Here is a 144,179-nt window from a genome sequence, read left to right as displayed (position 1 = left end):
ATAGTGTCAGTAACTATATATCTAATTAAACACAAAGGTGCGGCAATAATCGCATTGACCCCCATCCTGCATTTAGAGAATGTTTCCATTGTGTGTAATTAAAAATAGTCTTTGGGGAACTAGCTCTGTGAATGAAATTGTGCCCATAATAATTATAGCAAAACATATCACCATAATTCTCTTTAGACTGATAAACATCCTCACTTTCAAATACAGTAAATATGACTTTATTCCAAACACTCCCATCAGGAATTGGTATGGCGGAAATGTTCACGAAAGACAAGCCTCTGCGGACCTTGTGAGAAGAAAAATTGGGTTTAGGATCTCATCCACAAGTTCAACTGTTGATCTTTCAGGAAGAAAATGACCATGTATTAATAAAAAGAATGTTATGACAAAGCCAATCCAAAGGAGGAAAGCTAATACAGTCAAGAAAGCCACAGATAGTTCCATGGGAAAATAAAGTAATTTGTTTTAACCCAGTTTATCAGCTTACGTGTTTTTGGCAGTTCAGATGTAGAAGAGGCAAATGAGTCAGAGAAAGTGTCATTGATGTTGGTACTTTATCTATAAGAAGTTCATGCAAAACCTGGAGCTGTATTTGTAGGAGGAGAACTGGTAGGGGTTTCTTGCTGTGGTTCACAGTAAATGACCCCATCCGTCTGTGTTGATGTTGTGTCAAATCGATCAGTAATTTCTATGTCGTTTGTTGTAACAGATGTTAGTGGAACTAATGCAAGATCATTTTCCACCCTCCCCAAGCTCGGAGAGGTGTCAGTGTTGCTGCTCAGAACTTGTAGAGGGATGTCCTGACCAATAGTGAGAGAGATTCGGGAACTACTGGCTGCTCCTCTTCATCTGCTCTGCAGGATCGGCCACATGGTGTAACTTGACATTGTCGATTGATACAAAGCGGTTTTCTTTAGCACCAGCCAACAGTTGTAGAATTACAGTTCTGGTACCGTGTATTCCCAAGACTGGGACCGGTGCACGATAAGAAGGACTGAACTACTTTTTCACAGCAACTATTTCACATGCTAGCTTTCCAACTTTTGGAATCCAGCTGGTAGATGTTGTTGGTACATCCTTAATTCCTGCGGAGGCAGCACTGGCATAAGCGTCATCACAGAACTGTTGGAATTCCTGCAAGACAGTGACACGTTCATTTATGTCAAAAGGTGTTTCTGCCACCTCCATGCCAGGACCATCATGATCTGGAACATACCTATCTTACAGCAGCCTTGAGAAAAGCACAGAGTGAAGGAAATATCTTGTTTAAGAACACAGTGCTGACCTAGGCAAAGAACAGCTAGATAGAGAGAAATAAAACAAGGCAGCAAAATGTGGCTATTGTCAAAATAATAAACAAAGCTGAATAAAATATCTAGGTTAAAGTACACAGCTAGATATGGATTTTGCATGTGGTCCATCCCTTTGTGATACATCTGATGCTCCACATCTAAACACATTGGGAGGGAAGGATAGATTGTCAAAGAATTCCCAAGCCAGGATTTTATTCAATTTAGATATCTTATCTTGGGATGTTGCAGGGCTATATTCTAAGCTGGGCGATGAAGGTTGGGATTTTTTATGCACCAATTTGACATCTGTCTCCTTCAAGAGAAATAGAGCACGGATCCCATCCACAAGCCTGGCTATGTTAACTTCTTTGTGCCATTGAACTCCACTGAGAAGGAGCCCCTTTTGGGCAACTTGATGGTATGGATTTGCATCTCTTTGAATGCAGTTTTGAGTCCCATATATCTCCTGTTAGACCTGACAGCCTTAGGGTGGTCACCCCTAACTTTTTGCCTGCCTCTCTCCACTTACTGGATACTGTTTTTGCTGGTTTTTAGACTCTGCACACTTTACCACTGCTAACCAGTGCTAAAGTGCATATGCTCTCTCCCTTTAAACATGGTAACATTGGATCATACCCAATTGGACTATTTAATTTACTTATAAGTCCCTAATAGAGTGCACTATGTGTGCCTGTAGATTCAATGCTACTAGTGGGCCTGAAGCACTGATTGTGCCACCCACTTAAGTAGCCCCTTAACCTCATCTCAGGCCTGCCACTGCAAGGCCTGTGTGTGCAATTTCACTGCCAATTCGACTTGGCATTTAAAAGTGCTTGCCAAGCCTAAAACTCCCCTTTTTCTACATATAAGACACCCCTACGGTATACCCTAGGTAACCCATAGGGCAGGGAGCTGTGTAGGCAAAAGGCAGGACATGTACCTATTTAGTTTACATGTTCTGGTAGTGTAAAACTCCTAAATTCGTTTTTACACTGCTGTGAGGCCTGCTCCCTTCATAGGCTAACATTGGGGCTGCCCTCATACATACTTTACTGGTCCATTAGTCTGATTGATGCTATTCATAAAGTTTTCTGCAAGCAGATTTTAGATAGACTTAAGGGTTGGATAAATGAGACCGAAGTCTTATCTAACCTGCAAGCTGGCTTCCGGGTTGACATCAATACTATTGACCAAGGGGGTTATTCTAACTTTGGAGGAGGTGTTAATCCGTCCCAAAAGTGACGGAAAAGTGACGGATTTACCACCAGCCGTATTACGAGTCCATTATATCCTATGGAACTCGTAATACGGCTGGTGGTATATCCGTCACTTTACCGTCACTTTTGGGACGGATTAACACTCCTCCACAGTTAGAATAACCCCCCAAGTCTTTAAACTCATGACCATTTACCAGAAGATTGTAATTTTGCAAAAATCTTACCTGTATTTGGTCTTTGTGGACCTGAAGTACGTGTTTGATCTGATCCCGCGGTCCAAACTTTGGACAGTAGTAAAGAACAACGGGGTCCCCGAAGCTATAACAAGTATCCTGATGAGGTTACATCAGGACCCTTATGCACAGGTCCGTTGGGATCCTTCAGGGTAACTTACAAGACCCATAGCGACATTGAAAGGGGTCTGGCAGGGTTGTGTCCTTGCCCCTACCTTGTTTTCCCTCTATATGAATGACACAGTGACCTACTTGTACAATATTTCATTGATGCCTCTATAATTGCAGGGCAAAAAATGTCATTGTCTTCTGTTTGCTGACAACACTTTACTGGTGTCTAAAGCCCCTATGGATCTGCAGAAACTGACTGACCGATTTGTGGGCTTCTGTACGGAGAGGGAATTGACTCTAAATCATGCTAAAACCAAATTGGTCCTCAATCCGCACAAGTCCTTTATGGGAACTATTATACTTGAGGGAGAGGACCTCAAAAGAGTGACTGAATTTGATTACCTTGGAATTAGGCTGACAAGTAGTATGCAGGTGTCACCCCAGGTAAAGAAGTGCAGCCTGAACCTGTGCCAACACGCATCAGGGATTCAGATGATGTACCATGCTTCAAAAACCAGGCAGATTTCCCCTGCACTCTAACTTTATGGTGTTAAGGCTGAAGGTAGTACCCTATATGGAGCAGAACTGTGGGGTTTTGCAGAGCTATCATGCTTGGACCAACATGAAAATACCTTTTTAAGATCCTTGATAGGCCTACCCAAGAGTATACCGCTATTACCCCTGCAATGGGATTTGGGTGTTAAGTCAATTACTCTCAATGCCCAATTAAGACCATAAATGTTCTGGAGGCGATTGAAATCCAAGCCTGCCTTAGCAGCTTATAATGATGCCCTTCAGAACACAGGACACTTTGCTCCAAATTGGTTTGGAAGACCACTGGAATGATCTAGGTCACCCTATAAACCTTTCTAAGAATACAATTAAGGAAGCCTGTTGGGCACATAACTGGATACTACAGGTGGGTAGAAGTAACTATAACTCTCTCACTACAGCCTTCTTGATCTAAAACTGCACACTGATTGTGAGACTTTTTTAAATTACATCACGGACCCAGCAGCAAGGTTATTGTATGTCAAATTTAGGCATGGCAACCTTCCTTTGAAATCCTTTGTGTAAACTTTGTGTTGCTTTGCTGTGCTTGGCTTCTGCTTGCTGCTTCTGTCCTGGGACTGAAAGGAGAACTTTACTTTTTACACCATACTTCCAAAGGATCTCCAAGGGCTTGGACTGAGCTTGCCTCCAGCTAAGAAGTCTCAGGGACATCAAAGACTTCATCTGCCAGCACGTGGACTCTCTTTCTGAGAGTCCTGACTTCCCACGTGGAGCGAAACCCAGTTTCTGGTCCCTTGGGAGTGAGTTCTGGTGCAACCAAGATGAAACCAAGATGAAACCAAGCACACCGGCTCCAGAACGACTTCAGAGGTAGTGCAGTTATCCTACTCTGTGCCACAGTCTGCAGTGGAGCAGTGGTCCCTGCTGAGTGCAATGACCGTGACCGATGCCACAGACCCAATGCCATTGCAGTGACTATGAAGTCCCTCCACAACATGAGTCCAGAGCGATGTGTCACCGACATCCATGGCACCCAGCTCCGACTCCGTCTCTGCACCTGTGGCCCCGTGGTGTGATCGGACACCGCAAAGTCAACGCCTTGTGTCTTGACCTGCTTTATTCATCGACCCCATCTTGTTGTAAGAAACGGACACCTTGCCACCGATGCCATATCACCTCCTCTGCAACCCAAAGGAGTTGTCCCCTGTCTAGCAGTAAGGAACCGACACCTCACCAACACTGCATTGGCTCCAGTGACCCCTCACCTCCCAACTCTGTGCAACATGTTTGTTTCCTCATCGTTTTCCAAGGTACTGTACCTGTACCTGCGGTCCATGAGACTCCATGCCCAGCCCGCACTCCCTAGCAAGTGGCGTCACGCTGTTGATGCCATGATAGTCCGAGTTGAAGCTATTGTGTTCGTAAGCACTACACTAAGATTTAGGGCCTCATTACAACATTGCGGTCAGACCAGCTGACCGCCAATGCCGCAGTTAGTACGCGACATTCATTCCGGTGGCGCCCCCCACCTTTCTACAACATTCCCGCCGGGCTGACTGTCAGCGTTACCGCTGGTCAGTCCGGCGGGAACAATGTTAAAATATAGGACTCTGCTTTCTTGTCCGATACCATAGCACAGAGGGGGCCAACCAGCACCCTCGGAATGTGCACTGTCAACAAAGCAGACAGTGGGCCTGATTCTAACTCTGGAGGACGGTGTTAAACCGTCCCAAAAGTGGCGGATATACCACCTACCGTATTACGAGTTCCATAGGATATAATGGACTCGTAATACGGTAGGTGGTATATCCGCCACTTTTGGGACGGTTTAACACCATCCTCCAAAGTTAGAATCAGGCCCAGTGTGTATTCCGACAGTACTGAGGAGGGGGGCCCCTGCACCGCACACGCCATGGGCATGGGTGGTGCAAGAACCCCTCTGTGGCCCCCAGCATTGGCTTTCTGCCAGCCTTTTCATGGTGGGGTCCCTGCCATGAAAAGGCTGGCAGAAAGTGGGGTAGTAATCAGCCAGGCGGTGCTGACTTCAGCGCCGTCCTGGCTGGTAACAACTCCGACCACCATCACTCCATAGAGAACCTTATTCTTTGCAGAGACGGTGATCCCCTGGCTGTACGATCGTAAGGGTCATAGTCTGAAGGTCGGATCGCCAGGATTGCAGCGGTCCAACTGCTGCCGTAAGTCTGGCAGTCCTAGGACCACCAGACTCATGATCAGAACCTAAATCTTTACAAATTGTGACTTTACTTGTGTATGTTGGATTTTTTGTTGTTTTGGTCTTGTTTTAAATATTGGTGATTTTTCTAAACTGGTGTGGAGTACTTTTGTGGTGTTTTCACTGTGTTACTGGGTGTGTGTGTATACAAATACTTTTACACTGTCCCTCAGATAAGCCTGACTGCTTCAGCCAAGCTACCATGCGGGTGAGCAGGTGTTATCTTAGCTGTGTGACTCCCTTACCCTGACTAGAGTGAGGGTCCCTACTTGGACTGGGTGCAAACCACTGCAAACTAGAGACCCTTTTTCTAAGAGTTACACTGCCACGTCCACTTGGCATTTAAAACCCCTTGCCAAGCCTTAAACTCCATATTATTACATATGTCACCCCTAAGGTAGGCCCTAGATATCCCACGGGGCAGGGTGCTATGTAATTAAAAGACAGGACATATACTTTTAAAGTTTTATATGTCCTGGTACTGGAAAACTCTCAAATTCGTTTTTCACTACTGTGAGATTCCTTATTACATTTAATAAGCTGTAATTTCTGACTGGGGAGGGGTAGATCTTTCATGTTTAGTACCTATGGAATTGTAATGATAAATCCTCTTTAACAGTAAAGTCTGATTTATTGTTACAATTTTGAAAATGCCACTTTTAGAAAGTTGGCATTTTCCTCCTCTTAGCCATGTGTGCCTGCAGCTATTCTCCAATACACACCTGGGGTGGGGTGACAGCTGGGCTTTGTGTATTCCCTCCAGACAATCAAACACAAAGGGAGCTTAGGTGTGACTGATGGCCATCAACATCCTAATGGGCCATCGTGGGCAGAATGGGAGAGAGGAGCTGAATAAGCTGTATCCTGTCCCCACACAAAGGGTTGTTAACCCCTAGTAGTGAGTCTGGACCCAGGGTAGGAAGGGAGGACCTGTGTGTACTTCAAAGCCATTCTATGAAGTCTCCTTCACTTCAAAGGCACTTCTGGGTATTAGAAATGGACTTCTGACTTTACCAACTCAACACACTTCTAGACTTGTGGATACAAGGAGGAAGGACTGTTGTGCTTCTATAAGGGTGGCTACTATGCTGGACTGCTGCTCTGGAAGAACTGCTGTCTTGCTGTGCTAACCTGCTATTTGCTGTCCTCCTTGCCTGGGTGACAAGGACTGGACCCACAACTCTTGACCCCAGAACCAGAGTGACTCCATGGGCTTGCTGGCTTGCCTCCTGTTCTTCTGAAGTCTCAGGGACACAAAATATGTCCAAGTCATCACCTACAGCACCTGGACTCTGCCATCTGTGAGTCTTTCCCTGCCATGTGGTGCCAATCCAGTCCTGTATCCTTGTAAGTGGGTTTAAAGTTTGGCTTCAGTCCACAATCAATACATGGACGCTGTTGTGTTGCTACAAATCGGTGCATGTCCATCAATGCTGATGCACCACCTCTGCTGCACGGATCGGGGACATTGCATCACCGTCGGAGTAGCACATCACTTCCAGTTCCGATGCCTCTTCGACCTTGGCGGCTCGGAACTGACACATCTCCTACATCCGAAAGATCGATGGCAACGCATTGCCTTCCCTGCTCTTTGCATCTTCCTTGCCATTGACACAACCAAGGTTTTTCAGCGGGCCAAGGCTAGTCCCTGTATCTGACCTGCGCTCCATCGGTCTAACTTTTCAGATTTGACCCGGTCCAGCGTGACAAGATAGCCCCGGTTGACGGGTTATTCTTTTAAGCACTACAATTCAGTTTATTCTTTCAAAATTCCTGTCTCAAGTTCTACTTGTTGGATGTTTGTCATCGTGGTCTTGTTTTGTTCATAAACTTAAACCCTATTGTCCTAACCAGGTGTGGTATCTTTTTGTGTGGTGTTTTCACTGTTTTATTGTTTGAAGTTTTGCACAAAAACTTTACACTTTGCCTCTTAAGGCCTGACTACTCTGTGCCAAGATACCAGGGGGTGAGGGTATGTTTGTGACTTACCCTGACTAGGATTGTGGTTTCTGCTTGGACAGGGTGTATACCTCTGCCAACAAGAAACCCAAATTCTAACACCTACTAGTTCAGCTAATACAAACACTGTTTTTTAATCAGCTAGAAATACACTAATAGGAACCTGAGCAAACCAATGCAAACACTGATTCTTCATTTGAATAGAAGTACAATAATGGAAACTTAAGTTTCTCAAGCTTAAGAACATTGTTTCCTTATTGGACTTGAAGTACACCAATGAGTACCTGAGTTTCTTTTGTCCCAATAAAAGATACCTATAGGGACCTACGTTTCTTAAGCTCATCAGGGAGAGCACAATTGGCCAATAACAACAGTGTTTACTAATTCATCTTGAAATAAACCAATGAGAACCTAAGTTTCTTTCATCCAATCACTTAACAAGCCTCCGCCCATTGCAGTTCCTCTACTTCACCTATTTCAATTACTTTTGTTACGACTCGGTCGTCCCATTTCCAGTGGGCGCTGTAAGGGGACTGTCAGAAGCCTGGGAATCACCTTGAACACCTATCTAGAGTCCCTTGCTGACTCCTGTTTGTTTCTCTTTTCTCTATGGTACACTTGTATAGTACTACATTTGCTTCCTCGGACTGCAAATCCCATAATGCACAGCCTGCTAGTCAGGAAAGCCCGGATTCTGTTTCCCATTGTTTTCAATGGGAGAAGTCCAGTTGCTCCTTTTCACTGGATCCTCTCCTCCATGACTTGCAAGTGTCCGAAACTACACACACCTGAAACCTCTCCTGTGCAGCCCAGCTTGGAACTGCTTATAAGCAGCCATTTCCTCAAGCTCCCTGTCGTGCATTGGACTTCAGTTCCTTTGTGTTACAGACCCTTTGTCAGATGGTGTTCCAGTTTTGTTCCTGTTCCTGTTCTGTTCCAGCTTGATCCTGTTTCCTGTTTCTCTGCCCTGTTCCTGATTGTTCCAGCCAGAGTCTGCTCCCTACTTCTTAGCCTTGTATCTGTTTGTTTCTTCCAAAGCCTGCTCCCTGTTTCTCTGCCCTGCTCCTGCCTTGTTTCAGCCTGAAACTTCTCTCTGTTTCCCAGTCCTGTTTACTGCTCATTTCCTACTCCCTGTATTCCAGTCCTGTCCTTGCCTGTTCCAGCCAGAGCCTGTTCTCAGTTTCCCAGTCCTGTCTCTGTTTGTCCCAGCCAGAAGTTTGTGCCCTGTTTTCAAGTCCTAGTCCCGCCTTTGCTTCAGCCTGAGCCTGTTCCTAGTTCTTGCCTCTGCCTCTTTGTTTGTTCCCTTCTGTTTCTTCTAGGTTCTTTGTGTCTGGTAAGTGTTCTATCAGTCTTCACCAGCGTATACGTGTCCTCCTGTGTACTGGGGTTGGCTCCTGGTTTCCAGGAGGCAATTCCAGCCCCCATCCTTGTCCAGTGTGATACGTTGTATTTCGTGCCTAACAGTGACAGTGTGCTATTGCTGTTTTCTCAGGAATCGCCACTGTGTTTCCAGCTGGACCCACAAGAGCGTGTCCTGTGTATGTAAGTACTATCCTTGTTTGTGCTCTAGGGTCCAGAGACAGAATCACTTCTGCTGCCTCCTTTCTATGGGGCTGGCAGGGTGACTATCTGTAAGAGCAAACTGCACAGAGGCATTGAGATTCCCTGTCACTGTGGGAGGTTCTGCGCCTTACTCTGTGTACAACCCCAGCGTGTTTGTCCCTTAGTAATCTGTTTCCTGTTTGTTCACACAAGGGTTGCTTTGCTTTTACTTTCCTGTGCCTATCCATAGCTGTCCTTTCTGTGTATGCCTTTAGCTGCTCCTCTGCCCCAGTGTACTACCTCTTTAGGATAGTCGGTGACCTCAAGGGGTGTCCCAACCAAAGTCCTGATCAGACCCGCCCGAAACCGTAACAACTTTACTTTAAAAGAATTACAGCTGGTCTGTGAAATTATTTAAATGATACTCAATAACAAATAATTATCACTTGCAGAATAAATATGAAACATTCAATAGCAAACATCACAATAGAACACAATAAATTATCTGGATTACTGGGGAATCAAACTCCCTGCTCATTCAGTTAGAAGTATTTTTCTGAGTATTAAGCATTGCGCTACTCGTTCAAATGTATCTCTGCTAATGAAATGATTCCTCTACATCACCTATTTCAATTCCCTACTGTTTTTTTTTTAATAATTGCAAAATAAAAGAAGTATTACTTACTTACCAAACAAACAAAAATCAATAATAAATATCACAGTAGAAAACAATTTGTTACATGGATTATTGGTGAATCAAACTCCCTGTTTGTTCAGTTCAAAGTACTTTCCTGTGTATTAACTATTCACCTATTTGCTCAAATACATTTCTACTAACAAATAATAACTATAAGTGTGTTATTGTTATATTACTACCCACTAAAAAGTACGACTATAGATGTAAATGCATGAGTCCAAAAAAGCTCAAAATTTGGCTCAACAATATCCACTTCAAATGTTCACAATTTAACAACTCCTACCCGGGAAGATCAACACTTTCTCAATCTAAAAGTCACAGTATTGTAAAATACTTCTTTAATATTACACATGATTTAATGAAATTACATATATTCTTACACAATTGCCAAAATACGTAAATTCCAATTATTCCTTTACAGAAACCTGCAAAATTAATTTGAAATATTTAGATCATATTCAAAAGCATCTAATTTATCAGTCCACCAAACTTCCCTTGGGCAGTGAGCTCTTGATCTATCCCCCCCCTTCTGTTGCCTAGAACATGCTCAATAAGCCAAAATTTGATGTCTTTTAGATAAGCTATATCATATTCTGCATTGAAATGTTCTGTAATGGATGACTTTTTGTCTTTATTTTTAATTGATCTTTATGTTCTTCCCACCTGATTTTCAACATTCTAACTGTGGAGCCAATGTAACATTGATCACAAACGCACTGAAATAAATAAACACAAAATGTTGTTTTACAATTTATAAATGCCTTCATCCTATATACCTCCGAAGAATTTGAAAAACAGAAAACCTAAATTTCATTCAGAATGTATTTATAGCAAATACTACTTTGACATCTATAGCACCCTTCTGGTTCATTTGGCAGCCACATTTTCCGTTTTTCCTTGTTGCCATATTTTATGGCGTGTCTTGGAGATAACAAGATCTGTAAAGTTCTTCTTTCACGATAATTAATCAACAGGTAATCAATAATATACTGATTGATGTCCTTATCATTTTTAAAAATATTCCAATGCCTTATAAAAATTCTTGCTATTTCCCTAGATACACTATTTAAAGTGGTTATAAACCTTATTTTTCAACAGATTATCCTAGCTTTCGGCTCTGTTTGTCTTTCAATAGGGTTTCTCTTTCAACTTTTTCAACTTTCTATTTGGCTTCTCTCAAGAGTCTCCTCGGATAATATCTATGAACAAAACAATTCATTGCTTGACTCTCTTCTTCCTTATTATATTTTGACTTTACTACATTTCCCTTTCAACCATAATAATTTCCAATATGGTATATTACTTTATTGATTGTCTGGATGCCCTGAATCAAAAAGAAGAAGGCAGCTGCTCAATGTTAGTTTCCTATAAGATCTCCACATCAATTCAGTTTTTTCAATATGTAGTTCAAAGTCCAAAAAGTGTAGAAAAGCACTGTGGAATCCAACTGTCAATTCAATGTTAAATTGTTTCCTGTTCAAGAAATTGGCATAATTCAAAAGAGAATGCTCAGCCCATTGTCATATCATAAAAATGCCATCTATAAATCTATTTCATAATATACTGGAATTGTACTGATTTGTTATATTTATGTTTCAGCCATGCTCCCTCTCATATCAATCAATAAAGAGATTGGCATAAGAGGGAGCAAAGCTGAAACCCATCACTGTACTCCTAATCTGCTGATATAATTCTGGCTGATAATAAAACAAAATGGTTATTCAAAGTAAATTCTGTCAATCCAATCAACATGTTTACCTGTTGTAAGTTACTACGGACATTTTCAGAGGAAAAACTTTTTTAGAGCATAAATTCTCTTCTTGTGTTCAATAATAGTATATAGACTGTTTATGGCCAAAGTCACAAAAAGGTAGTCTTTTCCCATATAACATCATACAATCTTCGAAGAACACCTTTCATATCTTTTTCATAAGATGATAATTCCATAACCATTGGTGCCAAGTAGATCTCTATATATTCAGAAACCCTTTCTGATAGAGAACCAATTCCTGAAATTATGAGTCTACATGAAGGAAGTTTCCCCCCTTTAGGTACTTTCAGTAGAAAGTAAATCAACGGGATCTTGGGCATTTTCACATTAATGTGTTTGTATTCATCATCATGGAGTACATCTGTTAAACCACTATGTTAATAATGCATGTAATGCCACTTGTGCATTCTTTGATTCCTGAATGTTAGAGTTACAGTATTCAGACTTGTTTAATTGTCTCAAAGCTTCATCATTGTAATCTACAAAATTCATAATAACTACTTTGCCCTCTTTGTCCCCTTTTCTGATGAATATGGTCGAGTCATTTTCAAGGCTTTCAATCCCAATTTCTTGTTATTCAAAATGTGTTTAACATCTGATTTTTCTTATATCTTGTAACGCTAACTTATGAAATACATCAATCAAATTGTCATCAGCAGGTCGAGGCAATTGTGTTGATTTCTCCTTTAAACCATTATCCATGGTGTTGGATTAATCCACATTCAAAGAAAAAGCTACATTTTGCAAAGAAAGATAATTTCCTCCTTCAAGACTACAAAGAACTTTTATATTCACTGATTAATCTATTGTTACAGTCGAAATATTTGGCACATAAAATATGAATGTGTGTTTGCAAGGTCCATTAAAAGAAAAAAATAGGTTTACCTTTTTGAGTGAATTTGAAAATGTCCACCTTAACCTCCAAAATATCTGTGTGTCTACTTGGTAAAGATAACCCTTAAGAGAGAAGATTAATTTCTGAAACATTTAGCTCTCTGTAAGACAAGTTAATTATAAGGCTTTCATTCATCTCTGCATCTGTTTCTTTTGTGATCTTGCAAACCCCACTCTCTACTTCTCCTATGTCTTCTGTTCTTTTCTTTCTCCCTCTCTTTCTTGTTCTTGTGTATCCATTTTGGTGTTTAATCTTATTTGGTCATTTTCTTTCCTCTCTACAAAATGCATTAGTTTGAGTTCCTCTAAAAAAGTTTAATTTGCTTGGGGTTCAGGGATGTCATCTAAGCTGCTAGCTGTAGTTGAAAGACTTTATGAGGTACTCAAAACAGTGGTATTGGCAGTAGTAAGTTCTACCTAACGGCGTTTACTCACTTTATTCATTTGAACAAAATCACCATATTTTTTAGCATAAGAATAAATTCTACCCATTTGATTATCTTGTTCATCCCTCAAAACAAGTATTTCTTTCCTTTTCTGTATTTCTTCCTGGTGTTTAGTCAATTCTTCTTCCAATATGGCAAAATCATTTTCTGTACCGTTCGGTAAATTTAACAACTTGATTTCCTCTTTTACATCATCAGTTTCCTTCTGTAACATTGCTGCTTTTTCTTCTGCTTGTTCAATTAACATTCCATCGGGTCTCTAGAGCCTAGTTCTGATTTTTGTTCCTATATCTTGGAATGATGCTCTGTAAAATCCTCTATTGGGCCATTTTGAAAGGATTAATGTGATGATGGAACTAATAGAGAACGTTTGCAGTTTTTGGAAGGATAATCCTAATTTACTAGCTCATGGGGAGATTTGATTAAGGTAAATTGATACACTGTGAGTGGTCAGAAAATATGTTATTATCTTAAACCCAGAATTTGGTGACTTAGACACAGTCATTTTGTGTTAGCGGAAATGCACTTGAGCAAACAGTGAAATGGTTAAACACAGGAAGGTACTCCCGATTGAATGAATAAGGAGTTTGATTCCCTATCAATCCAAGTAACCTATTTGAGGACATTTGATCAAGACAAGCGAAAACACTTAGAGTAGTCAGGGAGCATGTACGCACTGTAAACCCAGAATTCAGAAAATCTTTTAAAAAATACATTCAGACAAAATGGAGGGTTCTTCAGCTAAAATGATAATTAACTGAATGTCTATTTGTTTTTGCTTTTATCATCTCCTTTCATTCTGAATATTATTGAAATAAATAAATGTACAAGAATTTGAGAACATTACTGTCTATTTTTGAGATTGTGTGTTTTTTTTATTTTCTCAGTTAATGTGAGTTTTCTAATTATTTTGCAAATATTAATTCATAACAGTCCTGAAGAGCTGGCAGTTCACTGTAAGCTGCAAAACGTGTTGGCTGTACAACATCAAAGAAACCAATTATTGCACAATATGAATGGAAAGTGACTGTATTGAAATTTGAAAGTGTTTGGCTGGACTACATAAATAACATTTAAACAAGCAACAATGCATTTTGGAAGTAATGATAAGTATGTAAATTTTCGAACTTACAAAATTAAAATGAACAACTAATGAAATTAGTATTGATATGTTCAAGAAATAATTCTAATTGTTCTTTAATTCAAAAAGTGTTATGTTTTTTCTTTTTTGGACTCAATTTGTAACATTTATTGTTACAAATTGGTTCATGAAATTTGAGTACTGATTCTTTTCCTGAGTTTGGGGCTTACTGGCTTCACTTCTGCTTCGCTTAGGTTCACTGTAATCCGCCTTAACGAAACTGGTAAGCACATATGTTTATTATATGTTTATATTGAATATCATGTATCTTTTCTTTGATTAATGTGAAAATGCTGCATGTACCTTTGCTGATTAGTAGGTCACTGTACCTCTTGAGAGTCTCCGTGAACACCTGTAAAATGACCAGAGATGTACCACCAGACAGAGCTGTACTAAAGAAGACTTGGGCATACTGCTTCTCTCTCTCTCTCTCTCTCTCTCTTTCTCTCTCTCTCGCTCTCTCACCCTTTCTCTCTTACACACTTACCCATTCCTCTACCCCTCCATTATTTGACCCTGTCTCTTGCATCCATTTTTTAATGGACAGGGACACACTCTGGGGAGTGAGAAAAATTGACATAAGAACTCATTGGGCCAAACTCTCAAATCCTGACATCAAGCGACTCCATTTGAAAGTACACGAGGAAAGTCACAACTCCTGTACAAGATGAAATAATGTTGTCTCTATTGTCAACAAATCAGGAATCTCAGTGGAACAAGAGGACCGAAGTCAAAAAGGAGCAGTTTGCGTAACTCTACAGACTATAAACATATTACAGAAAAATAGTACACTTCCTACATGATTGTTAAAACAGCTTTAAGCAACACATTCATAGCCAGAAGGCCATTCCCTCCAGATTGCTCCAATGAAATCTAATTCCAACTGAGGAAACAGAGACACAAATATTTTTTGAAAAGCTCTGTGACTCCCAAGAAGATCCATTAATTTTAAAGTAATACTTGAAGCAAGGAGATACTTCCTTTAAGCTTTTCTCTTTCAGACTTGTGTGCGGATATGTAGGATCCTAAGATAATAGTTACTTTCTTTGTTCTAGTCCTGAATTGCATGACCAATACAGAGTCCTAGTTTGATTCCAGAACACAACGCTTTACATAAAAGAATGTGTGTCTAAACATGATGACGTTATATAGTCTTTGATACTGCATTCATGACATTTGTAAATGCTGCAAATAAAAGGTGCTATTTTTGCGCTATTCAGTTACAGAACTTGGAAGGAGGACAGGCTGAGTCACTCTGCTAGGATTCAAATTCATAGCATGCAGATAACAGCAAAGCCAGAAGCAAACATTTACTACGTCTATTGCAAGATCAGTTTATATCAACCAAAAATATTGTGGGCTCGAGTTTCAACAAAAAATATGTTTCCTCTCTTCTATGGGGATACAAATGTTGACTCCTATTGCCTCCCAAAGTTGACAACTGACCAAGATGAAATTCTAATAATTGGCTACAAGAAATATGTTGGGGCATGTCTTCCTTCTCTAGCATGTTGGAACATCACCCTGAGAGCCTCCCATTAGGCTTGCCAAATTCCGTCCTTTTACCATCTGGTGAAAATCATCATGCACATCTGTGTTGTTTGCTACATCTGCCATTTTCCACATGGAAGGTGCTAAATTCAGATACACAATGAATGCAGACTACTAGAGATCCTGTACACCAATCTATGTCATAGCTGACAAAGTATAGATGTCAACAAAACATTTCCTAATTGCTGCTCATGTAAGTTAATTCCAGATTTGTTGGTCCATTTCTCATCAGTAGTGGCCTAAATCCTGCTGCTGGATGTTTATCTCTACAAACATCAATTCACATACATCAGTATTCTCCACAAGTCTCAAAAAGGTTTTGCTCCAAACACCACTCCTGTGCAAGTAAAGAGAATATTGATAATGAAAATATGTAAGATCCTTGACTTCAAAAGAATAGGTGACATTGTCCATTGTATGATACATTGGAAGGGCACTGCCCAGAGAAATAGTCGCCCCCCCCAACCTTTGAGTTGGAGGGGCGACTATACGGACTGTGGCAACGCTGGCCCAAAGTATGGGCCCCTCCCTTTAAACTGACCATGAACCCTGCAGGCCCTGGGCTGCAGATGACTGGGTGGATTGGTTCCCCCTTACCCAACGGAACCCTAGCTCTACAGGGTTCTATATGGGTTGTCATTGCAACGCGGGTCTAGTGAAGAGGCGCTTTTTTAAAATGACTATAATCCTGCTGTGTGGATGGGGGAAGCCTGACTCCATTCCCCAGCATTCAGCACGGCAGGAGCCATCCATGCTGCCCTAAACGCAACAAGAGGTACATAAACATGGCACGGAGCAATGAAGAGCAAGATTCTGGGGCCAGCAGGGTCAAGGTTCATCAGCACTGGAATTAGCGGTCATAAAGGAGTCTTGTTTATTAGACCCACCTGTTTCGCTAGAGCAGGCACCACCAGTGAAAAACCTAAAGAAAAAGTCATCCAAGCCAAAGGAAGCCCAGAGAGGGGGCCCTGTCCCCTTAGCAGGCAATCAATCAGACATTAATTGCCTGCGTACTGACAAGTTGACTGATCTTATCTGCCCACCCGTTGTGCATAGTCTTGTTGTAAGAGTCACCAGATCCTCGGGGTCTGTGCACGTTCCCAACACGTCCACCACTGAACACCTCCAAGACTCTGATAGATAAATCACAGAGACTGAGAGGGTTAAAGAGGGGAAGAGGGGATTAGGAAGGGAACAGCTGGGAAGGAGACCTGTTGTAAGAAAAAGGTTAGAACACATAACATGAAAATTATATCTCCTGAAAACAATACTAGACTATGATTCTAAGCCTAGTCACTCTGAAAACATGAACAATCTAAGAGTTAAGTTTAAAATGACTAAGTTTCAAAATGGCCGGATACCTGTAGGGGAATCAAGATTAATTAAATGAAAACTTTCTTATTCAAGTACTTTCCTTTACATGAGAATCAGAAAAAACATTCTGACTAAATTATAAACCAGTCATATAAATCCTGCTTTGAGAATGTATACTAGGACCATACAATATTGCATCTAGAAACTCTGGCCTTCTGTGTACTCTTAAAATGTTTCAACACAAATTGTGCATATTGCAGATATATATATATATATATTAAACACCATAAAAGGATTGTGCACCATGAATAACACAATATGGATTCAGGAAACAAATCACATAACTTGTCAACTCAAATATTACATAATAAATATCTTAGAATAGTAGCATACAATAAACAACATGAATTAAACTTGAGGAGAGAATTGTGCGTCTTGCCAATTCGAGTGTTACCATGTAAAATACCAAGAAATGGTAGCACGCAATGAATATCAAAGTCAAATCATCATTAATCGAATCGAGCGTCTTGCCGATTCGTAAAACACGATGTAAATGTCAAGGAATAACAGCTCACAATAAATAACAAGATCAAAGTACAATGAAACAAATCGCGCTTCTTTTGCCGATTCTTAAGCCACCATGTAAAATGTCAAGAAATGGTAGCGCGCAATGAACAACAAAGCTAAATGCTCATGAAACGAGTTGTGTGTCTTGCCAATTCATAAAACATCATGTTAATGTCAAGAAATGGTAGCACGCAATGAATAACAAAGTCAAACCTTTATGAAATAAATCGTGCGTCTTGCCTATTTGTAAACTACCATATAAATGTCAATAAATGGTAGCGCGCAAGTAATCTGTTACTCATTTAGGAATTTAAACCAAGAATATGAAAATTCTAAATAACGGTGTCGGGACAGTCCAACCACCGTCTTACCGCCTGGAACAATGATCACCAATGAAGGATTAGGGCAGAAGACTGAAAGATCCAAATAGGCCGCCGGGACAGGAGCTCAGGAAGAAGCTGCTGCTCTGCACCGGGACCTCTGAATAGTGAGCACTGGGAGTTGGGCTGGCTCTCTTTTATAGAGTCTTGGCCCAGCCCAGAACCACGCCCAGGCATGTTGCAGGGAAAGTCTCTGGAAGGCCCTGGAAAGGGGCCACATCCTAACACACTCTGAAAACCTGCAGCAATACATTGCAAAGTAACAGTATTTGTAAGCATATTAAAAATACGTTTTCAGGATTGAACTCTGCAATGCAAAAGGTTAAACCACAACATATCAGCACAATGCATAAATTACTTTGTTTTGAGAGTGCTGGGTTTTTGCATTTTTGTCGCCAATAGAGCGTGCACTGCTCTGGTGTTGACAATACTCCCCTCTGCCAGACGCTCTCTAGGGCCTGGTTTGCTTGGATTAAGACGATGAAAGCATCTCACAAGTACTGGAGCATGAACATCAGATGCGGAAACCCATGAGTTACTTTCAGGACCATCATCTTTCCATGAGATTAAGTAGCATAGATTACGCCCTCTCAGTTTAGAATCCAACACTTTCTTGACTTCGTATTCTTCTTCCCCTTGTACTAGAACAGGAGCTGGATGAGGGTGGACCTTTTGGACTGCCTTTTTCAAGAGTGAAGTGTGGAACACTGGATGAATCCGTAAGGATCTGGGCAATTGTAGTTTATAGGTCACCGGATTGATTTGCTGAAGGACGGTATAAGGACCTATGAACTTAGGGTTAAACATGTGCTTCTTCTTGAAGTCTATATGTTTTGTGGAAAGCCACACTTTGTCACCTGGTTGATATTGCGGTCCCTCACAATGTTTCTTGTCATAATGCCTTTCATATTTTTGTTTGGCTTTTTCTAAATGCTGTTGAATCAGTTTCTGGGTTTGATGTAAATGCTGAATGGTTTCTGACACAGTTGGAGTAAGAGAACTTTCTTGAGGAATTGTGATGGGCAAGGGGTCAGGATGATAGCCAAATAAGCCAAAAAAGGGTGTAACACCAATAGAAGTGTGGAATGAGTTAGTGTAAGCTAACCTGTGTTTACTAACCAGAGCATAGATGTCCAAGAATGAAGTGCCTTTTTAGCGTAGGCACGTAGGTATTGTTTCAAAGTCTGATTTAGTGTCTCCGTTTGACCATCTGTTTGAGGATGGTGACTAGTAGATAGCGTAGATGTCACTTGGAGTGTTTTACACCATGTCTTTCAGAAATTGGAGGTAAATTGTGACCCCCCCGATCGGAGAGGATAACCTTTGGCAGTCCATGATAACGAACCACTCTGTTCAGTAAAATAGTTGCCAATTCACTAGAAGTGGGCACTTTTTTACAGGCGATGAAATGTCCATATTTCGTGAGACTATCTACTACCACCAGATTTACTGAATGCTGTTGAACCACTGGCAGACCGGTAATAAAGTCTAAAGAAATGTGCTCCCATGGACGACTTGGGGTTGGAAGTGGGTGTGACAACCCTTTTGGTTTTGAATGACTTGTTTTAATGCGAGCACAAACTTCACAGTTGTTTACCATTGCTTTTACATCTTTTGTTAGGGTAGGCCACCAAAAATAGCATTGGATCAGTTCAAGAGTTTTAGGAGTACCTGGGTGACCTGCCGTAGGTATAACATGCAACCAATGAAACACTATCTTGCGAAGTTTGGTAGTGGGTACGAACAAACGAGCATCATGAAAGGGTAAACCTTGCTTGATTGACCTTTTGGGATCTGTTTGCCATTTTTCAACAGTGAAAGAGTTGCGAATCTCTTCAAAGAAATTTTCAGTTTTTATGATACATAGAACCTTGTCAGGAGCAATGATAGCTCTGGAGGCTTGAAATGCAGGCAACGTGGTAGACTCTTGACGGGACAAGGCGTGCGATTGTCTTTACCAGGCCGGAAGGTTACTACAAAATCAAATTCGGCAAAAAAAAACATCCAGCGTAATTGCCGAGGGGTCAAAAGTCTGGCGGAACTCATGAATTGAAGATTACGATGATCAGTATATACTGTAACAGTGTATTTTGCACCCAACAAATGATGTCTCCATTCTTTAAAGGTGCCACAAATCGCCAGAAGCTCTTTTTCAGCAATGACATAGTTCTGTTCGGCTTCGTTCAACTTCCGAGACATATAAGCTACAGGATGAAGTTGACCAGTGTCTTTATTTTGTTGTGATAAGACGGCTCCTATTGCTACATCTGAAGCATCAGCTTCCACTATGAAAGGTTGATTCACATCAGGATTAGTCAAGACTGGGGCAGTGTAGAAAGCTTCCTTCAAAGTCGAGAAGGCTTGATCAGCTTCTGGGGACCATACAAACTTTTCTTTCTTTCTTAGTAGCTTAGTGATTGCAGCCAATGTCTGGGAGAAATGATTTATGAACCTCCGGTAAAAATTTGCAAACCCCAGGAAACATTGTACATCACGAACAGTCTTTGGGGTGGGCCAATCAGATACGGCTTTTACTTTCTTTTCTGCCATCACCATACCTTGAGGGGTAAGAATAACCCCTAAAAACTCAACTGTGGTAACATGAAACTCACACTTGGTTAGTTTGCAATATAAATGGTGTTTTCGAAGGGCTGCACGAATTTTCTTGACATGTTGGACATGTTCATTTTCATTGTCTGAGTAGATCAAAATGTCATCGATGTAGACTATGGCAAAAATGTCAAGGTACTCTCTAAAAACGTCATTCAAGAAAAATTGAAATGTTGCTGGAGCATTACACAGACCAAAAGGCATGACGGTGTCTTCAAAAAGGCCATATCTTGTCTTGAACGCTGTTTTCCATTCATCACCCTCCCTCATTCTGACCAAATGATAAGCACCTCGAAGGTCAAGCTTCGTGTAGATTTTTGCTTTCTTTACTTGTTCCAATAAGACCAGAATTAGGGGCAAAGGATATTTATTCTTGATGGTGACTTTGTTCAAACCCCTATAGTCGATGCAAGTTTGAAGTTCTCCATTAGCTTTTGGAACAAAAAACAAAGGCGAAGCTGCAGGAGACTTAGAGGGGCGAATGAAGCCATTCTCCAAAAATTGATCTAGGTATTTTCGTAAATGTTGATTTTCATGTTCTGACAGGGCATATACACGACAGTTGGGAAGTATCTGACCTGGGGCTAGATCAATTTGACAGTCATAAGATCTATGAGGAGGTAGAGTCTCTGCTCCTTTCTCATCAAATACATCTTTGTAAGATGAATACTGTTTGGGCAGCTGAATTTCTTTCTCCGCGGCAGTAGCTATGTAAGAGTTGCAAACTTTTGGTACTTGAATCTTTTGGAGACATTGTTTGTTACATAGCGCAGATGAGAACACGATTTTTCGTTCTGCCCAATTGATCTCCGGATTGTGATGAGTTAACCATGGCAAGCCGAGGATAATCCCAAATTGGGGAGCATGGATCACGTCAAAGATGATTTTCTCTTTATGTTTCTTTCTTTGAATCTTATCTTCACAAATCATCGACAAGGGGATAGTCTGAAGAGTTACCGGACCTCCAGTTAAGAGTTTTCCATCGACTGCCTGGATGATTTCTGGGGTCTTCTTTTCAATACATGGGATCCCCCATGCACGAACCAATTGGACATCAACAAAATTCCCAGTAGCCCCAGAATCTTGACCTGAACTCTTATTTCCAGTTTAAGACATCTAGATTGTGAAGGGTCCACGGTGACACCCAAGAGCAAACCTTCTCTGCATCTCGGGTGTTTTAGTTTTCCAACTCGACTGGTGCATTGGCTGCGACCTTCTGAACTGGACCTTGCTTGTTCTTTGGTTTGATTGGACAATCTTTGGCAAAATGACCTTTTCACCCACAGTAAAGACATTGTCAATTTTTTCTGCGGAGGTCTTTTTCATCTTTGGTCAAAGGTCTTCTTATGGTTCCAATTTCCATTGGTTCCGGGGTTCTTTCTTTCGGAGTTCTTGAGTCTCTGTTATCATGAACGCGCCATGAATATTTTTCAATTTTTTTGCGCATTCCTTTACGTTCTGCTAAACGATGATCAAGTCTCAAGACAAGATTTATTAATTCTTCACAGTCTGTAGGTTGGGGATCGATTTGCGGTAAGATATCTTTTAATTCCTCTTTGAGTCCCTTGTAAAACAAGACCGCTTGTTTTTCTTCAGGCCAGGATGTCTCAGCAACCAGCCGGTTAAAGTTGGCTAAATACGACACTAGGTATTTATTTCCTTGGCGTACATCTAATAATTCACGATCTGCTGACTGTGTTACAGTTCTACGATCAAAAACTCTCTCAAATTCACAAACAAAATTTCTCCAGTTATACAACAAGGGACTATTTTTACGCACAAGAGGAATTGCCCAAGTAGCTGCATCCCCAGACAGATATGATAACAAGAAAGCTACTTTGGACTGGGCATTGGGAAAAGTATTTGGTCTGCAGGTGAAGTGTAGTTCCACTTGAACCAGGAAAGATTGCGCTTTCAAAGGGTCACCTGAGAAACGTTCTGGGGGAGCTAAAGGAATTGCAGAAGGAACATTTAGGGATATTGGATTACTTCCAGAAGCCTGAGAAGAAGTACCTGGCCAAGACACACCTGTGGGACTTTGTTCCTTCTTCTCTACCTTATCTTGCAACTGACTCGCTCTCTCTGCTAAGCTAGTTGTCAATTCTTTGGATGATACCACCTCTGCTTGGAGCTGGGTGATAGCCTTGACTAACTTGTCTAGCGTGGCCATGCTGAGAACATACACAAGCCAGGAGGATAATAATTTGTGGGCTCACTATTCTGTCAGAGTCACCAGATCCTCGGGGTCTGTGCACGTTCCCAACACGCCCACCACTGAACACCTCCAAGACTCTGATAGATAAATCACAGAGACTAAGAGAGTTCAAGAGGGGAAGAGGGGATTAGGAAGGGAACAGCTGGGAAGGTGACCTGTAGTAAGAAAAAGGTTAGAACACACAATATGAAAATGATATCTCCTGAAATCAATACTAGACTATGATTCTAAGCCTAGTCACTCTGAAAACATGAACAATCTAAGAGTTAAGTTTAAAATGACTACGTTTCAAAATGGCCGGATAACTGTAGGGGAATCAATATGAATTAAATGAAAACTTTCTTATTCAAGTACTTTCCTTTACATGAGAATCAGAAAAAACATTCTGACTAAATTTTAAACCAGTCATATAAATCCTGTTTTGAGAATGTATACTAGGACCATACAATATTGCATCTAGAAACTCTGGCCTTCTGTGTACTCTACAGGAAACAAAGCACATAACTTGTCAACTCGAATATTGCATAATAAATATCTTAGAATAGTAGCATACAATAAACAACATGAATTAAACTCGAGGTGAGAATCGTGCGTCTTGCCAATTCGATTGTTACCATGTAAAATACCAAGAAATGGTAGCACGCAATGAATATCAAAGTCAAAGCATCATTAATTGAATCGAGCGTCTTGCCGATTCGTAAAACACAATGTAAATGTCAAGGAATAACAGCTCACAATAATTAACAAGATCAAAGTACAATGAAACAAATCGCGCTTCTTTTGCCGATTCTTAAGCCACCATGTAAAATGTCAAGAAATGGTAGCGCGCAATGAACAACAAAGTTAAATGCTCATGAAACGAGTTGTGCGTCTTGCCAATTCATAAAACATCATGTAAATGTCAAGAAATGGTAGCGCGCAATGAATAACAAAGTCAAACCTTTATGAAATAAATCGTGCATCTTGCCTATTTGTAAACTACCATATAAATGTCAAGAAATGGTAGCGCGCAAGTAATCTGTTACTCATTTAGGAATTTAAACCAAGAATATGAAAATTCTAAATAACGGTGTCAGGACAGTCCAACCAGTGTCTTACCGCCTGGAACAATGATCACCAATGAAGGATTAGGGCAGAAGACCAGAAGACTGAAAGATCCAAATAGGCCGCCGGGACAGGAGCTCAGGAAGAAGCTGCTGCTCTGCACCGGGACCTCTGAATAGTAAGCACTGGGAGTTGGGCTGGCTCTCTTTTATAGAGTCTTGTCCCAGCCCAGAACCACGCCCAGGCATGTTGCAGGGAAAGTCTCTGGAAGGCCCTGGAAAGGGGCCACATTCTAACACACTCTGAAAACCTGCAGCAATACATTGCAAAGGAACAGTATTTGTAAGCATATTAAAAATAGGTTTTCAGGATTGAACTCTGCAATGCAAAAGGTTAAACCACAACATATCAGCACAATGCATAAATTACTTTGTTTTGAGAGTGCTGGGTTTTTGCATTTTTGTCGCCAATAGAGCGCGCACTGCTCTTGTGTTGACACTTGTCTAACCATCAAATATTTGAATCAATAGGCAGAGTTTTAACCAAGACCATGGCATGGATTTTCCAGACCTCTTTTGAAGACTTTAGCATTAAGCTGGGGGTTATAAAATCGCTGCTGTCTGAATTCATTGCTGTGGCCAGGGTGAATGCAACCATAGGGGGAGACCAATTGTGCTGTGACTCTAATACCCATTATAAGGGTGCTCAGGTTGATAAGGCAGGCCCAGAGTCGGCTGTAGGTGCTGCATCGGCACAAATATCAGCACAAGTTTGTCCACTTTACAGTAGTGCTGTTTGCACGCCTCGCTTGGGCACAGAGGTTTCTTCTATTCCCTGAGGTTTCTCAGCCGACGCAGCCCAGGTGGTTAACTCTCCCCTGCAGTCTAACAGGGGTTCTTTCCCTCCCACAAGGGCGAGAAGAGGGGGCGCAAGGAGGGTGGCTGATGTGTCGGCTCCACCCTGAGGGGCCAGTAGGTATAAAAAGGGCATGTGCAGGTTGCATCTTCCCCCAGAAGCAACTCCTTTTTTTCTGGTGGTATTGGTGGGGGTTCCCCAGTTGAAATCAGGGATGATTGAGACCACACTGGAGCTTTTGCAAAAGGCTAGGTTCAGGTGTCCTAATGCGATGGGTGCAAGTGTTAGGTTGACTTCCCATATTATTATAGTGAGGAGGGTGGACTGGGTGGGCCCCACTGAAAAAGGGGCAGATGGGTTTGTGTAGTCTTGAATTTTGATTAGGTGGAGGCAGCAGGAGCCTTGTTGAATGGTACAGCTTATGTTCAGGAGAAGGGACTTAGGACACTCCCCTAGGTTATTTCTATCCACCCATGTTTTCAGAGAGACAGTAGGGCCTTGGCCCTATTGGGCTAACTGGGAAGCATAAATCATCACAGGCTTGTGCCCTCCTGTTGTACAGTCTAATAAATGTTTGTCACTGAGCTACTTCGACTCTGGTGTCTGGTTAAGACCCCAAAAAGGTCCAGCCTTGGCAAAATCTAGAGAGAGAGAAGGTTTCTCATAAGAAGCCACCTAGACTTGGTGCCCGTTAATGCTAATGTTTTCAATGTGCTTAGCTGGAACACTGCAGGAGTATGGGGAAACTGGAGGATCATAGGTGGATCAGTGTGCTGCAGGGCCAGCACATTATTGGATACAAGAAACCTGGGATGTGAATTCCACATTTCATCTGGATGGGTTCACCTCTTTTGCTGAACCGGCCCTCCTCAGTCGGTAGAGCTGAAGGGGGTCCCCTAACATTTATCTCCCTAAAGCTTCCTTGCACTCCGTAAAAGTTGGCATCTGAGTCAGTCAACCTCCTGGTGGTGCTGTTGGTTTTTGGTAAGCCCAGGATATAATTTTTTCGAACTTTTGGAATTATTTTGAGAGGGTTACCCCCAAGTAGCATCTGGAATGTCTTAACCTATTTTTAGATTCTTTTAGTGAAAAGAAGAATTCCCCATATTGGATTTTGCTTGCTCAGGATTTTAACCTGCACCTCTGTGATAGTGGGTGTAAGGTGTATGATCCCTGGACATGGCTAGTGCTGGAGGGGGCATTTTGAACACTCACCTCAGGGGTTGCTGTTAGAAGAAGTTCCCTCAGAATTTAAATTACAAGTTGTAGGGGGGTAGGCCAGTAAGGGGTATCTCAACTTTCTTAGGGAGAGGGACTATAACTATAATTGACTATATCTTTATCTCTTCCTTAGTGGGTGAGCTTGTACTTTCATATGATTTCATATGGAGTCACTATAGTGACCACAATCCCCTATTTGTTTTAGCAGGATAGGGGGACGAATGGAGAATCTACCTTTAGGGCCTTCAAATTCTGATATTGCCCAACAAGACCAAGCCCGCAGGCAGGAGTGGCTAAGATTGCCCCGGAGCAGTTAATAAAGAGTCTTCTCTCCACATGTAGTATTGAGTTATCCGTTTGTCTGGATAAAGACTCGCAGGATGAGGCCCTTATGAGTTCTTTTCTGATGATCTGTTGGCATGTTGCAGCTAGCCTTACAAGGCCACCCAGCAGATCTTTGTAGAGGGAGGACAGATGGTTCGATCAAGAATGTTCTGCAGCATCCAGATTGCTGCTAGAGGCTCTGAAACAAGTGCCCCGAGATATCAATTTTCGTTCTCTGGGTAACAACATTTCTAAGCTCACCTTGCCAGCCCATAAAAAGGAAATTAAAGAAAGCGCCTGGTCTGAGCTTTTGGAGGTGGATGTTTTAAAAAACAGCACCCGCTTCTGGGAAGTACTAAATTGACCTTATTTTTCAGGGATACCCAACTCCCCCATTGACTGTATTATCCCTGCAGAGACCTGGATCACCCACTTCAAGAGTATGTACAATTCCCCAGCAGCAGTTCAAACTAGCCAGATTGAGACAAAGAGGGAAGGCTATGCATATTTACTCTTTCCGGGGGAGGAAGTTCATCTGGCCTTTTTATCCTTGTCTAAGGACAAGGCTCCTGGCCCAGACGGGGTCCCGGCAGACTTGTTCAGATCTAACCTCCCTTTTGTGGGCAAAAATTTTAACTCATGTTTTTAAGGTAGTCTGTAAAACTGGGTTCCCTTTTTCCAGGTCTCAGTCTATTATTTTGCTGGTTTTCAAGAAGTGGGCCATGGATGATCCAAGGTGCTATAGGCCGATCCCCCTTATTGACTCAACTGTGAAGGTGCTCGAGTGAGTAGTTTTAGTGAATCTGACTGACTGAGCTGAGTAACACAATATAATTTTGATTCTACAATATGGATTTAAGGAAGGAAGAGGGACCATCGACCAATGTCTTAATCCACCTTCTTATAGAAAAATATACAGTGGTGAAGGGTGGGTCCATGCACCTTGCTTTTATGGACCTAACGGTGGGGTTTGATAGAGTAAATAGGTCGAAATTAAGGTCCCTCATGATTACTAAGGGGTGGAGCATTGCCTAGTTAATTTTCTCAATGATTGAGACCTGGATTCAAGTGTGGCGGGAAGATGTAATCAAAATGGGAGTTTTTCATCAGCATTCAGTGTGCAGCAGGGAGTGAGGCAAAGTTGTATCTTCGCCCCCTTTTCATTTACGCTTATATTAATAATTTGGGCCTCGCTATGAGCACTACGTGTAAGGATGTCTCTGGGGTGGGTGCCCAATTCATTTCTGTGCTCTTGTATACAGACGATGCCGTCCTACTGGCCAGGACAGCTGTTGGGCTGCAACGCTTACTCAATGGATTTATAGAGTTCATGGAAAAACTGGTCTGAGAGCTAATTTTACTAAGTCACACACAATGGTCGGAGATACCAGAAAAACTTATTTGAGGGTAACAATAAGATTGTGAGAGTCCCAAGTTTTTCGTACCTGGACATCTTATATGACGAGAATAGGTCATTAGTGCCTGCGCGGAAAGTGAAAGGATTTGCACTGACCAGAGCTGTGGGGGCAGTTTTCGATTTTGCCAAAAGGCTGAGGGCAAGAACAATGTAGTCCCTGTTAAAAGTTTACAAAGCTAAATGTGTTCCAATTGCATGTTATGGCAGTGAGATCTGGGGATACAAGGGCTACAGGGCAATACAAATTGTTGAAAATAAATGTTTGCGCCAGCTGTTATTAGTACCCCACTCAGTGTCTGCTTACATGGTGCACAAGGAATTAGGGATGGAGTTTCTTTCTTAACACATAGCCATATCTTTTGGCTCTCTGGATCAGGATCTGTACAACTCCTGCCCTTGAACTAAATCTGAATATTGTCAAGGAGTGTTTGTCCCTGGAGAAGGCAAGTAGCATTAGTTGGTTTAAACATATAAAAAGCCTTTCTCAGAAACTTGGACGTCCTGAGATGTTTGACTGTCCAACTGAACTCACCAGAAAGGATCTTATCTGGGTGTGAAGGCACTTCATGCTAGTGGCAGATATGGACCATGAAGCCAGAGAGCTAGTTAAACCCTCTGTTCAATCTTACATTCTGTTTAAAACTGGATTTACAATTGATCCTTATTTAGTTGTGTCAGGAAACCTTACCATAGATTTATCCTGACCAGGTTTAGGCTAACCCTCTTGCATTGGCTGATAGCTGGACCCTCAGGGGATTTATAACCTGGTGGAGGTGGGCCCATGCTCATGTGACAACCTTTCACTCCAAGATACTCTTCCTTTACTGTTGTTGTGCAGGCACTTTCAGGCTCCACGCCAAAGGTTTTTTGTTTCTCTACTGAAGGGGGGGGGCATTTGTTCATGAAAGACCAGCACTGATGTACCTGAAGTTGCTTGGCAGTGTTCAGGAAATATGGTACTTGCAATCTTTATAGTGGTCATGATGTGATGCAGGAAAGGGCCAGGTTTTTAAGACTTCTTGACACAGTGCTTTTATGGGGGATTTGTTTTTTAACTGGGATGTGGTTGTAGGGTTAAGGGTATTACCGTTTTTATTGGAAAGATGTTTTTATGTTGTAACTCTATTATTCTGTTTATTTATTTAAAGTATATTATTGTGGTGTATTGTATATTGTCTTTGCTTGTATGGTTTAAGTAATTGAATAAAGATGATTTGACTTGCTGATGATTCACAACATGTGAACAGAGGAGGACACTCAAGGAAACTGAACAGAAACTGCCTGGGATTAGTCATGCAAGAAAAGAGAGGAAGTTTTCAACTCCTGCAAACATGGCAACCACTCTGACTTCATAGAAACATCTGTAATAAAGTAAAGTAAATATAATTCAGAATCTAAAGTTGACCTTAAGGACAGCAATGTCCTGAGAGTGCTGTATAACCAATTAGAGTACTGAACTTTCATTTGAAGACACACCTGAAAGAATACTTTTGCTTGAACATTGCATTGCTATTAAGAGTTAAATCGGGAATGTTTATTCACACACACCAAAGGGGCTATTCAGCTGCCAGGTGACAGATAGAGTTCATGCAAAAGGGCCTCCAGAAGCTTTAGGCTTGGAAAAGGTAGCTTTCTAAAAGTGTATTCTCCAGTATACTTATTAGAAATCCAACATCAGCAGTGAATTGGCTTGTAATGAATATTTCACAGTGTCCAAGAATGGATTTTGCAGGTGTTTCCTAGCTGAAGATAACATTATTAATTTTCATATTGCATCTGAATGCTTTCCTATGGAACAGCCAATGCTACTACAGTGAAACAGCTTTTAAAGCATGTTCCTCTATTAAGACATGTATAACATTAAACTTGTACATGCCCTACTTTTAAATACCTAATGCCCTTATGTGTGGGCAATAAGGCCTACATGTAGGTAACTTATTAATTAATATTTAAAATGAGGATTTTGACCTGTCAAATTGAGTTATTTTGGCAGGTTACATTTGCAGTTTAAAAAACTGCACAGCCAGACTACAGATGGTATGCTAGCATTCATGTTTGCATTGTCACTGTAGTGGGTGGTACAGTGGGTGCTGTAGCCCAAAAGTGTTATTTAACTTACTGGCTCTCAGTACAGTTTCTAGGGACTGACAGGTAATTTAAACATTCCAATTAGGATAATGCAAATTCTATCATGCTGAAAATGTGAGCATGGGGACTTTACCACTGTTCGGCAGGACTAAATTGTGCAGAGTCTACAGCCAGCACAAACAATCAAGGCAAACCTCTGGGGGTACACTATGCAAAAGATGGTAATTCCCAACATCCATCACCTCCACATTCACTCCAGTGCTCTTTGGAGCAGGCCTGGTGCTGAAAATATTAAGGGATTGAGATCAGTCATTGGTGTTACCCCCTTGGTGATCATAGATCTAATTGGATCCTGCAATGGTCCTAACCACTACCCAGGACAAAATGCCAACAGACACAATCACATATCATAATCACATCCAACCCATACAAAGGGATGCATGATGAAGTAAAGTGGTCCATAACTCCCTATGCAGCTGAACATAAAAACAACTGATAGTCGTGCACACTACGCTTACCACCCAAACATTAGAGTTACCTCTATAAGCCCCAAGTGCACTGATAGTGGCAGTGTGATGTAGGATGCAGCCGACAAAAACACTGTGCAGCCCCTGGGTGGGACAAACCCTTTTGGCACCTACTGAACCGCACAACAGAGCAAGATCTGTTCACCAGGGCCCTTTGTTCATGTGCCTTTCAAGAAGAATGTCTACTAGAATCAGGCATGGGGAACACTGTCCTGTGGCCCAAGAAATACAATCACAACAGCACATGCAAGAACACCACTGCCTGCACAAACATGGTAGCCGTCTAATATCTTTTGGAATGTCACAGTGCCAGACAGGTTCACGCTTGAGACCAAAGTGTCAGGCCGCCTGCATGAAGAAAGCACAAAGAGGTTCAGGGGTCCACTCTTCATCCATTGATGATGCGGACACCTGCCTCTGCGGCAATCATATGGTGACCTTGTTCGCTTGTCATCCGATCTCCAAACATCTACAGTCCAGGTCTTTACCTCAGTGCCACTAGTCTGTCGGATAGTGCAGACTGTAAGTGAGGACAGACGACAAGCTGGGCTTATTTATTTCAGTTACTCCTGACTTCCAAGTTTATACAAAGTCTCTCACCAGGAGCCCCTTGGTCTTTTTAACCTTCCCTTCCGACTCTTGCAGAACGCTCACAGCGTCATACACTGCAGTTAGCAGCCAGAGAAAAACAACCATATAGATATGGCAGAGGAGACATAGCACATCACAAGACACAAAAAAAACTACCACGCAGAAATAGCATCTCCCTTCTAGAAATGGGTGCACTGAGTAGCTTTGACAGTAACTTAAAATAAGGACTCCAGGTTTAATACACATTCAGTGAGTAAAAGGGCCATCCCAAATTTACCGAGGAAACTCTATTACAACACATTACATCGTTTTTCTGCATCTGCGTAACAGAAGCAAGGGGTGGTGAGTCACTTCTATCTAAGAGGATCTCAAAAGGTTTGAACAGCTGAAAACAAGAGAAGAATCTCTTATCTATCCCACATGCTCCTGCCACTGGTATCTTCTGATCTAACCATCATCGAAGGTCCTCGAACTGTCTCCAGGGGCACGGGTAACCTACAATACTTGCATTGTTCACGTGCTGCACTAACACTTAGACAACATTATGTGCAGGCAGTGTTGCACCTCCACTAACTGGAATAACTCTGGCTGCAATAAGTGGGACAAGCTAAGAAACTGGAAGAAAGTGTCAGAAGACGACATTTTAACAAATAAACTTCATTTGCACCAGAAACAATACCTTCGGGCTCACAGGGTTCAGGGGCAGAGAAGTGTCTTCCTGTGGTATTAACATCATCCCTTGTTTGGTTAATCTGGAGTCCCCTTGAAGAGGATGCACGCGGCACAAGAATGATAGATGCTCGACTCACCTTGAATCAGACTAACACACTAATCATTACTCTGTTACCAATCCATTCTTTCTCGTTTAGCTTGTCTGTGGCAGTAGTACGAGGGGGTACCGTATGCAAATACGTCTTGGCCCCTGCCCTGCCAAAGTGGAGAATCCAACAGTTACTATTTGTGACGTAGATATTGATTAGCTATCAACGTCATTAGAGGGAAAGGAGTGCCACGGGCCTCGCCTCCCTGTTGCTTGGGCACCACACCTGGCCTAGCAGTCTCCACCCCTTGCCCAGCCCCTGCTTGGGGACGTTGGTTGCCGCAGAGTCTGACACCAGCCCAGCAGGCAGGAAGGGCGGAGCCGGTCTGGGGGAGGAGGGGCAGTGACACAAATTCCTCCACTTCACTCTCGCTCCTCTTCCTGCGTGCGTGCCCTTACGGGAGGAGGAGCGGCACGGTGCGCTACCTGTTACCCGGACTGCGCTTCTGCCTCCTCCGCCGCACCGGTGACTGTTCAGGACCAGCCGCCCCCAGGTACGTGCTCTCGCCGCCCTGCGTTTACCGCTCCTGGGAGCGCCTAGCGACCCCGAACTCAGGATGTGCCCTAAAGCTCGGTACCTTATTCTGGTGTCGGGACTTCCTTGTTAACCATTTTGTGTGCTTTCGGAATCTATCTGCAGGTGAAGCTGTCTTGTGTGCTTTTGTGAGTAAGACTAGGAAACGTACTTTGGAAACTAGAGGAGGGATTAGACACCTGTGCAAGAGGCGTCTGCGCACCGGCTGCCCTTCCCAACTTTTAAACTCAGTAGCTAACCAGTTTTCTGTGAGACCACCCTTTTTATGTCTTCATCTTATTTTGTCTCCATTGATACTACTCACATCCTAGACAGCCCCCCTTCTTCGGTGGTAGGAGGCTCGGAAATACTCCTGACTGGGGCGTGAAGTTTGCTGGTTTTTCTGTGAGGGAGGCTGGAGTAGGCGGCCGCGTGCACCCTGCCTCTTTCACGGTTGCTGTTTCCGTGATGCTGCTGCTCGGTGCATTCACCGCCTTCCCTGATTTCCGTGAGTGTCCTCGGTGTCTCCCTGGAGAGCTCTGGCTTCAGAGGCGGCTTGGCGAAACACTCCGCCCGGCGCGGTGTGAAGGTGACCTAGCGCCGTGTGCCAGCTGGGCTGTAGAGCTTGTGTGAATTCCTGCACTGATGTTGGGCTGGCATCGTAGGAGCAAGGACGCCCCAGGCCTGGGAAGGGAGGAGGCGCTGGGATCTTGTTGCCAGTTACTTGTCGTTAAGTCTTCCCTGCTGGGTGTGTTCTTAATGTTGCAAAACCCGTGTTTCCACCCGCACTTAACTTGATATGTTACTGGTTTTGGGAGGTGCTCGGGGCTGGTGACTTTCTGAGCTGCTGCATCAGTCAGTACACAATCCCGCAGCACCGGGAAAGGATTTGAAGCCTATAGGTATAATTTAGATGAGGTAGCATAAGTGTCGATGTTAACTTACACAGTCAAACCTGTGCATTTAAGAAAATGAGTACGGCCCGCAGTGCACGACGTGCGCCGTTTCTCGAAGGCTCCGAAGCAGTCTAGGCTGAATTCTTCACTACAGCGATTATTACCTGAATCCCATTTATCTTCCCGATTTGCGTCTTTTTCAGTGGGAGAGAGCATGTGTCTTAACGGTCAGAGCTAACTACTTAGGAACTAAAGAACCAGGTTTGAGTCTCTTCGTCGGCTCAACGCTCTGATTCTGGGTAAATCACGTGATCTTCCAGTGCCTAAAAAAACGAATACTCGTGTAAAGCTCTGCCGTACCCAACTGTAAAGTGCTATATATATATATATATATCAATTTCAAGTGCTTCATTTAATAGCGTGGGCCAGAAACAAACTGTCCACATTAGTTGGAGCCCACAAATCTCACTTTCTTCGACGCGGTTTTCATGCTTCTTCAACATATAAACATCACATGTACAGTTAGTTCATTTTGGCACTCGCAGTCCGTAAAGCAAACTAGGCAGAAGTACGAGTTGTAAATGATAGAGTGCGACAGGTCGCCAATCTGTCCAGGAATTTGCCTGCTCTGCTGGGTGGAGTAAGGCGCCCGAGGATTCCCGCACTCCATTTGCTTCACGCTCCACCAGCGGAACCGGTTTGTGAACTCGAGGTCTGGTCTGACTGCATTCCTTTCCGGACATTGGGTCAGCACTGTTAGTGAGATTCAAGTTCATGTGCACCAGAGCTCGCTTTTGATTGGCCACCAGGCAAAGCATTTCAGAGTAAAACAAGAATTCCTACTGTGCCCGCTTCTAAAGATAATTGGAACATGTAGGTAGCTAGTCTCACACCTCAGTGTGCTCCCACGTAGCAGCAATGTCTACACCTGCTACACAGACGCTGCGCTGCCACCTCTCTCGTGATCTCTAACGTTTCACCCAAATGTTAGAGACCCAGTCAGTTGAAAAGCAGTGTCTGCCTCTAACCAACCACGTGAAAACCTTGGAGGGAATGGCTAACTTCCCAATTTTGGCCAGATTTGTGCTCAGAGTGCCACCTGACAGCCCCTCCACACTTCAAAGACCTCAACTGGCTCCCTGTCCACAAATGTGCACTCGTCAAGCTCCTCGCACACATACAGACATGTACAGAACCCTACGCAATCTAGACTTCACATACCTTAACATCAGCTTCGGTTTGCCCACCCTGACCAAAAAACACCTGGATACCCTCCTGGGTGAGATGCAGACTCTACAAAAATATTTGCTTGACTATTTTATCTCTTACTGATCTAATTCTAGGTGTATTATTGTCATTGTATTGTATAGGGCTGGCTTGTGACTAAAAGCCTCCTCACAGCACAGCACCTAGTTTTTTGACAGATATTCAGCCCATAATCCAAATTCCTCTTTTGCAAATTGAAGGTTGTAGGTAGCTTTGGGAAGACACGCATATATTGTAATTTGAGGAAGGTCTACATTGAGGTGAGAGTCCTGCCCACTTGGGTGCAGAATTGGCAATTGGTATTGGCAAGGAGTGTGAGGGTAAGCCTCTGAGTAGGTATGCCTTCAGATTTCTTTTAGGAGCTTTCATATTTGTTTGATTCCTAAGAGCTGATTGGTGCAATTTCTATAGCTGAGTGCCTATGACACACATTGTTTTGCCTCCAGGTGACTTTAAGTTGAATTGTGCAATCAAGTTTGACCTACTTGATCATAGGTCTTGGTGGGTTTATAGTATGGTGCTAGCTTCTTTAACTAGTTTGGGCCACGTTTGAGCTGCAGTATTTGTGCCAATGTGGCTCTTTAAGGGCCTGGTAGATCTCTTTTCATATGAGGCTTTTTCAGTGAAAGTGTGACCAGGCAAGATTTCAGTGATGAGTTGGAGCATATAGTGTGAGATTTCCGAACAATTTAGGATTCTAATTGGCACACTGGGACACCCGTATAATTCCCTAGTATATGGTACTTAGGTACCCAGGGTATTGGGGTTCTAGGAGATCCCTATGGGCTGCATCATTTCTTTTGCCACCCATAGGGACCTCAGACAATTCATACACAGGTCTGCCACTGCAGCCTGAGTGAAATAAAGTCCACGTTATTTCACAGCCATTTTACACTGCACTTAAGTAATTTATAAGTCACCTATATGTCTAACTCTCACTTAGTGAAGGTTAGGTGCAAAGTTACTAAGTGTGAGGGCACCCTGGCACTAGCCAAGGTGTCCCCACATTGTTCAGGGCAATTTCCCCGGATGTTGTGAGTGCGGGGATACCAATACACACATGCACTACATATAGGTCAATACCTATATGTAGCTTCACAATGGTAACTCTGAACATGACCATGTAACATGTCTAAGATCATGGAATTGTCTGCCCATGCCAGAACTGGTATTGGGGTGCCAATCCCATGCATCCCTGGGGCTCCAGCATGGACCCCGGTGTAGGAGGCTGGCCTGTCTTGTAGTGGGTACCAAGGGGTACTTAAACTCTGTACCAGGTCCAGTTATCCCTTATTAGTGTAGAAGAGGTGTTTCTAGCAGCTTAGGCTGATAGAAGGTAGCTATAGCAGAGCAGCTTAGGCTGAACTAGGAGACTTGCAAAGCTCCTACTATACCACTGGTACAATATTATAAGAAAACACAATACACAGATATACTAAAAATAAAGGTACTTTATTTTTATGACAATATGCCAAAAGTATCTCAGTGAGTACCCTCAGTATGAGGATGCCAAATATACACAAGATATATGTACACAATACCAAAAATATGCAGTAATAGCAAAAGGAAGTAATGCAAGCAATGTAAAGTTACAGTAGATTGCAATAGGAGTAAATAGGTATAGGGTCAACAAAAACCATATACTCCAAAAGTGGAATGCGAACCACGAATTGGCCCCAAACCTATGTGAGCTTGTAGAGGGTCGCTGGGACTGTAAGAAAACAGTGAGGGTTAGAAAAATAGCCCAGCCCAAGACCCTGAAAAGTAAGTGTAAAGTGCACCTACAACCACCATAGAGCACAAAAGTCGTGATAGTGGGTTTCTGCAAGGAAGACCAACACCAGCAAAGCAACCAAAGTGGATTTCCGGACCTGAGTACCTGTGAAACAAGGGGACCAAGTCCAAGACTCGCGACAATATCGAGAGGGCAGATGCCCAGGAAATGCCAGCTGAGGGTGCAAAGAAGCTGCCACCGGATGGTAGAAGCTGTGGATTCTGCAAGAACGAAGAGGGCTAGAAACTTCCCCTTTGGAGGATGGATGTCCCACGTCGTGAAGAAGCTTGCAGAGGTGTTCCCACGCAGAAAGACCGCATACAACAAACAAGCCTTGCTAGCTGCAAGGGATGCGGTTAGGGTTTTTGGATGCTGCTGTGGCCCAGGAGGGACCAGGATGTCGCCACTTGGATGAGGAGACAGAGGGGACGCCCAGCAAGTCAGGGAGCCCTCACAGAAGCAGGCATAACCCACAGAAGTACCGGAACAGGCACTTGGAAGAGGAGTGAACCGAAGACACAAAAGGGAGTCCCACGACGCCGGAAGACAACTCAGAAGGTTGTGCACTGCAGGTTAGAGTGCCGGGGACCCAGGCTTGGCTGTGCATGAAGGAAATCCTGGAAGAGTGCTCAGGAGCCGGAGCAGCTGCAAATCACGCGGTACCCAGCAATGCAGTCTAGCGTGGGGAGGCAAGGACTTACCTCCACCAAACTTGGACTGAAGAGTCACTGGACTGTGGGAGTCACTTGGACAGAGTTGCTGAGTTCCATGGACCATGCTCATTGTGCTGAGGGGACCCAGAGGACCGGTGATGCAGTCTTTTGTTGCCTGCGGTTGCAGGGGGAGGATTCCGTCGTCCCACAGGAGATTTCTTCAGAGCTCCTGGTGCAGAAAGGAGGCAGGCTACCCCCAGAGCATGCACCACCAGGAAACAGTCGAGAAGGCGGCAGGATCAGAGATACAAGGTTGCAGTAGTCGTCTTTGCTACTTTGTTTCGGTTTTGCAGGCGCCCTGATCAGTCAGCGGTCGATCCTTTGGCAGAAGGTGAAGAGAGAGATGCAGAGGAACTCTGGTGAGCTCTTGCATTCAGTATCTGAAGAATTCCCCAAAGCAGAGACCCTAAATAGCCAGAAAAGGAGGTTTGGCTACCTAGGAAGGAGGATTGTATTGTAATCGTATTTATATAGCGCTTACTACCCCTGACGAGGCGTCGAAGCGCTTTTCGATGAGTAGCACGCTACTCCGGTACCCAACAAGAATTAGTGATGGATTAGTATAATTTAATAAGGAGTACAGTTTTAGTATTATTATGAGTTGCGGATATGAGAGTTTGTTAGTTAGATTGACTGGAGTAATGGAGGGGTGGAGGAGGAAAGAAATCCAGAAGTGTTAATTGGGAGTTTATCCTTCATTTACTCAATCCAAAGGCTTGAGATTAATAAAAGGGGGGCAGAGGGGAAAGAGGATGTGGAAGGGTTAGGGAGAGCATAGTAGCAGGGTGAGATGAATGCAGGAGAATTTAGTAGGGTTGTGTGGGAGGTCACAGAGGTAGAGTGAGGTTTGGTGAGTTAGATGTGGAGGTGGAGGGAAGAGCTTAGGCAGAGATATTTAGGAGATGAAAGTGGTCGAAGGGATTTGGGATGAGTCCGAGTGAGAATGGAGGATAGTTTGATAGAGACATGACATAAGAGTGATGAGTAGATAAGTATGATAAAAAGAGAGCAGAAATTCATAGATATCTAGTATAACAACCCAAAAAAAAAAAAACAGGAGCCATGCAATGATCCACAAACATGCCAGGCACAGAAACAACATATATATATATATATATATATATATATATATTTATACACACACACACATGACTACAAACACATATGCACATACAATACATAATTAGAATCATGGGTAAAAAGTACTTAGTCATCCATCCATCATCCTGGTAAAAGGCGGGAATTCCTTTACCTACTTCGAGGGTGGACGGGGTGTGGCTCAGCGGGCGGAGCTTACAGGTGCTTTATAAAGGGAGAACCTTCTACTCTGTGTCTCCAGCAGAGGAAGATAGAACCCGCGCGTCTCAGTCAGATACAGATTATGCTCCAGTACATCATCAGTTCACCTCCAGGCAGGATTCTAGATCTTTTCTGCTATGGGATCTCTGAGCGCACAGCCTTGCTTTATCTTTGCCAAGCCCAAGAGTTAGAGTGGCTTGTCCTTTCCAGAAGGTGAGCTTCAACTGCGGTATCTAAGCTAGTAACACAGGTAAGAGCCTATCAGAAGGAGTCTCTGACGTCACCTGCTGGCCGGAGCAGTCCAGTGTGCCAGCACACCTCTGAATCCAAGATGGCAGAGGTCTGGGGCACGCTGGAGGAGCTCTGAGGAGCTCTGAGCTTCCTTTGTCCAGTTTCGCGCCAGAGCAGGGCTGGGGGATCCCTGAACCGGTGTAGACTGGCTTATGCAGCGATGGGCACCATCTGTGCCCATCAAAGCATTTCCAGAGGCTGGGGGAGGCTACTCCTCCCCAGCCCTGACACCTTTTTCCAAAGGGAGAGGGTGTAACACCCTCTCTCTGAGGAAGTCCTTTGTTCTGCCTTCCTTGGCCAGGCCTGGCTGGACCCCAGGAGGGCAGACACTTGTCTGAGGGGTTGGCAGCAGCTGCAGTGAAACCCCGGGAAAGGCAGTTTGGCAGTACCCCGGTCTGTGCTAGAGACTCGGGGGATCACGGAATTGTCTCCCCAATGCCAGAATGGCATTGGGGCGACAATTCCATGATCTTAGACATGTTACATGGCCATGTTCGGAGTTACCATTGTGACACTATACATAGGTAGTGACCTATGTATAGTGCATGCGTGAAATGGTGTCCCCGCACTCACAAAGTCCGGGGAATTTGCCCTGAACGATGTGGGGGCACCTTGGCTAGTGCCAGGGTGCCCACACACTAAGTAACTTACCACCCAACCTTCACCAGGTGAAGGTTAGACATATAAGTGACTTATAAGTTATTTAAGTGCAGTGGTAAATGGCTGTGAAATAACTTGGACGTTATTTCACTCAGGCTGCAGTGGCAGGCCTGTGTAAGAATTGTCAGAGCTCCCTATGGGTGGCAAAAGAAATGCTGCAGCCCATGGGGATCTCCTCAAACCCCAATACCCTGGGTACCTCAGTACCATATACTAGGGAATTATAAGGGTGTTCCAGTATGCCAATGTGAATTGGTGAAATTGGTCACTAGCCTGTTAGTGACAATTTAGAAAGCAGAGAGAGCATAACCACTGAGGTTCTGGTTAGCAGAGCCTCAGTGAGACAGTTAGTCATCACACAGGGAACATATACAGGGCACACGTATGAGCACTGGGGCCCTGGCTGGCAGGGTCCCAGTGACACATACACTAAAACAACATATATACAGTAAAATATGGGGGTAACATGCCAGGCAAGATGGTACTTTCCTACACCCGGGTACTGCCAAACTAGCTCTCTGGGGTTTTCACTGCAGCTACTGCTGCTGCCAACCCTCAGACAGGTTTCTGCCCTGCTGAGGTCTGGGCAGCCCAGTCCCAGGAAGGCAGAACAAAGGATTTCCTCTGAGAGACGGTGTTACACCCTCTCCCTTTGGAAATAGGTGTTAAGGGCCTGAGAGGAGTAGCCTCTCCTGGCCTCTGGGAATGCTTTGAAGGGCACAGATGGTGCCCTCCTTGCATAAACCAGTCTACACTGGTTCAGGGATCCCCCAGCCCCTGCTCTGGTGTGAAACTGGACAAAGGAAAGGGAAGTGACCACTCCCCTGTCCATCACCACCCCAGGGGTGGTGCCCAGAGCTCCTCCAGTGTGTCCCAGACCTCTGCCATCTTGAATGCAGAGGTGTGAGGGCACAATGGAGGCCTCTGAGTGGCCAGTGCCAGAAGGTGACATTAGAGACCCCTCCTGATAGATGCTTACCTGGTTAGGTGGCCAACCCTCCTCTGAGGGTTATTTAGGATCTCTCCTGTGGGTGTCTCGTCAAATAACAAATGCAAGAGCTCACCAGAGTTCCTCTGCATCTCTCTCTTTGACTTCTGCCAAGGATCGACCGCTGACTGCTCCAGGATGCTTGCAAAACTGCAACAAAGTAGCAAGATGACTACCAGCAACATTGTAGCACCTAATCCTGCCGGCTTTCTCGACTGTTTCCTGGTGGTGCATGCTCTGAGGGCTGTCTGCCTTCACCCTGCACTGGAAGCCAAGAAGAAATCTCCTGTGGGTCGACGGAATCTTCCCCCTGCTAACGCAGGCACCAAACTTCTGCATCACTGGTCCTCTGGGTCCCCTCTCATCTTGATGAGCGTGATCCCTGGAACACAGGAGCTGGATCCAAGTGACCCCGACAGTCCAGAGGTCCTTCTGTCTAAATTTGGTGGTGGTAAGTCCTTGCCTCCCCACGCCAGACAGTAATCCTGTGTACTGCGTGAACTGCAGCTGCTAGGGCTTCTGTGCACTTTTGCAAGGAATCCTTCGTGCACAGCATAGCCCAGGTCCCCAGCACTCTGTCCTGCATTGCTCAACTCGCTGAGTTGACCACCGGTTTCGTGGGACCCTCCTTTTTAGTGTTGAGATGACCGCCTTGCTCAGATTTCTTGAACTACTGTTCAAGTGCTTCTGCGGGTGCTGCCTGCTTCTGCGTGGGCTTTCTGTGCTGCTGAGTGCCCCATCTGTCTCCTCCTCCAAGGGGGCGACCTCCTGGTCCTTCCTGGGCCCGGGCAGCACCCATTTTCTTCAACCGTGACTCTTGTAGCTAGCAAGGCTTGTTTGCAGTCTTTGTGCGCGGAAACAACTCTGCATCCTCCAGCACGCCGCGGGACATCTTCTATGCAAAGGAGAAGATCTTGGCATCTTCAGCTTCTTCCACCTGGAGGCAGCCCTTTTGCACCTTCAGCCGGAGTTTAGTGGGCTCCTGCCCCCACTGGACACTTGCGTGATTCTTGGGCTTGGTCCCCTTCCTTTACAGGTCCTCAGGTCCAGGAATCCATCTTCAGTGCTTTGCAGTCACTTGTTGTTCTTGCAGAATCTCCTATCATGACTTTCGTGTGTTTCTGGGGTAGTAGGGTAACTTTACTAATACTTTCCAGGGTCTTGGGGTGGGGTATCTTGGACAACCTTATTGTTTTCTTACGCTCCTAGCGACCCTCTACACACTACACTAGGCCTGGGGTCCATTTGTGGTTCGCATTCCACTTTAGGAGTATATGGTTTGTGTTGCCACTAGGCCTATTGCATCCTATTGTATTCTACAGTGTTTGCACTCCTTTTCTAACTGTTTACTTACCTGATTTTGGTTTGTGTGTATATTTTGTGTATTTTACTTACCTTCTAAGGGAGTATATCCTCTGAGATATTTTTGGCACATTGTCACTAAAATAAAATACCTTTATTTTTAGTAACTCTGAGTATTGTGTTTCTGTATGATATAAGTGGTATAATAGGAGCTTTGCATGTCTCCTAGTTCAGCCTAAGCTACTCTGCTATAGCTACCTCTATCAGCCTAAGCTGCTAGAACACTACTAATCAGGGATAACTGGACCTGGTACAAGGTGTAAGTACCATCAGGTACCCACTATAAGCAAGGCCAGCCTCATACAACAAGGCATTGAAAGGACTCTGGGCATGACCCATAAACCAGATATGTCACATCTAAGTTAGGGCATTGTTCCTTCGCTGACATGGTATGGATCTGCAGGGAATGTTTAGCATAGAGCTATTAATTAGGCCAGTTTTGAGTGTCTCAGACCTAGATTTCTTTAGACTGGTATTGGGGGAAGAGTTGTTCAGGAGCAGCTCTGCAGGGAGTGTAGAAGGGCAGGGTCAGACTGGCCTGTTTCAAGCAACCCCATGTAAAGGTTTACAATGGTTCCCTCAGATCATTTTGGAAGAAAAACTGTCACTTTAGGAGGTGCCTAACCATGCATTAAATCCCAGAAATAAGGCGAACATGTAGGTGTAAGTGACTTTCAAACATCATAAATCTAATCTTCTACAATAGATTTAAATCAAACAAGTAGTTACTCTGTGTGATGGTGCTGTGAAAATGATCAGTGAAATAAGTGTACAACCGGACATTAGAAATGAGGGAAAACAAAGTATTGGTTATAACATGTTCCTTTCTGAAGCACTGACCACTGTGTTCGTTAAGGCTCTTGAATTAAACATTGAATGTCCAGCCAACAAGTTAAATACTCTGACATTTTGACCCAAACAGTTAATTTAATGGAGGATGACCTTAAGGACAACATGATGATGGTAGCATCCTACAGTGTAACAAAGCAAATATTAACCCTTTTGCAATCAGATTATGATGATGTCCTTGAGTGGTAAGTTTAAGTTCTTACCTTCTTTATGTAGAATTTTTGTATCATACACATTCGAGCAAAAGCAGAGACATCAGAAATAAGGATATACAAATCATTGTTTAGTGTTATACATTAATGGATGGAGATCATTAGTAAGAAGCGTTAGTAAATAGGATTCATGTTAAGAATATTGGGAGAGATACTGTCTTTTCCTTTCAGAAATCATTATTTATAAATAAAACTATCAATCACTCTTTATGTGGCCCAAGATAATCGTATTTGAATAACATGCCAATATGTCAGCAATGCTATACCACATTATTTTAAAGAAACAGTGTGCCTAATGAAGGTGCCCTCAACTATAAATTGTCAAAATAAAATTAGACCAATCATATTTCAAATTCTGCAGCAAACATTAACTTGAAAAATGGTTTACTTTTACTAATTCTCATACTCTGGTTCCCTTAAATCACAGAGACGTTGTTCATTCCCTGGCCACACCTTCAGGTGGGCACTAAGGCTCTAGAAAGGGGAAGAAAAGTTTAGCATTTTTTATTTAGGCTGAGGGGGGCAATGTGGGATTGTTTGCTGTAGGGCACACAGGAAGTGCTGCAAAAGTGAGTAGGGTTACCCATGGAAACTTTCTCCCTATTAGTTATTGAGGGGCTAGGAATTAAACTCACCCATGGGTTGGTTTCAGGCTTAAATGTGGCACCCATGGTACAGTCTTCAGAACATTATTAGACCTGTAAGCTAAGAAGATTAAACATGCTGTCTCAGCACTGAAAAGAGCCATAAAGAACTGGACATACTTTCCCTCTTGTATACAGGACAAAGAAGTTGACTCTAAGTCATAAGGCTGATCTCTTGTTCAAGCTACAGGGATACAAGAAGCTACAAGAGTCTCTTCCTGCAGCTGCCCAGTTGACCGCTTCCAACTGGACGTACACCGAACCCTGCAAGTGACTTTTGCTGGAGTGAGTCTTCTCTCCTGAATGCTGTTCCTAAGGTCCTGGAACCTGGGCTGTGGCAAAGAGCACTCCTGCTGCTATCCTGAGAAACATGGGACTAGGAAAAAAATTTTTGTTGTTGTTTTTTTGGGTTCCAATGTCCTCTGGAGACTGGGGCTAACCTTCCAGGCCGATCAGCACAACAGCCACATACTTTCGTCAGAAGATTGAGCTTTCTCTGCTCAGTGCTTTTCTGCAGTAGCAAATCATATTCAGTGGGACCTGTGGAAAAGGTATCTGACCTGGAACCCTCTTTGGCTACAGTCTGCAGCCTTGCCCGGCTGGAGGAAACAGAGCTCCAAGACATTGATTAAATCAGAACCTAAAAGTCTTCACCGGGCGAAGGTGCCAAAAGCATCCAGCAGCAGGGGATATTCCTAGGACTAAAAATGCAGATTTTTTTTTCATGCTCTGAGCTTTTCTGCCCCATGTCAACGACTTCCTGGGACCACGTCCAATGGCTGTCTGACCATGTGGGATGCTTTTCAGCCACAGCCTGCTGCCTTGTCCAAATAAAGATTTTGGACTTCCATTTCAGAGAATATCAGAAGATGAAACTTCTTCAAACGGGCTGAACCTGGTTTCTGTAGCCAACTTGCACCCCATTGAGGCTGCCTCAAATTGCACATAGGTCCCAGTCTACTGTGACCAGTTGACAGTGAATGGTGCGTAACACTTCTTGGCAGTAACTTTGAACTTGACATTTAAAGAATCTGATCTATGGCGCCCCTTATTGAATTGTTGCCGTTTTTTGTCATTTTATGTAATGTACTCTATTTTTCTAAATTGTTTTTTCCTTTTGACTTTATTATTGTTTTGGTACTCCATAAATGCACATTACCTCTCTGCTTTGTGCCAGGGGGTTGAGCGCAGGTTCATTTAGTGACTCAAGTGATTCACCCTAAAAAGGACTATGGTTATTACTTAAGTTGGGTTATTACCATTCCCTCCTAACTAGTACCTCCAATTTCTTACAACTATGAATTCAGTGGATGCATCATTTCCCAATTTCAAGCACTGTGCAAGTATACAAGTTGGCTGTGTGGCTCTGGTGATCTTGTTGCAGGAGGCTATGGCATGTTGAGTACATGAATGTGTGCCTTATAGTAACCCCATCAATCCTTCCTGATTCAAGTAATTCTTCTCCACACTGGGAAAGATGAAAAAATAAGCAGCTAATATGAGGAGGAAAGTTCCTCTCTGCCTAGGAAGTAATATTAGAATGTTCATGTTTTAAATAGATCTGATTTGCAGCAAATAAGCATGTTCGTTTATGAGAAAATCTAGAGGGGAATCTTTGTGTGAGATCTGTCTGTATTGTATACATATGTGTGGTGTGGCCTATCTTGTGTTGTATGCGTGTATCTGGTGTGTTAGTGAATGGGTATGTATGTCTGCGCATCTGTTTGTGCGTGCATGTGTTAGTGGCATGCTCGGAGCAAGAACTAATGACCTAATACAGAATCATGTGCTGGATGCCAGATCTTGACAAACCACGCATTTCTGTTCTCTTTGTATATGGAGAAAATCGTATATAGGTTGGTAAAGGTGTGTTTATTATTATTATTTTTTTTGTGTGGGTGACATCTTTTTGTAGCTCCTTTTTGATAAGCGTCTGTTTAAATACCTATTTGAAGGGTTTGCCTTTCAACTGCGAATGCAAACACTTTGAGATTTACCAGTTCGGGAAATCGTTTTATACTTCTTTTTTAAGTACGACAGGATTTTGAAAATACACAGATAATAGACTTGTGCTTTCCTCATAGCTGCTGGTATTTGCGTGATTAAACAGCAGCGCATCTCTGCGGGGTTCAACAATTGCTTTCTGAAATAACTAAATTTTAGATTTCAGTTCAGTTACTTGTAGGACTCCACATTCAATCCGTCTGCACCCCACACATGGACATAGGCACCTGCCACCTTATGCACGGAGAAAGCTATGCTAAAGCGGGTAAGGTTTAAAGGGACCCAGGGATCGGAAAAGTACAACTTGAGAGAAAGATGAGACCAGTGCATTCCTGGAATGAGGTGGAAGTGAGAGAGCTGGCACTGAAAAGGTAGATAGTCAGATTCCTTTTATCTGAAAGTGCTTTTTTATTGAATAGACAGTTTGTGTCTGTAGTTTTGTGGATGGGTCTAGGAATGAATAAATGAGTAGAGGCGTGATGGGGCAGTGCTTGGGTGAATAGAGGATGCGTGAGTAGCACAATGGAGATTGGCCACTAATGAGACCACAGCCACAACACCCTATCCCATGTGACTCGAGCACTTGCCCCTCATCCTATTCATTCATTCATCCATCTATCCATTCCCTCGCCCATTCGTGCACTCATCTATCCATCCATTTAATCTGTTCATGTATTTACTCAGCAGTTCATCTTTTTACTATAATCCTTGATGCACGTTCTCATACATTTACTCACTCAACGATCCATTATTTCACTCTCACTCATTCTTGCTTTTATCCTCTCCTTAATGCAGAAACCACACACAGAAAATCACTAGTTCAAAATCAAGAGCACCTTCGTGAAAAAAGAGACCTACTGACCTTGATACTCATCAAAAGGATACCTGGTCTAAGCTTTGGTGTACTTTGTTGGAGACTTGGGAATCTGGGTATTTTTTTAGCAAAGGGGCGGAAGAGATTAGTAATCCATCTGCTAAAAAGGTTTGGATGTTCAGAAATGAAACTTTGGTTGAAAGAAATATGGAAGTCTACTGTGATTGGCACGATAGGACAGGCTTTGTTTCTTTTTCTGCCCTATAAATGGTTCACAGTAAAGAATGTAAACATCTTTACATTTTGTTGTGATGTCGTACTTGTATTTATCTTCTTATGTACTGGAGATGTGTCTATGTAAGGCCTGATTTGGGTTAGGCCTGGAACCTCACTGCCTTGCATGTTCTAGGACTTAATTCTAGAGCCTGGAGAATCTAGGGGTTCCAGGAAGGACAGTTGAGGGAAGACGGTGGAGAGACGTGGCGACACTGATCCTGTTGGGTTGGCTGTTCTCTAAATAAATCTTACTGAACTTCTATTGTGTGCATCTCATCATAACACATTTCTTTGCACACCCCTCGGCATTGTAATAGTACACTGCTTTGTGAAATATTGGAATGACTCGTTTTTCTAAAAAGTCTCTACGGGGACATAATAGTGGTAATGTACACCATAAGTCTCAACACACAAATGGAGACAGATAAGTCTCAGAGCTTTCTATCAAACAATAGGGATACAGGTTTTCCATATGGCACTGAGTCAAGCACATGTTAAGAAAATACGCCTCAATGGTAGCAACACTGAGTGTTTACTTGCTGTCAGAGTTTAGAAACAGAAGCTGGTAACCAAAGATAAATGAAACATTGTACTTGAGTTTAGGAACCACAGACCAAAATCAGCTTTTAAAATCTCAACCATGCATCGCACCACAGCTAAACTACTAGAATTAATACTTTTGGGGCCTGGGCATATTTTCTTACATCGGACTTTGACAAAGAAAGGCTGAAAAGAGAAGGAAGCTAAATATAGGAAAGCAGAGGTGAATGGAGAAAGCATGTGTTGCGTAAACTGACTGGCGCTGAATGTGAAAGGCAGGTTATTGTAGCTCTGCAGAACCCCACCCATTACATTGTTGAAGTGGAATCATTGCTTTTGGGTTGCTAACAATCCCTAAACCAGGATCTGGGGCATTATGGTAATAGAAATAGACCTATCTTGCGCTTTACAATACCACACACACTAAACGTACCAAGAAAAATAGACCCTTTTAGCTAAAAGCATTTATTGCAACAGGACGATCCTGTTTATCAGCATATCTAAATCAGCCACACAGAACATCATAAAAACAGAAATAGGTATGTTCTGAACAGCGAAACTAAAAAAAAGATTTCTAACATGGGTAAAATGTCATTTAACATCTGACACTCTAAATCCCACTCCTATGCAGTATGCTAGGAAAGCATGGAAAGTAGATCTTGCAATCTAGACTTTCTTAGAGAGAAGCGGCACATTACATACCTTGTTGAAAGCCAAAGATGGCTGTCAAAGAGGTGTGAAAGCAGTGTTCCCTTCGAAAGGCAAACGCATCCCACTGCAAAGTATTTTTTCCTGGACTAAGCTCATTATCTGTATCTGGTGCAATGTAGCATCATCTTGGTCCTCTGGCAGTATCTTGTATGATAATCTGGGGAAAGGAACTCTCCTGACAAGTGGTCAAGGGGCAGTCCCTGTATATTAAATGTTATCTGAGATTGGAAATTCTGACAAGTTTAGGAATATCAGACATTGTTTATATGCATCACAGTGTGCTTCCCAGAGGTATCCTCATCAACATATAAGGTAAATGGACGTCAATTCATACTACACTGTTTGGGCTATGTGTCTGTGGGCTCTTTTGACATCGATATTGTGATAACGAGACACTTTTCCGAGATGTGATGTCGCATGAGGTGTGATCTGTCATTGTCTTAATGACTTGACGCTTTCACAGTTCTTAGAATAACAAGGTCAGGTGACATCTGCATCAATGGCAGACACAACAATGATTCTGCATAAATTGAGGAAAATTGTGACTCTCGTTACTTAAAATTGAGAAAATGGCAACTCATTATTTAAGATGGAGTTGGGCCTACTTAAAATGGAGTCATGCTTTAGGGCCTTTGTCACAAGGACTAAAAAGAGCAAGTGCAATAAAGAGCCAGAGTGCAGGGCAGCAGAAGTGTGAAGTGGAATGAAGGCTAGCCAGCCATGGAATTTGGCAGAGCTGGCAATGGGTTCTTAAGAAAAACTCTGGGCCTCTGCACTTATTTTGTTTCAGATGTAGTGCTCTTTGAAATTGCCCATATTAACAGAACTTGGAGTAAAAGTGTATTCTACTAGTTGCAATTGGTGTGCATCTTTTCCTCTGCTGCACTAGACTGACTTTAAGGCTGTACTAACTGAAATCCACCTACACCATGGCACTTGTGAAAACTATCTTTGAAATACAAGGAGCACTGAGCTGTGCAGCATGGACTATGATGTTCCCTCATTTAAATCTCAAAATTGTCAGCGCTCCAGATGAGGGAGCCATAACTAGAAGCCTGGACTCTCTTCCAATGCTTTAGGACAGTGTTTGCTTTTCTGATGCCTTTCGTTAACTTCCCATAATCTGCTTGCCATTTTAGGTGTGCTTTGGAGATTGCTTTATCTGTATTACCAGCCCATTGTAAGCTCGAAAATTAATATATCCTATTCTTGGTAATAATACATACAGAATGGGGTTTTTGTTTTGCTCTTGTCATTTCTGTTAGGAGTCATTCACAGTTTAGTTCAGCATCTAGTGCAGCGTACACAGTGTGGGAGACTGGGTTATCCTCCTTTAGCCACTGGCTTGTGCACAATGTCAGTTCATTTTATATTGGTCTTCAAGACATATGTTGCTCGGCCATAGCAGTGATCTCATATGGTGGGAGGGAAGCCTTTGAGGTTCCTGGGGGTAAGTGGTTGCCACCTCCTCTCATTGACTAACCTTGGGCCAGCCAGTGACCAGGCAGCAGTCCCCCATTTGTCAGAGTGGCATGGGGGGGTGGTCAGTGAGACTGCTGATCCCACCCCACTTGGTGACAAGATATCATTGACGTACACTCAGCCCTGGTGATTCAGGGCTTAAAACTGAAGCTCCCAGGTCTGAGTCTGTCTGACTCGTCATGAGGTGGTAGGACCTTTCATGGTTGAGGGCAGTAAAATCCTACGTATGGCAAAGCACCCAGGTGCCTGCACATTTATAGTACCTAGCTGCTTAACCTGACTTTTGCTCAGCCTGACGAAACACTTCTTGTCTGCAAAAAGGTGAGGGGAGGCCCCCTCCACCCAGGGCTTGCTTTAGGGTGGTGCGACCGCACCCGTGCTGCCCTGAGTTGGGGGCGCAGACCTCGGGGGCAGGGGGTGCTGTGTTTAGCAATAACCTATAAAACTTGGGACTTACAGCACCTGTTGAAAAGATCCTTGTGGGTCTAGCCTTCAGGAAGCAATTAAAATGTCAATATTCCTCTTGTGATTAATGTTCCTGCTAGGGAGAGAGATGGGAGTTTTGCCTATTGGCAGCTTTGACTCACCATAAAGTAGTGTAGAGGGTTAAAATGTCTGCTGCAAATAAAAGAACTATATTTTATGTGGACTGCTGAGTGGATTAATAAAGCCATCCTTTAAAAGCACTTTAAAACAAATTAATGTATGCGAAAGGGGGATATGGAGACATGAGGGGCACATTTGCCGGGTGGTAGTGAGGGAATCCGAGGAGGTGGTCATGGGGTGGAGGATAGGGGGCACCAAAAAAGACTGTCGCACAGGGCACCACCAATGCTAAAGCCGGCCCCCTCCATCCTTAAGGACAACTGTGCCTGCTATTGGGGTATCTAGTCATGGTATGCTTGGAAGGTGACACTGATTGCAAAAACGTGGACTTGTTAAACGCTTTAAAATGACACAACTTTAAAGTCATGTGCTGTTTTTGACTAGAAGTTGGGCTGTTAACCTATATAGGGTAAATAAGGGAACATACCACAATAAAATACACAGGGCAAAATAAGTTATGTTAACATTTTTATGTTTTGAACTTGGAGGAGCAAAAAGCGTCATAGACTGAAAGTTTCTGGAGCACATTGTCTCAAGGACGTTTGGAGATACAATTAGTCTTGCAGCAAGGAAGTAGCCAGAAAACTAACCCCCTCCCCTCCAACATCCCAATGGCACAGGGTGAGCAATTGGACAAATAAGCTTGGGGCTCGTCTTGTTTTTCCTTCTTTCTCTGTTTGTTCAACATTTTTATCTCTTTCCAACTTTCATAGCTACTTTTTTCTTACTTTTTTGTTTACACCTTAGCTTCATCCTTTGTTCTTTTTTTTTTTTTCTTTGTTTCCTTTTTTCTTTCAGCATTCCTTTGTTCCATCTTTCCATCCTTTTTCCCTTTGTCTTTCCTCGTTCCTTTTCTCAATCAACTTTTCATTTCCTTCTCACATTCATACTTTCATTTTTCTTTCCTTCATTCTTTCCTGCTGATGATCTTTGTCTTTTTCTTTCTTTTCTGCCTTTACTCTCGCCTTCCTTCCTCCATAATCATTCTTTTTGCCCTTTTCAATCTCTCTTGATCCATGTGCTACTCTTAACCACAGCTCCATCAGACTGTTTCCTTGCAGTGGAATTACTGAGCTTCTGTTTTTGCCAGTGTTTCCAACACAGTTCAAAGTGGCCATAAAAAAAAAAAAAACATGTAAAGGATTTATGTAGCCCCAGCTTCCCGATTCTTCTTCCCTTCCCCACTCAAGCTGCTAAAGTGGGGTGTTCATTACACCCCTCTCTAATTGTAAAGCAAACGATGAACTATGCAGTGTTCTAAATATAAGTTCATTGATGGGACACTAATGTAGTGATGGTGGAATCGAAGAAGCTGAACTACCGCAAGTGGTTCTTGGATGACCAGTCTAGCTGCCTGGTACTCTGTGGCAGCCAGTAATTTTAGGAGGGAGGGGGCGGGTGGGAAGCACACTCTCATTCATTCATTCATACACACACACACACGCACACGCATGCACCAAACACACACGCATGCACCAAACACACACGCATGCACCAAACACTCAAACACACACGCATGCACCAAACACTCAAACATACACGCATGCACCAAACATTCATCTAAAAAACACACACACTTACCTTGAGCTCGGAGGTTCCAGGAGGGTTGGGACTGCTGCCTTCCCTCTCTGGCTGACCTTGGGTCAGCCAATGAGGGAATGCAGCAGTCCCAATTTAGTCACAGAGCGGGATGGGGTCAGTGAGACTAACCCAACCCCACTCTGTGACGAGGAGTCACTGATTGACACTTGCCCTGGGCACTTCAGGGCTTAAACCTGAAGCGCCCAGGTCGGAGTCAATGGGTAATGCTTCCCCTCGTCACTGAGAAGGGCCTCGAGGCACCTTTGCAGAGCGGAGGAGTTCACACCCATAGGAGCTGTGACCTCACCTTCAGCCCAGCAAAGTTCAGCTCGGGTAGCCAGGAGTCTGTGTAAATTGCACATGTCTCGCTCCTGGCTGCCTGATCTGAACATGAAGAGTGTCTGTCAGGCTGACCTTCGCTCAGCCTGACTGGCACCATTCATGAGGGACAAAAGGTGGGGGGTGTGGCCCCTTCGCCGTAAAGGACGGGATGCGGCTGCAATATACCAATAAAAGGCTAGGTGTAACCGACTGCCAATACCTGAGCGTCCGACTGAAGTGCCAAGTCATTTCTCACACTGAGACTTTCAGCAATTTCGACAGAGGCCGGAATAGACAGACCAAAAAGTAGATTGACTTGCCTGAGATTCTTCGGGTCCTGATCCTGAAATGAGGATTTCTGTTTTAGCAGCATTTAATTTAACCCTATATAGGCACATCCATTGATGTACACCATCAAGATAGTTATCGATGTTGGAGGTTATCAGTAGTGTAACATCTCAATTTAAATATTCACAGGGTGTCATTTGCACAATAATATAATTGTAAGTCCTTAAAACTGAACAGCGGCCGCCAGAGGTCTTTGGGTGTGTAATAATTAATGACCACTGTACAACCCATCACATTACAATAATCAGCACACACAAAAAATAGAATGCATCATAATCCGAACCAAATGACAGCGAACAAATACGTATAAAGATTCTTGTCCCACATTACCACCTCCAGAAACCTGCTTTATTAAGGGCATGGAATACAGGCAGTCCAGAATGTGTTATGATCCGTTCCTTGGATTCTGCAGTGATTCTGAATGTGTTTGGTTTTGCTTGTTTTGAAAAAACAGGCGGCTGTGATTTTGCTACTGTCTGCACTTATTTGCATGTTCTGTATAGGGAGCTGATATCCCTTTTAAAGGATTTGAGGGTTGAGACCAGAGTGTTGAACACATTTTGTTTACTTATCAAGGGCCGTCCCTTATTAGTGTTTTGTGCTCCTTTGTGAGCCACTCAATAGTGGCTCTGAATGAAAACGTTCTGGCGTGGCTGTGAGGCGTAATGTTTTCAGAGGGGCGGGAGTCTTGGAGATGGCTTTGGGTAACCACTCTTCCACAGCGACTGTGTACCTCCTTAACGTCTCTAACGAAATGTATTCATACAGGCAAGGAGCCCTTACACGTCGACCTGCTGCACTAACTAAAAGCCTATGTAAAACTACTGTGTGCACTTAGGATGTACAGGTGTATGTTTAGGTCGAAATACGGTTTTGCAATGATTTGGATTTTTTTAAAATATGAATTGGTATCGTGGATACCATTCTTCCAAGTCTAGTTTAAATGTGTTCGAGGATTTTGAAACTTTCACTTGCCTCACGAAACAGAAGTCATTACTTAAAAGAAAGTTAATTCCTCAAACGTTTGTTATACCATAAGGGGAAATAGGGCACATAAAGCCTTCGAATACAATGCTGTAGCAAAGAGTTATTTATGGTGGCGTGCTCGTGGTTGGATGCTAGAAAAACGTGGTCCCGATCAAATGTGGGAATATTAATTTGGTTTCTTTTCATTTTTTAACCAACTGGATGGATTATGAATATTTTTTTTAAAAAGTTGTTTGTTTTAAATATGACAAGCTGTTAATAGTTTATATTGAATTAATAAACAACTATTGACGGTTTATTAAATTTAAAACTAATTATTTTATATATATATATATATATATTCCAGTAAAATAGAATGCAAAAGAAAAAAACAAGGGAAAACCTATTGGTTTTGCCAATGCCTGTTTTCTCTGCAGTTGTATATAGCGTGAACTCAACCCGAAAGCAACAAAGAGCTTTACAAGAGCAGTTAAATGACACATTCATTCATTTTTGGTAGGAACAGGGAGATTAGATGATGTGTCCAGAATCCCAGGATGTTTTGCTGACTGCAGCGATTCGAACCTGGTTCCCCAGTGCCAAAGTCGGCAGCTCTGACAGCTAAGCTAGTTCCTTTTCTTGGCTCGGTTGGCTGCTTTACCCTGTCCTGGAGTGTACAGAAGGAACAGCGTGACCAAGGGTTCGCTGTGTTAATGCTGAGACTACTGTGCGATAAAAATCCCCTAGTACCATTACTTAACGGTTTCTCTTTCTGTATTATGTTGATCTGTTCCTACCATTGATGTGGTCAATTAAATCGGCACCATTGAGTTTAACACGGGCAGGCCTGCTCTTATCGCGGTATGCTTCTTTTACGTTTGTCATTTCATGACAATCCATAACGCAGGGAGAGACACTAAAGCCTGCAATTCACTAGTAATATTGGGCTTCTAACGATTGCGTAAATTATATTGGACACCCGACTGGTGCATCTGTGTTTTCAGGTGTCCCCTTGTTCTGTGACGGTGTGTTGCTGAGGAGAGAGACATTAGGCTGTGAAGCAGCGAGGTAAGACTTTGGTTGTTTTGTTTCACAGAGGGGACTTTTAATGGCCGTTTGGGTTAGTTGGCTCTCTGTTGTGGTTTAATTTCCGCAGTTTCTTTGACTTGCTTGGAGACCTTTCTCACGCTACACATCTGGAGCACACCCAAAGAATCCTGTTTATGCTGTTGGACCAACAGTGGGCAGCCGTTCTATGAGATGGTTTCTGTAGAGGCAGGTCTGAGAATAGTACCAGAAACATGGTGGACATGTGACCCATGAAATAACCTTGTGGCGACCTTAGCAGGACAGGAGGGTGAGGCGGGTGTTGCTTCTTCTAGGGTGACAAATGTTTGTCCCAAAAGTATATGGAATGGATGGGACCCAATCACTTAACGTTAAGGAGGAAGTGGATGATAACCTTTGTAGATGGAGAAAACGAGCAATAGCAGAGCCAGTAGGTTTGGCGCTAGAGCCTCCGATTACAAACCTGGGGAACCGGGTTAGAGTCGGAGACTCAACGTTTTGTGATTCTCTGCAAATCCCTAAATCTATTGTAATGTAACTGGGGCCTGTGCAAAGTGCTCGGATACCTTTGGCGCTACGTAAAATTTTATAACTAAATAAAGAAACTGAAGAACAGAGAGAGGAGTTGTAAAAAAAGAAAAGAAAAACACCCCAAGGGAGTGTGTTGGGAGGAGAAGGTGAGAGGCAGCACACTGTGCAGTGGAAAGATGAAACACATCCACTGGTATGGTTTGATGACAAAAAAAAAAAAAAAAAGGTACCTCAGAAAGAGTGTTGCCAGTTGAAAGATACTGGTCGCCAGCCACTGACTGTCAGCTCAAAAGGGTACTTGGTCCAAAAGCCACCAAACAGCAGCCGAAGCCAGGTAAAGAGAGGAAGTGCAACCTGATCATGTCTGGAAATGGTTGGTGACCAGTGAGAATCAAGAAAACTTGAGTGACTGATGGAGCCTACCAATCGTAAGTAACGTGGCTGGGCTCTTAGCCCCTTTTTAAGAATTATTATTATTATTATATATTTTTTTTTAATCTCAAAAGACTTTGCAAACACTATGCAGGAGAAACCTAAAATGAGGATGACTGTAGCAAGTGACCTCGGAGGCCCTTATTGTTTTTGGTGTGGACACTCACCCTAAATGATACACTGCATTGTGTGATTTCTAAAAGGGACAAAAGCTGGCATCTCCGCAGGCCCTTCTCCAGCAGTAGGATGCAGTGATAATGTTGGTCCTTTAAGAGTGGGACGCAATTGTGATTGCTGGAATTTGGCCCAGGAGGCAGGAGCAGGATGAGATAGGTGGACTGTTCGACTTTGCAGGACTAAAAATGAGGGGAGGTAGGTCTTTAACCAAGTTTTTTTTCTTGATGGAGGACTTGTAGAATCTTGTGCCCATCAAGGATGGCGATTTTAATTGTTGTACTTACAAACATTTCTGAGAGCCTAAATCACTGGAGTACCAGTGTTGGTACATGTAGTTACAAATAAAACCCAGTCCAATATTTTCCCTTTGCTGACCACAGAGCGACAATTTTTCATTGCTCTTCTAGATGGTACTGCCTTTTACCCTTCATCAGCTACCGTTTTGCTTTTTTTCAGAGTTTAAAACAAGCTGTTTTCAAGAAATTTAAGAGCAGTTCATTACCAGCATCTAAAATGTCTCATGGTAGACTTGACTGCCTGCCCCTACTAGTTATGGGGTCTCCCCGACTTAGAGGTGGAAGACAAAAAAGTTGATGTTATTAATCAACTTGTAGGTCCTTAATGCTAATCGCATTTGCTGACAACGGTTGCTCCGTGTCACTTTAGATGTCAGTTGTTTTGTGCGTGTCAGAGAAGATGGATATCCACATCTTTTAGAGCAGATTGCCTTCCCACCCACAGCATTCCAACAAATGCACCAGTTTAAAACCCTAACGTTATGCTTACTGCAGAGTCGACTGGAGAAGATGTTCAGTGGTTAGTTTTAACCTCTCTGCGCATCCTGGTGGTGGATGAGAAGAGCATGGTGTGTTGAACAGTCTGGGTTAGCTAAGGGTTTTCCCATTTGTGTGACCAGAGGCATCCTGTCTATACCAAACACAACAAATGTGGTGAGGTTTTTTTTGTTTTCCTCTTTAAAATTCGTGCATATTGAAAAGCTTCATTGAGCTACAGAGCTGAGGTAAAAAGAATGATTGAAACCAGAATGACAAGTAACTATTGCTTTGTAACGGGAAGTCGGGTTTCGTAGTTCAAGCAAAAGAGTAGTGAAAAGAGTTGCAGCTTAATGGCTGAACCACGGGGCAAGAGCAAGTTGGGCAAGATACGGTGGCAGCAGAACAGATTCACCTATCATTCATGAGGCGAGCAGACTTCTCTCAATATTGAGCGTGTTGAGGTAGTAAACATGTCGAATTGTACAAATAATGGAGCATATATAATATATATAATAAAAGGGGATATAGAGTATCTCGATGGTTTAGACATTAATTCAGTGACTAGTACGGATTTTTGCTCCCTGCTTTTTGTGTCGATTAGACGCTTTCTACTAACAGCAACATCAATTGTACATAGTGTTTGGAAACTGCATAGATGTGAATGCGGTGTTAGTAGCCAAGGTTAGTATGAAAACTGAATAAACTATATAAGCAGAGGAATAATTACAGAATTTAAATGTGTGCTCGAGAATTAAATAGCAATAAGACAATGCAGCGATTGAAGCGGGCGGCTGAGAGGGGCTCATTGTTTGAGAGTTCTCAGTGCTGCTGCTGACACGCTGGAAACAGAAGTTAGAATGTGCTGTGGGTGAGAGCAGAGGCTGCCTGTTTGAGAAAGTCACTCTTATGTGAAATAACTGCTCGCCCCCAGCACTGTCTGAATGCTATTGATGTTGAGAATCTCATTCATCTGGAGGAATCGGTGATAATGCCCATTTCTTGTACAGGAGTCTTAGATCATGGCCTCTCAACAAATGAAATGATCGTGTGCACTTGGAGGTTATAGTTCAACATGTGACTATACGTTTGGTACATGCGTGATTGGCGGCAGGAAGCACTAATGAATAGGCTAAGTTCCATGTGTCTCCATTTTCATGGTGCTTTCAAATAATAGGTATCCCCCTGAAGTGGAAGGTGTAGTACTGTTTCGGCAGTGTGTTGATCAAAGACTGACAAAATGCCAGTGGCAATGAAAGTGACATCACTTGCCCTTTGTCAATATGGAAGTGACAATCTGAGACCTTTTGTTCCTGAAGACCTCACATCAAGTGATGCCATGGTACATTTGACCATTGAGGCCATCACAGGAAGAGAAGCTGTGTAACCTTTCCAAAAAGCATCCAGTGAGGGGGGGGGGGGGGGGGGGTGTGGGTGTGTGTGTGTGTGTGTGTGTGTGTGTGTGTGTGTGTGTTTTTTTTTTTTTTTTTGTCTCCCTCCCCCTTTCCCCACTATTTTAGGTATACTTCTGTCTACTGAAAAGAAACATCTGTATCTGAATCTCGTTCACATATGTGGTAGGACAGAATTTTGTTTAGGAAAAAAAACACATCACTAACCTTTACAAACAGAGCTACTTGGAGGTATTACCATTGCTGAGCTACCCCAAAAATAGTTATTATACACTATAAAATGGTCCAATCAGTGTATTTGCGAGAGGAACATTCTTGGACAATTACAAACCCTTTACCTTAAATGGAGTCCGTTCCTCCTATACCGAAGGCTGCCAGAGATACTTGGAACTCATTCCCTGATGATCCCAAAGTATCCAATGTCTTGGTAGCCTGGCATCTTTTAAACTTTTACTAGTATATAAAGCTGTTAATTTGGATGTTGGGGGGGGGGAAAAAGGCTTTTGAAGACTAAGAATAGGTCAGGGCATGTCCCTTAGTTTTGCTAGAGACGTATTTAAACAAAGTTTAAAACCGCTCATTTCAGTGAGCTCCACTGAGCATTTTTTTTTTCTCTTACCCCTGCCATGCTTCATAGTTCAACCAACTAGGAGTTTTGGGTGTTCTTCCTAAATCTGAATTCCAAAGAGCTAAAATCGTAATTGTTGTGGAACTGCTCGAGGAGCTGTGAATACTGGAGGCTGTTGGTTGACAGACTAGAGGTGGCAATAAGTGTAATGATCTGCCTGATGCTGAACTGTAGTCCCAAAAGAAACCAGACTAGGAAGAAATTGGAAGCATTGGTGTAACAAGGTTTAAAACTAAGAGATTGATTCTCAAAGAGGCTACTAAAGTGCAGGAATGGCTACGATTGTGTTGCAAAGCGGTGAAGCAGAGACTGTACATATGTCTAAACTAGGTGTAGTGTTAAATTTGAAAACTAGTGGGGTGTGGCTTCGGAAGCAGTTTAGCAGGGCTTTGCGGGCTGTCTGGAATCCAGCACCATCCTACCTGACCTTGCTGGCCCGGACGGCACTGAGGCCGTCGAACAGGTCATGCAGGGAGCTGGTGGACTGGATCTGGTCTGGGTCTGTGACTGAGGAGCTGGATCGCCGCACCTGGGCAGCGCGACGAGCCAGCAGAGGGCCTGTCTGACTTAAAGATGGCAGGTGCCGCATGTGGGCCTGGTGAGCATTGGACTGGGGACTGGAGCCTCTCTTACCTTCCCAAGCCCCCCCCCCCTCGAAACCCCCTTCCCAAAAAAGAATACAGCAGTGGAGGACCCCCCCCCCCCCCCAATCGGGGACCAAGTAAGCTACGTCTGCCATGAGCCACCTGCCACGAACCTCCTGCCCCAGTTGGGGTGGGTGTCAAAAGAGGGGCCCTAGTGCTGTGGGCCTAGTAGCAGCTGGAGCGGCAGAAGAGGCGGATCGGGCCGGTGGGCCCGGGGACTGACAGAGGAGGCTGGAACTTGCAGGGAAGCACGGTGCCGCCCGAGGTGATTGGTGGGTGCTGTGCAACGAAGGAGACGTTGAAACTGGAGCAGTGGAGATCTGATGTCTTTGTGCCTCCCTCCCTTTTCTTCCTTTTTGCTCCCCAACACAGTTGGGTGGTGATGATTCGAAGCATGGTGGTATCTCTCCTCTCTCTCCCCTCCCCCAATCCAGTGCTGAAAGGCCACAAGAGGCTGAGAACTAGGCTCCCTCCGGTGGGGTGGGGGGGAGGAGAGAGGAGAGAGAGAACGCAAACCGCCATGCGCGGCACCAAGCAGCAGGCTATGCAAGCCCAGATGAACATGGACCAATATACCCTCCCAGCCCCCAGCGAAGGGGGGGGGGGAGGGGAGGGGGAGGGGAGAGAGAGGTTAGGGCAACCCCCTCCATTTCCGGCCCCCCCGTCCGGACCTTGAGGCGATTCTTAAGGCAATCCAGGTCTCGAGTGTAGCTGTGGAGCATAAGGTGGGTGAGCTGTGTGTAGATCTTTTGCTGATCCACCAGGACGTGCGAGGTGTGACCAGGAGGGTGAACGAGGCGGAAAAACTTATTTCAACAGCGGAAAACAATCCTGCCCTCCTTTAAACACCAGGTTTCGACCCTTGTGGCGGACCTACAGGAGAGGCTGGAAGATGCAGAGAACCGCGCTTGGGGCAAACATCTGCGGCTGGTCGGCCTGCCGGAGGCCCTCAGCACACCTGATTTGGCTGTGGCACTGGAGGAGTGCTTCTGCACATGGATGCTGACGGGAAAGCTCTCCGCCAACTTTGTTATAGAGCAAGTTCGCTGGCACCTCGGTCAGTGCACCCTCCCACCCCTGTGTAACCACGGCTCTTGAATTTCAGGGACAGAAATGCAATCCTGTGGGAGGCCAGGACCCAGACAGATCTACAACAATAAAACTCTTAAGGTCATTTTTCCTGTACTACTCCAGGGTGGTGCAATTGGAGCGCGGATCCTCTGAGGCGGTTAAAAAGAAACTTCGTATGTTAATTTTCCAATATATGATAATTTTTCCTGCCAGCCTCAAAGTGATATTTCAATCCACTACCTATTAGACACCCCGGAGCATGTCTGAGACTGTGCGGTGGAGAGACGAGAATTGTGATGGGAGATGAGAGGGGGGGGGGCTGAAACAAAGGACCCTGGTGGTGTTTCCCCTGTCCGCTCGGAGGCGTAGGAAGTTCAGTGGCCCTGATGGGGACCCAATGGGCCGCTACTAAACCCTCCCTGAGGGGTGTCATTAAGGGATACATTGGACAGCAGGAGGGCCGACAATTGCAGAGGTTGACTGACCTGGAGGGTGAATTGATGAACCTGGAGCATCAGACTCTGCCGCCTGGGGACCGGGAGACAGAGGAGCGGTTGGTGCTGTTGCGAGCAGAGATTCAACAAGTATCACTTGCAGAGGTCAGACAGTGGTGGCAGGCCTCAACCCAGAGGGAGTATGAATCCGGGGATAAGATGGGGAAACTGCTGTATTGGTTGGCGACCCGAGCTATTTCGTCACAGGCGGCGCCCCTTATTAGGGACCGGCACTGCACGGGAGGGCCTAGAGGAGATAGGGTGCACCTTTGCCTCCTATTACGAGGACCTCTACTCCAGAGTACCCCAACTTTCAGCAGAATGGGAAAACCCCATTTAGAAAGACATTTCACTCCCCTCTATTCTGGTGTCTCTAGCCATGGAGTTAGACCTTCCTCTGACAGAGGACGAGGTAGACTGTGCTATATTGGCCCTTTAGGCAGGGAGGACCCTGGGCCCGGACAGCTACCCCATGGAATACTATCAAGACGTTTTGTCAATGCCTCGTTCCCCATCTTGTGAGCACCTATCTGGTAGCTGTGCGAAAGGGTGCTTAGTCCTGCTTCCCCCCGCCCACCCTCCCCAGGTCTGGACTGCAGTACCATTGTGGTCATACCAATGAGTGACACTCCATGGACACCAGTGCTCCTCGTACTGCCCCCATCTCGCTGATAAATGCGGACATTAGGATATTTGCAAAGGTGCTGGCCACTCGATTGGCCCATACTCTGCCTTTCCTTGTTCATCCAGACCAGTGTGGCTTCATGCCGGGGAGGAGCATTTGTCGTTGCTTGAGACTGGTCCAGGTGGCGCTCTCCCAGACTGGGGTACTGGAGGGGGATTTGGCGCTCCTACTAGTGGATTTCCACAAGGCCTTCGATACACTGGTGTGGAACTTCCTGGAAGAGGTGTTGACCTGCATGGGACTTGGCCCAGTATTTAGAGGGATGGTACACCTCCTCCATCATGACCCATCTTCACATGTGTGGGTCAATGGCATCTTGTCGGACCCCTTCCCGATCAGAATGGGAACGCACAAGAGCTGGTCATCGAGCCGCTGGCCCGCCTTCTTCGGGGAGACCCGCTTATGAGAGGCTGGAGTTGGAAGAGAGGACCACGTGTCTTTGTACGTAGATGATGTCCTGGTGTTTCTGGGGAGGCCTCAAGACTCTGGCCCCCAGTTCCTTGAGCACATGATGCTATATGGCGAGGCATCAGGCCTGCGCATGAACCCAGGGAAATCTGTGCTGGTGGAGTTGCGGGGACAGGTGGGGCGGGGGATGGGAACGAATAGTGTCCCACAATCCCAGTGAGGCGTAATGCCTTCAAGTACCTGGGAATCCACATCTCGACCATTCCAGAGTTGGCTTGGGAATTAAACTTTAATCCCCCTGTGTGGACCTTGTCAACAGATCTAGGCAGGTGACGACACCTCCCCCTAAATCCCTTGGGCCACACCACACTTTTGAAGATGGTCTGTCTCCCCCGATACTTACACATCTTGTAAAATTTCCCATACTTGGTCCCGCGGGCCTGGTTCTGATCCCTTACTTCTAAGCTTACCTCCTTTTGCATATCAACACTGGGTGGCCTTCAGCTCAGCGCGGAACTCTCCATACGAAGGGGGATGGGGATCCTGGACTTGTACATCTACTATCTGGCGGCTCAGACGGTCCCGATTAATGAATGGCTGGTTATTGGGCAGGCAGGTTTTAAGGGTCTCCTGAGACTCCTATACAGGGGCCGCATTCCCTGTACTGCCCCTCACTGTACGCAGGTGCCGGTGAAGTGCTGGAGGGCGGTGCTGGGGTGTGATCGATGCCTCACTAAGTTGACACCCCTAGGGCCGGGCTCCTGGCTCCGGCAGGCTGCTGAGCTAGAAGGCTTTAAACAGGGGGTACAATATTGGAATTACTTACCTAGGTGATGTGACCAACACAGAAGGGTTTTTTTGTTCTTCCAACATGCCTGTTTTGAGCTCATTTAGTGCAAAGCGGAACGAGATATTTTCGCACTGTGCTGAACACCTTCCCTCTTTGTTACCCCTGGTTTTAGCGTTTTCAGAGATCAGTGACCACGGGCAGACGCCGAACAGAGTTAAACATCCTACGTGTTGGTTTACAGGTGATTTAAGAAGACATTTTGAATGGTTGGGGGAAATTCAGAAAAGGTCTCGGAAGTAGTGTTACTTTTTCAAGTCCCATTATCTGTCTGATTGTGCCAGGACTCTACCCATGCGGAGCACATAGAATTTCTGCAGATTTTATTTTTTTCCAGTAAACGTGGATTTGATGTAGGAGGCTCTAAAATGCACGTAAAAGCTACTCCCCCTCACCCCCTAAAAAAAAGGTCTACCATGCCAAAGGGACCAATTAGCAGAAAGCCCTCCTGTCCACCACACCACCAGCCAGCCACTCAGATTCCGCAGCTGCAGACCGTAGAGCTGTAAAATCGAGGAAAGATTACCATGACATAAGCCACAAAGGTTCACAATCAGGAACGTTGACCAGGTTGACCACCTTCAAGAACAATCAGCACAAATTGAGAAGGGCCGTTACATGCTATTGAGAAATGGAATGCCAGCCCCCAGAAAACTGTGGGCAATAGGTGCATTTTAATTTACAAGCTTCTGAATGGATGAAAACAAAAGTTATAGGCGGAAATCATCACTCTATATATAAAACGGATCTTCGTGAAAATCCAGTTGATTGATAGGTCTGCAATCATCTTGATAGCTCACAAAAGCTTTTTATAGAGTTTTATGTTAGGTAGACTGCAGGAATGGACGGCAGAAAACATTCTATCCCATTGCAGGTGGGTTTCGGGAGGCCACAGGCACGATTGATCAGGTATTTAGGCTCCAGATGTTATACTGTAAAGTAATTATTTTGAGAGATGGTCACCTGTATATCGTGTTTATGTACCTCCATTCCGCTTTTGACCTAGTACCGAGGCCGTCCCTATGGTGAGTCTTGCAATAAATGGGGGTACCTAGCTGTCTCCACGAGATCGTTGAGAAGTTGCATAGTAACTTTTCACAGGTCAGATGTGGACAGGCCGGCGATCTGACAGACCCGTTCCCTGTAGGCAGAGGGGTCAGGCAGGGGCGTGTACGGCCCCCACGTTATTTCCACTTTATGTTCACTCAAACTATGTTTTTAAGTCTTGTAAATATTATACTGGTGGAAATATAATTATAGTGTTCTGGCGATCTAAAAACAAACAAGCATAACATGTTTTTTTTCGTATGGGGACATTTCAATCTGCTGAATCCTCTTTAAGAAATTTGGTGTAGAGAGAATGTTTGTTTTTGCTTTACCATCTTTAAACCAACCCATAAGCACCTAGGGATTACTTTTTTCAGGTAGATCAAGATCAGAACTGCTCCGGATTCCAGGTAGCATGGCTTTCACGGAACTAACATCAAGGGCCGTGCTGCTGTATGATGAATGGATTAAGGATGCTGGTGAGTATAACAAATGGAGGCACCTATTAAACCATCCTGTAGATGGCACTACATATCAATAATCCTTGTTGGTTTTCAGTTACTAGACAGTCTACAAAAGAACGCCGAAATTGTCCTTGAAATGTGTTTGCAAATGTCTCTGCAGAACAGGTTTAAATCCGTGGGAGACAATAGTAATGCTGTCGAAAGTGTTTGTCGAAAGTGTTTGTATATTACTAGTATGACCTGCTGCAACTAGGTGATTCATGTCCCCACCTGTTCATGACGATGGTTCTAGGAAGTCATGCGCTGAGTCTTGCTGGAGAAGTCCCAGCATTAGCTGAAAGAAGTTCTTTATGAAAAGGATCATCATCAAATGCATGGAGACGCTGCAGCAGGAGTGGAGGGCAAAATAATATAAAATAAATAAGGAATTGAATTTAAAAACTGCTATGCTGACAAATGGAAATGTTATCAAAGTTTAGATGTAGAGTGGGAGCCTGTCTGTATTCTCTCTCTGTACCAAAGCTTCAGTTTAGATAATGTGGCTGTTAGACCTGACATCCTTGGAGTGGTATTCCTCACTCCAACTTTGCTTTTACCTACCCTAATTTTGCTGAGCTTATTTTTGTTGTCTTTAGGACAATTTACCCCTGCTAACACAGCGCTTGTGCTTTTTTTCCTTAAACTTGGCGGAATGGGTTTAACCCTAATTGGGAACTTTAGTTAAGCTATACACCCATGGGGTATGGTACTACCTGTAAATTAAATGCTACCAGTGGGCTGCAGTACTTAATGGTCCACCCCTGCAGCACTGCAATACGTCTCAGACCTGCCACTGCAGCCTTTAGTACAGTTTTAAACAAACTGACATTTCAACCTGGCAAAATAAACCTCTTACCAGGCAAACACCTTCCTTTTTAGGTTGATCATAAGCGTTCAACCTCGTGTATACTTCTTATGGCTTAAAGTGATTTTAATTTGTTGGTTGCAGTGTCCTTTAAAAATTCTTGCTCGCTATTGATCGGTTCTGCCTTTTTCTCCCTCCTTTTTCTGTTTCAGAGCAGTTTCCAATTTGGTTTCTTATCTATTGCTGTGCCGGACTATTTTTGTTATTTCTTTGGTGCTTCCCTTTCACTGTGGGTGTTTTAGGTTGGTAGCTGCCTGTGTTTTATTTCAGCATTCCGTTCATCCCATTTCGCTGACATTTGTTTTAGTTTTTCCCAGTGCTGTCCTTGCTTACTCCTGGCTCCCAAAATAAGCTTATTTTACAAAAGAAACACCCGGTCTTTTAGCTCACTGCTCACGAAAGCCACAATATGCCCTTTCTGGTAGAATACAGCTAAACCTAGAAGCATTGATGTGAAACTTGCTTAGCCTCTCATCGCCTCTCGAGTCCATCTCTCTCCAGGGCCCCTCCCTGCCAGCACTCATGACATCGCACACAGGGCATTGCTTACATCCTTTATTGGGGCCATAAATCCTCTCCGTCTGCTCTGCTTGTTAAAATGTGAGACAAGAATGCTTGTAAGACTTTTCATTCTATTAAAATAAAAAGAAAGTACTTTTCCGCCTTTCTTTTTTTTTTTTTTTTTTTCTTTTTTTTTTTTTATTTCTGTTCAGACATTTACACAGCACGAGGTAGTGCAGTCATCTCCTCGTCTGTCCTCAAGGGCTTGTGATTTCCAATGTCAGTAGCTGCCTTTGACCACAAAACATGGCAGGAAAATAAAAAATTATGAGACAGGGTTGACAAATTTATGTGTCAAGAAACGTTCAGTTCTGAATTTACTATGCCAATAGCTCTAACTTAAGAAAACACAAGACCTATTGCTTCACAAATACTTGCTAATACATATGTCACCCTAAGGTAGACTATAAAAGGCTAATGGGGCAAGGTTCATGGCATTTAAAAAGAAGGATATGTATATAGGTTTGACCTTTTCTGACAGTAAAAAACTAGTGCTAAAGTTGTTTTTCAGTGTAGTAGGGTTATCTCTTCCATAGACTAACCACGGGTTACCTTATTACGTTTAATAAGTGATAACCTCTGTTTGGGAAGATGCAGAGGCATGCTTCTTCCACTCATTCAAATTGGTATTTAAAAGGGTCTTTAACAGTAAAGTCAGAGATTAAGTTGCAATCTTGAAAATGCCACTTTCAGAAAGTTGGCACTTTTCTGCCTAAAGCAAATGTGCCTTTCTGCTAGTGTTCACATGACTGTGAATGGCTCTCCTGTGGTGTGTTGTGTATAGCTTCCAGACATGGGGACAAAAGGGCCTTGAGTGTGGGGCAGTGGGGCCCTCTCCTGATCATGATGTGCTAGAGGTTGTACGCAGCCTTCCTTGACTTCAAAGGGTACCCTGAGGGCTTCACCCAGTCCCCTTTCTGACTTCTGAGGCTGCGTGCCCTGTCACTGAACAATGCAGCTCACACTTGGGCCTACATGCATGTCCTTTGTTACCCTAGGCATTTTGTACCCAAACCAAGAAAAGGGAGATGATTAGACAAATGAGGAATCACCCACCAACAGGATGCCACTGGATATGATAGCTCCTTAAGAAAGTCATCAGAACAATCTTGGGCCTGTGGAAGATTCACATGGCAGACTGTCTTGCTGTCTGAAGAAGGCAAACTGGACCTGCTTGCCTTGAACATCGGATCCCCAGATGTGACTGCAAGGGTCAGTTGACTGACCTCCTTTCTGAGCTGTAGAGATGGAACAAGCTTCCAGAGGGGTCTCCCCTGCAGCTGCCCAGCTGACCAGCAGCACCTGGACATGCCAGAGCCCTGCTGCTGCAGTGAGTCCTGATCCCCAAGAGTTGCTCCCCAGGTCTTGGACCCTTGGCTGGCATAAGAGTGTACTGTTGCTTGAAAACAAAACTCCAGGTGAAAATGTAGAAATGTTGGGCTTCTTGTGAGTGGATTCTTCGGGCCAAGAAATGACCTTCCACAAAGCCTTCCAACGCGAAGCTCCAGTGACCACCTGCTCTTCACACCAAACAGTGACTGCCCCGTCTGCCACCAACTCAAATCTCCAGTGCCGACTGCTCCTTATGCCAAAAACAAACTTTTCACAGCTAACCCGAAGAACCTGCTGAGACTTTTCACGTGGATACGGACGCAAGTAAGATAGACTATTGACCGGGACAAACCTAGTCATTGTATCCAACCAATGCTCCATTGTGGTCAGTCTGAACTTGACTTTTACCCTGTTCAGAGACACTAGACAAATATGAGTGGCATGGTATGTTGTTTGGTGCTATTTCTACCTAGGACTTTAAAACTTCATGTTTCCGTTTCTACTGGGATTTTTGTGGTTGGTTTCAGTGTCGTCTTATTTATTCATTTTTATTCTTTTTCTAAACTTGTTATGGCTTTTTCTTGAGTTTTCACGTTTTTATTGTTTGAATGTTGCATAAATACTTTACACACCCTAACTGCTTTTGTGCCAGGCTACCAGTGAGTTAAGTACAGGTTTATTTAGTGACTTTCAGGGTTCACTTGACAAGGGTTGTGTTTATTATTTAAGTGGGGCTTTCCCCCCTCAACTAATTATTCAATTTCATGCAGTGGGAAGTTTTCCCCAAAATATGGGTATGAAGTATTTTCCTCCTTCATTCCTGAGGGTTTGAAATGTCTCCACTAGCAAGTAAGTGAGAATGGTTTAATTGCAAGAGTTGTGTCCTCTTGGTGATCGTGAAGAATCCTCAATAATGCCTGTTGTTGTCCAGTCTTTTCTGGGACTAAGTAGGTCTGATTGAACTCTTATTTCTCTTGCAGATCCCAGGGTTGAAGACTGGCTGTTCATGTCCTCCCCCATACCACAGACCATTATTGTTGCCTTTTACATATATTTTGTCACTTCCCTTGGACCAAAACTCATGGAAAACAGGAAACCCTTTGAACTGAAACAAATAATGATGATCTACAATTTTAGCATGGTCCTATTCTCACTGTACATGTGCTATGAAGTAAGCAATTTATATATCTCTGAATTTCAAATGCTTGCAGCATGAAAAAACACAATTTTAGGAAGTTGGATCTTAAAAGTAATGCATGTTTAGCTGATCATTTGGTGCTTTTAATCAAGTACATCAAATGCCTATCCCATAGGCCTGAAAAGGTTGGACAACGTGTTTATTGATAAATAGAACAAGTTAGAAGATGACTACAGCCGTGCAACAATAAGATTTTTACAAACCTTTAAATATTAGTCCCACGTTAGAATTGTAATTAGAGTAGCACTTCTGTTCAGCGTGAAAGTGTTAAAACAGTACATCTAACATGGGAAGCTAAACTCGTACAGCTCAGACTATATAACACTATACGTTTAAGGTGGAGTAATAAGCACATTTTGTGATATTAGTACAAGATATTCTGTACCTTCAAACTTCATAGAATATGAATAACAGAAGATAAATATGACATATTTTGCATTCAAATTCTACTTGTACTGGGTTTAAAATTAGACTACAAGAGTGTTTTGAAGTACTTCAACTTTGTTGGCTTTGGCTGTACATATATGATGTATGCAAATGATTCCCTGGTGTTCTGCCTGCCAGTGGGAGCTAGTGTCATTAAATTGAGCCAGTCACCTTCTATCCCTTACCGTTTTTAATCTGTAGAAATATCTGGGGGAACAAAAATTGGTTTTAAAATTACTTCAGTACCTGCAGTATTGAGCACAGATTGCCACTTGGATTGGTAGCCTGCATCACCCAGAAGTACATTTATTCTAAAATGTTACCAGAGTTCAAGGCCCGAGGTTTACAGGGAGTGCAGAATTATTAGGCAAATGAGTATTTTGACCACATCATCCTCTTTATGCATGTTGTCTTACTCCAAGCTGTATAGGCTCGAAAGCCTACTACCAATTAAGCATATTAGGTGATGTGCATCTCTGTAATGAGAAGGGGTGTGGTCTAATGACATCAACACCCTATATCAGGTGTGCATAATTATTAGGCAACTTCCTTTCCTTTGGCAAAATGGGTCAAAAGAAGGACTTGACAGGCTCAGAAAAGTCAAAAATAGTGAGATATCTTGCAGAGGGATGCAGCACTCTTAAAATTGCAAAGCTTCTGAAGCGTGATCATCGAACAATCAAGCGTTTCATTCAAAATAGTCAACAGGGTCGCAAGAAGCGTGTGGAAAAACCAAGGCGCAAAATAACTGCCCATGAACTGAGAAAAGTCAAGCGTGCAGCTGCCACGATGCCACTTGCCACCAGTTTGGCCATATTTCAGAGCTGCAACATCACTGGAGTGCCCAAAAGCACAAGGTGTGCAATACTCAGAGACATGGCCAAGGTAAGAAAGGCTGAAAGACGACCACCACTGAACAAAACACACAAGCTGAAATGTCAAGACTGGGTCAAGAAATATCTCAAGACTGATTTTTCTAAGGTTTTATGGACTGATGAAATGAGAGTGAGTCTTGATGGGCCAGATGGATGGGCCCGTGGCTGGATTGGTAAAGGGCAGAGAGCTCCAGTCCGACTCAGACGCCAGCAAGGTGGAGGTGGAGTACTGGTTTGGGCTGGTATCATCAAAGATGAGCTTGTGGGGCCTTTTCGGGTTGAGGATGGAGTCCAGCTCAACTCCCAGTCCTACTGCCAGTTCCTGGAAGACACCTTCTTCAAGCAGTGGTACAGGAAGAAGTCTGCATCCTTCAAGAAAAACATGATTTTTATGCAGGGCAATGCTCCATCACACACGTCCAAGTACTCCACAGCGTGGCTGGCAAGAAAGGGTATAAAAGAAGGAAATCTAATGACATGGCCTCCTTGTTCACCTGATCTGAACCCCATTGAGAACCTGTGGTCCATCATCAAATGTGAGATTTACAAGGAGGGAAAACAGTACACCTCTCTGAACAGTGTCTGGGAGGCTGTGGTTGCTGCTGCACGCAATGTTGATGGTGAACAGATCAAAACACTGACAGAATCCATGGATGGCAGGCTTTTGAGTGTCCTTGCAAAGAAAGGTGGCTATATTGGTCACTGATTTGTTTTTGTTTTGTTTTTGAATGTCAGAAATGTATATTTGTGAATGTTGAGATGTTATATTGGTTTCACTGGTAATAATAAATAATTGAAATGGCTATATATTAGTTTTTTGTTAAGTTGCCTAATAATTATGCACAGTAATAGTCACCTGCACACACAGATATCCCCCTAACATAGCTAAAACTAAAAACAAACTAAAAACTACTTCCAAAAATATTCAGCTTTGATATTAATGAGTTTTTTGGGTTCATTGAGAACATGGTTGTTGTTCAATAATAAAAATAATCCTCAAAAATACAACTTGCCTAATAATTCTGCACTCCCTGTATTTAACTCCAACCTCCCTCTGGAGCTGCAGTTGAGTACTCTAGTTGTATATTGTTTTTCCAGTCAAATTATTTGAACAATGGAATTCCCTATTATCAGATCCTCCTCTATAGGAAGTCCCTCCAGCCTTAGGAATACTGAGTTTCCAACTGACGTCTTGTGCCGAATACTGGATGGCAACAGATAAAGCACCAGATGACCGCATATGAATTGGTTTTTACATATTCAAGTAACCAATAGTAAGGTTATTTCACGCCAAGATACTCGTATTGAGTTTAAGGATATGAGAATAGAATAGGTCTTTGGTGCACAAATAACTTCTTAATAACTGTCCTGGTCTTCAAGTCCAGCGCAGGCTAGAAGTAGTGCAGGGCCCTCTGTTGGTAAACACCGGCGCCTGGCACCATCCAAGATATAAATAAGTGTTCAGTAGCACTCTAGTGCGGAAGACTTTGCAGATTATCGCCATTCCACCAACCAATGTCCCAACTGCATAACGTAATATTTTGTCACTTTATTTGTATGCATTGTGTGTTAATATGCATTTGTGTCAACACTTTAACTTGCAGTTCCTTATGTCTGGCTGGGCCACAGGATATTCATACAAGTGTGATATTGTGGACTATTCCAGATCCCCTCAAGCTGTAAGGGTAAGTGTTACTGCTACGAGGTCTGAGTATTACCCACACAGATTTGCAAGTTACAGTTACAATTGCTTTCATTCAAGGTCAGGTCATTGAGTGCATGCAGTGCAGAGATTAATGGATAATGCTCAACAAATTATGGGCTATTGTACTTGGTAAGATAGCAGTGTAACAGATGTAGATTTTTCAATTTTTTTAAAATGTTTTTTTTAAAAAGGTAGTTCAAACAACTCATTGAAGCCGAAGAGCTTGGGGTTTTATTCAGAAAGAATTTATCTTGTGGGTTTTCATGGGCAGGTCTCCTCTCTGTCCCTTTGTGTTAAAAGTATATTTTAAAGAGCATGTACTAACCAGTAGGTTTAGTAGTACTGACTGAGGGTGCAGTAACCGTGCTCCTTCAGGGAATATTCACGCAAGTGGCATTGGTGGTAAGAATGTTTTCATTTCTGAATGCCTGTTCAGGATCTCTAAAGTTAATATGGCAAAAGATGCCTCTCCCTATCCCTTAACCATGTCCAGTTCCAAAATCGTATTTGCTCACCAGACTGCTTGCCACCTGGTTATCGTTCTTCATTTGACAACTACTAATTGACCACATGTATATCACTAAGGCAGAGTTCTTTCTGGCTGGTGCTTGCAATACTTGAAGGACATGGTCTACAACTTCAGTGTGGAGAGATACTGTCCTTTTTGGAGGATTCTTTGGCAGCACAGTGTGTTTTTTAAACTGGGAGAGGGAGAACGCACACTTTGTTTCCATGTCCCATTCCGTGCACAGTGGGAGAGAGCTTTTGAACTGAAGTTCATTTGGCATTAAGTTCATTATTTAAGATCCGAATTGTCAGGTACATGGTGGAAAGTAACAAGGCCAAGATCATATGAGCAAGTTAGGCGTTGGTCGCTTCATACTTGGTCATGTAACATTGATATGACCCAAAACATGTTAAATCTATGTTTAATGCTAAAACATTTTTTGCCAAACATTGTCTCTATTCCTTCACAAGTTTATTGGTAAATGACTGCTTGAAATGTTGCATTGGCTTTAATATATTGTACAGACATGCATTAATTATTTCTTTTTTTTTATCTTAAAGATGGCCTGGACCTGCTGGTTGTATTATTTTTCAAAGTATATTGAATTGTTAGACACGGTAAGCATCCCTTAATATAATAAAAAAGCACTATTGACTTTCCTAAATATATGCCTATCACTGGTTGCTATTATCACTTTAACGTTGCCCGTCACATGTTGTAAATCAGATTGTTCAGAACTACCAAGAAACAAAATTAATGTTTACTGTATACATTTTTATTTCACTTTTTCATTTGGTTATTGGATGAAAATTCCTGTGGTATCTGGTATACTAAAAGAAGATACTATTTTTTGAGAAAGAAGATATAGCCATGTTCTCATCACTAAGTCACACCCATACAAGCATGCAGATCTAAGAAGAAAGCAAACGGAACTAAAAGACAGCGATGCTACTGGGTGATGGATGACTATTTTGCACAGGATTTGTTCACCTTGCACTCTGAACTGGAGACATGAGATCGGCATGACCTCCAATAAATTGCACTGCACGTAATCGGAGTGTGAGAAGTGGATTAGTAGTTTGGATCAATGGTAGGCCACTACAAGTAATACTGTCCCTATTCTTGTTAGGACCAGGAGAGGTTTCAATAATTTAAATCGGAGTTCAACCCCCTGACGGCTATGACACCGAGCGATCTGGCTCAACTTAAGAATGTGTAAAACATTTAGAAGTACCAAAACAGGCAAGTTGAAAACACAATAAAAAAATGCAACTCCAATTTATAAAAATATAAAATATTTTATGAACAAAATAACACCTAAATTACAAAAATCCAATGAAGTGAATTGGAGATATGAATTTGTAAAGTTTGAAATTAAAAAATAGTGCTGCAAAGCACCAACCACAGGCAACTGATCATGCTAGAATGGGACAAGGGTAAGGGTTGAGGCTGGCTGTAATGGAGTGTGGTTGGACCCGGTCAAAGAGTTACCTTCAGCCTTAGAAATGTTTCTGGAGAAAAGTTGGTCATTGGCAGGGCAAGCTGGATCCCAGTCAGGGTTCAACAATGGTGGATTGCTGAAGAGGGGGTCCCAGTGTGGTCTTCAATGAAAGCAGGCGCAGGCATCTGTGCCCAGGAAAGTTTTTACATCTCTTAGCTTTGGCTCAATGTCTCTCTTGGTGAAGCCTCTTACATTCGGACTTAGAAACGTTTCTCAAAGTTAGATCTCCTTCAATGGGGCAGACCAGCAAGTTCGACCTAGCCAGCAATTCGGCATAGACAGTGGTCCCAGTCTCCTGCCAGTTCTTCAGAGAAATAAGTTAACAAAAAAAATGTTAGTCCTAGCTTTTGAAGTTTGGCCAGGAGGAGTACAATCTAACACCAACTACAGGTCCAGGACCTTGTGGCGGGGGTTGGTAGCACTTGGTGTTAGGACTAACTCCAATAAAGGCCAGCACAACAGGGTCAAGGGCAAGTCCAGTTGGAACTGGTCAGCTCTGCTCTTCAAGAAAGTGGGCTTCTTGCAGCTTTTTTGTCCCTGGAGTTGCGAGGAAGTCAGCCAAATGACCTGGGTTGTGTTTAGCGAAATGAGGACCTTCCCTGAAAACCAGTTCTGGAGCAGGTTCCGCCTCCATTCCCCCCCCCCGTCCCCCTTCCCCCTCCAAAATGGGGTTGGTGCCACTCTGGCTACTTGGCCAATGGCACGGGCAGGCCTAGGTGTGAGTTACATCTCCCTGTGACTGTGTATATTCTCTTCTGAAGCTTGTGCAGTTGGTGGGCACATCCCTAAGGCCATCCTGTCAGGAGGTCACACCTTCTCCCAGCCAAGGCCTTTTTGTTACTGCTAACGCGTCCGTCTATGTCAATTTATACACATCAGGACTCGTTTTAGGTCGATGAACCTTTGGACCCAGTGGTGAGTCTCCGTAAGACGAGATTACCAAACATCAAATATATTTCACAATAATCATTAATGAATCTTCGACGCATTCATTAGTTCTCAAACTCAAATAACCACACCTTGAAGGAAGATTTGTGAATTTATTCCCTATTGATTACAATCTAATAATAGACGTATTAATCTCAAACCAAGAAACATTAGAGCATAATCACAAATTGGCAACTATAATGAACATTCAACAATGCGATGATCAGAATCATAGGATAGATACGTTAGCAGAGAATAGGTCATAGTGCATAATAAACCATAGAATATCAGTTCAGCATAGCTACATGTCAGTCACGTCAGGTCCGTCCGTCTAATGAATACCTCATCTAACCTCAAATTAGCATTAGCATGTTGGACTTCATACAAAACAATTTAGAACATCAATTTGGAAAACATCTAACTAAAGACACTTAATTAAACATACAGCAGTTGGTACCTAGAAAGAAAGGCATATAGATTCTGTTAGCATTAATAATTACCCTCCTCGAGTTAAGTCCGCATACAGGATCAGTCTTCGTCTTCAGGACATCAGACGGTTCACCGTCAATCTATCTAAATAGAAACAAGGGACACTTTCCTCTTAAGGAGGAAAGTGTAATAGGGCAGTCTATGGGCTAGGATAATTTTGTCTAAGTCACAAATCACCAAATAGAGTGACAGAGTTTCTGGAAGCAATCAATACCATTCCTACCTAATGTGTCTCGTCTCATGTGTCATGAGTTTTTATCCCCTTTTCGTAATACATTCCCCCAAAATTCTATTGGTTAGTAACTACACCCCATTATTGGTAACCAATCAAATTATACATTAAGTAATGCATTTGTCATTTCTTGATATCAGCTTGTCTTCCAATTGGTCTTCATAATCGGCATTTTCGTAGGTGGTACGTCCGGGGTTACTTCACCATCTTGGCACACGTCTCAGGTCAAAAGTTCTCTTCCCCTCGTCTCATTGTCCTTGAAAGTGTCCATGTTTATTTCTAATTACATAATTTTGAGCTAGAAACTACTAGCATACGAATGTGAAAATTCCTTCATGTTTCGAATTATTACAGAATGAACAATAGCTGGGTCATGGTCATTTGCAAGTCCGCACACAGAAGAAACCGAAAAAAAAGCTTTAAATGAGTTACACAGCTAGTTCGCGACTCATGCTAACTTAAGACATACGAGTTCTAATGAATACAGTTTTGATCGTAATAATGCGTATAACTGAAAGATTATTATTATTATTCAACATTAGTGTTCATAATTGAGAATCTTTACGTTTATTAATACATTTTAATTATTATTGATTAATATTGCTTTGTCAAATGTAAGCGTTTCGCGTCTATAATATATATTTAAACTACACTCTCTCAGTCCCTCCTCTGATGACGCTCGTCATCACATAATTCTTGATCTTCAATTTTTCACCTTGCGCATTTCAACATCTTGCCCTTTATGTGAACTTTCCCATATTTTATTGAACATTTTCTCTCTTTCACTTTCTTCATTCCGTTTGGCTCTTTTTGACAAGTTTCTCTTAATTTTGTCATTAATTTTGCATGCTCCCCATAATCCTAATAGACAAATCAAAACAATTAGTAGGCCCAGCATAATTTTTGCAAGAACTCCATTCCAAATGTTGGTAAACCAGTTTCCTACCCGGGCAATTCCTTTTCCAAATTTTTCCCAAACTCCAGGTTCTTTTAGATCCTTCAAATCTGTACTATCTCTAGTCAAGTTAGTAAGCATGTTTCTAATTTTCTTACTGTTATTAGGTATATATGAGCAGCAGTGACGCTCATTAAGCATTTTGCACACACCTCCATTCTTTGCTAAAAGAATGTCTAAAGCAAGCCGATTTTGAAGGGTCATAGCTCTTTCTGCAGCAAGTTCAGTATCCATTAATAATATTGCTCCTGTAAAATTTGTCAGCATGTTATCCACAATAGTAGACAACTTTTGAATTTTCATAGAATTTAAGATAACCCCAACTGATGGGATTATTGCTCCAAATATGTCACCAATGACAGCAGCCACTGATTCTCGTTTTTGTCTAGAATGATGTATTTCAGAAGATTTAGGTATTTGTTTTAAGTCATCAATCTGGTATATCTTTGGGAAAACTATTCCCAAATAACATGTCCCATACCATCCCTTTGGGAGACGGTAATATGCATTCAACCCACAGATGTAATAGATTCCAGGAATCGCTGGGTCTTGTCCATTTAACATGAAGGTCCATTTACTCTGAAACAAAAACACATGCCTACATTCACTCGTACCCACAAACAAATTGTCTTGATCGGATTTTGGTCTGTATATACATAGCCTACCTACGTGTAAAGCATCTATAGCTAATTTGCCTTGTGTTTTAATGGCAGTGTAAGCATAATCATTTGCATAAGTACGTTTTTCTAAGCCTTTTTCTAACTTCTCTTTTAATGCTTTGCGTCTATCATCTGTGTGATCTAAAAAGCTTTTCTCCACAGGAGACAATAAGCATGTTAAATTGTTGCGGTGTGCATAAGCAGTTCCAAATGTTAGTGTTGGCTCAAAGAATCCTCTAACTAATTTTATATCCTGCTCTTTAGCTAGCTTATTTAAGAATTCAATTACAAGCACAAAAGAAAACACAACATCCAGATTCGAATAGAAGTATTGTACATGCTCTTGATTATAGAATCTCGTTAGTAGCAAACTGCAGCTAATCCCATAAGTAAGAGGGAGGCTATGATAAGTAACCCCCTCCTGTTTTTAGTACACACAACAATCTTTTGTCTCCATAGTTTCCACATACTCATTTAATAAGCGATAGAAGATATTAGTAGAAAGTTCCCCCTTTGTATTAGTTCCCTCATGTAGATGTTTAGTATCTTGTTCAAATTTCTCCCACGGTGATAATTTTATTAGTTGTAGTCTCCGGTTTTGAAGTTGCATTAATAGTTTCACTCTCTTTCCACGGCATTCCCACAATCATTATTGCACATACAACACCTATCATAAGTCCTAACCAACCACACACCTTACTTCCTTTGTTGCTATAGGCCATATTTGTATAGAATCAGAATAGTAGATCGACAATCAACTTAAGATGGCAAACTCTTTCTGCGTATTTACAGCGTCTTCTCTCACTCCAGGACCCTTTTTGTCAGCTCAGGTTAGCAGCTTGTCGCAATCAGGTTTCTTATAAGTCAAATCCAGGTTTAATTGTCTCTTTCCGGTAGGTTTATAAAGTCTCTTTCCTTTTAATATATTTTCCCAAGATTTCCTGTTGTTGTTTTTCTTCAGGTACCGTAGTATTGGCCAGGCACTTCTCAATCAAAACAGAATGCTAAGAATTCTTGTTGCCATTCAGAGGTTGTAGCATATGCCCATTCAGGACCTGTGTACCTTCGGTTTGCTATTCTCTTTCTTTCTAATCTTCGCTCGCCTTGCTGTTCCCCTTCACTCAGATCATCTGCTTGTGAGGTATCGCTTTCTTCTATTATTGTCTCATTTGTTAATTCTCTTATTCTAAAAGGCGACTTTTCTGGCCATGTATCACCTCTATGTGTCTTGTTTCGGTGTCTTCCTTCAGGATGCTTGACAGCACCCTCCTCTTGTGATATGGTGTTTTCTCTTGATAGGCTTGGAGCTCGATCAGAGGAGTCTGATTCGTTCTGATTTAAATTTACCACTTCTCCGTCTCTCTCTCCTTCCGGTTCGATACTGTATTCGGGTTCTGAATTGTATTCGTCTGCTTCTGGGAGAACCTCTCCTTGTCTTTGTTCTCCTGCTGCCTCCACTGAGATTGGCACTCAGTCACCTCTCTCGAACTCTCTGATAGTGTGAGGGACGCGGCTGTTCTCAGCGGGCTTTCCTGTAGTCTCAGATCCTTCTTGACTGATCTCTGACTCTGAGACTTCTCCTCTCGAAGTTGCTGTACCGGAATTTTCAAGTTCCTCTTCAACAGGACATGTTACCTTTTTTGTATGGCTGGCATGTATCCAGTTGGGAACCCCGGCACACTTCACAGCAGTAGTGGTCGTCAATATCACTTGATATGGCCCTTTCCAACGCGGCTCAAGACACGATTTTCTTACGTGCTTCTTGACAACCACCCAATCTCCAGCTTGCAGAGAGTGTCCTGGTTCGCCGATTGGTGGTAACGTGTTAGCTTCCACCTGGTGAGAGAAAGAGCGTATCACGTCAGCCAAACTTTTGCAGTAATCCAACACCATATCATCTGTAATATTCACTAGTGCATTGGCAGGTACCGCTGGTAACCTCATTGCTCTACCCATGAGGATTTCATGGGGGGGACAATCCTGTTTTCTTATCTGGTGTGTTTCTCATGGACATCAATACTAGCGGTAATGCATCTGGCCACTTCATGTTTGTTGCTGCACACATTTTCGCTATTCTTGATTTTAAGGTACCGTTCATCTGTTCAACTAGTCCTGATGCTTCAGGGCGATAGCTACAGTGTAACTTCTGCTCGATGTTGAGTGCGGCACACAGAAGCTTGATCACCTCATTGTCGAAGTGTCTTCCCCTATCTGATTCTGTGGAAACCGGGAACCCGAATCGTGGTATTAATTCTCTCAGTAATAGTTTTGCGACTGTGAGACTGTCATTCCTACGTGTAGGGTATGCCTCAATCCAATGACTGAAAACACACACAATCACCAACACGTACTTCAATCCTCCACAAACAGGCATTTCAATGAAATCCATTTGTATTCTATTAAATGGACCCCTAGCTCTTCCAATGTGGCTCAGTTACCACTGTTCCTTTTCCAGCATTCATCTGTTGACAGATGATGCATCTGTGACAAGTAATTTCTGCGGCATGTCTGAATTTTGGATTAAACCAATCGACTTTAAAAGATCTGATCATGGCGTCTCTTCCTAAATGTGCTTGCCCATGATACAACCGGGCAAATTGTGACAGAAGACTATTAGGTAAGACCAACTTTCCATCATCTGAGACCCTTATATCATCTGCTCTTTGTACACATTGCATTTTCTGCCAGGAGCGTTTTTCTTCTTTGTTAGCACGGTTTTGTAGTGTCTTTAACTCATCTAAAGTATCGACCACTTGTAATGCTAGATTCAAAGTTGTGTCATTTTCAGGCTGAGGTAGCAATTCCCACTGCTCTTTGAATGATATACAATTTAATGCACAAAATCTTGCTACCTGATCTGCATAATCATTCCCCATTGACGCAAAATCTTGTGATCTGGTGTGGGCACTGCATTTTACCACGGCAATTTCAAGAGGTAACTGAATTGCATGTAACAAATCTCTTATCTGTTCTCCATTTTTCTCGGGTGAACCGGAGGAGGTCATAAAACCCCTTTGTGACCAGATCTGACCAAAATCATGTACAATTCCAAATCCGTACCTGCTGTCAGTATAGATTGTAACTTTCAAATTCACAGCAGCATGGCAGGCCTTTGTAAGAGCTATTAATTCTGCCACTTGTGCTGAAAATACCTTTTCAAGCCAAGAGGCTTCGACTATGCCAGACATTGTACATACTGCATAGCCAGCTCTCAATGTCCCTGTTGAATCTCTTAAACAGGACCCATCCACGAACATAATGCAATTGTTTTCTTTTAATTGGGTGTCGTGTATATCTGGGCGAGGTTTGGTACAAAGGTCAGTCACCTCGAGACAATCATGCTCAAATTCTTCCCCCTCTTTGATTTCTGTATTTTCATTGGGAAGCAGAGTTGCCGGGTTCAGTACTGTGCATCTTTTCAGTGTAACATTTGGTGACCCCAAAATAATCGTCTCATATTTGGTAAGTTGTGCATTTGTCATGTGTTGTGTTTTCATTCTTGTCAACAAGGTTTCAACAGAATGTGGAACCAAAACTGTCAAAGGGTATCCCATGACTATGCCCTCACATTGGGAAAGGCTTTGACCAACTGCTGCAACTGCTCGCAAACAACCCGGTAGAGCTGCTGTGACAGGGTCCAAAGTAGCCGAAAAATATGCTACAGGGCGATTTGCATCTCCGTGGACCTGTGTTAAAACAGACAAAGAACAAGCATCACGTTCATGACAAAACAACAGAAAAGGTTTCTCATAATCAGGCATTCCTAATACTGGGGCCCTGCACATGCATTCCTTCAGCTCTAAAAATGACTCAAGTTCTTCTTTTGTCAAAGTGATTGTATACGGTTCATCTTTGACATCCTTCCCTGTCAATTTTATGAGGGGTTTTGCAATGATTGAAAAATTGGGTATCCATTGGCGGCAATAACCCACCATTCCCAAAAACATCCTGACATCTTTTTGTTGTTGGGGGATTCATTTGTATGACAGCTGTTATTCTCTCCTTTGATATTCTTCGGGATCCTTTCTCAATTAGATGCCCCAAATATTTTACTTCTTTCTGACAGTATTGCAGTTTCTTAGGTGACACCTTGTGCCCGTTTCTTCTCAAATGATTCAATAATGCAATGGTATCATATTTGCAGCTGTCTCTGGTCTTGGATGCAATCAACAAGTCATCAATGTACTGCACAAGAGTTGAATTAAAAGGCAGCACAAGAGGTTCCAAAGCCTTCTTTAATATCTGATTAAAGATGGATGGTGACTCAGAAAACCCTTGAGGGATTCTGCCCCAACTGTACACCTTATCCAGGAATTTGAAACTGAACAAAAATTGGCTTTCCTCATGCAGCGGTATTGAGAAAAATGCCTGTGATAGGTCTACTACGGTAAACCATTCAGCATCGCAAGGAACTTGGAACATTATTACCGCTGGATTAGGAACCACAGGGCAGCATTTTATCACAATTTCATTTATTTTTCTCAAATCCTGCACAATCCGAATCTTCCCACAGGGCTTTTTCAAACCCATAATAGGTGAGTTACATGGACTGCTCAAAACTTCTTTCAAAACTCCTTGCCTGAGAAAATCTGCAATTATCTGTGTCACTTCAATGAGTACGTCTTGAGTCATGTGATATTGTGGTACTTGTGGGAATACTGCATTTGGTCTTATCTGCACCTTGACTGGTTTGACCCCTTTAATTAATCCAACCTCTTTTCCCGTCAAGTCCCACACACTCTCTGTTACGGACCCTTGTAGGTCAGCAGGTAAGTCAATTAGAGTGAACACTGGGAATAAGGTAATTCGAGGGTAATCTTCGCTCGTCTCCCCTCCTTCTATGAGCTGGTCCTCATCACCTTCATCATCACTGTTTGTCTGAACTTCTATCCCATCGTTGGAACAGGTAATTGAACGTTTAGTTTTACATAGTAAGTCCCTTCCCAGTAGGGATACTGGACTTGAGTCGCATACGACAAACCTATGCAGGCCTTGGAAATTTCCAATTTCAACCTGTACTGGGTCAGTAATTGGATTTGTCAAATACTGATTAACCACACCAACCACTCGTATAGTACGTCCCGATAAGGGTAACCTTGGTACTTCCACACTGCGGACTGTAGAGCGTGTAGCTCCAGTGTCAACCAAAAATGAAACTTTATAGCCCATTACTTTTCCCTCTACATATGGGCCTCTCTGATCTACTTCTAATGAGGCTGCGAGCCTGCACTCTTCACTTTCTGAACTGTCATCTGACCATTCGTCATTCATCTCATTTTCACCTCGTAATGGGAATTGTTGTACAGTATTGTTTTGACTCTTCACCTGACCTGTGACCTGCTGAGGAAGCATCACCTGTTGCTGACCCATCGGGGCTAGGGGTAACTGCATTTGCTGTCTAGGCACCATAGGAATCTGCTGTTGCATTGGTTGTACTGACACAGTTTGGAAACGTGGCATTTGCATTTGCTGCACGGGTTGCACCCCTGACATCTGCGCCAAATTATTCTGATAATTCTGATTTTGTTGTCTCATCCTTGGACCTCGTGGATTCTGCTGTGCACCGACACTCATGCTCTGCTGAACTGTACCATCATGCACCATATTTGGACAATCCCGCTTCCAATGTCCCATGCCCCCGCATGCGTGACATGGAGACATCCTCTTCACTACTTGCCCATCATTTTGCACGACAACATTATTCATGTCCAAACTACGATTCACAAAACCTCGGCTGTACCTGAAACCCACCGTTCATTTGCGGTTGCTGGTGCATCATTTGCTGAACACCATTTCCCTGAATTCCAGCCTGTGCAGCTCTTATCTGCATCACCATCACCTTTTCTTTCAGCTTTTTCTGTTTTAACTCAATTTCATCACTACAGTATTTCGCATACTGCAACACCTCATCAATCGGTTTAGCTTGCCAACAAATCAAATGGTTCTTAATCATCTGACCAACCTCTGGTCTCAGCCCTTCAACAAATCTGAACACAAGATGATTCATATCTTTCGGCTCGATTGTCTCAGTTCCACTGTAATGTTTAAATGCTTTTAATAATCTCTCATAATAGGCATGTATTGATTCCTTAACCTCTTGCGAAGTCCAGTCGATTTTCTGCCAATCGGTCACCTTTGGTGACACCTTTTGTTTCAAAAATTCAATGACTTTATGATAATATTTCATCACCTCTTCAGAAGGTGCTCCTGTCGCCTTATCCCTTGCCGGTTCCTTTGTGGGCCAATCTACTCCTCTTTTGCACTCAAGCCACAAATCCGGTGGAACAATAATCTCAAAGTATTTAAGTCCTCCCAAAGACGTTTTGCAAGCTTCACAAATCTATCTGCCTGTTGATACCACTCAATTGGTTTTCTCTCAGCCTTGGATAATCATTCGTAAAGGACAAATATCTCCCCTGGACCATGGCACATGGACTAAAACACCACCAGCTGTTTCTCTCATGGGCAGGATTTTTACTGAATCCAGATTGGGTGTAGTCGCTGTTTCAATAGACCCTGGACTATCCCTCTTCCCTTTGTCTTTTTTCTTTGCCCATCGGTTCTCCCATTTTTCTAATGCTCCCCAGATTTGCGCACTCTGCAGCAATTCTTTCAGGTGTGTCTTCATACCTGCGGATCTCATGTGTTCAAAATCTTTAGTGTCGAAGTCTAATCTGTAACTTCGTTTCAAATGTTTCGTGTTCCCAATGTCAATATTGTATTTGTCTGCCAAATTTGTTAATCTCTGGTGTATTTTCCCTACTTCTTTGGTAATTTTAGGGCATAAGTATCTCAGTTCTGCCTCAGTGTAGGATACTAACCTGTTCACCCCCATTGTTCCTTCCACCAACTCCGCAGCTTCTGCACCTAGCCGTACAAGATTCAGGTATTCATCTTGTTTTTCTTTTTCAGGATTGGCTTCGGTTACTGTAGTTTTTTGTGATGTGCAAGTTTTCTCTAACCATTCATTTAACTGTTGTACTGTAAAACCCTGCAGTGAAATGTTCCCTGCATGTATCATTGGAGTATATGAGGTGTTTGTACTCCTAGTTTGGGGAGTCAGGACTCCCAACCCTGCTTGTCGCATTGCCTCAAGAGGTGCCCCTATTGGACTGAGGTCCATTAAGGGTCTTGATTGTTCGGAAACCTGTCCTCCCTGGGCCATTATTTGTGGAGTTCTAATAGGCCCTCCTCTTATCAATTCACTAGTCATAACTCCCTGTTCACATGTCCTTGTTCTCTCTTGGGCATATAACGGTACTGGAGGACCAACAGTGATAGGTAGTGATATTGCGGCAGGTGTCTGACCTGATCCCAGACTTCTTGGAGCTTCAACACCATAGGTCTGCTCCAATAATCCTGGTGCAGGTTCTTTCAAAGGACCCGCTACTGGGTTATACCCCGGTATCAGTTGTGGCGGTTGTGACACTAACTGTGGGGTTGACTCCATCTGAACCAATCTTGGTTTTGTATATATCTGGTCTGGCGGCACCACCAAGTTCGTAGTAGTCTCAAGCACTGGAACATCGGGATACATTCTTTTTATCTGTGGTGGAGGTTGTAATTGTGTCGGCACGTCTGGAGCAGTAGGTACACTGTCACCATTCTGTATCAAAGCTGTATCACTAGTCTGTACCGTATCAGTAACTCCCTTCTCCCGTGTCTGGTTCCCAGGATCCAAGCTAGTGCTCGGAACATCATCACTCACCGCATAAGGTGGTGGTCGATCATGCAGCAATCTATCCATAAACTCCTCATCCTCTGAATCATCCTCTTCTTCCCAGGACCTTTTTTGTTCTTTAACTTTGCCTGAGTCTCTGTTAGTTTTGCAAGAAGCTTTCTTTCCCTGTCTCCTCTCCCTGTGTTATCGCTGGAAACAGCTTTAACCCATCTACGATTCCCCATCTCCACATCTTATTCTCGTTATCCCATCTTGCTTCTGCATAAGATTTTTCTGCTCTTGTCAACCTCCAGTGAAACCTTTCCTGCCTATGTTTAAGAGCCATCAGATCCCAGATCGCTAGAGCCTCGTATTGTGCCGGTCTCGGAAGTGGTTTCTGTGTACTTAACATCCACCAAGTTTTCTAATACCTTTTGATTGAACGTCCCATGTTCCGGAAACGCTAGACACCCTTCTTTTTCTGTCAACTTGCGCCATTGTTTTAACCATAAACAAGGTGCAACACCCTTTTCCTCCATAACTGTATAAGCTGGAGTACCCTCGGGCGGTGTAGGTTCCCCGTCGGTTGTAACGATGTACACATCTCCCCTCAAAGCGCTTTTAAATGCCTTAACAAAATTCATTTTATTTTATATTTAATCAAGAAACGGCTTAGTTCCCAGGACACTCTTCACCTGCCCTTTGCTCACCCTATTGTTTCACACGAATGGCAGCCAATCCGTGCGCGACCCCTCTCGACATCTGACCTATCCCAGCGCGGCACCACTGACGTTACATACTGCAGCTGACAGTCTTGCGGCTTGTCCACACCTCACTAACTTCTTATAACTCATAGAAACTAATGCGATTTATTGCAGACACCTTAAATGACAATACATATCTGCCGATTTACTACAGGAAGGGTAACCCATTCGCTTCAGAACTTTACAGAGATTTCACTTGAAGCCTCGGCCGCTACTCTCTCCTTCTCAGATCCCACATGCGCAAGCAGAATTCGACCCGCAAATCCTACTCTCGACTTGTCAATGACTCCCTCTAGTGCACTTTAGAGCTTGTCAAATCTCCATCGAATGTTTCATACATACGTTGTGACTCAAACTTGACTTGTCAACCACACCCGATTGACCTATTAAACCGCACAGATTACAACATAAACAATCAATTTCATCCTACTCCGGAGTCTTAGACCTCAACAGGTCCGTATACCTTAACCAACCACGTGGATAATTTTGAACAATAAGCGCTGCATTCACATGAAGTACGCCGACTTCCCTACTCTCACACCGTGGAGTACGCCCACTCCTACTAAACGACACTTAATTTTGACCTAAATACACACAATCTTCACAATCTCCTGCAAGAGGCATAAGCTTTAAGCAAGCGCAAAGACCCTAACCACACATACTATGGCGCCGAGAACATTCCCAACTCATCTAGGCAGGCTCCGAGATCCCAGGAAAGCCCATGGTGAACCTAGCCACTCATTGTTTTGCCAAATTTCATGATCACAGAAAACAAAATTCACAATGAAAACTCCGTCCTAGGGCCCCCAAGGGCCAAACCATCCTCTGCTACTAGAACTGCTAACGCGTCCGTCTATGTCAATTTATACACATCAGGACTCGTTTTAGGTCGATGAACCTTTGGACCCAGTGGTGAGTCTCCGTAAGACGAGATTACCAAACATCAAATATTTCACAATAATCATTAATGAATCTTCGACGCATTCATTAGTTCTGAAACTCAAATAACCACACCTTGAAGGAAGATTTGTGAATTTATTCCCTATTGATTACAATCTAATAATAGACGTATTAATCTCAAACCAAGAAACATTAGAGCATAATCACAAATTGGCAACTATAATGAACATTCAACAATGCGATGATCAGAATCATAGGATAGACCCGTTAGCAGAGAATAGGTCATAGTGCATAATAAACCATAGAATATCAGTTCAGCATAGCTACGTCAGTCACGTCAGTTCTGTCCGTCTAATGAATACCTCATCTAACCTCAAATTAGCATTAGCATGTTGGACTTCATTCAAAACAATTTAGAACATCAATTTGGAAAACATCTAACTAAAGACACTTAATTAAACATACAGCAGTTGGTACCTAGAAAGAAAGGCATATAGATTCTGTTAGCATTAATAATTACCCTCCTCGAGTTAAGTCAGCATACAGGATCAGTCTTCGTCTTCAGGACATCAGACGGTTCACCGTCAATCTATCTAAATAGAAACAAGGGACACTTTCCTCTTAAGGAGGAAAGTGTAATAGGGCAGTCTATGGGCTAGGATAATTTTGTCTAAGTCACAAATCACCAAATAGAGTGACAGAGTTTCTGGATGCAATCCATACCATTCCTACCTAATGTGTCTCGTCTCATGTGTCATGAGTTTTTATCCCCTTTTCGTAATACATTCCCCCAAAATTCTATTGGTTAGTAACTACACCCCATTATTGGTAACCAATCAAATTATACATTAAGTAATGCATTTGTCATTTCTTGATATCAGCTTGTCTTCCAATTGGTCTTCATAATCGGCATTTTCATAGGTGGTACGTCCGGGGTTACTTCACCATCTTGGCACACGTCTCAGGTCAAAAGTTCTCTTCCCCTCGTCTCATTGTCCTTGAAAGTGTCCATGTTTATTTCTAATCACATAATTTTGAGCTAGAAGCTACTAGCATACGAATGTGAAAATTCCTTCATGTTTCGAATTATTACAGAAAGAACAATAGCTGGGTCATGGTCATTTGCAAGTCCGCACACAGAAGAAACAGAAAAATACGCTTTAAATGAGCGTTACACAGCTAGTTCGCGACTCATGCTAACTTAAGACATACGAGTTCTAATGAATACAGTTTTGATCGTAATAATGCGTATAACTGAAAGATTATTATTATTCAACATTAGTGTTCATAATTGAGTAAATCTTTACGTTTATTAATACATTTGAATTATTATTTATTAATATTGCTTTGTCAAATGTAAGCGTTTCGCGTCTATAATATGATATTTAAACTACACTCTCTCATTACTTTTCCTGGGAGCCAGTCACACCTCCAAGAAGGTCAACTAGGTGACAATTGGGATTTAACATTGAAAAGGCTACTGGAGGCAGTAGAATACCAACTTTCTAAAAGGAAGCATATAAAAGTGGTAGATGGAATGCTTGAATTAATCTTAGTCATCCGTAATTACTCTGGCCCTGTGGTGAGATTTGTGAATTGCTCCCAGACACTGGACAAAGGGGCTTGGGTGAGGTGAGATTCTGTGCCCCCGGCAGGATAGGCTTGGGACCGTGCCCAGCCCCTTCCTGAGCGTCAAAGGATGTCTATCCTCACTGGCAAAAGTTGCTGTCACCTGGCCTGCACCACTTAAGTCTTCATAGCCAGATTGTCTCCAAACCCAGTAGGAGGGGAAACTACCCCAGATCTGCCTTGGAGTGACCACAGTGGAGGTTTGCACATAATCCTAGCCACACCTCTAGGTGGACGCTGGTAGCTCTGCACAGGTAGAAATAGTCTGCCATGTTGCTTCTAGGTAGAGAGGGCACTGTGGGATAGTCTATGTTAAAACACATAGGACGAGCTGCAAAAGTGGGTAATGTCGCCCCCTGGGAACTTTGACCCATTGGTTAGGGAGTGGTTGGAATTTCCTCCTAGCCACAGTCTGGCACAGGGCATAAATGTGGCACCTCTTCAGAACACCTCTGGATCTGTGGTTGACAGAAGGACTGCACCTGCTGTTGTGACCTGTGAATAGAATTCTTAAGGTCTGGACCTGCTCCCACTCGTACCTGAGACTGAGAAGTGGACTCCAAGGGTTAGTAGGCTGCCCTCCTTTTAAACCTCAGAGAGACAACAGCTACAAAGCGCCCACTTTCCTGAGAGCACAACTGATCAGTTAAAACTGGATCTGCCCCATACCATGCTTGTTGCGTCTACTGGAGTGAGTCCTGAACTTTACATGGTGGCGTCCCTATGGTCCTGGGACCCTTAGAAAAGTGTCGGAGTGTAAACCTTGTGACTTAAAAATCTATTCAAGGATTTTTGACTGGAGAATGGACTGAAGGCCAGGACCAACCTGCCAAGCTGATCTGTAGGAAGTGCATTGTATGTGGGCCTGACTTCAACACAGCTCCTAATCTGAATTGGTGGGCACAAGGTAGACCGGCATCTGACTACACTGAATGTTCTGCAGCCTTGAGCTACTGTAGGAATCCAGCCTCCACAAAAAAGGCTTCAGTCTGAAGGGTAGAAATATTTAACAGACTCGATCCCGAGCAGCATTCGATCAACATCAACTGGTTCCTGGGTGTGTGGATTTAGAGCTTTTCCCACCTTGGACAGCTTCACCAAGCCTACTTTCTTGCCCTGCTGAAGTTTCTAACTTCTCAGAAAATTTTAAGTCTGAAGGTATCTCTTTGATTGGGACCAACCTGAGCCTCATAATTGACCTGCACTCCATTACGGTTGGTTCTAAACCCTAACCATGTCCCGGTCTTGCGCGGCCTGTTGCCCGTGGCTGACGCTTTGTCAATTTTGGTGCTAATATCTAATTCAAACTTTGAAAATAAATATCTCCAGTTCACCCTACTGGATATTTGTCATTTTGGTGACATTTTAGTCCTTAAAATATACTGTTTTGGTACTCCTAAATGCTTTACACATTATTCTTCAATTAAGCTACCAGGGGTTGAGCTTGGGTTTAAATTACTGAAACCTTGTGACATCCATCCACCCCAACTAATAATCTAGTTTCTCACAATGGTTCATCTCAAAACAGAAGGCCAGCCTCCAATACATAATACATTGCACACATAGCCAAGACTGACTGCCACCAACTCTCCCTTGTAGAGCAAAGTCTTTTCTGCTGGAACAAGAATGAAGACCCGCTCCAATGGAAACCTCCTTTCTCCTCCTCATTCTAGAGAACACCAGTCCCTGCTGACGTGGCCATCATGCTGCAGCTTGCCAATAACTTTGATAAATTTGACAGTGAACACCTACAATCCCATGTAAAATGGGTGCACCTCTCCATGCACACTTTTTTCAAAACTTCTGACTACTATACACATACATCTATCGCAGTACGCCACAGCAGCTGGCATCCAATACACACTTCTGACAGTACGAAAAACCTGCTGCAATATTCAGTCAGGCCATGCAAGAAAGGGAAAACTAAATGCCACAATTTCTTTCTTCTCCCCCAAAATATGAAACTTCATCCCCATAGGAATTCACCCATCATCCTCTTCTGTAAACCACTTGCGTCACCGCACATCAAACAAAACATAGACAAATCGGCTTACCCAGAATATTCATTCATGTCAGAGGATGCTGCTGCTTTTTACATTTAGTTAGGGATTTCCTTCTAGTTACCCCCCTTTTATTCTCATTGACCTCTAAACCCATTGTCCTGTACAGTGCTTCATTGCTTTATGTTTGGGTTTGCACTAAATAAATTCAGCATCTACATGTAGAATGCATATTAGATTCCCATTAATGCTTGTATTTTATGTTTGTGATAAAAGTGCTAGTTTAATTTTACAGCAAACCGATGGCACATACATCACTTGTAGATTTTTAGAGAGGCGCGTGCCTGCTGACCTATTTCTCAGGACTGTGACTTGTTACCTGCAGGTTAAAAACAACAAATGCATTGAAAAGCAAAAAATCTTCTTCGTCCACTTCTGTTCTTAGTGACCAGATAGAGGACCTCTTCTAAGAGTAGCAAGCATACTCAGGTTGGAGGGAAGGAGGGGGGTGGGGATAGGGTGGGTTGAAAGTCAGGTGCCCCCACCCCACAGTAGGCCCTACCCCCAGAAATGGCTTTCGGCTGTCCATGCTAAGCCTATTCTGTGACAGAGATAAGCTTGTATTGCCGTTGCCCATGCATTATCAGTTTCTTTGTGAGAAGAGCAAGCAGGCCTCCATCAGTTGTACTTGTTCTGCTGTTCTACAATGTGATGGCAAGATGCAACTGTTGTTGCCATTGCCCTATCTGTTCATTGTGTGTGGGGCAAGCTACATTTGACGGCATTTCGCTTGTTTAAGTCTGTGAGGGAACATTGCAGTACTGCTACTGCCTGTGCTGCAAAGGGTGGGATGTGGGGCATGCATCTCTAAATAACTTATCTATTCTACTTTCTTTTTTTTCCCCTTTTCACCTATACATCTTAGCCCCAACAAGTAGCAATTAAGTACCCCTAAGAGAGCAAACCAAATAGCGGTACTCAAGTGGGGCAGGGTTAAAACTTAAAGATCATTGCCTTGAAGGGAACAGTGCATCTGTCCAGTAATGAACTTCCACCTAGCAATAACATAATTCCTTCCAAATTGAACTTCATTAACCAGTCCTCACTGACTGATCTGCAATTTACAGCCCCTCCTATCTGAATTTAGAATGTACATGTTTGATGGCTGTAGATACACATGCTCTGCATACTCCTGCCATCTAGTGCATAGTTCAGAATGTTACAAGTTGCTTTTCTGTAAATAATTATTTCCGAGTCACTGGATCGAGTGACTCCTCCTTTTTGGTGGTACTGCGCATGGGCATCAAGTCCTTTGTTAGATTGTTTTTCTCTCCGCTGTCTGGTTTGGACGTGTAATTGTTTGCTCAGTTTTCGACTTGTTCCAATCTATCCTTTATTCAGTGGTATTGTTCTTTCCATTGCGAGTTTCCACCTTTTACATTCGTGCTTTCCAAGTTGTTGGGTCCAGTTCTGACCGCGTGCCCTTGGGGGAGGGCTTCCTCCGCGTGGCACAGAAGAGAATGTCGATTTGATGGAACTGACACTGGTTCAGTTCTGCCCTCCGTGCCACTCCATATTCCCCAACACTGACCTCCATCAGGTGTGTAATTTGTGCCTCTCTCCCAAAAACCAGGAGGCTACCTGCAACACTTGTAGATCCTTTGGATCAAAGAACGACCCTTTGAGATCAAAGAGTGCGTAGGCTGGAAATGAAGCCTAAATCCCCAGTTGACACCTCACACATCTGCGGGGAAGAACATGCACGTGAGGAACAAGAGGAGGTCTTCTCCATTCAAGATTCAGACTCTGATGTTCAGTCAGACATCGAGAGCTAAGATGTGACATTGGCTCAGCCAGTGAGCACTGTAACCCCTCTTGTCCATACCAAGACTCTTTATTTAAAAAAAAAAAAAAAAACCCTTACAGAGGTCACAGGACCGGCACTGCTACCAGGCCATGGATGGTATCGGAAATCCACTTCGGCTGCCCTGCCCCTCAGCTCAACACTGAAACCAACCAAAACTGTACTTTCATCTTCAGCACTGGCCTCCTCCACCTTGGTCCAAATGACTTCCACCAAACCTTCGGTACCAAGCACATCTGCTCTGAGCCAATCCTACACTACACCATCTCCAATCAAGCTGTTATTAGAAATTATGGATGCTAAATAGCGCCGCCTCTATATTCATGAAGGGACCGGGTGTATTGTTGCTTTTTCCCCCTGTCACCATTAAGAGGAAATGATCATTCCAAGAGGCCTTGGACACTTCACCACCTCCAAAAAAATCCTCTAAGGACAAGGCCACCATTTCTTTGCCTAGGCCTTTGCCTCCTCCTTCTCCTCCTCCTCAACCACCTTGCTCACCACCTCCAATTTCAACTTCTACGTCCCCATCACTTTCTCATTCTCCTACCTCTCCTTCTGCAGGAGTCCTCACCCCTCAGAGTTCACCTTTATTTGTAAGGGAAGATTTGGGTGGTACATTTCCAGACCCAGTTGATACAAATGGTCCAGATCAGTATGAATTCAGATTCATATCCTGCGCGACCCATCTCTCCAGAAGATAAAACTAGTTACCAGCAGGTCATAGCAAGGGCAGCTGCCTTTCATAATGCTCAGTTACACAGAGACCCAATAGAACAGGATTTTTCTATTTGATACTTTGACCAGTATGTATAGACATCCAGTTCCTTACTGTTCTGGGCATGGATCATCAAGCATGGATTAAAGTCAGTCCGCTCTAGAATTATAACTCCTAGGGTGGTCAAAAAGTAAAAACCTACTTCTTCAAACTCACTATATATTTGGTCCCACCAGATTCACTAGTGGCTACCACGTACTCTCTTGCACCAGACAAGGAGCACAAAAGGCTATATGTGGCAGGAAAAAGAGTTGCTGCACAAGCAGGGACTCTTTGGTGCATTGCCAATTCACAGGCTTTACTTTTAAGGTAGAACCGGGCTCACTGGGGTGAGATGGAGGTGCTCCTCTAATATCTCCTAGATGAGCACCATAAACGTGGCCAGCAGATTGTTTCAGAAGGGCAAAAAATTTAAATTCAATATGCTGTGCAATAGATGCTGCAGACACAGCTGCACATGGGGTAAACTCTAATATATTGCTAATGAGACATGCATGGCTTAGATGCTCTGGCTTCAAGCCAAAAGTACAACAAGCGGGGCTCAACGTGCCCTTTGACAAGAAGCATCTTTTTGGCCCTCAACTGGACTCCACACTTGAAAATCTAAAAAAAAAAAAAAAAAGACACTGACACCGCAAGGGCCATGGGCGTCCTTCAGTCTCAGGCACATAGAGGCAATTTTAGTCTCCCCACATTTAGAAGCAGATATAAAGCAACAACTTTTGAATTGCCTACCTCCCAACCAAGGCTACCCTCCACCTTGCAACCGAGGCAAACCTATAGAGGCTGAGGAAAGAGCACTACCACCCATGGCTCTTCTTCATTAGCTAAACAGTGACTAAACATCTCCCTAAATCCCACGCCACACGGGGAGGGGGACGAGTTCAGGATTACCACACACAATGGAGACACATCGGACCTATGGGTCCTATTCATTATCAAACACAATTCCCATTCACTCCCACAAGTTATCTCATGAACATCTCACCCTTCTAAAGGAAGCGGTACAATCTCTGCTCCTCAAGAGTACCATAGAGCCTGTCCCACTGCAATACCAGGGAGCAGGCATATACTCCCTATACTTCTTCATCCCCAAAAAAGGACGGAACGCTCAGACCTATTCCGGATCTCAGACCGTTAAACCATTACATTCACTCAGAACACTTTCACATGATTATTATCCAAGATGATATTCCACTCCTTCAACAAGGTGATTTGTTGATAGCTGTAGACTTAAAGGGCGCATACTTCCACATCCCCATCCGCCCTGCACACCAGAAATACCCAAGGTTTGTGGTTGCAGGAAAACATTTATCAATTCAAAGTCCTGACTTTTGGAGTCACACCCACTCCCAAATCATTCACAAAGTGCCTAGCTGTAGTTGCGGCACATCTCAGAAGGCAAATGATACATGTATTTCCTTACCTAGATGACTGGCTCATCACAACCAGCACAATACAGCAGTATCAATCTGACACTCAAACCAGAGTAAACCTACTTCACAAGTTAGGGTTCACAAACAACATTCTCATATCCCACCTACAACCTCATCAGAGTCAACCATATCTGGGAGCCATTCTCAATGCAGAGTTGGGGTTAGCATACCCCAACTCAGCCTGTGTTCACAATGTTCAGCTATAGCTTTCCCAATTTCAGGAAAATCACACCTACGTGGTCAAGACGTTCATGCGTCTCTTAGGGATGATAGCATCCTGTATTGCCATTGTTCTTCAAGCCAGACTCCACATGTGTCCCCTACAGCAGTATCTGTCTCGTTGGTGGTCTCAGTCACAGACTCACCTTTAGGATCTAGTGTTGTTACACTGCCATACTCACAACTCTCTCTAATGGTCGAACACCACCAACCTATTGAAAGGGCGGCCTTTTTGAGACACTGTGCCTCAGCTAATTCTGACCATGGATGCATCCCTGGCTGGTTGGGCGGGGGTGGGGTGTATCTTCAGGACCTCACAGTGCGGGGCCTCTGGGATCTCAGTCACCAAGCCATGCACATCAATTATCTGGCACTTCCGGCAGTATACCTAGCCCTGAAAGCTTTCCTTCCTCACCTGTCATACAACGTTCTCTTATTCTGGATAGACAACATTACCTCTATGTATTCTCTACAAAAACGGTGTGGGTGGGGTACACGGTCCTCCCAATTGTCACAACTCACTCAGACAATATGGAAGTGGGCTCTTCACCACCACATTCACTTAGTGACAGAGTATCTCCCAGGAACGGACAACAACTTTGCAGACCTGCTCAGCAGGACGCATCAACAAGTCCACAAATGGGAACTCCTCCCACAAGTCCTTCTAAAATACTTGCAAAAGTGGGGGAACTCCTCAAATAGACTTTTTCGCCACAACAGAAAATGCAAAATTCCCAAGCTTCGCAGCCAGGTATCCACACCCTCTATCCAAGGGCAATGCTCTATGGATGAACTGGTCAGGTATATTTGCTTATGCTTTTCCACCTCTCCGTCTCACTCTGTTCCTGGTTTGGGAAATGATACAAACATCCCTCACCATGATCCTCGTAGCTTCCACTTGGTCACGACAGTCCTGGTTCAGTATGCTTCTGGACCCATTGCTGGTTCCCTACGAGAAGCTCCCCAACAGGCCGGGTCTTCTCATGCAGGAACAAGGAAAGATCAAACTTCCAGAATCCAAGTCACTGAACCTTGCAATATGAACTCTGAAGTCACAGAGTTGGGTAATGTTGAATTACCTTCAGAATGTATGGACAGTCTTAAGAAAGCTCCTAGACATAGAACTAGAGCATGTTGTGCTGCAAAATGGAAAAGTTTTGTTTGCTACTGTCAGACCAAACACATTAACCCCATTAAAGCTTCTGTCCTTGACATACTTTATTTGCTTCACTTCCAGAAAGTAAACTTCGCTTACACTTCTATTTGTCTACATCTCGCAGCCATAGCTGCAAATGTACAAAACAGATAACATACTTCCTGTTCAGAATTCCAGTCATCAAAGCCTTCATGGAAGGCCTTAAATCATCCCATCAAGACTACCCGCAGCACCATCCTGGAATCCTAATATGCTCACTATGCTCACTATGCTCATGGGCCCTCCTTTTCAGCCATTTCATTTATGCCCTATTCAGTTCCTTTCCAGGAAAGTGGCATTCATAATCACAATTTCATCGCTCAGACATGTTAGTGAGCTCCAGCCCTTCACATTAGAAGAACCTTTCTTGCAGATACACAAAGACAAAGTAGTTCTTTGTACAAACCCAAGGTTTCTACCTAAAGTGGTTTCTCAATTTCATATCAAACCATTGAGTTACCGGTTTCCTTCCCCCAGCTTTACTCAGTTGCAGAAGGAGCTCTCAACACTCTATATGCCAAATAGTCACCCATGTACTACATTGACAGGAGTAAAGACTTCAGAAAAACTAAACAGCTCTTTGTAGCTTTTTCTGTTCCTCCTATCTAAAAAAAAAAAAAAAATAGTATAGCCAGATGGATAGTTAAATGCCCACAAACATGTTATGCTAAAGCAAAAAGAGAGTTACCATTAACTCTCAGCACATTCTAGTAGGAAGAAAGGAGTCAACATGGCTTTCTTGGGAAACATTCCTTCAGCTGACATTTGCAAAGCACCTACTTGGTCCACACCGCATACATTTACAAAGCATTATTGTGTAAATATTCAAGTACGTCAGCAAGCCAATGTAGGGCAGGCTGTCCTAAGGACACTTTTTCAAACAACTAACTTGCACAGGCTATCCACCGCTTTCATGGAGGGACTGCTTTACTTTCTAAGCAGAGCATGTGTATCTAAAGCAACACATGCCACTGAACGGAAAATGTTACTTACCCAGTAGACATCGGTTTGTGGCATGTAGTGATGTGGATTCACATGCGCCCCCCCCCCGTCCCACCCCCACCCCCGCTTCCCCCCGGCACCAGATGCCTGTGGCTCTTCGAGCTACCTTATATTTGTACATATGTAGAAACATTTGCATAGACCTCTTTCTCTATACTTCCTCTATACTCTCTTTGTCTCTCCTGCGGAAAGACAGTCTAACAAAGGACTTGATGCCCATGCGCATTGTCACCGAGAAGGTGCAGTCACTCGATCCCATGACTCAGAAATGTTTTTTTGAAGAAAAACAACTTGTAACACTCTGAACCCAATAGTAGATGGTAGGTGTATGCAGAGCATGTTTATCTACAGCACTACATGCCACAAACAGATGTCTACTGGGTAACATTTTCCTTTTACTAAAAGTTAACTCACTTTCAAAATGATCCACATTTCTATGCTCTCTGCTTTTCAGTTGCCTCTCTTTAATACCTACCTCACATGACAACTGGTTGCTGATTGGTCAGTAATAACTTGTATAAAATAGCTTTTTAGGTCTTGGCTGCAGTCCGTTTTAGCTATCAGTTAAACTTGTCAGTTAGACTTATTGTTTTCAGTACATATTACATACTTAAATCAGCTTTGGGTCAGCCCCTTGCTCATGACTGGATGACTATGTTTATCTTCTGTGCCTGCTTTTATCTTTATGGCATTCCTCATTATCCTTATGTTGGTCAGTTTCAGGACCATTTCGTTCTCTCTACTGACTGAAGGAGGCTATACCCTTTCACTGCTGCCTTCAGCTGACTCTTACTTCTCTATAGGCACTCTGTGGGAGTGCAGGTGTTCTTGTTGTCTCACCTCTGGTTTTTCCTCCTTTATTAACACTCTATGGAGTACAAATGATTATTTACCCTTAGCATACGCTTTTTATTCCGTTCTTGCTCTTCAACCCGCTGCCCAGGTTAATTTATTATTTTTTAGGCGGGCCCAGCAGCTACATAAGTGCTACTGGGGTCCAGTGCAATTTTTTTTCACTGTCCTGCTCCCTTATTTTTTTATTATATTTTTTTATGAGGGCCCATACAGGTGCTATTGGGTCACGCTTTGTTCATTTCCCCGCCCTCCCACAGTGAGGCAGTTTTTTTTTCTACTTTATTTTGCTTTTAATTTGTTGATGTACCATGGCCGCCTGCCATGTTAGAATGGTACATTAACTCCTTCTGTGCCGTGGATGTAATGGTTACGTCCAACGGCACAGTGCTCATGTGCCAAGGACATAACCATTACGTCCTCTGCACTGAGCTCAGAGGGAGTGCTAGCGCTACCTCTGTGGGCTTCCCTCCCACCCCCCCCCAAGGCAGGGATGGAAGGGGAAGCCCTTCCCCTTCCACCCCGACCTCCCCCTCACCCCCCCCCCCCCAGTGACATCTGATGACGTCACAGCGCATTTGAGGCCACTTCCCCATTGCGCTGGAAGCGCAGCTGTGATGGGTGCCCTGAGAGGTTTCAAAGGGAAGGAAAGGAATTTCCTTCCCTTTGAAGTCTCTCTGAGCATTTCAAAAGCCAGATCGTAAAGCGAAATGCCCACTAGACACCAGGGATGTATTTACCATTAGAAACTGGCATAAGGAGAGCGACCCCTTGGGCAAGGGTCGCTCCCCAGGGGGGCAATTTTTTTCAAGGCCTGGGGTCAGATCAGCCTATTGTTAGACGCAAGGGATCATTATATATATATATATATATATATATATATATATATATATATATATATATATATATATATATATATATATATATATTTATTATTATTATTATTATTTTTTTTTTTTTTTGAGTTGGGGAGCGACCCCCTTAGGCAAGGGTGACTCCCTAGGGGGCAAATTATATTTAGGCAATTTCTGATCGGCCTATTTTTATGAGGCCAGTCTGCCCCCAAGGGGGGCAGAAACCACTAGACACCAGGGAGTGTTTTTTTTTTTTTTTTGTTTTTTCATGGTGAATTCACGGAAGGGGAGCAACCCCTTAGGCAAGGATCAGTGGGGAGGGCACATTTATTTTAGGCCATTTCTGCCCCCCACCCCGGGGGCAGATTGGCCTATTGTTGTTAGGCCGAAACCACTAGGCGCCAGGGATCATTTTTTGTTGTTTTGTTTTTTTGTGTTTTAATATAGAGTTGGGGAGCGACCCCTTAGGCAAGGGTCGCTCCCTAGGGGGCAAATTATAATTAGGCACAGTGGATCTTTTTTTTTTTTTTGCCAATTTCACGCAAGGGGAGCGACCCCTCGGGTAAGGGTGACTCCCCGGGAGGGCAAATTAATTTTAGGCCATTTCTGCACTAAGTCCCCCCCCGCTTCCCCCACCCCCGGGGGGCAGAAACCTCCAGGAGGGCACATTTATTTTAGGACATTTCTGCCCCCCCTGGGGGCAGATTGGCCTATTGATAGGCCGAAGCCTCTAGGTGCCAGGGATCATTTTTTTGTTTTTGTTTTTTAGAGGTGGGGAGTGACCCCTTAGGCAAGGGTCGCTCCCCTGGGGGGGGGGGGGGGATTTATTTTTGCCCATTTCTGCTCACCTTGGGGGCAGATCGGCATGTTTCTATTAGGCCGATCTGCCCCCCGGGGGGAGAAACCACTAAGGCACCAGGGATTGGTGTGTGTATGTGTGTGTTTTCTTTAGGGGGGCAGCCCCTTGGGTAAGGGTCGCTCCCCATGGGGGCACATTGCTGTTGGCCATATCTGGCTCCCCTTTGGGGCAGAATGGCCTATTTTCGGAAGGCCCATCTGCCCCCAAGGGGGAGGGGGCAGAGAGCCCACCAGAGACCAGGGACGTTTTTTGGGTTTTTTTTCCGCCAAAATAGGAGGGTGGGGGTATGGCCATACCCTCGCCCCAATTAAATGGGACCAAAGTTGGAATTTAACAAAAATATATATATATATAATATATATTTTTTTTATTTATTTATTTTGGGGTGGTGGCTACCAACCAGTATGGGCCTGATTATGCCCCCACCCCAACAGAAGTGGGTAACGGCCTTTCAGCTCTCCCCCGCACTCTAAAACATCTTATCCCACAGCAAGCAAGAAGACATTTGATTATTTTGGGTTCTGGTTTTACATTTGGGCCATGAGAGATTGGCTAACTCTCAAAGTCATCCCACATGGAATGGTGAAGGCTGTACTTTATGGACTTTGGGACGCTGCCATGTAGAAAAATCCCCAAGACCTAGACACATCTGAAAACTAAACATCTGGGTGAGTCCAGCGTGGTGTTTCACATGCCCCCCGCACCATTTTCGTACCCACAATGCCCTGCAAACCTCCAACTTTGCTGGAAATCACAACTTTTCCCCACGTTTTTGTGATGGAACCTTCCAGAATCTGCAGGAATCCACAACATTCCTACCACCCAGCATTGTGTCATCTATACTGATAAAAATTTAGCTGCACTTGTCAGCCTAAAACTGCTTTTTTTGCAAACAGCCCTTTTGGACCCCCTTTGGTTCCCCCTCAATATCGACCATGTTTTTGGCTCTCCCCTTTCACAAGCACTTGGCCCACCTACACAAATGAGATATCATTTTTACCGGGAGACTGAGGGGAACGTTGGGTGGTATGAAATTTGTCCCAGTGCGGAGATCCCACACAGAAATGTGGGAAAGATGTGATTTCTTTTTTTAATTTTTATTTTTAGCTAAATTTGAGGTTTGCTGAGGATTCTGGGTAAGAAAACTTTGGGGGATCCAAGCAAGTCACACCTCCCTGGACACCCTCGGGTGTCTAATTTTCAAAAATGTCCTGGTTTGGTAGGTTTCCCTAGATGGCTGCTGAGCCCAGGACCAAAAACGCAAGTGCCCTCCTCCCCTACAAAAACAGGTAGTTTTGTATTTGGTAAATTGATGTGTCCAGATAGTGTGTTGGGGCATTTCCTTTTGGGGGCAGTAGGCCTACCCACAAAAGTGAAGTACCATTTTTATCGGGAGTCTTGGAGGAACGCTGGGTGGAAGGAAACTTGTGGCTCCTCTCTGATTCCAAAACTTTCTGTGACCGAAATGAGAGGAAAATGTGTGGGATTTTTTGGGGCCAATTTTTGAGGTTTGCATAGGATTCTGGGTAACAGAACCTAGTCAGAGCCCCATAAGTCACCCCATCTTGGATTCTCCTAGGTGTATAGTTTTCAAAACTGCGCAGGTTTGCAAGGATTCCCTAGGTGCCGGCTGGGCTAGAGGCCAAAATCCACAGCTAGGCACTTTGCAAAAAACAGCTGTTTTCTTTGTGAAAATGTGATGTGTCCACGTTGTGTTTTGGGGCATTTCCTGTCGCGGGCGCTAGTCCTACCCACGCAAGTGTGGTACCATGTTTATTGGGAGACTTGGGAGAACACAGAATAGCAAAACAAGTGTTATTGCCCCTTGTCTTCCGCTACATTTTTTCCTTCCAAATGTAGGACAGTGTGTAAAAAAGACGTCTATTTGAGAAATGCCCTGTAATTCACATGCTAGTATGGGCACCCCGGAATTCAGAGATGTGCAAATAACCACTGCTTCTCAATGAAAACCCATTGCAAGTTGCAGCTCGTTTACTGGCTCTGGGTACCTAGGGTTCTTGATGAACCTACAAGCCCTATATATCCCCGCAACCAAAAGAGTCCAGCTGACGTAACGGTATATTGCTTTAAAAAATCTGACACGCCTCCGCTCTACACTGGACCGACCACAGCTGTGTCCACTTCACCTTCCGACGCGAGACCCGCCACCTCCGCACTCAACCCATCCCTCGTCGACAGTGGAACAAAATCCCCGAAGAACAGCTTTTCTCCACGCTCATCGACAACCAACCTACCTTCACCACAGACCCTAACGACGCAGCCCTCAGCCTCAAGAAACTGGATCACCAACTGCGCAGACAACCTCGCTCCCCTCAGACGCCTTCCAAGACAGTCCAACACCAAAAAACCTCTCTGGTTCTCTGACTCCCTTAAGGAATCAAAGAAAACCTGTCGCACCCTCGAGAGAGCCTGGCGTAAGGACCACACCGCTGACAACATGACCGCCCTCAAGAACGCTACCCGCGAACACCACCACCTGATCCGCGCAGCCAAAAGGAATTTCTTCACTGATAGACTGGACAAAAACAGCCACAACAGCAGAGAACTCTTCAGCATCGTAAAAGAGTTCTCCAACCCAAACGCCATCACGACCTCTCAAGACCTGTGCAAGTCCCTCGCCACCTTCTTCCATCGTAAGATTACCGACCTTCACTACAGCTTCGGACACCAGACCCAGCCGACCAACACTGAACCCACACCCCCAGCCATCACCCTCAACGCCTGGACCCACATCAACACAGAAGAAACCAAAACCACCATGAACTCAATCCACTCCGGCGCCCCCTCGGGCCCCTGCCCACACTTCATCTTCAATAAAGCCGACGACATCATCGCCCTGCACCTCCAGACCATAATCAACTCCTCTTTTACGTCTGCTACCTTCCCCGAAAGCTGGAAACACGCCGAAACCTACGGCTGACCCAAGCGACCTGAAGAACTTCCGCCCCATCTCGCTCCTCCCCTTCCCTGCCAAAGTCATAGAGAAGACTGTCAACAAGCAGCTTACCAACTTCCTTGAAGACAACAACCTTCTCGACCCCTCACAATCCGGATTCCGGGCCAACCACAGCACTGAAACCGCCCTCATCTCAGTCACAGACGACATCAGAACCCTGATGGACAACAGTGAAACAGTCGCCCTCCTCCTCCTCGACCTCTCGGCTGCTTTCAACACCGTCTGTCACCGCACCCTAATAACCCGCCTCCGCTCCACCGGGATCCAAGGACAGGCCCTGGACTGGATCGCCTCCTTCCTCTCCAAATGCTCTCAGTCTACCTCCCACCTTTTCGCTCAGACCCCACCGAGATCATCTGCGGCGTCCCTCAAGGCTCCTCGCTCAGCCCGACACTCTTCAATGTCTACATGAGCCCCCTCGCCGACATCGTATGCAAGCACAGCATCATCATCACCTCCTACGCCGACGACACTCAACTTATATTCTCCCTCACCAAGGACCCCGCCAGCGCAAAGACCAACCTGCAAGATGGTATGAAGGACGTCGCAGATTGGATGAGGCTCAGCCGTCTGAAACTGAACTCCGACAAAACGGAAGTCGTCGTCCTCGGCAACACCCCGACCGCATGGGACGACTCCTGGTGGCCCACGGCCCTTGGCACCGCACCGACCCCCTCAGTCCACGCGCGCAACCTCGGCTTCATCTTGGACCCTCTTCTCACCATGACCAAACAAGTCAACACCGTGTCCTCCTCCTGCTTCCTCACCCTCCGCATGCTCCGTAAGATCTTCCGCTGGATCCCCGCTGACACCAGAAAGACCGTGACCCACGCCCTCGTCACTAGCCGCCTGGACTACGGCAACACCCTTTATGCTGGGACCACCGCAAAACTCCAGAAACGTCTGCAACGTATTCAAAACGCCTCCACCCGCCTCATCCTTGACATACCCCGCAACAGCCACATCTCTGCCCACCTGAGACACCTGCATTGGCTCCCCGTCAGCAAAAGGATCACCTTCCGACTTCTCACCCACGCTCACAAAGCCCTCCACAACAAGGGACCAGAATACCTCAACCGACGCCTCGGCTTCTACGCCCCCACCAGTCTTCTCCGCTCCACCAGCCTTGCTCTCGCCGCCGTCCCTCGCATCTGCCGCTCCACAGCAGGTGGGAGGTCCTTCTCCTACCTGGCGGCCAAGACTTGGAACACCCTCCCCACCAGCCTCAGGACCACTCCGTATTCCGGGGACTCCTCAAGACCTGGCTCTTCGAGCAGCAGTAACCCCTTCCCCCTAGCGCCTTGAGACCCGCACGGGTGAGTAGCGCGCTTTATAAATATTAATGATTTGATTTGAACACCTTCTCTTGTGGCTGTTTTGGAAATACAAAGATTTTCTTGATACCTATTTTTCACTTTTTATATTTCAGCAGATGAATTGCTGTATACCCGGTATAGAATGAAAACCCATTGCAAGTTGCAGCTCGTTTACTGGCTCTGGGTACCTAGGGTTCTTGATGAACCTACAAGCCCTATATATCCCCGCAACCAAAAGAGTCCAGCTGAAGTAACGGTATATTGCTTTAAAAAAATCTGACATCGCAAGAAAACGTTAGAGTAAAACGTGGAGAAAAATGGCTGTTTTAAAAAAAAAAAAAAAATTTTAACCTCAATTTCAATATTCTTTTATTTCAGCTGTTATTTTCTGTAGGAAACACTTGTAGGATCTACACAAATGGCCCCCTGCTGAATTCAGAATTTTGTCTATTTTTCAGAAATGTTTAGCGTTCTGTGATCCAGCATTGGTTTCTCACCCATTTTGGTCACTAACTGGAAGGAGGTTGAAAGCACAAAAAATTGTAAACATGGGGTATATCCCAATAGAATGTCAAAATTGTGTTGAAAATGGGGTTTTCTGATTCAAGTCTGCCTGTTCCTGAAAGCTGTGAAGATGGTGATCTTACCACCACAAACCCTTTGTTGATGCCATTTTCAGGGAAAAAACCACGAGATGCCTTCTTCCGCCCTTTTTTCCAATTTTTTTGGAGAAAAAAAACAAAAACAAACTTTTCACTGTATTTTGGCTAATTTCTTGGTCTCCTTCGGGGGAACCCACAAAATCTGGGTACCCCTAGAATCCCTAGGATGTTGGGGGGGGGGAAAAGGATGCAAATTTGGCGTGGGTAGCTTATGTGAACAAAACTTTGAGGGCCTAAGCGCAAACTGCCCCAAATAGCCAAAAAAAGGCTCAGCACAGGAGGGGAAAAGGCCAGGCAGCGAAGGGGTTAAAAAAAGACCATTCTACATCACACTGCATGTATCATGAAGTACGTGGGCCTGCTTTGTTAAGGACATATGCATCAGGACACATGGATGTGTCATGATGCACACATGCATTGGCATACATCTTGCTATGGATTTTCTTTAATACATTTTTTTTTGCAAGATTGCCAGTCAAACATGCATCATGAAGCATGTGCTGTAATGTCCATGCCGGTCAAAGAAGTATTTGGTGAAGCCAATGCCTCAACCATTTAGGGCTCTTCTGTGTGTTTGCTGTGAAGTTCTCAATCCCTGTTCAATCCCATCTAGCAATAACTTTCAAAGAGTACAAACCAGTTCACGTGGTATTTTCTTCCCATTGCACTTTGCTCAGGGGCACATTAATAACAGAATTTTATGCTCACCAGCAGAAAAATGAAGGTATGCTGTTTGTTCATTCTCATTTCTAGTTTGTCGCACTTTACGTTGTCCTGGCTGTGTGTGTGTGTGTGTATATATATGTATATATATATATGTGTGTGTGTATGTATGTGTGTGTGTGTGTGTATATATATATATATATATATGTATTTTTATAGAATTCTACCATTTAATATGCACTCCTTTCTTATATTTTTGCTTTACACTTTTCTTTTAACTACATATGTAGCCTTTCGTTTTGTATGTAGTCAGGGGCGTTCTTATTCCATGAAATCATATAAGAGGTCTGTACTATATAAGCTCTCATGAAATTCATGCAGCCCTGCAATGAACATATGCTTAAAGGCTAGTGCCAAAAAATAGCTCTACGGGTTTTTTTATTATCGAATGTATTTGTATGGAGCATGCCTAACATGGTTAACACATTTTTTATTTTGCCGGTGTAACAATTAGTGTTGCAGCTTGAGGGGGACACATGCTAAATAAGAATTCTACAATATATGTAAAATTTCCTTTTAAGAAGTGTGGACATCATTAACTTTAGATGCCTCTGACAAACCATTAGTGTAACACTAATATATTTGTACTTTCGTTTCAGATCTTTTTTGTACTTCGTAAGAAAAACAGCCAAATCACATTTTTACATGTCTACCATCATTCTGTCATGCTTTGGACTTGGTGGTTTGGAGTCAAATTCGCAGCGGGTACGTTTGATATGGTTAAATTGTGCATGATAGCGTTAATTAACCACTCTTCGCCTACTTGTGTTGTAATACAGACTTTGGGGCAGTCTAATTCGGGAATCTTCAGAAGCAGCTAAATATGCAAAAGCCAAATACAGTAGTACCGTTTCCTAAATTATTTAAATCCGGTATGGAGACATCCTTGGCCTACTGTATTGAGCTCCTATAATCTCTAGCCCCCGATAAACGCAGCCTTTTATATTATCTGGTTAAACCTGGGGCATTGCAGGTGACAACCTCCTCCACTGGTGACACGAATTACAAGGCAATCAAGTCCGTGTTACTTAGTGAATGAGTGAACACTCCACACACGTAATTTTTTTTTACCTGTTGGTTCTGCACTCCAGTTAACCAGCGTGAGCTATCAGATTTTTAATTAATATTCCTTCCTCTAAATAATTATATATGTTTAAAATATTTTTCTGTGCAACTTCTAATCATTTCGCTCTGTTGTTTGGCCATTAAGAGAGCAGAGCAGCTATGATTAAATGTTCCCACAGCATAGTACTCCAGCGCCTGTTAAAATAAATATGTGCAGCAGGAAAACTCCCACTGCATAGCTATTTTTCTCAGTAATTCAAAAACTTGAATTCAACAAACCATATTCCGACAACTAAAGGCGTAACAAAACTTGAGGGTCCCCCCGTGCAAAATACATGAAGGGGCCCCACTCAGGACCGGCTCGAGTGCTAGCGACGACAAGTGCATCAGTCTTTTTTGGCACCCCAACCACCACCTCCCTCCACACCTCCTTCTCTACAAATTCCCTCTCTACCATTCTCCAACAGAGCCTTTCCACATCACCTCTGAGACACATTTCTTTTTCATTTTAGAAGCGCAACACCAAAATCAGGGCACCAGTTTTACCGCACTCCGAACCCAGTCAGGAGTCCTAGGGCAAGAGGCCAATGCACAGTGCCTGGTTTGGGTTGGGGGGGGTGGTGGGGCGGCGGCCCCCCCTCCTTCCCCCACGCTATAGGGACAATTGTTAAGTCACTTCTGACAGCACTTTAGCTAACCCACATCTGCAAAACTGAGGTGGTGTTTTATTCAAAGGAAGTGCCTATTGCATATAACCCAGTAACTCATCAAAAAGTAAGATTGACTGGTATAACCCACCCTAAAGTACATTGCCTTCAGCCATGATCAGCAGGGTTGGCTAAAGGGCCTGGCCTCTAGCAAGCTTTCTGCAGTGGCTAACACGCACAGCTTTTGAACATCTGCGCCCTGACTGGCTGCTGGGTATGGCCCCAAGGCCCTGCTCCCAAACCTCTGCAGGCCACCAAACCTCTGAATTGGTCACATGGCAGGAAAATACATTTTTATATCAAGATCACCTGAATCTGGTAAACTTTTTGTGTTGGGACTTTTAAAAAAGTTTTCAAGTTGACAGTTGTGCAATTGTTGGGTGCGATAATGTTATCCTATGCATGTGCTCCATTCGCATACTCTACAGGACTGTTCTCTAGGACTTGAGGTGAGTATGGGGGCAGGGTCCAAGGCCACACCAACAGGTCACCTCAGAGGCTCTGGGGCATCTGGGTGGCAGAGATGTGTTACGGCGTCGGGTGTCCCAGTCGCATCAATGGGGATCGGTCTTGTCAAAAATCACGGATGGACTGGAAGGTCCGGATGCAGGGGAGCAGCTCTAACTTAAAGGTAGGAGTTCTTTGCAAAGCACTAGCAGCTGTCCCAGTTTCTTGTAGGCTGCAGTGGCAGGACATGTTATTTGCTCCTCGAGCATTGGGTGCAGCAGGCAGGCCAACATGGTTAGCGCAGAGTCAATCGGGCTCCTCGGTTTGCAGGTTCAGCAGCTTCTTGTCCACTCCTTCTTTTGTGTCCAGTGAAGATCTGAGGATGTGGTTTCAGGGGGCCACCTAAATTTTCAATTTAGGTGGCATTAAGGGGAGTGAACGGTAATAGCCAATGGGCTACTTACCCTGGGGGGTCACTAAAGCCTTTAGATGGCCACTTCCTGTGGGGAGTGGGCATCACCCTGTCCAGAGTTCTTAAACTCCACTACACACAAGATGGCGGAAATTCCTAGGTTGTGACCACTTTAGACAGTCGCCCTTGGGTTGTTTCCAGCCTGGAAATGTAACCCGCCTCCTGCATAGCTAATTTTCCCAGTGCCAGATGGGCCCTGGGCAGGGGGTGTTGGCATCTCCCTGTGAGAGAGGCCAGATCTGCATACCAAAGGCAGTGGGCTTCTTTGAAGCTTCCTGCCTTGGAATGATGGTCCTACTGTGCGGAGTAGTGTTCCACACCGTAGCCCAAACTGGCTTCTGTTTCTGACCTCCAGAGTGCAAAGGCTCTCTCCCTGGGTGGTCGGATTCTCGTCTGTTGGTGGCAGACTAGCCTGAATTGGTCAGTAAGCTCGCCAGCAGTTTGGTAGGTTTTCAGGGGGCACCGTTAAGATGCCGTAAAGGTGCATGTATTAATAAATCCCTCACTGGAATCAATGAGTGTTTATTAATAACATCCCTAGCTTCTCTGAAGATAGGGATGTTATTAATAAACAATCATGTTGCTGGGGAACTCTTATTGACCAGTATCCAGCACATGTATTTAAAATGGCTTCATTGCACACTCACTATGTCAAAGAATCGACAAAGACATAACGGGGGCATATCTGCTCTTGCAGGTATGCCCACACACATAATATAATGCACCCTGCCTTAGGGCTGTAAGGTCTGCTGTAGGGGTGATTTACAAATACTATAGGCAGTGTTTTAGGAGACATGGCACAGTGTGGGTCCTATTGTGTTTTTACTTTTGGGAGCACCTTGATACGCAGCCTGTAATGGCAGTCTGCATGAGGTTGATGCTGGGTCCCTTTGAGTGGCACAAGTTGTGCTGCAGCTATTAGGGCAACTTTAGCAACACAAAAGGATGATGGACGGAGTGCTGAACAATGCAAACACTCACCCCCCCCCCCAGTCACAGATCTGGGTTTAATCCATTGTTCTTTTGCTCACCATGCCATCGTGCTCACTATGCCACCAGATTCAAGCTAGCCTGGCTGAAGAGGGGTGATGTGCCGAAACCGGTCCCAGGATGCTTGTTTCTGGTCCAGGGAGGCCTGGCAGTCCGGGCTGGACTGTTCCCATGGGGAACAAGGTCAAGACTGATTTGCATATGGCTGGGTCCAAACTGGAATGGCATGGTGGGCAAAAAAACTGATGGATTAAACACAGATCTGTGACTGGGGGTGAATGTTTGATTTGGTCTACATTCCATCCATCAACTGTTCTTTTTGCAGCTATTAGGGGCCCTCGTCAGTACTCATGCCCTAGTTACCAAAAGTACCATTTGCTAGGGACTTACAATGGTACTAAAGGGCCTGGCCACTTTGGGATCAAATGACCAGGCGTCTCGTTTTGGTTATGGAACACTGACACCGGAGACCTGGTTAGCAGGAACTTGATGCACTTCAGTCAAAGCTGCACCAAAAAACAGGCAAAAAGTGGGGCGGGGGCACTGCAACCAGAAACCAGCTTCCTACAGTGGCTGTAACAGATTTGAAAGGCTCTTATTCATAACTTGACCTGCAAATGGAAAATATAGCTTTACCTACTCCGTGACAGACTCCATCTGATAAAACTTCTAGTTGCAGATTCCTTACCTTAGAATTTCCCCCAGGTGTCAGACTGGATCCAGACTTTTCTTCAAGCAGTACCAGTGTGTGCCTTCGGGTAGCGTCGGTCAACTCTGCATCCGTCATTGGCATCGTGGTCGCTGTGTTGATGTCATGGTCGTATATAGGCACCACCCTGGCATGCTGACATTGGTTCCTTACTCTCTGCACCAGCCTACACGCAGATCTGGAGAAGAGCTACCCTCAGTTGCTTTTTGACTGGCACTTCGATCCATCAGTAGTGGCAGATGTCTCTCTCCTGGGATGAGGCAGCCACATGGGGGAGGCGGAGATCATAGGCATCTGGCCTCTGGTGGAGTCCAGGCTCCCCAACAATCTTCTGGAGCTCAGGGTGATCAGGCTTGCCTTGAAAGCATCCCTTCCCTCTTTCAGAGGGAAAGCAGTGCAGGTGTTCATGAACAACACAACCACCATGTGGTAGCGCAACAAGCAGGGCAAAGTGGGGTCATGGACCTTTGGTCAGGAAACTCTGACTGTGGAAATGGCTGGAACGTCTGGCATATCCCTGATGGTTCAATATCTGGCGGGCTTTCTGAATGTCAGAGCAGACAAACTCAGTCTTCAATGCATGGTCGATTGTGAATTGCGTCTCTATCTGGAGGTGGCTCAAAGTCTCTTTCAGTAATGGGGAGAGCCTTGGTTAGATCTGTTTGCCTCTGCAGAGAACGTGCTGTGCCAGTTGTTTTGCGCGCTGGAGTTTCCAAGGCGGGCTCGCTCAGCTATGCTTTTTATCGCGAGTGGAACTCCGGCCTCTTTTATATGCCTTTCCACCAATACCACTTCTGCCCATAGTTTTCAAGAAAATCAAGAACAGCGGAGTCCAAGAAATCCTTGTGGCTCCCGACTGGGCACGAAGAGTATGGTATCCTGAGCTTCTGAGCATGGCCATCAATCCTCCACTCAGACTACTTCTTCGGGTGGATCTTCTGTCGCAGCAGCAGGGGACGGTTCTCCACCTGAACATGTCAAGTCTCTGCCTTCTTGCTTGGAGATTAAGTGGCAGCATTTGACAGCTTTTGACCTTCTGCCTGAAGTCTGTGATGTTATCTTGGCAGCCAGGCGTCCCTCCACCAAAACTGTATGCACCTGTCTTTGGAACAAATGCATGGCATGGTATACCAACAAGTCTTTTGATCCAGTTTCTGCACCTCTGGCTGAGGTTCTCTTGTTTGTCCTCCCTCTTGCCCAGCAGGGCTGTGCTTTGGGCTCCCTTAAAGGTTCTGTCTGCCATCTCTGCTTTCCTCAGACTACCAGATCAACCCTTCTTGTTTAAACCTTCCATTGTTGGGAGGCTTCTCAAGGAGCTTACACACGTTTCTACCCCATTCACAATGCCCCAGTGGGACTTGAACTTGATACTCACTTACCTTTATGTATGCTCCCTTTGAGCCCCTTCATAATTGTTCTCTGCAGCTTCTCACCTTCAAAGGCAGCCTTTCTTATTGCCAACACCTCTGTGCACAGAGTAAGTGAGCTGCAAGCTCTTTCTTGAAGCCATCCTTTCTCTCTGTCCATCCTGACAAAGTGGTGCCTTGTACCAGGGCCTCTTTTCTCCCTAATGTGGTCACGCCCTTTCATGTAGGCCAGTCTATCACCTTGCATGCTTTTTACACACCCCACATCCTTCTCATGAATAGGAGGGACTCCATCGGGATCCAAAAACAGTGTTGGTGTTCTACCTAAATCGTACCAAAGACTTCCAGGTGGACGATCAACTCTTTGTTGGTTATGTGGATGCAAAGGAGGGAACGGGTGGTGCAGAAAAGGACCACCTCTAGATGGGCTGTTCTCTACATCAAAATGTGCTTCGCTTTGGCTAAGAAGCAACTCCCTCAGGGTTTGCATGCTCACTCCACCAGAGCAACTGCTGCAACCACTGCATTAGCATGTGAAGTTCCAGTCTTGGACATCTGCCAGGCAGCAACGTGGGCGTCCGTGCACATGTTCACTAAACATTACTGCTTGGACAGTCAGGTCCACAGGGACGGCTACTTTGGCTGTTTGGTCCTACAGGACTTCCTAGTATGATCTTGGTTTGCACACCCACCCTCGGAGATGGTATTGATTGGGTATCTATTCTGAGGTAAAGAATCTGCAACTAGAAGTCTCGATCAGGTGAGCAAGTTACTTACCTTCGGTAACACATTATCTGGCAGAGACATATTGTAGTTGCAGATTCCTTACAGACCCACCCACTGTCCCTGCTATGCAAACTGATTTCAAGGGACTCCCTTTCAGGGGCCTAGTTCTGGGTCACCAGTCTCGTTGTTCATGGCTCTGCACGTCTGGCGTGGAAAGTCGTGAAAAGAAACTGACGTCAGCACGTCAGGGTAGTGCCTATATATGACCGCAACGTCATCACGCGCCAACGACTGATGCGGAGTCGACCGACGCCACCTGACTGCGCGCAAGGGTACTGCTAGAAGAAAAATCTATGGCTCCAGTATGACTCCTGGAGGAATTTCTAAGGCAAGGAATACGTTCATACATTGTGCAACCATCCTTGTGGGCTTACAAGGGGCACAGATGGGTCTTGGCTCTTAAATAAAGGTAGCGTTTCCCACGTGTCCAAGCACTTTCTATGCTGTGAAGCACAATGGTGCTTTTAAACTGCAGTACAGCCAGAGGACGATAGTGCCCCCCAACCCATATACATTTGTCATATATGCTGGTGGTGTGAATGCACACTGCATCCCACGTATGACATTTAACTTCTGCATTGCTGGTTTTGTTTTTAAACCAAATTAGCATGGCCTTACTGGACGAATAAACAGATTGGGTGTAGCGGATTTAACATTGGATTTAGATCACCACACACGCTGTGGCCCGGAGTTGCAGTGTAGTAATCCAAAGTGCTAATACAAGCCAAGAATATGGTCCATATACGTTCTAAAATCAGGGGTGACGAAAAGGCGAATTTGCAACACTTTTTTTTGTGGCTCTCTATTAAATATACATGTCTGCACCATCAGATTCACCTTCACCTAGTAAGAGACTAAGACTCATCAGCAAGAAAGGCAAATTATTTCTTTGGGTGACAAAGGTTTATCATACTGCCCTTGCAGAAATAAACCATTTTAGTCCAAAGGTAAAATTGTTTTCCAGAAATCATCTACATTGACTGATCATTTTTAGTAAATTGGTTCTCATTCCATCGTGGACTGTCTACAAGAGGGCAGCAGGCTATGAGTTGAAGGGGCTTCTCTGTCTGCACAGAACATGTATGCATTGCTCATATGAGGGAACCCCAGTAAAACATGATAAATGCTAAAGTGTCTGATAAAGTAAGACTGCATACTAAGCCTAGTGTTGGAATGAAATGAAGCAATAACTTCTTAACCTCCCTGCAAGTGTTTGAAGGTGGTATGCATGTGGCAGCTGATGACCAATCCGATAGGAGGGTCTTACTCTGGTACAACAATCCACCAATCAAACCATATCCTTTAAAGCTACCAGAATGTCCTGTGGTCTTGATGGAAGAGTGGAACACTTGGTTGGTTTAACAAAGATTCCAGTAAGCAATGCAACCGCAACTTGCTCAAACACTACGTTTCCAGTTGTGATACAGAGAGTAGCCCAGTTTTGGGTACTTAAAGCTTATTGTGGGATACCAGGAGTGAGGGACAAAACCAGTTCATGTTGATAGCCGTTGTCTAACAGAGTACCTAGGATTAATTTCCAGAAGGCGTGAGCACGTTTTGAAACTGTGCACATATTACAATGAGGCGCAGATGTTCTTCATTTATAGTAATATTACTTATTCCTGGCATCTGTCTCATCCGATCTGAGGTGCAATGCCCATAAACCCTGTTTACTCACAGCATGGTGTCTATGCAATAAACCTTATTCCTTGATCATTCAGCACTAACACGATGGAAGCAACTGTTTGAAATATACTTCACTTAGAAACCAAGCCCTTTCTGCTTAGATTTTAGAATACCCATGCTGCCTCACCTCTCTCCCACTACCCCATAGTGGAAGAATAGGTCCATGGAGACTAATACATCTGGTACTGAGGCCATTGTGTGTTTTGGGGATTTAAATTATGTGAGTATGTGGCGCCCAAACCTGGCCAAAAAAACAGCAGAGCGATTTTAGAGAGTCGAAGGCAAGCTTAAAGTCAAATGATTGGTAGGAGAAGTAGCTGGATTGGAGGACTAGTAATGCTTTGTGATTGTTGTGATATTTTAAGGGATGGGTTTTAACTCTTTTCTCAAACTTGAACAGCTTTGGGGGAAGGCTCTGATGGATATTGTTGAGATTCCTGGGTGCGCAGCTGATAAAGGCTAGCTGCCTTGTTGTTTTCTTTTGTAAACTTAGTTTGCAGTCTGATTATGGCCTGGCTGCAGTACATAGAAAACCATAAGATAAAGTGAGCTTGTCTGCAAGATATGCATGGATAAAATGTGGCTGATTCGGTAGGGAACCCATGGGAGTTCCATCAGGATGGGGGTGATTTTTCTTCAAGGCCTGGATGAGGCCATCTACTGTGTGTGGGGGATGTGCTTCCAGAGGAAAGGGAGTTGGTAATGGAGCAATTATTGGGATCCAGATTTTATTTTTATTATATGAAGGAGCAGGATTTAGTCATTATTAGTAGTTGAGAGAATGAATTGAGGATGAAATCCTCACACAGCCCCTCCACCCCCCCCTGTTCATATGCAAAATAAAGGCCCTGGGGGATGGGGAACCCAGGGCCTAAGAATGCTCAGGGGAGGGGAGGCACTAATCCCCTCCCTGTGTTTAAAAAAAAAAAAAATAAATAAATGTTGGGGAATGGATTCCAGAGGACCTCAAAAACCCATAGGGCCCTGGAATATGGGTGGGTGGGGGTGGAGGAAGGGGGGTGTTGGCTTTGTGTATGGTAATAAAATATTACTCTGTTTATAAAACAAACAAAAAAAAAACATTCATTGAAAAAAGCAAAGGTTAAAGGAGCATTATAGGTAGGTGAATGTGAGTGACATTTGAACAAAAAAATCAACAATTACATAGTTGACAGAGCCAACTATATCTTGCTCCCACCATGCACGGCTTAGGTCCTCACATAGTACATCACTTATGACATTCTCCAATGACATTTATCACCTCACTGATGTGATGACATCACCCAAGCTTCGTTTGTACACATTGCTCTATAAACGGGTATAGCATTGGAGTTAGGAATGTAAGCACAAAATAGCTCACAGTTATATGAAGCATCATTACTGCTATCATATATACAACCCCCATAGGTAAAGCAAGCTTGTGTTGTGTGCAACATTGACCCTATAACCATATGCTTTATGGGTAGCCTAGTTCATAGTGACTATGAACCACAGAAGAAAGGATAACCTATCCTACACACGACGTTCAAGCTGTATACAACCAAGTTTCTCCATGTACTCACTGATATCCTACTATGGACAGTCCTTTCCTGTATCAAATCCCCTGACTGTCACCCAACTTTCATTGATAAAAGAAGTAGCTGTAGGTAGAAAAGTGGGTACTGTTAGCACTCTTTACTATATAGGGAGAGGTTACTCTGTACCACACCATTTGTAGACCGTGAAACTCTCATGACAAATACACCACAGTATAAAAGATTATCTGCTAGGAGCAGTGTACATTCAGTGGCATAACAAAGGCCCCAGCAGTGGGGGGGGGGGGGGCACCGAGCTCCAGAGGGTCCCCTCAGCACAGCACTCTGGCCTGAGAGCTCCTGCTTAAGTTCAGAGGGGGCCCCCTCCTTATACTTTTATTGGGGGCCCCTCAAGTTTTGTTACGCCACTGTGTACATTCTATGTAAAACCTGTCCAAAGAGTGACTATTCATTTTAAATACCCAAGGTCTGAAGGTGCTAAAGTTGAATCATTTGTAGAATGCAACACTCTTACCCCTAGGGGTATCTGGGCGCTGAGGCTGCATCTGTGTCGAAAAGCCAGGTCTTGAGTTGTTTTCTGAAGTCTGCCAGGGAGGGTGCCGCTCGGAAGTGGAGGTCATTCCAGGTTTTGGTGACTTTGTAGGAGAGTGTGCAGCCCCCACTGTGGGTGCGATGGATGCTGGGGACTTGTGTGAGGGAGGAGCACAGGTGTCTCAAGGGAAGATGGTAGTTCAGCTGGTGGTTGATGTAGGACGATCCCAGTTTGTGGAGGGCTTTTTAGGCATGTGAGTGTCTTGAACTGGCATCTTTTCTGGACAGGGAGCCAATGGAGTTTCCTGAGGTGAAGAGTGATAGGGGGTACACTTGGGGAGTTCCAGGATGAGCCTGGCTGCCGTGTTCTGTATTGTCTGCAGTTTTTTGAGTTGGGAGGGGATGCTGGTGTAGAGTGCTTTGCTGTAGTCGATGCGGCTGGTGACAATGGCTTGTGTAACGATCTTTCTGCTGTTTACTGGGATCCATCAGAAGATCTTGCAGAGCATGCAAAGGGTGTGGGAACAGGAGGAAGCGACTGCATTGACTTGTTTCGCAGTCAGTTGGTTGTCCAAGATTATGTTGAGGTTGCAAGTGTGGTCAGTCAGTGTAGGAGTGGATCGGAGTTCTTCCGGCCACCAGCTGTGGTCCCAAGCAGAGGTATTCTTTCCAAAGATCAGTACCTTGGTTTTGTTGTAGTTCAATTTGAGGCAGCTGCCTTCCATCCAGTTGGCTACATTGGTCATGGTGTTGCAAAACTTGGTTTTGGTGTTAGAGGGTTCTTTGGTAAGCGAGAGAACAAGCTGGGTGGTGTTGGCATAGGAGATGAGTCCATGGGCTCTGATGTCCGCAAGGGAGGGTCATGTAGATGTTAAACAGCGTGGGACTGAGCGATGATCCTTGGGGCTCGCCGCATATGATGTTCTTGGGCGGAGGAGAAAAGAGGTAGGAGGACGCTGTGTGTGCATCCTGGGAGAAATGAGGTGATACACTTGAGGTGGTGGTGTTGAATTCCGATGTTGTGGAGTTCATTGCTGAAGATGTGGTGGGCAAATGTTAGATGCTGCCACAGGTTGAGGAGAATCAGAGTGACTGTTTCTTCTCAGTCGAGGAGGGTTCTTATGTCTGTTGCAGCAATGAGCATAGGCTCAGTGCTGTGGTTTGTAGGAAAGTACCCTCTTTTTGGCATGGTTACCCCCACCTTTTTCCTTCTATCAGTATGCTTAGACTGTTTTCACTGGGATCCTGCTAACCAGGACCCCAGTGATTTTTTGGTTTGGTTTTGTTTTTTTCGCCCTCCTTTGTGCATTCCACAATTGGCATACTGGTGTCCCCTTAGAAGTTCCTCTTATGTGGTACTTGGGTACCCAGGGCATTGGGACGTCGGGGGACCCCCATGGGCTGCAGCATGTATTGTTCCACCCATGACAGCCCATGCAAAATCTCATCCGGCCTGCCACTGCAGCCTGCATGAAAAGGTGCATGCACCGTTTCACAACAGGTTACCCTGCACCAGGTCACTGTAAGTCACCCATATGGTAGGCCCTCCTAGCCCAGAGGGCAGGGTGTAGGTTCCTGTGTGTACGAACTCCCCTGCATGAGCTGAGGTGCCCCTATGAACTCCCGCTCCATTACACTGGACTTCGTAAGTGCAGAGAAGCCGTTTCACCTGTGTACTGGACACAGGTCACTATTGGTGTCCAGCTACATAATGCTAACTCCAAACCTGGGCATGTCTGGTATCAAACATGTTGGAATCGTACCCCAATACTGTTGCTAATATTGGTTGTATGATTCCATGCACTCTGGGGGCTCCTTAGAGGACCCCCTAGTATTGCTCCTACTAGTCTTCTAGGGTTTTCTGGGCAACCTGTGCTGCTGCCATCCCACAGACCAGTTTCTGCCTTCCTGCTGCTTGATCAGCACATCAGGGAAAGGCAGAACAAAGGATTTCCTGTGGGAGAGGGAGGCAACATCCTCTCCCTTGGAAATAGGTGATTCAAGGCTTGGGAGGGGTAGCCTCCCTAAGCCACCAGTTTGCTTTGAAGGGCACATTTGGTGCCCTCCTTGCATAAACCGGCTTGCACCAGGCCAGGGACCCCCGGTCCCTGCTTTAGTGGGAAACTGGACAAAGGAAAGGGAAGTGACCTCTCCCCTGCCCATCACCACCATGGGGTGATGCCCAGAGCTCCTCCAGGTGGCCATTAGATTCTGCCATCTTGAAACTAAGATGGGAGCATCTGAGTGGCCAGGTCAGGCAGGTGATGTCAGAGGCTGCTCCTGATAGGTGGTCACCTTGTAAGGTGACCAAACCCCCTTTTTAGGGCTATTTAGGGACTTCCTTTAGGGTGGGTTATCAGATTCGATGTGCAAGACTCCATCGGGACTCCTCTTCATCGTTTACTTCTACTTCTGGCCACTGGAACCGCAACTGGACTCTTCAGGCACTGACAAGTCTGCAACCTCGCTTTGCAACATTGTTTCTCAGGCTCCTTCCAGCAACTGCAACATTTCCCCAGCTGTGCATACTCTGGGGTTAGCAAGACTTCAGCCTGCACCAAGAAGGAATCTCCCTTGGAGTGAAGGAGTCACTCCCCTGCATCTGCAGGCACCAACAGCAACAACATCTGGCTGTGTGGATCAGCTCTCCTCTGGAACCACGTGGATCCTGCATCACAGGTGATGGTCTGGAGTGGTCCCCTTGGTCCTGTCTGCCAGCTGTCCAACTTGAGAGACGGTGAACCTTTGCCACTCCTTGCAGGACAGTACCCCTGTGCACTGCGACTCTTGCAGCTACCAAGGCTTGTTTTCTCCTGCTCCAAGGGATCTCCAGGCTCTGAGTAGCCCCAGACCCTAACACTTCTTCCTGCCAAGCACAGTCTTCTCTCTGCTACTCCAGCGATGTGGAACTTTTCTCCAGGTGTGCTGATTGGGCCTCACTGCGACTTACTCTGTCTGCTGCCAGTGGATTGCCTGTGGGGGCTGTGACCACTTCTGTTGGATCTCCCGACTGCTGAGGGTTACTCCGGACTCCCATCCAAGGGTCGAGTCCCCTCCACTTTGCTGGTCCCCTTCAGTCGTGCAAACTCTTCTTTTGCTTCTCTTGCATTTGGCAAGGCTTGTTGGTGGTTCTCCTACACCACTGACCATCTGCAACCCGATGACTGATGTGGGACACCATCTGCACCACACTAAGGACTTCCTTCAGCTCCTGGGTGCCGCAGCTGGTCTTCTTCTTTACCCATCGACCCAGAGCTTCATCCACAGAAGGATGGGTAGTAGCTCCTGCCCCCACTGGACACTTAGTGGACTGCACTCTGCCCCCATCTTTTGCAGGTCCTCCTCTTTTAAAAAAAAAAAAAAAAAAAAAAAAAAAAAAAAAAGTCCACCTTTTTGGTTTCTTCTAGACTGGTCCTGTTCTTCCACAATTCTTTTTTTATGTCCTCTTGTTAGTCCTTGGGAAGACCAGGTACTTACCTCTGCTCTTCTGGTAGCGGGAGTCAATCAGGGACTCACCTCTTGGGGTTCCTAGTTCTTCCAGCTTCCCTATAACAACTCCATATCCTTGGGTGGGGGACTTCAATTTGCAGTCCACTATTTGTATATGGTTTGGCCTTACCTCCAGTTGGGGGGACTGCCTATAAGTAATCTAGTGTTGTTACTATAATAAAGTACCTTTCTTTTGTGTGTGATAAGTTGCTGTGTGATTATTGTGGTATTGCATAAGCTTTGCATGTCTCCTAGCTGAGTCTTGGCTGCTCATCCACAGCTACATCTAGAGAGCCATGGCTTCCTAGACACTGCCTACGTACACTAATAGGGGTCGCCAGGATCTGGTATAAGGTGCCAACACCATAGGTGTCCACCAGGGCACCTTCCTACATGGTTGGCCTGGAAACCTGATTGTGATGCGTCAAGTGGTTCATACTACCTGCAGCTTTCATACTGTGGTGAAAACCTCAGATAGGCCATCTTCTGAATCAAAACAAGCACTTGTATATAGGTTAGTACCTAGTGCACACTGGTTTGTATGTGAAGTACAAATTGTCAGTCATGCTAAAACAATTCTGCCTAATAACTCAAGGCTGCTTCCAATACTTAGTACGTTGAATCTTGGCCCTGCTGAAACTTTTTCTGCAGCACCCAAAATACTTGTGTGAAACATAACACACACCGGTCGTCAGAGTTACTATTCAATACAAATATTTAGAACGTGTTCAATAACTTTACACAACTATGGTGCATTAGAAGCACATGCTTGACACACATTAGCTGGACACAGACTGTACAAAATTAGGTAGAAAAGTAATATGATTGGTACCCACAACTGTAAACTATAAAACAAACTAGCACACTTATGGGATGATTTCATCAATAATGTCACTTGAGATGTCATTAGTGATGTCAAAAATGCTGTCATATGAGGTTATAAGTAGTCCATAGTGGGGGTGCAAGTTTTATAGTTGGGTTTGCTGGTGGATTTGTGTGGTTTTTTTTTTTTTTTTTTTTTTTTTTTTTGTTTAAAATGTTAATGTTACTAACATTCACATAACTATAACGTTACATTAACTTTTTGTTTTCAGTATATATGTGTGTGTGTGTATATTTACACCTTTGACTGGCCAGTGTTTGTTGGCATAATGGACCTGTAGTTATTTACTCTTGGGTTCATTGTTGTGTTTTTTTTTTTTTTCTAAGTGTTTTTAGTATTTTGCCTTATGGCTGCTGAAGATATACGGTGAAGAAAGGTTTGTGTCCAGACATAGAATGGGAGTTCTGCCTGCATAGGGATTTAATCCTGCCCATGGTTGGAGTAAATCTCCAACCATACTCAGGGTTAGAATGTGCAGATAAACTGTTTATGAATTTCCCCCACAGGCTCCCTGGAAACCTCTTCCTAGGGATACTTTTACTCACAAGCACTATTACGCGTATTTACCTTGTCTTGGATTGAGTAAATCAATTTATAAATGTTAATTCACATTTTGTGAACTGTAAAAGTAAAATTCCATATGTATATCTTATCATATGCCGTCACAGTGCTGTGTTAAAACCTAACCGTGCAAATGGTTTCGTAAATGTAACTTTTCCTCTTTACATAAGGGAGTATACCAAATGGCAGTTCGCCCTCTCCCAGCGCCCTCACCCCTTCAAACTGCTGTCAGTGTAGGCAAAGTAATTTCTCCATTAGGAAGAATACTGCGTGCATTTGGAAAAAGATAACTTGTGCAAGTGCGATTTTGCTCCCCTTTTACATTTTTAGAGAATGCCATTTTTGCTTCCCTTTCAGCGCACATCGCTAGTTATTGAGCATGGATTAACTTTTTGCCTTCCTGTGTGTGCACAGTTAAGACTGATTTAAAATTAATCCATGTTAATTTCTAGATTTTTGTCACATTACAATGCAATCTTGCTTATTTCAACATTGGACCAGATTCACAAAGCTTTTCTGTGAGCGTTCGTCATTCACTACTAGATTTGGGGAACATACACACTTGTGGAAAAACGTTTGTGAATCTGGCACAGTCCTAGAAGGCACTTCATCTGAAATGTGTGCTGTCAGGAAACCTGGGTTGCTTGATTTAAAAAAAAAAAAAAAAAAAAAAAAAAAAGATTTAAATTAAGAATTCTAGGTACTTAGTATTTAGTTGTGTTTTAATTGTTGGGTTTGCACCCACATCATCATACAAGATTGCTTTAATCCTCTGCTGTTCTCCTGCTACATACCTGCATGGCGATGATGGCGCTAAAAGACTGGGGCCTCTAATAAAAACCAAATGTTAACATAATACGTTTACATTAACTCTACGTTTAAAGCATTTCCCCCTTCTCAGACTGTTGCTCAGCAAAATTTAGACGTAAAGGTGCAGATTCTATCCTCAAGAATTTGTTCACAACCCCATGTAGTACTCGCCTCCCTGGAGAATATCATCATTGTATAGAAGTTGACAAACGTTTTATTCTTGTTTTACAGGTGGTTTGGGTACATTCCATGCCCTGATAAATAGTATTGTGCATGTCATCATGTATATTTACTATGGAGTGTCTGCCCTTGGACCAGCGTATCAGAAATATCTTTGGTGGAAGAAATACATGACATCTGTGCAACTGGTAAGCTATCTGTTTTTGACCGCAGTATACCAGGTATTTATTGTGCAGTTCATTTGAGTTAATCATCTATATTTATTAATCATGATACAAAACAAAAAAATAAAGATTATGGGCAGTTCTTTTTTTCTTTTTTTGCTGGTAAATCATTGTAAATTGTAGACCACAGACCTTCCCTCCAGTGGTGGTGCACGAGTGTGAGGTCTCAGTGTACTTTCTTTGCTCTTTTTACCTGAGGATTTCCTTGCTGTGAGTTGCATCTGGGAAATGAGTAGCTGAAGTTCTGAAACTTGGATCGATATACAAAGGAACATTTTGATAGGAATTCTCCTGTTGGTTCTTCCTCAGATTCAGGGGCGTAACAGACCCCAGGAGCCAATAAATGTCTGTCAACTACAGGAGGCTCTGGGGCGAGAGGGGAGGGGAGGGGTTGAGGGGTGGGGCGGGGCCACTAGCATTCTGTATTGGGCCCCCCACACCTTTTTGCAGGACACCACTGCGGAGTTGGGTCATGCCATATTCTTACATTACTTTCTTGTCTGTAACATAACGAACATAAAAGTACCAACAACTAAAAATCGTTATAAAACAATACATTACAGGTTTTACTTTTTTAAGGCAAGCTTATAACTGCATTTCACTTACTAACTTGATGAAAGAATAAAGCTACTGAGACTGCTGTGGTTCTAGTGTCAGTAATCCAGTGCCCTATGCATCAACCAGGTGCCAGCTTCCTTTAATAACAGGTTTTTGATCTATCTTATGCACTTGCAATCCTAAAGGACATAAAATCATTAGATGGCTAAATTATGAGGATATCATTTCACATTCTGGCAGCAAAAGTGTTTGATATTTAGAAGTAACAGTTGGTATCATATGCATGGATTGAGAATATTTAATCTGCCTTTCCAGTATTTAATTTGTCATCCTAAAACACGTCAGTTTTGCTTAGTTACAATGAATTGCTTGTACGGTGAACAATTTGTTTATAGCCAACTGCCTCAATGCATTCTTGTTAACAAGCACCTGCGATTATTCATTTAAAAATGAATGTGCATACCATACTCTTCAAAAGTTTTAATTACATTTTTAGTCCCCCACCAAATTCGTATAACTTTGTAACCAAACTTTCAAGCACTGTACTGCCAAACTTCACCATCGTTTGTCAAAGAAGCTATTAACTTTATATATGCAATCCCACTCTTGTATTGAACTGAACACAGCCTATGTTCTAGGTGAATAGTTCTTATGTCTTCACAGCACGTTAGCCATAAGGAGTAGCACAATGCCAATCCGCCAAATTTCTTAAAATGCCAAACTCTCTAACCAAACCTGGCAGACAATAAGAAAGAATTGGTAAAACGTGTTCCTAATTTATCTTTTTACTAATGATGTTACAGTTAAGTCACAATCTTGTGGTAAATTAAGTAAACCCACTGAGACACCTTTTGTTCCAAAAATATGCCTGTTCAAAATGTTCCCAAAAGGGCACCTTGTTATTCAATGACCCATTATTTATAACTGTTAACTACCTCTAATTTGAAGTTTTATATAAATAGGGCTTCTGGTATTATAGTATTGTTTGAACATTTGTCTATTTAGCAATAGTCATCCACCACCCCCTCCCATTATCAGTATGTGCCCATAGTTCATTTCTCAAGCAAATGGTTGTACGTAGCATATTTCCACTCTAACTGATAAATATGTTCTTTTACTTTGCCACGTGTTCTAGCACTCTAAGCTGACAGTTAAATTGTATACGGTTCTCTCATGTGAAAATATTAGTATTATAGTTCAAACTTACATATATAAAGATATTTAAGAAAAATATATCACTCCTTTTAACACTCGATGCTGAGTCTCTACATGACTGTTCGAATGGGTATTTTGAATGACTGCATGATGAGTCAAGGAAAAGACCAATTTTTCTGTTTTTAAAATTTAATACAGACAAAGTGATTTTTGTCTGTTTATATGTCAAATCAATAAAACAGAACACGGAGTCTTATCTATAACACAACTGTATAAACTAGTCTTGTTTGTATTAATATGCTTGCTGTAAAATGAGTCACCAGGGAAAGTAGCTGATGTTGACGTCCATTTGGCATGCACTCGGTGCCCAAATCATCGGCATGTGATAATATATTTATAGGGTTCTCACCAGGGTCATGTTGCGGAACGGGGGTTAGTTCTTGTTGAAATAAGCAATGTAGGACATCCTGAATAAAGAAAGACCGTGGCAATGGGCCAAAACACAACACTGTTTCAAACAGTTGTGCACTAGAACCCTAGCTGTTTACTTCTCTTGACATAGGTTTTCCACACAAAGGATCGGGCACAAGTGAAAACTATCTTCTAGTGATGAAAGTACTTTATAGATTCCCAGATGGCTAGCTTGGGCACACAAAGTTGTGCTACATGAAATGTTGATTTGAAAATTAACTAACTAGGTATATAATGAACATGCCTAGGCTGTTTTGTTTAGGATATACTTTAATACAAGTGTATAGTGGAACGTTGGTTGTTTGGATCAAAATCCCACCTTTTCTCAGGGTTAATTGTAAGGTGCTTGCCAGTCCTTAAAATATCACAGCAGAGTATGCACAATGCTCTGAGGCCTCCCCTAAAAGAGAGAGGAACTGATAGGAACTCTGACTATTACTAGTGCCTTGTTTTATTAAAGATGAATCTGAGCCTCCTTTTTTGAAAAATCTATTAGGGGAGACTCGCCTGCTTTCCAGAGTCTTACAAGTAACAAATTTAGGAGATATGGGTTTAATAAACTTTTCCCAAACCTCACGATTTTTTATATGCAATACTACTAATCCCCTGTAGACCAGCTCATTTTTTAGATTATAGCTTCTTCTAGTTGACTCCCTGGAGATGGAGATGTATTACTCCTCTACAGTGAATTTTAACTAGAGTAGAGATTGTAATAGTTGTTGTTAAGGGGCTGTATTGAGTATGCAAATGCCCTTCCCTCTGCTTATTTGAAATATTCGTGTTCTAATGACCCTCAACCTATCAAGTCCCTTTGATTACCATGTCGCAGAATTATCTGCAGTCTTTAGACTGTAATTCATTGGCCATGTTTCCCAACACTTTCACCTTGGTTTCATTCTTTTACCTTTTTAAGGACAGTCTTAACTCTAATCAGTATTGTGGGAATGGTAATTCCGACTTTGCATAAATACATTTTTTAAGGCATTTGTGAAGCTTGCACCATTGTTAATAAACTTCTTGTCAAATTGAGTACTAGATGTAATAGACCTTTGTGTATATATATATATGTTCATGCGTCCAATATGGACAGGGCTGCTTTCTTCTCCTCCGTCACAACTGTTTTCTGAGTTCACATACACCAAGCTGGTAGTGGGTGGGGACTGGAACATCATCCTGGATCCTCACATTGACTAGTCTGGTGTGTGTGAGACCAGCCTAATGCCAGAGGACTGTGTGGTATTAACAGACATCATTGCAGATAATGGCCTGCACGACTCCTGGGGTTTGATGCACCCATGTGACTGAGAATAACCCTTCATTTCAGGTGTACATCGGACATGTTCTAGAATCGCCTACTCTCTTTTGAACCCATTAGCCCTGGCAGATTTAGCAACTTGTAGGAACCTGGGGGGGTTGCAAATCATGCACCATTGCAATTGGAATTGAAGCTGAGTCGCACCAAACAGGCCACAAAGCACTGACTGCTTAATGTCAGATTACAAGATGGAGGCGGATAAACAATCCTAAGCAGCCCATCTGCCCCAATATCTGATCGATACTGGGGAGTCTGTATCGTCCCAAGTCCTTTGGGCTGCCAATACAGCAGCTCTGTGTGGAGAACAGATGAAAGACTTTGCTTGTTGCAAGAGGCAGGCACAGTAATCACCACGGCTGCTGGAACTATCTATCCAGACCTTGTCATAAGTATGAAACCAACACCCCATCCCACAGCTCCTCCATCAACTGAGGACAGCAAGATTTTACCTGAATGGTCTTTGCAGCTCACCAGCAGAATACACTTTATTATGCCTGAAATGGCATTGTTATGAGCAACAAGGGTAAAGGGATGGGTGGTTATTGGCCACACAGCTACGACAACGCGAAGCCCAATTAGCTATTCCGGCCACCAGGGGCGGAGCTAGCCTCCTGACTAACCTCCTTGTTGAGATAGCTGCCTTCGTGCACTTACTGGGAGATCTCTACAGCGCTGAGGTCCCTGTTAACCCCAACAGAAATTTGTGACCCTTGAGGGAGTATGCTTTCCTACTCTCTTGGATGCTGACAGGAAACTGCTGGATAGTGAAATTGGAGTAAGAAATATCTGCTGCCGTCACAAATATGCCATGTAACAAAGCTGTGGGGGAGAAGACTGCTTCCTCATGGATTACTATAAACTTAACAAGCCCAGCTTCACAAGGTCTTTAAGGAGACTGAAACCAGTGGTGGACTGCAAGCAGAATTCAATAAAGCCATAATCAGTCTCACGTTGAAAGCGGGGGAAATATGCAACTCGATGTGCAAGTTACTGGCCCATCCCATTGCTCAACACAGACATGAAAGTGCTGGCAAAGGTACTGGCAACTTGACCCTAAAAGGTCGTGCTGAGCCTTCTTCATGTCTTGAGGTGGGCATAATACCTGGCCACTCATCCAGGAACCACATGTGCACCTTAGTAAATATCTTATGGCAGGTGAGAGCATACTTGACTGAAGAGATTTTTCCTATCCCTTGATGAGGAAAAGGCATTTGACCCGGTCAAATGGGGATACCTCTTTCACACTCTGGAGAGCAAGAATGGGTTGGGACTTCTTGCAAAAAGTATACTGGCTTTATACCAACCTCACAGACCAGATATGTTGCAGACTCACCATTCACAGAGGGACCCAAAAGGGATGTTCACTATCCCCATTGCTATTTCTTTTAGCTCTTGAGCTGCTAGTGGTGGCCATCAGGCTGAATATCATACGCCGAAATGATACCCTGGTGAGGTCACCCCAAATTCATGGTATACGAATACAATAACCTCTTGACACTTAGTGATCCAGACATATCACTTTTGCCTTTGATGTTCTTGAGCTCTGTATTTGGAGACTTCTCTGGTTACAAGATAAGCTTATGGATAAACGAGGTGCTACCAATCATGAGGTGTCTGCCTGGACAGGCAGTTGGGGAATTTGGCATTGCATGAAAAAGGTCAAACCTCAAACACTGGGGTGTTATGGTCAATAGGAGCCTGGATAACATGTTCTTGGGCAATATGCCACTGCTGCTGCCCAAAACAGATGGTGTGCTCTCCAATTGTTATCCGGACTGGTGCAGGTGGTGAAGATGGTAATGACCCTGGGGGTTAAATACCTTTTTGGTATAATTTCACTGCAATATCAAAGGGTCCTGGCGCTCCACAAATGCATTAAAGTGTATGCATGAGCAGGCAAGAAATCCTGACTGAAGCCCAAGAAACTGCATGCTGGCGCATGAGCAGAGGGACTGAGGCTTCCTGACATGTACCTGTATTATCTTGCCCAACATTTATTGCAATTGGTGCATCTGTCTGCAGACCGTGCTAACCAGCCACTATGGGTCCCCATTGAGTGATCTGTAGCCCATGCACGGCCTAACCTGGGAATACTGTATGGGTAGAAACAGTTGGTGACTGTTGACTGCCTGGCGTCAATCACAGCAATATGGCAGACATGGAGTAATGCTCAAACACTAGTATTGAGGGGACGAAACACTGGTGAGCGCCTCGGGTAAGCACCTCCATGGTCCATGCACACCCTCCCCCCCCCCCCCCCCCCCCCCCCAACTAAAGGAAGCGGATGTCAACAATGCATATGGTGACTAAAGTGTATACTCTGCACCACTGGCATACCTTGATTGTAAGCACTCTTTCAGCTGGCCACTACAGAGGTCTATTTACAGGGTATAGGACTAATTCCCCATGATCAATAAGGTATGGGGCCCATTCCACCATTCAGTGTAACCTTGATGCACATGCTGTTGGTGGAGATGGCGGTGTCAGCCTGTACAGTACTGGACCAAACCGGAACACTCCACCTGAGGCATCACTGCACTTTCCCACCTGCTTTGGTCACCCTGCATTGTATCCTCGGATAAAGCCTGTAAAGTGGACATGAAGGGTGGGCGAAATGTTGAAGTGGCTGTTGGGCCCCCTCTTGCACTGACCAAACCAGGATTATCACTCAGCAAGTATATTTCATGAACTGACGGTGAGCTCCTTTTTTTTTTTTTTTTTTCTTCATGAGCATTATAGGGGATTTGCCCAACATGCTGTGGGTGTTACTGTTCTGTCTGTTGAAATGTCAATAAAGAAGTGAACCACAAAAAATACTTTAGAGTATAGTCACACCGCTATACCAACAAGCAATTTTATTTGACTGTTGCATTATTTACATATGTGAAAGTCGGGGCCTATCCTTGCATTAAACTATTGTTAAACATTAAAAATCTTCTTCAAAGCATGTGAACCCCCAAATAGGGTCCAGCTTTAGAATGTATGTTGGTATGCTTACTGTTCGACAGCTGACTGTCACAGTACTTGAATGCATTCATTTTCTCTGTCCTTTGTCTGAAAGTGATGGCATTTTTGTATGGGACAGCAATCCTAATACAATTAACCATTTGCAAATGATATTAAGGCCCGTGGATTCTGACTAGAATCAGAAAAGGTCTATCGACGTCCTAACCAAGGCAATTTGGCATGAAACTGTTGTAACAATCTGACTTGGGCACACTTCTCCTATGACTCAGTACTAATCTTGCCAAAATCATGGATTTATTGTAGGCGTTGGATGTCTTTGCAAAATCTCTTGCACAGTTATATACATGGATAAGAGATTTAAAAAAAAAACAATGGCCATAAATCAAGACTTTACACAAGAACATGAATTTTGTGTAACAGAAAAAAGATTATAAATATTATTTTGTAATTATTCAGCTTAGCACTGCCATAAAGACAGCATTAAGAACATATTCAACAAAAAACAATCATATGCACCATGAACATCACACACAAAACGTCAGTCAAATAATAATAATCAGATACAACCCAAAGTGAGTAAAGATAAATAACATAACTGAGACAAAAATATGGATAATACATCTTTCATTTAATGGTTATTTTTAAATTAGAAAATCATTCCAGAAGTTCAGAGTATAACGAGAACAAGCAGCACAAATTATAACTTGTGTGTGCTTAAACCATTAATAAAGTCCCATGAAACAAGGGGAGGGAAATTTGCTTTCGCAGTCCAATTGCTACTACAAGGAACATCTTCCTATTATTAATAGTTCATTTAGGCCACAAGAGTTGATTTGAGGTCTTTCGATGGTACGAATATCTTATCCATAGTCCTCCATTTAAAAGCTGCCAATGCGTTTCAACCTCGTTTTTGGATGGGATATGAACAACATTTTTAAGAGGTCATCACCAGGGTGAGACGCCATTGTGTTATCTGGACACTAAGATAAAGAAGCAAAGATTTGAGACCTCATGAAAATAGGGCAAGAAAAGGCATTACTTGATATTTGCTCCCAAGCCGTGCAGAGGTATTTTATTTGCATATCCATATTTTAAGTGGCCATTATTCATTCTTTACAATGTGAATTTTCTCACTTATGTTATTTATCTTAACTCACTTTGTGTTGTTGTATCTGATTAATATTCATTGACTATGGACGTTTTGTGTTATGTTCATGGTGCATATGATCGGGGTTTTTTCTGATTTTTGTTGAATCTTGTAGAAATTGTTCACATATTGAATGCTTGCTTTGTGTCATTGCTAAGTTGAATAAATATAAAATAATTCAAAATCTTTTTTCTGTTACTTATAATTCATGTTCTTTGTGTAATATTTTTAAAACTGTTCTTTATTTATGACCATTGGGGGTTTTCTCTTGTCTTGGTTTATTTACAAATCCATCTCCTGGGGTGGCCTTACAGGATCTAACCCCAGCATTATTACAGTTATACTTGGACATGGATAACATCTTAGGATCAGTTTTGGTGTTGGACTCTGTTGTATAACCATTCTTTATTGAATATTAACAAACGGAGTCCTTCATGGTGCAACATCAAAAGTACACATGAATACACATAAGATTATTTTGCTATGCGAGTCATTAACCATTAAACACACAAGGTGATAGGACAAATGCTTGCAATAAGTCTAACTACTTGTAGTTGCTTGGGGTGGCATTCCAACCCAGTGTTCTTTTGCCCACAATGGCACCCCAGTTTGGACCAGCCATATACAAATAAGTCTTGACCCTGGTCCAACAGGGATAGTCCTACTCGTACTGCCAGGCCAGATCCTCCCTGACCCAGAACACAAGCAACCCAAGACTGGTTTTGCCCCGATTGGGGCTTGTCAGTTGGGTACAGCTTGATTCCAGTGGCACAGTTGAGCATGGGTACCATGTCTGGGCATACCCTTGCCTCTTAGGCAAGATGATTAGGAAAAAGTAGTATTTATAAAGTGTATATATAAGGAGGCCTAAAACTATTGGGAAACCTGGCTAAATTTGCAAAAGTAGTATGCTCTTTATTATCCACAGTGACTCAGCCATTAGGAAAGCCAACGAAATTCCTACATTTCTGACACATGCTCTGCCCCCTCCTAACCCCAGTCTCCATATTACTCTCTCACCATGTGCTCATATGCTACCCTCACCCTCCCCATGTTGCTTTGTCTTGATGTGGACTTATCTGTCTCTCCTTTGTTGGTTCACCCCCAACCACATCTCCTGTTTTGCTCCCCTGTTCGCCCAGTTTTGCTTCTGCGCTGTTGATCTGTGCTTTCATTTAAAAAAAAAAAAAAAAAAAAAAAATTACCAATGCAAACCAGTAACTAAAGTCTTTGTCGTTTTGTAGGTGCAAGGTTTTAGTGAAGGGCCATTCCATCCATAAGACGATAGCTACTAAGATGAAATGTAACTTAAGGCAAATGTTAGAGTATACAGTGTTACCATATATAGCTAGACGGATGTCGCTTGAAACATGCAAACAGTTATTCTCAATTACACAAAAACCTTTAAGTATAAATGTGTACATGAATTTCATAAGCATCCTCAAATATATATTATATAAGTGTAGCAGTAAACAATTGTATGCATATGTATAGGATAGTCTCACCCTTTTGAAGCATGAGATGCTTTATTGCTGAGGAAATCATCAGCCTACGGTTTCTTACTGATGTTTGTATAGTGTATGCCTCACACCGCCATTGACCCCTTGTGGTTGTGGACTGTCGAGGGGTGCTCTGCTACATTGTTTTGGGCTGGCTTGAATGTGCGTTCCTACATGACCTCTAGGAGACTTTCAGCAATGCACCTTCAAATCAGAGGCTCGTAAGCAAAATGTCGTGTAGCTGGTAGGTATGGGTGAAGATGAAGATGCAGCATAATCTTAACAAGAAACATTTTTTTTTGTTTTTCGGATTCCTCTCACTCTAATAATTTTGTACATAGTTATAATGCAAAATTATAGTAGATTTCAATTTCCTTTCATAATTGATGTGTTTTCATTAAAATTTTAGGTTTTATTACTAATATCTATATCACAGTTCTTTGAGTTTTTTTTTTTTTTTTTTTTTTTTTAAACCACAGACGGAAAGTACAAATACAATATACACATTTATAAAGGAAAAATAGGTGATAAAATCTCTTTTGTGTGCATCCTTTCTAATGGTGATCTTGTCTCTTCTCTTTACTTACACATAATTCCCTTACATTAAATTATGGTCTTTATTCCATTTCATTCTTCTACTTCTGCTTCTTTCTTTCTTAATAAGATTACTTCCATAACTAAATAGTTATTTTTACACATAAATAAAATATTTTCCATCTTTCAGGTAAAGTTTCAATCCCCCAAAAAAATTTAATTTCTCACTAAACTTAATTTTACAATTCCTCATTTGGATCAAATTATGGACTTCCATTATTTGGAATTTAAATCTATTCATGCTATGTGACAGTTCTACTGCACGTTTCCCACCTTTCCTTCATTCCCACAGTTAAAATGGGGATCTAATTGTATATACACACACAGCTCTGTGTAACCCATTATTATTTTTGGTCCCAGGTTTGTAGTATTCCTGCATACTGTAATCAGTTTGCCGGTCATTGTTATGTAATTTTGTATCCATACCGGTGTGTTCTGTTGCTTTATGTTGCCTGTGCTAATTAGTCTCATTTAGTAGTATGATTGACTGACTTCTTGAACATTTGTGGGGTTTTTTAGAGCACTTAGGGGGTCATTATGACCCTGGCGGAAGGCGGAGAAGCGGCGGTAAGACCGCCAACAGGCTGGCGATCTTTTTTTATGTATTATAACCATGGCGGTTACAGCCATGGTCATCCGCCGCTTCTCCGTTCTGCCCGCCAGGGCGGAGACGACCGCTGGGCTGGAGACCTCAGTCTCCAGCCCGGCGGCGGTCACTATACCGGCAGCGGTATTTGGACCCTGCAGACCGCCATGGATTTCATGCGGTTTGAAACTGCCATGAAATCCATGGCAGTGAGCACTATCCGTGCCAGGGAATTCCTTCCCTTACACTGATAGGGGTCTCCCCCACCCCAACTCCCTCCCCTATGCCACCCCCCCAAAGGTGGCAGGACCCCCCCTCTCCACCCCGACCCCCCCCAACATAACATCATATATACACACACGACACGCACGCAGGCACCACCAACACACATACACGCACACACACCGACGTACATGCCAACATCCACACGGTCAGACGCGCACACCCACATTCAAACCTACACGCACACATCCATACAGACATACCTACAGACATACATGCACTCATTCCCAAACACACAACACCCCGCAAGCATGCACGCACTCACACACCCCCTCTACATACGGACACCCCCATGCACGCACACAACACCCCCCCCCCCCCCTCACGGACGATCGACTTACCTGGTCCGACGATCCTCCGGGAGGGGACGGGAGCCATGGGGGCTGCTCCACCGACACCACACAGTCGCCAGAACACCGCCACCGCGAATCACAGGACGTGATTCGCTGGGTGGTGTTCTGTTGGCATAGCAGTTGAGGTGGAGCAACCTCCACTTCCCCGCCTCCCGCCAGTATGGCTGCTGGCGGCTCTCCATCTGTAAAAGTACGGAGAGCTGCCAACGGTCATAATAGGCCGAGCGGCAAACCGCCACCACTGGCGGTCTTCCGCACGGCGGTCCCTCGGCGGTCTTGGAAAAAGACCGCTGAGGTCAAAATGACCCCCTTAGTGATTACAACTTATGGTCCTAGTCATCCGGTCACTTTCCATTTTCTTGATAGACACAAAAGTAATTGGGATGAATTAAAAGTAGATCTATTGCACATAACCTAGATTGAATCTAAAAAGGAACATGAATTCATCTTGAGGCAACAAAAATAAAACATACATTTGACTGGAAGAAGAAGCCCATGGTCTGAATCTGGAAGAATGTTTACTCATTTCAGGGAATGAGTTGTTGATTAAGGTGAATGACTTAATTTGGTTGGATAAATAATGACTTCATGATATAGTTAACAAGGTAAATAGCACACTACAGTAAAGATTAATTTATTAATGGATTGTGTATAGATAGGGACTTTCAGCTCTTCAATTTACAATTCCAAGAAGATTTATGGTAGAAGCTGTTTTACATTTCACTGGAATAGAGATTTCCTCTGCCACCATCCTATTTGTAACTTTTTTTTCTTTTTTTTCACATCAACTGCCTATTTTGCCTCTTCTGATGTCACTCCACAAATGACAGATATGGAATGGAAGCGTTTTTGCATAAATCAAAGTTCATCCATTTGCATTTGTTGATACTTCAGGATTTCCTTTTTTTGTTTTTTCCTCGTACATCTATAATATTTCTTCTGTATAACACCAGTTCCTGGTGTGTTTTTTTTCATCTTCCATACATTCAGTTGGTTTAGCCTATGCCTCTTATTTAAATAGGTAATGGTGTCTGTGTTAGTCATGCTCTATGAACCATTTAAGATTTAGCACTTTGAATTGACAAATGACCTATAGTTGTAGGTTTATATCACTCAAATTATTCACTTAAGTAAAGCAAAGCACCATAGTGGGCACAACCATGAATTCATAATTTTAAATGGATGCTGTTTTTTTTTATTTTTTATTAGGTCTGACAACTGTGCAGCTGTCGCCTGACCTTATGTGATCGACAGAAAGATGTTTCAGAAATACTACTGATTAGCTTAGCTACCGCATGGCTACAGCATTTCATTGGGCAGTTGTTGTGGGCTTCCACTGATAGTGCTTGTGTTGCACTTGTTGCCTTCTGGGAAAGGTTATGCTCAGTACAGCAGGACTGAGTTAGTTTTGGTGGCAAGCCAGTGATCAAGGCTATAGGCATAAACTGTTTAACATATGCGTTCATAATGTATTGATCAGGCCTACTGCCATCATTGTAATTTTAGATTAAAGTCAATAGCCATTTAAAGGTTGATGTTTAATACTCTGTATTATGGCAGAGAGGTATAATGTTACGTGAAATCTCAAAGATTAATGTAGTTGGGAAGGAGCTTTGGTTTTGGTTACCCCCTCTAAAAACAAAAATGAGGAGATTTGCATTCTGATAATCCTCATTAAGCCATCTTGGGAAAGACAGTGTTTCCTTTGCCAACTGTAGTTTTCTATAAATTTGTAATTTTGACAATGCCTCACGGTTGCTTTGTGGGAAAGCTTACTTGCTACAGTAGGCCTGAGTTGTTTATAGTGGCAAGCCGGTAATAAAGGCTATGGAATTGATTAACTGGAAAAATAGGTGTGATTTGTTTATTATGAAAGGTTATGACAATTGCAGTAGACTCAATTATTTATTGTGAAAATCATACCTTAAAACCATTAGGCCTTCAGTGGCAGTTTTTCATCACACTGTTACAGGCTCTAGATTGGACAGTATTTTGTTATATGAAATCCCCGATTACAATAGTTGACAAGGGTTTTGATGTTGGTCAACACCTTTTGGGGGAGCGGAAGATTTTCACTGTGATAATCCTTTTTGAATTGTCATTGAACATGTCATGAGTGATGTAACGTGAGATCATAAGCAGTGCATGGCAAGGGTGCAAGTTAGCTCAATAAACTATAACTGGCTAATTTACGTTTTTGTTTTTTTGGGGGGGGGGGTTAAAACGGTATTTTCAATGGACATCTTCCTATAAGGCCACTTTAACCTTTGTTTTCTTCACTGAATATATGCAGGCATTTTGAGCCTCACTTCTTCTGCCATTGGTCTACCTTTGAGTGTCATGTACACTCTGCTTCCATCTATTTTAACATGGGGAGGGAAGGGTTAGCCTACTTCAGCCACCGACTCTTTAGTCCTGTGAGTTACTGCACTTGTCTGATCAGATCTGTACATTCACTTGAAAATGCACATGGTTCAGTGCCAGGGCTTTTGGGTCACTTCGTTAGCTGTCCCTTTTCTCCTTTTTAAAGGTCATGTTTCATGTCCTTTCGTATCGTTTCATCTGCAGTACAAATTATTCCACGTGGCCACTGCCTCATGACCAGATGACCATTATGAAATTGTAGTAACCATATTATATGATTAATTTACCATCCCAAAACATTGGGTTAAAACAAGGCGGCCATGTTGGAACTTTAAAACACAGTATACACTTTGCACAATTCCACTGCAAGACAGCCACCAGCTGCCATGTCTAACTTTGTTTCTAAGTGGCAGCATGTTTTTTTCTACTTGTATTTCTATAGTGCTCATTTTTATCTTGCAAATGTTGTTGAGTTTGTTTTTTATTATGGTTGCATAAGTTGATAAATGTAAGAATGAGCCAGTGGGTGCATTAATGGATGCATACATGCAAGGGTAGGTGGTAGAGTTCATGTATGATGAATTTTGAGTACTTAAATCACTCGGTGACTGAAGAGGCACTTTCATTGATAGGCCTAACCTATTGGCACTCCAGTGCTTATTCTGTACATATAAGCAACTGAAAAGAAAGAGCTAATGTTTTTGAGTATTTGGAATTCCTGTTGTGCTGGATTCCACCTACACCACAGATTGTGTATAAAGAACAGAATGTCAGTTAAATGGCCTCTAATGTATTCTGTAATAAAAATGTAATTATTTAAATACATAACACTATTTTCTTTTCTATTTTTTAGGTGCAGTTTATAATGGTTACAACTCACATTGCACAATTCTTCTTCATGGAGGATTGCCAGTACCAGTTTCCAATTTTCCTGTACGTTATTTTGACGTACGGCTTTGTCTTTTTGGTCCTGTTCCTTAACTTTTGGTTTCACGCTTACACCAAAGGCCAGCGATTGCCAAAGAGTACGAAGAATGGGTTGAGGAAGGAAAAGGATAATTGATTTCCATCTTAAGATGTATTGCATTGTCACATGGGCTGGTGCCTTGTACTAGACAATCAAGACAACCTTACTGTACATTTTGCACTTTCAAAACAAATCCTGTATTGTTACAATGCGATTTACATTTTCTGGAGTTCAGGCAATGCAATGCACTGGTTATGCAAAGATACATTTTTGCAATGGTACCCTACCAGTAGATTTGAAAGCTCATCTTGGAACTACTCCTAGCCCTGTTGTGAGATAATACAGAGCAGCACACATTTAAATTATTCTTGAAGAATATATTGTAATCCAGTATTGAGTACTGTATTGACAACAAATGATTAAGTGGCCTATACATATGCTGATGTATTTCTGATAAGTTTCTGTATGATATAATTCATATTGATTTTCATTTAACTAGTTTTGAAGTTTAATTACAATATCCTCTAACTGGATTTGCAGTTGACCGGGTTATATCCTTCATGATGCTCATATAACATTGCCTGAGTAAGCTGATACTACCATCACTTGGAAGGTATTCTGCTAGAAAATTAAAACCTGAATCGCACAATTACATTGTCAAAGCTTAGATATTTTATTGTGGCAAGCTAAATATCATTTAACGAGCCATACAGAGCCCTTTTTTTTACCAACCTGCTTTTTGATAATGATTTATTTACAGCCAGTGTTTTGAAATACCTTAACATTACTCTGGGTTAGTGTAAATCAAGTACATATTTCTATAGTATTGATAAGCTGGTAATTTACCTACTATTAGCTTTCAACAGGCCTAACCAAAATCAAACCACCCTGATAATTTAATTTTGAAGCTGGCCTTTGCACCAATATGTGGAACTTCTGTGGTCTAAGCCAAGTAGTCTTTATGAACAAGGGTGTGACTATCTTTGTTAAAGATATGATAACTTTGTGATAAAAGCAAATAGTTCAGTGGATTAACTATAGTAAGTATATGATTGCATACAATGTCAAATTTGTACACGCTCTATAATAAAGTTAATAACTTATATAAAACTGTTTGTCCTACTGTGCACTTGAATCTTATTGAATATGATTTTAGAAACGAGGGCTCATTACTGTGAGATGTCTAATGGGACTAAAAAGTCTCTTGCATGGTGGTGGGTGTGTACCCCTGGCCTGCGTGCCCTAACTGTGGGTCATGCATTTGCGCCATGGCATAGGCCTGTCTCATGCTTTGTGTTCCATTTTTTTAAATGGGAGGGGAACCCAAGGCACTACCCTCCTAGAGGTGAACAGCTACTGTCTTTGCCAGGATTTAAGCAGCATGAGTGTGGTGGTGGCAGTAAACAGTGCAGTGATCAGGCTCTTTTAGCTGTGTCACTGGAGTGAGGCCTACAGACTCACTCACTTAAAATTCTGTTGTATGCTTAATGCACCCTTGGCCTACATTAGTTTGGTGTGCAATGCTGCCCAGCATGTAATACACGTGCTGGGTGTGTCTGTGAATGGTACAATATAGAGAGAGTGCAGTGCATATATGGTATGTGCATGTGTGCATGAGAGGAATACAGAACATGAAGGATTTAGTGCTGTTCGGTGCATGTGTATTATTATATGCTTATACTGGTTATATGTGTGTCTGTGAATGGTAAAATACGTTGAAGATGCTGGTGTAGAAGCTACAGAAAATCAGAGGCAGAAATTCATCAGAAAAGGGGAAAAAAACATTTATTTTAATGTGACACGGGGACAGTGACTTGAAGAGCCAAGTCCAAGAGTCCGAATTGTGGAGCTCCAATACAATCTTTTATACCTGAAAAACGCAAAAGGTGAAAATACATCATCAAATCAGAACAACTGAAAGATCATTTCTTCATAAAGTACATTGTATGATGTTCAGGAGATGCATGGTGTTACACATATATTAGGCATCTAACCAATCGCAGTAAAACACCATTTCATGTTGACAGCATGACTCGAGATGACCACAAGCGTGACCTTCACATTACTTAAACGGTTGGCACTTTACAAGGAGTCAAGAAACCAGTTTTTTTCATAACTCCTCTTCAGACCTATGTGGCCATCCAGATATCTGTCACTTGCTGGGCAAATGAAGCAATGCATGTCGTGTGAGGACTCTTTAAAGCAAGGCTTGCGTTAGGAGCAATCTGTCAAGGTAAATTAATTTAGTAAAGGTCATCCAAACTTTTGCATTCATTTTTAAGGCCTGTTCATCCTTGAGTATCGCAGGATGAGGTCAGGCCTGTGGAAATACAAAAATGATTCTTTAGCCAGTTTTCACACTGGGTTCCGTTTTGGGAGAGCCAGGGCTAACTGGAGGAACATGATGAGCTATAGCAATCCACTCCAGACAGATTTGTGGATTGCTTCATTCCTGTGAGCTGGTGCTCTTTGATTCAATGAGGTCACTGGGAAAGGGGCCTAGGCACATCTCAGGAAGGGGATGGGACTGATAAGAGAATCATCGAGTAGTGCTGATGCCTTGGGGTAATCCTTCTAAAACTCATATCATGGTGGCAGACATACAGGTATGAACATATAGTCCCTTCCATAGGGCTACCAGATTTGGAGTCACTCCTGTGACAGACTGGTTTATGAAGGCAAGGCAGAAGAGAGGGCACTTCAAAAGGAAGCAGTACTCCCAACGTAAACTTCAAAGACTGAGTCTCTAAATCACATTTAGTGTCTGGAAATGGACTATAAGAAGGGGAACTCAAGGCTCCCAAAACTGTCTACTGTTAAACAGCTAGTCTGGCTGTGCAGGGAGGAAAAGCTCTGCAAGACTCCTGACTGATCAGGACTCTGGGCCAACGGCCTGCTAGTCCCCGTGCTGGGTGAGAGGTCATCGCCCAGGGAATCTAGCAACATCTACCCTTTGAGGGCCAGTGCCTACCTGCTTGCCAAGACCAGTGTGCCCTTCGAGGATGAGGCGCAAGGTACAGTGGGGAATCTTGCTGATTGGATCCCTGTAGCATAGTGCGAAGAGACTGCTGCTGCACAGATTGGGCTGTAGCCTGTGTGGAGCCAAGTCTTCAGCTCTGTGTGCCAGGTGTGGCCTCTGCCAACATTGCTGCTGTTGTGAGAAGGGGGCCACCGTAGTGACCGAGAGGGCCCAAAGCCCGACTGAGGACCAGCTCCAGGAGTGTTGCAACCCCATCTTTGCAGGGAGGATCTCAAGAAACTTAACAGCATTGAGAATACTCCCTATCCCCAAGCCACTGCCTTGACAGGACTGCATGTGAGGAACTAGAGGACACCAGACCTCTGCCCATCCCAGGCTGTTTGTGAGGAACTTACCAGAGATTGCTGCTGGAGCTTCAGTGCCCCAGAAGGGGGTGTGCTCAGAGAGACTGTTCATGCGGATCCCACTGGTGCAGCTCAGGCTGATTAACGGCCCAGACAGCCATGGGGGAATTTGCCTACCTTTTTTATAGTGCTTCGGCACTGGAACACTTTTGAATTAGTCTGAGTAGGACTCCTGAGACTTCAGACTACTAGCAGGGCATAACCTGAATTTCACCTATAGTGAATAGGGAAATTACAGCTAGCAAGAGGGAAGTGGGACTTAGAGACCCACCTGTAAAAAACTAAAGCTTTGACCTCATGGGACTGTGTGCATTGTTTGTTAATGTCATTTTACTTCGTACATACTTCTTTTTTTCCACAATAGCAAAATTCCTTTTAACATAAAAGGACAACAATTTATTGCTGCTACTGACTGTATTTTGAGTTGTAAGCCTGTGTTCACCACACCTGTGTTTACCTCCATCCGCAAATGCCTCCCACAAAGAAGCCTTTGTCTGCTCAACCTGTGCTACCACTGAGAATCAAATGCTGAAGGGGTACTTGGTCTAGTTGCTCTAGATATATAATAGGTCAGTCTCAGGGACATCTGAAGTAAATGGCCTAAACAGCCCTCCTACCCCCACTGCCTCCCCCTCCCCCCATTGGGGCCAATAGCTTCTGCTCGCCTTTTGGCACTCTGAACAGGGTTCTGACAATGCCACATAATATATTGCAAAGCAAGGTTCATTGAGGTAAGTCTCCTTATCGTGGAACTAATTCAGATGATATATTGGGTTCTGTTGACTCCTGCACTTTTCTATACACAATATTGCGTGAAAACTCCCTCACCCTTTATTTCATTATTAAGAGGCGTTCCCAAGGTCTAAGAAGCTTTGGTTGGAATTGTTGCTTCTGCTGATCTAGACGATGTCTAGATTTGTGGACAAGGAGCTGCCTTTGTTAAATGCTGATCTGTCAACCTCCGTTTTAAATTTGTCCATTTGCATTAGAAAGGGAAAAATACTTTTTTTTTTTTTTTTTTTTTTTTAAGGTAGATTTTCCCAAACTTGTTTTTGTAGGAATATCTTCACATTTCCAAAGCCAGCTCTGAGCAAGTTTGATGTTTCCTCATTAGTTTACTATTGCAGAGTCTTTGGGGAATATTCATGCTTCTGCCATTCCAATAGAGACAGAACATTCCTTGCATTTCATCAGGCTGTACCTGTGTAATTACACACTAGATGAGAAATTATTGATGAAGTAATGGTTATATCACTCTCTGCTCTGCACGTTTCAATTTTAGAAGTGTCCTCTGCTCCAGGAGATGGACATCGGCCAATGAATCAACATTGTTGTGAAAATCTTGCTTTTCAAAGTATATTTTAGTTGTCATTAGCATGTGTTATGCTTTCTGACACCTAGCTTTATCAGGGAATGTAGAAATCCAGGACATCCTTTGCTTGTAGGCTAGACAAAGGCAGGCAATTTTCATTGGTAATAATGGGAGTATTGGTACTTAGACTGGAGCACTTATGACAAGAAAATGATAGATTGATTTGTGCTGTTCATCCACATTTTTTTATGTTTGACCCATCAGCCTTATGGTGATCTTCCCTGGAACTTTTTGCCTACTCCTCTGTTTGCTGAAATTGTTTTTTGTTGGCTTTAGGACTCTATGCACTCACTACTGACCAGTACTAAAGTGCTGTGCTCACTCCTTAAAACATTGTCTGGCACCTGATTGGCAGATTTAACTCATAAAGCCCTAGTAAGTGGCACCATATGTACCCAGGGCCTGTAAAGTCAATGCTACTAGTGAGCCTGCAGCATTTATTGTGCCACCCACTTAAGTACTGTTTCAAAACATGTCTCAGGGCCTACCATTGAATCTTATTTACAGTTCTGAACTTCCAATTCGACCTGGCAAAATATTCCCTTTGCCAAGCCCAATCTTCTGTTCTCACTGCATATGCGTTATCCCCAATGTGGGCCCTAAATAATGGGCATGGTTCATTGTATTTAAGAAGTTGGACATCTCCTTTTAGGTTTTACATGTTATGGTAGTGAAAACATCCTAAACTCCTTGTTAATTACTGTGAGGTCTACCTATCCCATAGGATAACATGGGGTTATCTTATCACTTATAAAATAACATTTGTTTGGGAACGGTGGAAATGTCATGCTTGGTGTCTGAAGATTTGTAATCTAAAATCCTCTGTAATGTAAAGAATTAGGAAAATGGCACTTGTAGGGAGTTGGCATTTTCTTGTCCTAACCATTTGGACCATGCAGCTTGTACCCTGGGTTAATGTGATTAGTGTGGCAGTTGGCCTTTGTGTATTCCTCCCAGACAGTGACACAAAAGAGGGCTAGAAGTCAGGATGGGCCATTGTCCCTTGGCGTCAAAATATCCCCGCATTGCAGTGAGGGACCAAGATTGCGTGCCGAAAAACGGCGCAATCCCTTGCAGTGTGGAAAGAAACAATGCATTGTCTGTGGTGTGTTGGAAAATCCGACACACTTTATTTTATTTTTTTCTTCTTTTTTTCCACACATCTGCCCTGCAGTCTCTGTGCATCGTTATTTTTGGCACATACCAGGTATTGTCTCTTAGAAACAAACAGTTGTGTGTAACAAAGTATTGAGGCTCTTTTAAATCTTTTAGGAGTGATATTTCAACTTGTGCTTATTGGATCTTTGTCGTTTACACCTTATTTTATTCAGATAAATATTATCTATTTTTCTAAAACTGTGTGGTGTATTTTTGTGGTTCTTTCACTGTTAATGTGTGACTTATTGCACAATTACTATACCTAATTGCCTTGTAAGTTAAGCCTGACTGCTCAGTGCCAAGTTACCAGAGGGTGGACACAGGATAATTTAGATTGTGTTGTGACTTAACCTGACTAGGATTGTGGTCCCTACAAAGGCGCGTATACCTCTGTCAGCTAGACACAACATTTCTAACAATGATGTTTTTCTCTACCAACCCACCTACTTAAAGGAAAAATACTCTTTGGCTCGAAAATACAATGTTTTTCTCAATTACATTTTTATTTGCTGCAGCCATTGCCTACTTTGACACCTCCCTGAAAACATTTCTCTTTGAACACCATCTACTGTGTTGGGCCCAAATTAATATGTAATCACTTCGGCTACAACTGTTTGTGTCACCTTGCTCTTTTTCCTCATTCATTAACCAGACAACTAAGATTTCTAGAAGTACAATATTTAATAAAATATATCCAAAATATTGTACTATTTCTAAGAGCAATCTTCCTTTCTAAAAGTCTCCGCATAATGCATATTTGCTTGGTTTCATTGGTAGACTGATACTTTTACAAACCACCTATTTGTTAGTCTATGATGGAGACAAGGGTTGACATCCACATGAACTGGCTTTTTAAGTCTAGTAGATAGCGTAAATGTCCCTAGACTTTGTGACCACCAGAAAGAGCTTTCAAGGAGTTTTAGCCCAGTGCCATGATGCATGACTGTCACTGGACGACGAGTTCGAGCCCGAGAGGCAAAGTTCTGACCCCCCCCCCCCCCACGCCGAAAGTTGCTGTACCCAGGCAAGTAGTCAAAGTTCAGTTTGTCACCCTTGCATAAGTTACTGAGAGTTGAAGGAAACCCCTGGTTTTGTTTATGGATGGGCATAACTCTCATAGTTCAGTGTAGCATAATCATATGGAATTTCCTTGAGGTTGCATAAGTATGTGAGAAGAGTAATACTGCACTTAGCTCTACTAACACAAGAATGCACTTTCGCTTCCAAAATGGGTGCAAGAATGCATTTTGCACTAGGAAATAGTGCTAAATGCAACAGAACACAATTAGCAAATTCAAGCAGTTGTTTGCGCTCGCTAAATGTGCTTTTGGGCTAGGATTGTCAGCCTTCTTACCCCTAGCATTTAGCACAATTTTCTTATCTGAAAATGTGCCCCTCACATACAAAATGTATGCAAGAAGGCATTTTGTGCTTAGCAATAGCACTATTTGGGCGGTTGGGGGGTAGAATGTTTCACCCCAACTTACTTGTGGCATCTAACGCTATTTTTCTTAGTGCAAAATGCACACTTGCATTCAAATGAACGCAAGGATGCATTCTATTAAGAAATAGCATTGAATGCACTAAGAAACAAATAGTGAGTGGCTAATTACAGTTGCTAAATGTGCTCTTGCACTAGGATTGTTGTCCCACAAATTACTTTTAATTATGTGAGCAGGCATACGAACTTTATCTGGAATTTTGCGTCAAAGAGTAATGCTGACTTACTGAACTTACTTTGATTATGGCAGCATAAATAAATTATGCCCGGGCCTACTTTTGTAACAACCACAGGGCGCTAAAAGCTGTGAAGCCTACTCCTTTGATACCCCAGTGCCAAGAAGCCTGACCGCTACTGCACGCAGAGGTGGAGGCTGGGAGGCAAAGTCCTGACCCTCAAACGGTGTACCGGAGTCTGCTGGGGGAATCATCAGAATGCAGTTTGGTTGCCTAGTATAGCGGTTATTGTGAGTAGAAGGGAGTAGTTGGTTTTGTTGTAGGGCCCCAAGGGGCATCAACCCAGTTTTGCTTTAAAACTCCAACCCCTTTCGGCCAAGATCACCCAACCTTGCTCGTGGGAAAAGAGCTGGCCACAGGAAGATCCCTCCCTCTCCCCTCCACCCCCCAACACCGGCTCAGCATCCTGCATTCCTTGCATTAGGACCACAATATTAACCTTTATATTGGTTTGCCCATAGGACCTGGAACTGAAGTGCAGAGTGCTTAAACTTCGAAGTAACTGTTCAATTGAAACTAAATGGTTCCTGTGACTTGCACTCTATTAGAGTTGGCACCCACAAGAGTGTCCTTACAACCATTTTCAAGTTACTTGTTTTGGCTAACCCTAAACTGCAAGTCACGGTAGATTTAAATAATTTACTGCATTGTATAAAACACTGTGATTTATTGTTTATTTAAAAATTCATATCTCCGGAAACCTCCGTTGGATTTTTGTCAATCCGTTGTCTATTTAGAGATAAAAATACAACCTGTTTTTATAAACTGGTGTCAGGTTTTTATTGTGTTGGGTTTTCCTTCTTCTTCAGCTGTTTTAATATTTTTATTTGCTTTACACTTTATCCTTTGATAAAGCCTGACTGGTCTGTGCCACAGCTATTTTGGAACGAGCTAAAGTTTTAAAAATGAACCTGACTGGACCTGGCACAGACTTCAGATTTTATTACACTGAGGTCAAACAAACCACATCATACAATAAACAGCTTTCCTCATACCAATAATCATGGGCATAGGCATGACTGTGAAACATTGTCAGATGCTATAGGTCTGATCTGTCTAATGTGAAATGAAGTTGGTCTGCCTTATTTATTCTGAAAGGCATATGTTAAAGCTAAGAGGCCTTTAAAGCATGGTTGTTCATGGAATCTGATAACCTGCAGACAGATATTCAGTTATTATCTATCAGATTACATTAGTAGGCAAGGGTTTTGGCGTTGGTCACCCACCTCTGATGAACCCTGGTGTATATTCTCAGTGTGATAATCCTTGTTAGGCTTTCTTTTGTGCCAACTGTAAATGTGTATGTTTGTACTGTCTTTTATTGTGTGTACTCAAGAACTTCCAACAACTCTTCTCACAGCTTAAGCTTGCAATCAAAACAGCCCATACAGTATTTCGTGTTGCAGCATTTATAAAGCACTTGCTTCCCCTGTGTGGTACACTGAAGCACTTGCCTACATAGGCTGCAGGCTACATTATGTAGTGTGTGGCTGGAAGGGTTTTGTCATTATTTTTATCCAAATTGTTTCTATGTGATGCGTGATGACCACCGAGGTGCGGTTAGTATGTTGTGGGGTGCGTCGCTTAACAGTATTGCAGATGAAGCAGTGGGTGACAGATGGGCAGTTTATGATGTTCAGTATGCTGGCAGCCTTGTGAAGCTGTGTAGGCCTCTTTATTGTATTTCTTATGATCTTAGTCTACTCAGCTGGTTACTGTACTTCATTGTCCATGTTGTCCGATGTTTTGACCAAGTTTTTAGTCCTGAGTAGGCATGGTTGGCGAAATAAAACGTGGAAAGATATGATGGGATGAGTTTTACTATGATCCCATTTCTGAATGCCATTGTGAGAGGTAAAGAAGCAGTCATGGTGTGTAGTTGAGACCTGCAGTGGTGGACTGAATTAGAGTCCTCTGATTGAAGAGATCTCTCTCATGTGTGTGACCAGTTTTCCCATGCCTGTTCAGATGATGATGGCTTGTTTATTGGCTATTACAGTACAGAGTAATGAACAATACTAGTAGTGGAAATATCTTATGTGAGTGTAAGAGGATTCAGCTACAGTTGGTTGTCCACTTCTGAGTGTTATAGTATTAATATCAGTGTGTCAAGTGTTATATCTGAATTGACGTTACAATACTGTACCCATGCTAACCCTGTGTCAACCGGTCTTCGCTTACCTGGATATAGCAAGTAGGGGTAAATTTACAAGCACTTTGCACTGCCCTAGCGTATTTAAAAAATAAATGTTTTTATTTAAATGCTAAGGAGGTGTTAAGGTTTGCCTAACTTGTGGGCCATATTTACAAAGTGGCACAATGCATGTATTGTGCCCCTTTGTATTCCCTTGCGCCACATTATACCTGTGCCAGGTATAATGTATGCAAGGTGGGCGTTCCCTTGCAGGGAGGCCCAAAAAAAAACAGCGCAGTGAAATTTTCAAGATTTCACTGTGCCATTTCTTCCATCATTTTTAATGCCTGCT

General features: G+C 43.4%; 1 protein-coding gene across 1 annotated transcript; it reads left to right on the top strand.

The window, feature by feature from the left end:
- Positions 1-31,927: 31,927 nt before the first annotated feature.
- Positions 31,928-135,152, top strand: ELOVL7 (ELOVL fatty acid elongase 7). The gene is made up of 8 exons (XM_069222527.1): positions 31,928-32,076; positions 63,294-63,395; positions 67,158-67,348; positions 70,281-70,361; positions 71,450-71,506; positions 103,942-104,047; positions 119,612-119,748; positions 133,929-135,152. Exons 2-8 carry the CDS (start codon positions 63,332-63,334, stop codon positions 134,136-134,138), a joined length of 846 nt encoding a protein of 281 aa, XP_069078628.1. The 5' UTR covers positions 31,928-32,076; positions 63,294-63,331; the 3' UTR covers positions 134,139-135,152.
- Positions 135,153-144,179: the final 9,027 nt, after the last annotated feature.

The sequence above is a fragment of the Pleurodeles waltl genome, chromosome 1_1 (genome assembly GCF_031143425.1).
Source record: "Pleurodeles waltl isolate 20211129_DDA chromosome 1_1, aPleWal1.hap1.20221129, whole genome shotgun sequence".
Taxonomy (NCBI): Eukaryota; Metazoa; Chordata; class Amphibia; order Caudata; family Salamandridae; genus Pleurodeles; species Pleurodeles waltl.
Note: the sequence above shows the minus strand (reverse complement) of the source record. Positions and strands in the feature narration are given on the sequence as shown.

Excerpts from the sequence above, each read along its gene's own strand:
- ELOVL7 (XM_069222527.1), top strand. The coding sequence starts at position 63,332 with ATGGCTTTCACGGAACTAACATCAAGGGCCGTGCTGCTGTATGATGAA. Across the intron at positions 67,349-70,280 it reads CACTGTACATGTGCTATGAA|TTCCTTATGTCTGGCTGGGC; the intron begins GTAAGCAATTTA and ends TTTAACTTGCAG. Across the intron at positions 71,507-103,941 it reads ATATTGAATTGTTAGACACG|ATCTTTTTTGTACTTCGTAA; the intron begins GTAAGCATCCCT and ends CTTTCGTTTCAG.